This window comes from Callospermophilus lateralis, chromosome 3, assembly GCF_048772815.1.
Source record: "Callospermophilus lateralis isolate mCalLat2 chromosome 3, mCalLat2.hap1, whole genome shotgun sequence".
Classification (NCBI taxonomy): Eukaryota; Metazoa; Chordata; class Mammalia; order Rodentia; family Sciuridae; genus Callospermophilus; species Callospermophilus lateralis.
Window position 1 is genome coordinate 35,456,645 of NC_135307.1, and position 142,432 is coordinate 35,599,076.

Consider the following 142,432-nt stretch of genomic DNA (forward strand, 5'->3'; position numbering starts at 1 on the left):
GGCTGAGAGAACAGAAGTCAAGAGAGCAGAACCAAAAGTGACTCCACACTGAGAAAGTAGAGCTCTGTCCTTAAACACGTAATAATAAAAGAATGAGAAAATAGAATAAAAGTCACAACAAGGTCAAAGGAAGAGTCCAGGGTTGTTTTATGTTTTTGTTTTTGTTTGTTTTCCAAAAGGAGGGAAGAAAGGTTTTTTTTTTTTTTTTTTTTTTTTTGTCTTCAGGCAGAAGAGAGAAGAGGAAATTACAGAGGATCAAGCTAGACAAAAAGGAGGCCATAGGGAGAACATCTTTGATCCTATGTTGTAGCACCCACAAAGGGGAAAACAGAGAAAACAGGATGGAGAGCACAGGATAGTTTAAACTGAAAAAAAAAAAAAAAAAAAAGGAAAGGAAATTCAGTCCATCACCTGAGACGGGGGAAGAGAGAGAAACAGTACAGAGTTATTTTGAAATGGAATGAAAGGCTCATCTCACATGGTCTTTATTTTGTCAAGAAAGGAGATCAGAGCCCCTGTCAAAGGAGAAGGAGGTGCAATCAAGGAGGCACTGGGGGGCAATCAGAGTGGACCATAGGAGAGAAAAGACAAAGAACAACATGGTCAGGAAGCCCCAAACATAGGCACATGACACAGTAGGCACTTGATGGGCATTTGAATAAATTAATGAGAAATGAAAAAATAAAAAGGAAGAACCCAGTTTATCAGACAATGAAAATATCTCCCTCGTACTTTTTGTAACTTTCTGCAGCACCACTATAGTGTTGACAGTATATTAGCAGAAGGAGGTATAAATTCCTGCCTTCAACGTGATCCAAGGGCTTTCTTCAATGGTCATAGAGTAAGGGGAAGAGCTCTAGGATTTCTAGGCTTTTTTTGCAAAGATAGCCAATAGCCTATAAAACACCGGATTTTTTAAAATAGTCTTTGAAATATAAACTGGACAAGAATTTAAATATAGCCAGAAAAAAAAAAACTTTAATCTTTAAATGCACCTCGTTATCAATGCTTTATCATAAATTCATCATGTATCTTAACATTTGTGATTTTTAAAAAAAGGCCAACCTTTTTTCCTCGGGAGACCACGCTTAAACATCTGCTCTGAACTCCCCAAACTCGTCACCCAGAGAATTCAAGCAGTCTTAGAGATTCCATCATCATCAGTGCTGACAAGGACAAAATATTTTCAGATCCCACTTCTCACCCCAACTCCCAGTGACACATTCACATCCATGTACAAGATCTCCCTGCTTGGATAGCCTCCTGTTGTTCAAGTTCAATTGTTTTAGTCAGCTTTTCCGCTGCTGCAACTAAGAGACCCAACCAGAACAATTGTAGAGGAGGAAAAATTTATTTGATGGCTCAGAGTTTCAGAGGTCTTAGTCATAGAAGGCCAGCTCCATTCCCTGGGGCTCTAGATGAGGCAGAACATCATAGCAGGAGAGTGTGGCAGAGGAAAGTGGCTCAAATTATGAGCAGGAAGCAAAGAGAGCATCTCCACTTGCCAGATACAAATATATACCCCAAAGATATGCCCCCCAATCACCCGCCTCCTCCAGCCACACCCCACCTGTCTCCAGTTACCACTCATTTAATCATATGAGGGATTAATTCACAATCCAATCATTTCCCCTCTGAGCCCTCTCTTACTGTCTCACTTTAGGGGGACAACTCACATTCAAACCATTACATCAATATATCCAAAACCAAACCTGACACCTTTCTAGATGGAAGCCACTTCCCCTTCTCTAACAGTCCAGGTCCAGTCAGGAAATAGAACCATACCAGTTATTGGGACAGACATAATTGATTATAAAAGACTGTTGCTGAGCACAGTGGTAAACACCTGTAATCCCAACAACTCAAGAAGCTGAGGCAGGAGGATCCCAAAATCAAGGCCAGCCTTGGCAACTTAGCAAGACCCTGTCTCAGAATAAAAACTAAAAGGGCTGGGGAGATGTCAGGAGCCATCCGTGGGCCATGTGTTGACCACACCAGCATTGCAACCATTGAATAGGAAAATCTAGGATTTTCCTATTTGTGTGGGGCGGGGTGTCAGGGGGTGGATTCCACTGGCAATCCCACTTGGTAAGATTGCTCAGACACATGTGAGACCTATTCACTTTGGCCAGGTCCCACAGAGCACCAGAGATGGTGTGACCTACTATAGCCACACAGCCTCTCAGAGATGAGTATAACCTGCCAAGATGCCAATCAACCTATTGACTGCAGGACATCATGAAGCAAGACTCCACCCCAGAAACTGTATCCCTGCCTTTGATGTACCTACTTAAATAAACCATGGAAGCCATTTTCTAATTGTCCAGCTCCAGCTCCTGCTCCTGTGTGGACTAGATCCATCAGGTAGATCTCCAAGCTTCTTAAAACTATTTTTCTGACTTTGTGTCTTATTTCTTCATTAATTATTGCAGATTTTAATTTTCTTCAGTGGCTTATACCCTCCTGGGCAGGAAAAAGGACCCCTGACAAGACACTGACAGCCTCGGGATAGGGGATGTTGCTCAGTGACAGAGCACTCCCCTAGCATGTGTGAGGCTCTATGTTCAATCCCTAGTACCAGTACCACCAAAATAAATAAATAGTTAAGAAGGAAGTTGTAACCAAGTAACTAAGGGATTAAAAAAGAACACTAAAATACAACAGAGGCAGCAATTGCAAAAAGCAGTTGTCAACCCTGAGGCTGAGGAAACAGAGGAAAGAATCTAGGGTATTAGAATTTTGAAGCTCAAGGGCAGGCCCACAGAACTGAAATTTAGATATCAGAAGAGGGAGCACCTGTAGTGACATCTCTGAGAGGGTGGGCCAAGATTGGTTCTGCAAGTGTTGAAAAAATTACAAACTGGATGCAAGCAGTGCTATGAGAATTACTGCTAGGGTGAAGAAGCACTGCTTGGATGCTGCTTACAGAAAATACAATTAAATAGGAAATCCACATGGAATAAACAAGAGAGAAAGCAATTCACTTCTCCAGGCTTCCAGTCTCTCTCTAATAGCCCTTATTAGCAGAATTGAGCAGGGAGTCAACTGTTGAAGCAGGCAAGCAGTTTGTGGAATACCAGTGACAGCATCACAAAGCAGTAAGGTTTGAAGCTAAAAGACAATAACTTAATAACTGACACTGTTATTCTTAACTGTATTACTTAGGGTTCACGCAAGAATCAGAAACACTCTCAGAATTTCCTTGGATTTTTCCTGCAATTAATTGGTACATGGTAATAGGAAAGCTGAAAAGCCAAACAGGTTATAGTGTTTGGAAATTGGCAATGCCAGGCAGCTGCTACCACCCCTAGGCTACAGAGACAACAGGAATCAGTAGTGCTAATGCACAGGATCTAAGGGATCCAAAGGAGACTAGTCTTATGGAAAGGACTGCATAGAGGGAGCTAAGATCAAGAAGAGCCTGTCTGGCAAAAGAGAAGGAGTTGAAGCTACTAGGAATAATACAGTTAGCAGAGAATGCCTGGGGTAATTAGTAATTATTCCAGATTCTCTCTCCTTCCTCACTACAATCTTCTGCCAGTAACTTCCATTGCCAGAACCTATCCAGAAGACAGAGGGCAAGAAAATCTGGGAAATGTAGTTCCACAGGACACAAGATACAGAAGGTAAGAGCAGGATCTGAACACAACCAGATAAATAACCAGTTCACTAATTTATCCATTTAGGATAGTGACACTTTGCTGCTTATAATTCCTGCTCATAATGTCTTTAGTTCTTAACTTTAAGTCTTGCATCCAATCTGTTACCTGGTCTGCAGTGCTTTCTTCTAAAATGTCTCCAATACCTCTCCTTTCCTATCACATTGACCCAGATTTATTCAAGCCCTCCTCCTTGCAAGTATGAATTATTGCCATATTCTCTTCTAAATGGTCTTGAACCTCCAGTTTCTGGCTACTACTGTTCTGTTAGGGTCTGTAAACAAGTCAAGATGGCGCCTGGCATTTTGCCAGAGGGAATGGTTTGTGAGGTGGCGCCAGCGAGCCATTAAGTGTGGAGATTCCTTATTGGTTGACTGCTGTATCTAGTTTATGTTAATTAAGATAAGCTGTGTGGAATGTATATATACTCCTCCTGTCCTACAATAAACGGCTCCCACTCCTGCTGTATCAATGTACACAAGTTGCTCGTCACCCCCCGGTTATTTTGCTGCAGCCGGACTGCAGCACTATTCCTTTTGTATGGTTTATTCCAAGGGTGAGCAAACTATGACTAATGGGTCAAATCTAACTCACCACTTATTCTTATACCTGAAGTTTTATTAGAATACCATCACACTCACTCATTTACACAACATATGTCACTTTTCATATTATGACAGAGTTCAGTAGTGGAAATGAAGACAATATGGCCCAAAATATTTATACTTTCTGACCCTTTATAGATAATGTTTACTGTCCCCAGGAGTGGTATAGACTCTACTCCATTCTGCTACTAGACTATTCTTCCTAAAATATCTTACCTTGTGTCATTTTCCTGACTTCAAATCATTTCTCATGTCTACAAAAAAAAAATCCAAAATCCAAAGTTTGTCATAATTTACATTTTCCCAACCTTGTGCCATATTAAAGTAACATTTAAATCATTATGTAAGGGGCTGGGGATGTGGCTCAAGCAGTAGCACGCTTGCTTGGCATGTGCGGGGTGCTGGTTCAATCCTCAACACCACATAAAAATAAAATAAAGATATTGTGTCCACCTAAAACTAAAAAGATAAATAAATAAATATTTTTAAAAAGTGGTGATTTTAAAAAAAAATCATTATGTAAGATAATGAACATAAAACATCACAATGGCTAGCATATAGTAAATAATGAATAATTAAGAAATTAAGGAATAATAATAACCAAGGATTCATTAATTAGGAAATATTATTTCACCTACTCTTCTACTGCTACCCACCATGTATTTTCATATATATATGTATATATATATATATGACTTTTTGTAGTCGTACACAATAACTTTATTTTATTTATTTATTTATTTTTATGCGGTGCTGAGGATCAAACCCAAGGCCTTGCACGTTTGAGGCAAGCACTCTATCGCTGAGCCATAACCCCAGCCCCTCCACCATGTATTTTCTATGCTATTGCTCCTTTTTTTTTTTTTTTTAGTTTTGTTGTTGTTGTTGTCAATTGATGTTTATTTTATTTATTTATATGTGGTGCTGAGAATTGAACCCAGGTCCTCACACATGCTAGGCAAGTGCTCTACCACTGAGCCACAACCCCAGCCCCCAGACTTGCTCCATTTTTTGTTTCAGTATTACCAATAATGTATTAATCACTTTTTAAAAAATAGGCTGAATTGTGGCTCTCCAAAAATTCATATGGTGAAGCCCTAACTTCCAACACCACAGAATGTAACTGTATTTAGAGATAAGGTCTTTAAAGAGGCAATTAAGTTAATGTGAGACTTGTTTCTTTTTTCAGAATGGGGCACTAATCCAATATGACTGGTGTTTTTATAAGAAGAGGAAATTTGGACACACAGGAAAACACAAGAAACGCACAGATGAAGAGACAATGTGAAGACAGTAACAGTGTTCCTGTTTTAGTCAGCTTTTCTGCTACTATGACAAAAATACCTGACAAGAACAATTTTAGAGGAAGAAAAGTTTATTTGGCATTCACAGTTTCAGAAGTCTCAGTCTATAGACCACCAACTCCATTGCTCTGGGCCAAGGTGAGGCAGGACACCATGGCAGAAGGGTGTGGCAGAGAAAAGGAGCTCAAAATATGACAATCAGAAAGCAGAGAAAGGAACTAGGCACACAGGGACAAAACATATACCCCAAAATCATGCCCCCAGGAACCAACCTCCTCCAGCCCCACCCTACCTGCCTATAGTTACCACCCAGTTAATCTCTATCAGTGGATTAATGTACTGATTAGGTTAAGACTCTTACAACCCATTTCACCCATAAACTTTCTTGCATTGTCTCACACCTGAGATTTTGGAGAACATCTCATATGTAAGTCATAACAGTTGCCATCTGCAATCCAAAAAGAAAAAACTCAGAAGAAACAAAGCCCACTGATATCTTGATTATGGACTTCCAGCCTCCAGAACTGTGAGAAAGTTAATTTCTCTTATTTAAATCACCAGTGTGTGATATTTTGTTATGGCAGGCCTAGCAAACTAATACAAATAGTACCTAGCAGGGCTGGGGCTATAGCTCAGATGTTACAGTGCTTGCCTTGCATGCACAAGGCCCTAGGTTTGATCCCCAGCACCAAAACAAACAAACAAACAACAAAAAAAAAAAAAAAACACAAATAGTACCTAGCAGTATAAACAATAATATAATCATTATGAAAAATATTAAAATTATAGAAAAATATAAAGATGGACATAAAATCACCTGTAATTTCATTAATTAGAGATACCCATTGTAAAATGTATTTTTTCTGGGCTTTTTTCTAAAATACATTTTTTTTTCATTTTCACAAAATTAACATTATAATGTACTTATAATTTTGTAGTCTGCTTCATCTACTAATTATGAACATTTGTACTAAATCATGATCATTTTGCCACCTTGTTATCATCAAAAATATTGATGATTGTATATATTATTCAATTGAAGGAATACAGCCTAAGTTGATAGTATTCCTTTGTTATTTAAAATATAGATTGTTTCTGTATTATTCCTTTGTTATTTAAAATATAGATTGTTTCTATATCCTCACAATTTAGTCTGTATCTTGTTACCTCAGACCTCATTAAATACTCTCTTTTAAATACTTTAATCAAACCAGGCATGGTGATGCACACTTATAATCCCAGCTACTCAGGAGGCTGAGACAGGAGGATCACAAGTTCAAGTCCACCCTGGGCAACTTAGCAAGACCCTGTCTCAAAATAAAAATTAAAAGTGCTGGGAATGTCACTCAGTGATAGAGGACTGGCCTAGTATGTACAAGATTCTTGGTTCATTCCTGAGTATTATACATACAAAAATTTTTTTTGATTTATAATTTATGTAAAATGTACCCATTTAAGTGAATAGTTTGCTGAGTTTTGATATTCACATTGTAACCATCACCATTATCATATTTTAAATTATTCCTTTTTTTATATATTTAGTTTAGTTGTAGATGAACACAATGCCTTTATTTTATTTATTTATTTTTTATGTGGTGTTGAGGATGGAGCCCAGTGCCTCACACATGCTAGGCAAGCACTTTAACACTGAGCCACAATGCTAGCCCATAAATTATTTTTATCATCCACAAAATGTTCCCTCCTGTCCCTGTACAGTCAATTCTACCCTCTCCCATCCATCTGAAAGTCCAGGCAATCATTAACCTGCTTTCTGTTGCTATAATTTCTTAGCTCTAGAACTTCATGTGAATGAAATTAGACCATGTATTCTTTTGTGTCTGGTTTCTTTCAGTCAGCATAGTATTTCTGAGAATCAACCATTTTGTTGTATGTATCAGTAGTCTATTCCTTTCTTTTTCTAAGTAGTATTCTATTGCATGAATATACCAGAATTTATCCATCTACATACTGATGAACATTTGAATTGTTTCCATTCTGGTAATGAAGGGAAAGTGAGAAACAAGGCAGGTAAGCGAGAAATTAAAGACAGAGACCAGGTACATATGAGAGTTTATTTGTCAGAGCTGACAAGCAAAGGCCATCTCTCTATAGGAGAGAGAGGCAAAACAGGCTTGAGCTCTGGGACTTTTATGGGGGAGGTGCAGGAATCAGACCTGGGCCAATCCTAATGCGGGCGATTAAGGATTGAGTTGGTATGAGGAATTGGTGAGCCTTTCTCAGAAAGGCACTTAGGCGGGGAAAGCGAAACTTTTTCCTTAAAATGGTGGCTGTCACTTAAGATGGCTATCCAGTTGCTAAGCAAGGAACTCACAGGTATTATTACAAATAAAGCTGCTATAAACATTGATGTGCAAGTCTTTTTAGTGAACAAATATTCGCACTTCTGTTGAATAATCATCCAGCGTTAACAGTGGTCCACTTTATACTTTGAATATAGACCATGCTGCTCTGCCACTGTGACTTATTTTTGAAAAATGGACATGTTTCTTTCTCTTCCTCTCTCCCTGCTCCTAATCTCTCCCCCTCCTTAATCTCAGGAAGAAAAGAATTACCTTTCTTCCCTATCCTATGCAGACTTATCTGTACTTGAGCACATACCCATCAAAAGAACAAAGTGGTTCAGACTTTGGGGATGGCACCAGAAGATCTCAGAGCTGACTATCTCCCAAATTAGCAAGTGAATTACAATTCTGCAGAGAACACTGGAATGTAGCCTTTGAACCATCTCTTTCAAAGCCCTTTGCTTCCTATGATGGGCAGAATCACAGCTTCTGGGACAGGAATCCCCTGTGTTTCTCCTTTGCTAGCAAAGCAATAAAGCTTCTTTTTCCTTTCCTCAAACCATGTCATCAATTATCAGATTGGCATTAGGGTTGGGGGGTGAAGGACTAAGCTTTCAGTAATACTAGGAAGAGAATTGCTTGGTTATTTGGTAAGTATATATTTAACTTTATAAGAAATTGTCAAAAGATTGTATCATTTTGAATTCCCCCCAACAATTTATGCAAGTTCTAGTTGTTTCACATACTTGCCAATACTTAGTATTGTCAGTCAATTATTTTCAGCAATTCTAGTAGATGTGTAGTTATATATCATTGCGGTTTTATTTTGCAACTGTTGCCAAAAGCTCAGTCCTTGTCCTGGATGCCAATCCAATAGAGGACACAGTTTGGGGAAAAAGAAAAAAAAAAATGGTTTATTGCTTTGTGAGCAAAGGAGAAGCACAGGGGACTCCTGTCCCAAAGGCTGTGATTCTGCCCATCAGCAGGAACAGGGAGCTTTTAAAGAGGTGACTCAGGGAAAACAAGATTAGGGAGGAGAGATTGGGAAGAAGATCAGGGAGGAGAAGGTTAGGGAAAAGAATATCAGGGAGATCAAGAAGGAGAGGGTCAGGGAGAAGAAGTTTGGGAAAAAGAAAAAAATATGTAAGTTTCAAAGCTACAGGGATATAGTCAAAGCATCAATTGAACCCCTGTTACACAACTTGCTGATGAGTAATGATTTTGAGTGTCTCTTCATGTAATTTTTGGTGATTTCTTCTGATCTCTTCCTTTGAAGAGTTACTGTTTGCAACACTTCCCATTTTCATTGGGTTGTTTTGTTCCCAATAATGGAGTTGTAAGAAGAGTTTTTAATATATTCTAGATACGGGCTGGGGATGTGGCTTAAGTGGTAGCCCGCTCGCCTGGCATGCATGCGGCCCAGGTTCGATCCTCAGCACCACATACAAACAAAGGTGTTGTGGCCGCCAATAACTAAAAAATAAATATTAAAAAATTCTCTCTTAAAAAAAAATATATTCTAGATACAACTATTTTATCAAATATGTGTTGTGATTATTTTTCATATAGAGTGTAAAAGTTCAGTTCACCTTTCAATTTTCCTAATGGTGTCTTTCAAAGAGCAAAATGTTTTTAGCTCTCAGAAAATACTATTGTCAAATCTTACTTTTATAAGTGTTTTTTGTATCATGTCTAGGAAATCTTTGTTTACTACCAATGGTTTTGTTTTGTTTTGTTTTAAAAAATTCATACCTTTATTTCTAAGTTTAGGACTATGATCCATTTCAAGTTAATTTCCATATATAGCCAAACTAAAGGTTAGGGCTCACATTTCTTCCATAGACATACCTATAGATATTACTTTAGCATTTTTTGTTTTTTGTTTTTGTACCAGGGATTGAACCTAGGGGCACTTAACCACTGAGCAACATCCCCAGCCTTTCTTATGTTTTATTTAGAGACAGAGTCTAAGTTGCTTAGGGCCTTGCTCAGGCTGGCTTTGAACTCACGATCTTCCTGCCTCAACCTCCCAAACTCCTGGGATTACAGATGTGGGCCACCATGCCCAGCTCTAGCATTATTTTTTTGAAAAGGCTTTCCTTGTCTTTTAGCACTCTTATTTAAATAAATTGATCATATATGTATGGATTTATTTCTTGTTACTCTATTTTGCTCCTTTGATCTAAATGTCTATTCTATGTCAATATCACACTGTCTTTATCACTGTTGCTTGAAAGTAAGTCTTAAAATCAGCAACTATAAATCCTCCAGTTTTGCTCATCTCTTTCAAAAAGCACGTTGACTATTCTTGCTCTTTTACATTTTCAAGTTGCTTGTCAATTGCTGTTAATGATTAATTACTTGTCTATTTCTACAAAAGCGCTAGAATTAGATTGAGATTGCTCTCAATCAGTTTGGAAAGAACTAACATCTAAACATAATTAAGTCTTTTAATCCATGAACAAAGTATCTCTCTCCATTTAATTAAGCCTTTTAAATTTTCTCTCAGTAATATATTGTTTCAGTGTACACATCTCTCACATATTTTATTAAATTTACTCCTGTTTCTTGGGTTTGATGCTGTTGTAAAAAGGCGTTTTTGTTTAATTTTCCAATTGTTCATAGCTATCGTATAAAATTCAGTTGATTTTTATGTATTGAACTCATATCCTACAACCTGGCTAAATATGCACATTAGTTCTAATAGAATTTTTGTATATTCCTGAGAACTTCAGACATACACAAATATTTTGTCTGTGAATAATAAAAGTTTTATTTCTTTCCTGTAAAGTTTATGTGCCATTTGATTCTTTTTTGCCTTATTGCTGTAGCTCAGACCTTCAGAACAATTTGAATTAAAGTGGAAGGCTGCTCATCCTTCCCTTTCTCTTGATCTTAAGGGTAAACAGTTCAATTTTCTACAACAAAGCTCAATGCTTGCTGTGGATCTTTTGTATATGCCTCTTTTCAGAATAACAATTACCCTTCTATTCCTAGTTTGTTGAATGCTTGAGTTTTGAAATTATTCTATTACTAGATGGATTACATTGACTGATTTTTCAAATGTAAACTAGGCTTGCATTCCTGGAATATGATGCACGATCATTTTACATATTACTGGATTCAATTTGTTAGTATTTTATTAAATATTTTTATTTCTGTGCTCATGATAAATATGAGTCTGTAGTTTTCTTTGCTTCTACTGTTTTATTTGGTCTTAGTATTGGGACTATTGCTGGCCAAGTAAAATGAATTGAGAAATAGTCTCCTCTCCTCATTTTGACAAAGAATTTGTACAGATTGTCATTATTTCTTCATTAAATGTTTGGCAAAAGTCACCAATAAAGCCAGCTGGGTTCAAGGGGTTTTAACTTTGTTTTAGGCAAAAAGATATTTAGTTATAAATTAAACTTATTTGGGGCTGGGATTGTGGTTCAGCGGTAGAGCGCTCTCCTCGCATGCGCAAGGCCCTGGGTTCGATCCTCAGCACCACATTCAAATAATAAATAAATAATAAAGTATAAAAAATAAAATAAAATGAACTTATTTAATGGTGTGAATATTTAGATTTTCTATTTTTAATGTAATTTTGATAATTTGTACATTTCATGTAGTTCACTGGTTTATTGGTATAAAGTTGTTCATAATATTCCATTATTACTCTGTGGTACATAATGAGGTTCAATTTTTAATTCCTGACATTAGTATTGTGTTATACACACACACACTTCCCTGATCAATCTAACTACAGGTTTATTTAGGGTTTTGGGTTATTTTTGCTTGGTTGATTAGTTGGTTGGTTTGGTTTGGTTTGATGTTTGGGTACTAGGGATTGAACAAAGGGGTGTTTTACCACTGAGCCACATCCCCCGTCCTTTTTATTTTTATTCTGAGATAAAGTCTTGCTGAATTGCTTAGGGGTTGACTAAGTTGCTGAGAGGCTGGCCTTGAATTTGTGATCCTCCTACCTCAGTCCCCAAAAGCACTGGGCTTACAGGTGCACTCTGTGATTACAGGTGCACTCGGGATTACACTGGATAGCTACAGTTTTTTAATCTTCACAAAGAACCAGCTTTTTGGTTTTTGTTTCATTGACATTCATATTCTCTCCCTTTCCCTCTCTCTCTGCTTGGGATCAAACCCAGAGCCTCATGCATGCTAGGCAAGTGCTCTACCACTGAGCTACATCCCCAGCTCCAATCCCCTCTGTTCTTCTTTTTCATACTTCATTGTTGTTGGTTTTTTTTCCCTAAACTTTCCATTTATTTTCTAATACTTACTTGGGTTTAATTTGATCTTTTTCTCTTTTTAAGATGGAAGCTTATGTGGTATCAACAAATGACAGATTAGGAAGCACCAAGCTCTCATTTCCCACCTACCCCCACATTCTTAAAAAAAAAAAAAAAAACACTGGCTAAACTAACCTATAGAAACCCCAGAAAACAAAGGTTTACAGCAACTAAATGAGTGCCCAATTTAAAAAAAAAAAAAAAAAAAAAAAAAAAACACTGGCTAAACTAACCTATAGAAACCCCAGAAAACAAAGGTTTACAGCAACTAAATGAGTGCCCAATTTAAAAAAAAAAAAAAAAAAAAAAAAAAAAAAAAAAAACACTGGCTAAACTAACCTATAGAAACCCCAGAAAACAAAGGTTTACAGCAACTAAATGAGTGCCCAATTTAAAAAAAAAAAAACACTCCCTTCAAAAAGTAAGAAAGAAAGAGTCTTGTCCTGTTTCACCTACTCCCTGGTATGGCAGTGTTATTAGTCTGGAAGAGACAGCCAACTAATTCCAAGTTCTCTCCCTGAAACTACAAGAAGAAAAATAAACTATATTTGAAAATAATTACATACATCTGAGGTCTCAGATCTCAATCATGAAAAGTAGCAGACCCTACTCATGAAAGCTGCAAAGAGACTCAAACAAGCAGAGCAAGAGATTATGGGTAAAGTCAGGCACAGTGGCACTCAAATTCCAGTAACTCAGGAGGCTGAGATGGAAAGATCAAAAGTTCAAGTCTAGCCCCAGCAACTTAGCAAAGTCCTAAACAACTTACAAAGGCCCTGTCTCAAAACAAAAAATAAAAAGGGCTTAGGATGTAGTTCAGTAGTAAAGTGCCCCTCCTGGGTTAGATCCCCAGTACTAAAAACAAAGAGATATGAGAGAGAGAGAGAGAGAGAGAGAGAGAGAGAGAGAGAGAGAGACTGAGATTGAGACTGACTACTGGTAAGACATGCACGCCCACATCCACTGCAGTGGAAGTGAAGGGTCCTCTTTGGTGGAATAGGCTGGCTGCGAAATAAAGCTAAGAAAGAGAAAACATGAAGAAAACACAGGACTCAGGAAGTAATTTTAGAAAGTGGGGGTGAGACGGCTCTTGGATCTTATCTGTCGAGCTTCCACACTGGAAAGAGAGCATGAGAGCCTGCATTGCTTTATTTACATGGGCGAAACATCAAAGGTTTTTCATAGAACGTTCCTTGCCAGTTAAGGTAGGAGCAGTTTCCAATGGGTTAGGTCCCACTGCAGAGATACAAGAACGTTCGCCTAGCAGAAGGAATACAGAGGTCACGTTCATAGGGCAAGCCATTGAGTGAAAGGAGCCACAAAGTAGTTTGCAATAATGCCAAACCTAAATTTTCCTGGCTCAAGACCAAGTGAAGACGCTTAAATAAGCTCATGTAAATCACGGTGGCATTCCACAACATACAGTAGACTACTTAAGCCCCAAGGAGAAGCCAGAAGGAAAGTCTTCAGAAAATTAAGATTTAAGCAGTCATGTATAGAAGAAAACTGAGAGCCACACACAGGCCAAGGTAAGACATTTACTCCATAAAATCCCAAGGAGGCAAGACCCGAAGCTTTCACCTCAGGCTGGTCCCTAGGCTCAAAGCAATCTTTGCTCTATATTGAAAGACTGCTTTAGTTCAGAATCATCCTAAAAACTATAAGGGGAAATATCTATTTTTTTTTCAAATGCCCAGTTTCCAACAACGACAAAACAAACAAAAAACAAGACACACAAAGAAAAATAAAGAACAAAATTAATTGACTGATACCATTCCTGAGGAGTCCAGATATCAAAGATTTTTAAATAGCTGTCTTAAATATGTTCAAAGAACTAAAGAAAAATATGGACAAAGAATTAAAGGAGGGACTAAGGATTCTGGCTACTTGGTGGTAGAGTACTTGCCTATCGTGCAAGACCTGGATTGGATCCCCAGTATTTAAAAAAAAAAAGAAAAGAACTAAAGAAAACCAGGAAAATGGTATATTTGATATATTAATAAAATGTGAATATGAACAAAGATAAAATTATAAAAAGAACTCAAATTCTGGAGTTATAAGATGCAATAATTGAAATAAAAATTTACTACAGGAGTTCAAAACAGATTTATTCAGAAGAAAGAATCAAAGAATTTGAAGGTAGGACTACTTTCATTTGTCAAATCTAAAAAGCAGAGAGAAAAAAGAATGAAGTGGACAGACCCTAAGAGATATATGGGACACCGTCAAGTGGATTAACATATACATCGTGGGACTCTCAAATAAGAGATCTAGAAAGGGGAGGAGATACTACTTAAAGAAGTTCAATGAACTTCTTTGGAATAAATCCAAAGAAACTCACACTGAAAGAAATTTTTTAAATGAAGCAAGACAGAAGCAACTTATCATGTACAAAGGAGCTTCAATAAGAATATGAATTTATGGTATCATAAGAGTAATATTATAATAAAATGGAGGTGGGCAAAGCTATATAGGAATATCAGTTTTAATATACCTCTCCATGCCCTAATCCTACCTACAAATACAACACACACACACACACACACACACACATTCATACTCAGATTCCCTGAGTACCAAGTGGAGAGGTGGTGGTAACCAGAGATTGAACCCAGGGGCCCTTAACCCCTGAACCACATCACTAACATTTTTATTTTTTATTTTGAGACAGGGTCTTGCTAAATGCTTAGAACCTCACTAAATTACTGAGCTGAGCTGGGCATAGTGGCGCATGCCTATAATCCCAGAAGTTTGGGAGGCTGAGGCAGGAGGATTGGGAGTTCAAAGCCGACCGCAGCAAGTGAGGCATTTAGTGAGGCATTTAGCAACTCAGCGAGACCCTGTCTCTAAATAAAATACAAAAAAGTGCTGGGGATGTAGACCAGTGGTTAAGTACCCCTAGATTCAATCCCCAGTACCAAACCAAAAAAAATAATAATAATAATTACTGAGGCTGGCTTTTAATTTTCAATTCTTCTGTGTTGGCCTCCTGAGTCACAGGGATTATAAGCATATGCCACCACACCCAGCCCAATTGATGTTTTTAAGCTAGAGTGACCCACCAAAGTCATGGTTTTCTTAATTTGTAATTCTCTGCCCTTTGCTAATGAAAGTCAGTCAATCACTTTTAAAAACTAATGTTTCTAATGTGAATAAAAAAGATTTGCAAAAAATAGGAGACAAGTTCCCTACCTCTAAAATCTAAAGAAGGAAACAGGACCCATTCCGTGAAAAATCAATAAAAACACAGAAATAAGTGCAAAGTAATATAAGATATACTTCAATTAGCTCATGTTCTTTTACAAGAATAAATATCCATTCACTTACTTTAGAACACATTTCCATTACCTATTCTTGCAAAGTAAAGTAATTTGAAATTTAGTGACTTAAAAACCACAATTGTTTTACTTGTTTGTAATTTTGAAATGGGTAGAACTGGATGGAGGCAGCCTTTCCTTATTCTACATAGTAACCTACAGTGGCTCCAAAGGGCTGGAGAATCCAATTTCAAATTAACCATCTTCACATATCTGGCATTGGCACTATAGGCTGGGCCTTCAACTGAGGCTTTTAGTCCAGACCTCCATGCTCTTCCATGTGATTAGACTGGGCTTTTCAGAACATGTTAGAGTGGGAAATAAACTTCTAACCTAAGTGCTGGTTTCCCCATGAAAGCAAAAGCAGAAACTACCAGATCTTCTTAAGGCAGATGCCCTGAACTGGCATAGCATCATTTCCAATGCATCCTAGTCACATCAACAAGATTCAAGATGAGGGAACTACCAACAGAGAAAATACTGGGAGAAGGGTTAGTTTGGGGTCACCAAAGTAAGTCTACAACATGATAGTTTTCCCCAATGCAAAACTGAACATTCGTCATCACTTCAAACCACACTGAGTTTTAAATTAATATTTGAAAATCTTGTTTAATCCCATTCAACATGTTATACCTAATTATTACTAATCATATTCTACTTCTTTGCTTCCCATTTTTATCATTTCTATCAGATGCATTCATAACCATTCCAAACTAGTAGTGACTGAAATCAATCAACTCACACCTTTCTGTACAGTAATTGTTTTCCTCCAAGGAGGATAACTTCACTTTACATATCTTTAGGAATGTTTTCAGCTTCAAGAAATAGATTACCAGCTGGACAAGGTGACAGAGTCTGTAATCCCAGTGACTCCAGAGGCTGAGGCAGAGGATCACAAATTCAAGGCCAGCCTGAGCAATTTAGTATGACCCTGTCTCAGAATTTAAAAAAAAAAAAAAAAGTGTGGGTGGTGACAGAATGTGGTAGAGTGACCCTGGGCTAAATCCCCCCAGTAAAACACACACACACACACACAATAGAATACCTACACAACAGACTAAGAGTCTAGACAATAAAGATCTTTATCTTACAGAACAAAGTCTAGAAATACGAAAATAAGTGGTTACAAGTGTGGTTTAGCAGCTCAAGAACACCAAGTATGCAGGTGATTTTTTTTCTATTTTTTCTATTCAATTATGTGCAGTGTGTCAGCTTTTCACCTTTCATTTTGTACCATCATAGTAGCAATCTTCACATAATCCCACTTGAGGGAAAAAGAAATGGTGGAGCTTTGTCTTTTTTTTTTTTTTTTTTTTAAATAATTTTTAGTTGTCAATTGATCTTTTACTTACTTATATGTGGTGTTGAGGATTGAACCCAGGGACTCCAAAGTGCCAGGTAAACACTCTACCACTGAGCCACACTCCAGTCCAGAGCTTTGCATTTTTTAAGTGGGAGTAAAATATTTCCTAGAAGCTGCCTTCCCTCCGTTTCTGTCAAACTCCAGACTACCCTCAAATGTCACTGAATCTGCGATTACAATATTATCTAGTATATAAAAATTGAACATCATTAGGTGGGAAAAACCCATGCCACGTACAGCCAAGATATCCAAAAGCTACTTGTTTATTTATTTGATACTGGAGATGGAACCCAGGGGTGCTGTACCAATACATCCCCAGCCGTTTTTAGTTTTTATTTTGAAACCTTAAAATAAGTTACTCGGCATAAGTTACTCAGGATCTCGTAAGTTGCTGAGGCTGGCCTTGAACTTGAGATACTCTAGCCTCAGTCTCAGTTACTGGACTTCCGGGCGTGCACCATCACGCCCAGACCAAAGGCTATTTTTAGCCCAACAAATCAGAAGTCTATCACGGCTTTAAAAACTCCCCAGGTTTAAACGGTCATTAACAATGGCCACTAAGATGGCTCTTAACTCCAACCCGCTTCAAGCCTCTGGAGGACACCTTCCGCGCGACCTTACTAAACGTGACCCTTTGAGGCTTTTGCCCACATTAAATATGGCCACCAAGCTCCACTCTTTTTAACTACCTGATCCGTGGTGACAACTCTGGTCCCACGCCCATTTCCAAAAGGGCCTCCTCCTGCGGGCTTGCGTTCTGAGTGCGCACGCGCGAAAGCAAGTCCTCTTCCGGGCAAAATGGCGATGGGCTTGATGTGCGGACGCTGGGAGCTTGTGCGCCTGCTACGGCCCCAGCGTCAGGTAAGGTTGTACCCAAACTGAGAGCCAGGATGCTGCCCTGCCCCCGCACCCTACGCCGGGGACAGGAGCAGCCGCTGACCTGGTTACCAGGATCTGAGTGTCATGACCTCGGGTTACGTCTCGGTGTCGGAGGGCTCGGTGGCCCCGTTATGTTGTCGGTTTCCAGGGACTACCTTACCCCGGGTCAAGTTCTCCGAAGCCTCGGGCCTGGACCCCGGAGTGGGTCTGCTTAGGTAACTGAGGTCAGGAAACTCCGGCTTGAGCTCCACCCTACATGCCCCAGTTGCATGCCTTCAGGCCGGCAGTCTGCAAGAGCAGAGCAGCAGTGTGCTTGCCTGGATGGCAAGCTGTCTGCTTCTTGAGGGGTGATCCTAGTGAAAACCCTGTGGCCTCACGCTGGGCCTTCTGCTTCCAGCATAGACATTCCATTATCCTTTCATCTGATTAGTTCCACAGTATCGTGGGGTCCTCGCAGTGGCCGCGGAAACCGCTGAGAGAGGGGCTCCAGGTCCCAAGCCACCCGGGCTGCAGGCAGCCGCATTATGTCCTCGTCACAACCTCCAGCCACCGCTGCCTCAGTACCTCTGCCATTTCATTTGCAGAAGCCCAGGTAACAAGCCTTTGGTTCCTACTTCTTGGGTAGTTTTGTTTTGTTTTGTTCGAGGGGCGAGAAGAATATGTAGCAGGGTTCTTTCCCACGTTTCACCCAGCTTCCCAAAATATTAGCATCTGCTTGGGATGGATTTTCAACTCAGTAGGAAAAAGATTGAAGTACATCAATGAGAGATTTATGTTATATTCAAGGTACTCTTTGCTAGAGTAATGCTAAGCTAATGATGGTAATATGAAACATGATTCCAGGTTTGTGTATTAGGAAAATTATAATTTGCTAATAAATACATGATTTCATGGAAGCTGTTTCTTTTTCTTTTTTTTTTTTTTTTTTTTTTTAGAGAGAGAGAATTTTTTTAATGTTTATTTTTTAGTTTTCGGCGGATACAATATCTTTATTTGTATGTGGTGCTGAGGATGGAACCCAGGCCGCATGCATGCCAGGCAAGCTCACTACCGCTTGAGCCACATCCTCAGCTGTTTCTTAAGAGGCGATCAAGTGGGGTTTTTGGTCATAAAAAGTGAATTGAAGGCTGGGGGTGTAGCTCAGTGGTAGAGCATTTTCCTGCATGCAGGAGACCCTGGGTTCAGTCCCCAGCCCTGAAAAAAAAAACAGTTTAGTTTAAAAAAAAAAAAAAAAAAAAACTGATTTGATTTTAAAGATAAATTGTGTGATAGTTTATTTCAGCATATGGGGGAAGATGACTGAAGTTCAGGAAACAGTGATTTTGAGAAGTGACTTCCCAGGATGAAAAGAAGTCATGAATTCTTACTGTAAATAATTTATCTTCCTGCCTAGTAGTAAAAAATATGTCCTTTTTAAGCATGAATTCTGTGGACATTGTAAGCCAATCTGGGAGAACAAGAAAAGGAGTCGAGAAAACAGAATCCAGTATTGATTATCATAGAGGACCTCACTTTCTGTGAGTCCTATTTAATGAATACACACATGGCTTCCTTTCACATAGGTCCAAGTACCTCCTGTTGTTCCTGCAACTCCTTCACCCACAGCAGTACCTGAGGTGGCTTCTGGAGGAACTACAGATACAATCCAAGCTGTTGCAGAACAGAGCTTCGCTGAACTGGGACTAGGGTCATACACCCCAGTGGGATTGATCCAGAACCTCCTGGAATTTATGCATGTTAACCTGGGCCTTCCTTGGTGGGGGGCCATTGCAGCATGTAAGAGAAATATATCCTGGACACGGTGGAATGGGGACCTAGGGATAGAACCTTGAAGATGGCATTTCTGTGAGAGGATTAAGGAAATAGGTGCAGGAATATAAGAGTCAAACAGATAATTCAAGTGAATAGTACAGGTTCCTGAAGCTTAGATGCACTCTATTTTTATTTCCTGAAGAGCATTATAAAGTGGCTTGATAATCTAAGATTAAAGAAGTATAGATATTTGAACATGAGCAGGGAGTTGAAGTAAGAGGGCCTTATTAACAGTGATGAAGCTACCCTGGTTTAAGAGAATAGTCTGATCAGGCACTGAAACCCCCAAATTAGGAAGGTAACCACATTCCTCTTATTAAGGTTTAAATTATTTTTGAATTCTGTTTCTTTCTACACCTTGTTCCTTAAATTATCTCCTCTCTCCTGGTCTTCAACTTACTTCTGAGTTCTGGGCCCCTTGGGCATGAGTCACAGTATAGAAAAGGCTGAAATAAGAGAGACTTTTATCATTGAGGACTTAAAGAATCTTCAACCTTCTAACTACAGAAATGCTTTAATTTCGTTTTAATTCTAGTTTGTGTTTTTCAGGTACAGTCCTTGCCCGCTGCCTCGTTTTTCCTCTCATCGTGAAGGGCCAGCGAGAGGCAGCCAAGATTCACAACCACTTGCCAGAGATCCAGAAGTTTTCCACTAGAATCAGAGAGGCCAAGTTGGCAGGAGACAATGCTGAGTGTGAGTCAGTTACAGTATGAATGTGAGAGGACCACATTTGCAGACATTGTCCTAGGGTAAAGAGACAACCTAAACCAGGAATTGCAACAATTGGGCAAATTCTAAAGATTTAGCTGTTTCTCAGGCCTAACACTTTCAGGGACTGTCCAAGGTTAATTAGAAATTTCATGGGCCAGGTGTTCACCCTCACTGACATAACTGTTAGCCCAACCATTAATTGTGCCTCACCTCCCAGTTTACAGGGCCTCCTCGGAGATGACACTTTACCAGAAAAAGCACGATATTAAATTCTTTAAACCCCTCATTCTGCCTCTGACTCAGGTGAGCAAAAACATTTCCCTCCTTATTTCATCAAATGGCCTTCTCTGTATTTTCCATGCCCCAGACCTCCACAAAAGCAGTTGGTGGTGATATACATGGCTTTCAGTGATGGGGTACTGAGAATGTCCCCCCTTTTAAAGTTTGCTGACACTGCTTATCCTGTGTATTAGGCACCAGTCTTCATCTCCTTCTTCATTGCCTTGAGAGAGATGGCCAACCTTCCTGTGCCCAGTATGCAGACAGGTGGCCTCTGGTGGTTCCAGGATCTCACTGTATCTGATCCCATCTACATGTTACCGATAGTAGTCACTGCTACAATGTGGGGTGTCCTGGAGGTAAGCCCAAGTTGGTCAAGTACCAGGCCTGCAACATAAATTGGGAGAAGGGAGTAAAGTGGCTGGAAATTTCCCTGGAGAAATAGAGTCAGTGGGTAAGACCAGATTACTAAAACTGACATATGTTCAATACTCCTTTTCTCTGCTCCCTTGTTTTGTTTTTGGCAGCTAGGTGCTGACACAGGTGTACAAAGTTCTGACCTTCAGTGGATGAGAAATGTTATCAGAGTGATGCCCCTGGTAGTCTTGCCCATAACCATCCACTTCCCCTCGGTAGGTAATGGCTTAGGAAATGACTCCAAGTCCTCCCATCTAGTCCAGCCACCAGGAATGCAGTCTCTGAGGACCTTCCCTTTATTCTCACCTAGGCAGTGTTCATGTACTGGCTCTCCTCCAATATGTTTTCCCTGGGCCAAGTAGCCTGCCTCCGGATTCCAGCTGTACGCACTGTACTTAAAATACCCCAGCGTGTTGTGCACGACCCTGACAAATTACCTCCCCGGGAAGGCTTCATAAAGAGCTTCAAACAAGGTAAGGACATGAGAGGGGAAAGTGGTCTAAAAAAATGGGAATGGGACTAACAGTTGAGCTCCTCCTTACCCAGGCTGGAAGAATGCTGAAATTGCACATCAGCTCCGTGAGCGTGAACGACGCATGCAGAACCACTTGGAGCTAGCAGCCAGGGGTAAATAATCCTTTCAGGCTAAATTCTGCCTTTCATTTCTTCTTTTTCTTTGTTAATTGAGATTTATTTTCTCTTCCTCCAGGTCCCTTACGGCAGACCTTTACCCACAACCCTCTACTACAGCATGAAAAGAATCACCCTCCCAAAACCTCCAGCAGCAGCAGCAAACCAAAGTCAAAGCAGCCCTGGCGTGACACACTTGGCTGACTTGTGTTCCCTGCTCATTCTGTCAGGAACTCTGTCTCCTCAAAGAACCATCCTAAAGACAGACTTGATGCTTTGTCCTTGTATCAGGCCTAGGAACTGTATGATGTGGAGATGTTCATTTTAAAAACTGATTCCACTACAAACTCTTATTCCTGCATATAAAAGTACAGGGGAGCCAAGCAATCTTCCTTTCCACAGGATTAGGAAACCTCTGTACTACATGCTGCTTCCTGATATTTTATTAAACAGAGAAATGGATTGTGTACTTCAGAGAAATGAATAGGTTGGGTCAAGATTGTTTTTGATAGCCCATGCTCTTGGGAAGTATCTGACCATTTTTACCTGGCATTAAGACCTTACACTTCTACCCTGTGTGTGTGTTCTAGCCATATTTGCATTGTGGTCATAGAAATGACTGATAAGATTGTATCTGAGAATTATAACCACATTTCTTGATAACCTATACAATTTCCATTTCCATCAAGAAATAGATTACTAGATTTTTAGTGAAAATTAAGAATGAAAGGTGATGTTTTTATGTAAAAACTTAACATCTTGCTACAACAGTTCTCTTATTTGTGTAGAGGTTGTTTTTATCAGCTTCCAATAGCTGGCTTGAAAGGAAAGAAATTGTTTTAGGTCTGTCTATACGTAGGCTAATGGGAGCTGTCCCAAAGACATTGTATAAAATGAAGCCATTCAAACTTTTAGGAACATAACCCTTTTATTATTGTTCAGCACCTGTGACAGTTTCATATTTCTCTAAAGGGAGACAAGGTTGGAGCATTGTTGGCCCTTTTAAAGCAAAAGAGAAGTAGGTAGTCACACCCAGAGGTGCTCCTGGAACAACAGTGCCACACTACAGTCTGCTTTACCATCCATTTACAAAGTCTGGAACAATACGTAGCAAAACAAATAAATTACTTTGTCATCTCTAAAATGCAAGTTCAAAGGTTGAAGCTGCCTAGACCAGACTCCTGAATGTCGCCTCCAAAGAAGTGAGCTGTACTTCTCAGCTCCCTTGGCTTCAGCCCCTGCTTTCCACATCTCAGGATTCCAGGTAGTATTTAGTTAGATTTAGGGTCTTGTTGCTTGGGTATTTCTGCATCTTCCAAATCCATTTCTGCAGCAACTGACATACACAAGACCTGGAGGTACCATGTGGCAGATGCTACAAAGAGAAACAAATTTGAGTTAAAAGTGGGAAGAGGTCAACTGGGTGAAGTTGCACTGAATGGCACTAGGCCCAAAGAGGGTAATTCAGTTAAGGCATATGGTTAATAACAGGAGGGGGCTATGGCAAAGATGACTTGGGAGTCTAGATTTGCAAAAGAGGCCGAAACCTGGCTATCAAGTAGCTGAGTGACCTAAAGACCCAAGGCTTACCCAAAGTTCTTCGGAGGCAAAGAGGTCGTTTGTCTTCTGGCACTCTGATGATAAGAAAGTAAAAGGGCAAGCCTGAGAGGGCAATGCCAATGCCGATGAGGGAGTTGATTGTATCACTGTAAAGTGGAACAGCCACCAGGAAGACGGTACAGAGGCAGAAGACAATGGGGAAGAAAATGCTGAGCTAGGGGCACAGAAGAAACTAGGAGTTAGCTCAAGATTCTTGACAACCAGTATAACCCCACCTCCCAAAAGACCAAAGCACTTTTTAGGGAAGGATTATGGATAAAGCTCAGTAGTGGAACATTTGCCCAGCATGCCCCAGGCCCAGAGTTCAAGTCTCCAGCACTACACAGAGCAGTAAGCCTTTTTTCCATCATCTCAACACAAAACTACACATCAAGTCCCAGGCAAAGGTTTCTGAGTGAACTGTCCCGTAAGAATTCCCTTTGCCTGGGGTAGTGGCACATTCCTATAATTCCAGCTACTTGAGAGGCTGCAGCAGGGAGGTAACGAGTTTGAGGCCAGCCTCAGCAACTTAGCAAGACCGTAAATCAAAAAAAAAAAAATTTAAACAGACTGGGGATATGGCTCAGTGGTTAAGCATCCAGTTTAATCCCCAGTTTAAAAAAAAAAAAAAATCGGCATGGTGGTGCACACAACTTGGAAGCCTGCAGCAGGTGGATCACAAGTTAGAGGCCAGCCTGGGAGATTTAGCAAGATCGTGTCTCAAAATACAAAATGGTAAAGTGCCTCTGGGTTCAATCCCCAAAGAAGGAAAGAAAAATGCTTCAGATAGAGCAGAGGTGGGTTGGAGGTAAGTTACCTTGAGGGGACGAGGTCGATCAGGCTCCTTCCAGCGTAGATAGAGCTGACCCACAATAGAAAGTCCCACAAAGAACCAGTAGCTGAAGCTGTAGTAGTTAATGAGCTGGAAGATGTCCTCTACACACAAGTAGATCAGTGCCATGATACCCTATAAGTGCAAGCCCAAATTAGCTCCAAAGTGCTTTTTCACCCCTGTTGGCTCTCTTCTTACCCCTTTAAGACTCAAGTTTTGTCCTTCACTCCTTTTCTGTCAGAAGTTAATAGCCTCAACTGGATTTTCAGTTGTTTCTTCAAACTTCTGCCAAGTTAACCCTCTTTAAACGGGCTGGGGTGGTGGCTCAGTGGCAGAGTTCTCACCTAGTGTGTGTGAGGCACTGGGTTGGATTCTCAGAACTGTGTATAAATTAATTAAAGGTCCACTGACATCTAAAATTTTTTTTAAATAAATACATAAATAAAACACAAAACAATCCCTCAATCATTTCATAAGGCCCTCTCCATAATGACCAGCCTTCATTTCCAGCTCTTCTTCTACTCAACTCCATACTGATTTACTGCAGGACTTTCTGATGCTATTTCTCTTACAAAACCTATCTCTACTATTTGCAATGTTAACCTTCAAAATCTATTTCAAATACACTTCCTCCAAGTGTCTTTTCAGTCACCCTCTATCCAAGGACCATTTCTTAAATACTACCTGTCATGGCAGTTAATCATTAAAATGTATTCCTTGTACTTTATGCCTTATCTAAGACTGGAGGTGGTTACCATTGCTAAGAGGAGTAAGATTCTCAGGAATCACTGCAGCAGTTGGCACAGCCTAGCCCATGATGGTAGTCCATCATTCCATCAATACTTTTTCTATCAGAGTCTCCTTTAAGACTTTCAGGAAGCTACAACACTCATATCTATTACTACTAAAACTTCCTGCACAATCTGGCTTTCAGTCTTCTTGGATCACTTACGTTGAAAAGCAGAGAAGGCACTGGCGTGAACCGCTCAACATGAATCATGCAGATGGCATCAGGGAGATGGCCTTCTCTCGAGCCCACAAAGAAAAGCCTATTTAGGTAAGTTAGAAGAGTGTGAAAAAACTGTGGGGCATGGGGGAACAACCTGGTTCACCTGCCACTGCCCTCCCTCTCTGCTATCCCTTCAAAAGGCTCAAATAATACAGAACGGAGTTCATTGTTGAGATTAATGAGAAGTTAAGGCTGCTGATAGGAAGAAGAAAGGTTGAGGAATGCAGGAGGTTAAAGTCCAAGTCCTGTAAGTTGTACAATCTCCTGATCTAGCTCTTCATAATACGAACCCTCCTAGCAAAAGATGCCACTCTTACCGAGAAGCGGCCACAATGGAGGCATTGAGGCCACCAAAACAGGATAAGGCAACTGCCAGTGGGATTGTCCAGTTAAATATTCCAAAAATCTGGTCTGCAAAAGTCTAAGGGAAAGGAATGGAAAATAGTCATTAGTAGGACATAAAAGGAATGAAAGGCATCAATAGGCATGCTCCCAGGGATCCAACCCTTCTTCCACATTAAGGGTAACAGTTTCTTCTTACAAGCCCAGAATCCCAATGTACTCCTTTCAAAGCTCTCTCCTTTCCAGGACTGTGAAGAGCTGGGATATACCCCAAAACCCACAACAAACCCTCAACCTTCTGCTAGTAAAAATCTTTACCACAGCAACAGCTTCACTGGCCAAGATGTCTCTCATATCTAGCACGGTGTAATAGGCCACATTGGTCAAGATGTAGATGATGGTGACAAGAGGCATGGAAATGCCAATGGAGAGGGGCAGATTCCTATAGTTAAACAAAAATAAAGTATACATCAGTCCCACAGGTTCATCCTTATCTCTTAATCCTAGACTTTACTGCCATACTCATCTTTCCAAAGATGGAGACTCCTGCTACATTTCCCCAGTGCCTCAGCATTTGAGGTTGCCTAGAGTACTGGTTAAAGCTGTAAACTTGTAAGAACAAATAAGCTGTGTGTAGTAATACACACCTGTAATTCTGTCTACTCAGGAGACTGAGGCAGGAGGACCACAAGTTTGAGGTCAGCCTGGACAACTTCTTATCTCAAAAGAAGAAAATGTTTAAAAAGAGGTGAGGAGGTAGTTCCATGATAGAGCACTTGCCTCACATATATGAGGCTGGGGTTCAATCTACAGTACTGGAAGGGAGGGAGGAAAGAGGAAGGGAGTAAGGAAGGAAGGGGGTTAGGGGAAAGGAACATCATACCAGGAGAAACAACTGTGCAAAAAAAGAAAAATCAGGGAAAGGAATTGACAGAGAACTAAGTTACAGCATGACAGCAGCACAGGAAGAGGGTAGTGATTTTATTTTTGCTTCCAAAGGTGTTGGTGTCAGTATCCCTTCTCTAAGATTATCACCACAGGAAAGTTTAAATTAAGAAAAATATAAGAAGAAATGGAGGCAAATTGTGAAATCTAACATCTGCAAAGATTAAGATAGGCCTTCAGTAGGAAAAGCAGAATGTATATCTGAGCAAGCAACCTGGGAAATAAATGATTTTTGATCTGAAAATATCCCCAAAGGACTCATGTGTTAGTGTTCAGAGGTGAAAAGACTGGATTAGGAGAGCTATAGCCTCATCAGTGGATTAATCCATTTGATGCATTAATTATGTGAATGGACTTCTAGGTAGTAATTATAGGTCAGAGTAAGGCATGGCTGGAGAAAGTAGGTCTCTGGGGGTGTACCTCTGGGGACTATATCTTGTCCCTGACTCCTCTTACACACACACACACACACACACACACACACACACACTGCTTCCCAATTGAGCAGCTTTCTTCTACCATAAAATTCTGGTTCATCTCAGGCCCACAGCAAAGCAGTTGGCCAACCATGGACTGAACCTCTGAAACTGAGCCCAAAATACATTTTTCCTCCTCTAAACTGCTTCTATTAGGTATTCTGATCACAGCAACAAAAAGCTGACACACACCTTCATCAGTTTGAGAACGTCAGGTGCCATCCTAATTGGTCCCCAAGAGAAGCACAAAGACCTGTCAAGATTCCTTTAGTCAAAGAAGTCACGATCTTTATCCTTGACAGCTAGACTACCAAAAAGAGACAGGGGCAAAAACTCTTAAAGTCACTCAGCTTCTGTCTAGTAGGTGGAAGCACCAACTAGACCTCAATCCTGCTTCTAATAACTCTGTTCCCAAAGTTGCAACTCCAGATGTATACCAAGATGGCTCTTTGTTTCTCAAAACCAAAAGGAGTTTATTGGTATGAGAACTTTTATTCTTTTTGAAAATTTACAGAAATCCACTCCCTGTCAAATCTTACTTCTCAGAATCATAATGTTTTAGAGCCAAGAAAGATCCTATAAGATCCCATAGATCCTATAATTTAACCCTCTTAATTACAGATAAAGAAGCATTCAAAGAAAAGGCACAGCAACTCTCTCAAGGTCATCTAACAATCAGTGATAAGACAAACTCCAGACCCACTGACTCCCTGTCCAATGCTCTTTCCACTTTGCTCAACTACAAAGCTATTTAGAGTAATGTTGGCAAGTGATATAGCTAAATGACTGAAACAATACCTCATTGTTAGCATGAATTAGGGAAACAAGAAAGGAAGCAAAGGAAGATTTCTGGACATCTATGGCCTAAAGTTATCTATGTAGGGATAAAAATGGATAAAAGATTTATCAAGGGAAAAAAAAAATTTTTTTTATCCTTTTTGAGATGGTCTTGCTATGCTTCCCAGGCTGGTCACAAACTCCTAGGCTCAAGCAAACCTTCAGCCTCAGTCTCTTGAGTAGCTAAGACTATAGGCATGCACCACTCCATACCTGGATAAGAAAAATCTATTTTAAAATCATACACAAGTCAGGTGTGGTGGTGCATACCTATAATCCCACCAGATCGGGAGACTGAGGCAGGAGGATTGCAAGTTCAAAGACAGCCTCAGCAAAAGTGAGGCACTAAGCAACTCAGTGAAACCCTGTCTCTAAATAAAATACAAAATAGGGCTGGGAATGTGGCCCAGTGGTTAATTGCCCCTGAGTTTAATCCCTGTCCCTACCCCCACACCCCAAAAAATGTACATAAGTAATCCCAGTGGCTTGGGTAGGTGAGACAGGAGAATCACAGGTTCAAACTCAGACTCAGCAACTTAGTGAGGCCCTAAGCAACTTAGGGAGACCCTGTCTCAAATTTTTTAAAAAGGCAGGGGGCAGTGCTGGCTCAGTGGTTAAGTGCCCCTGAGTTCATTCCCTGGCACTAAAAGTTAATAATAAAATAAAAGCATATACAAGCACATAGTACGACCTGCTTTAATTAATAGAGGAATAAATGAAGAATGTAAAAAAGCCCTTTAAAAAAGAATTTAGAGTTCTTCCGGAGACAGCATTTGGAGGCACTCAAAATGGTCCAGAATTTGACATTCTATCATAGGCTTTCCTACAATACAGCTTCTTATAAAACTAGGCTATCCTGAACCCCTGGCAATAGAATCATTTACACAGAGATAGTTGGGAAAGCACCAAAATCTGCATGTGCTGTGTTCCCAGGCATACTTCAAGGGATTTGTGCTGTGAAACCTAAAGTTCTTTTTTTTTTTTCTTTTTGGTACCAGGGATTGAACTCAGAGGTGCTTAACCACTGAGCTACATCGCAGCCCATTTTTTGTATTTTATTTAGAGACAGGATCTCACTGAGTTGCTTCGGACCTTGCTAAATTGCTGAGGCTAGCTTTGAACTAGCAATCCTCCTGCATCAGTCTCCTGAGCCTCTAGGATAACAGATGTCGTGCCACTGCACCGAGCAAGACCTAAAGTTCTTATGAGATGTCTAAAACAAAACAAAAAAAATAACGTGTCAAGCCGAGTGTGGTGGCATATACCTATAATCCCAGCGGCTTGGGAGGCTGAGACAAGAGGATTGTGAATCCAAAGACAGCCCCAAGCAATGGCCAGGCACTAGGCAACTCAGTGAGACCCTGTCTCTAAATAAAATAGAAAACAGGGCTAGGGATGTGACCAAGTGGTTGAGTGCCTCTGAGTACAATCCCCAGTGCTCCCCCTACAAAAAAAAAAAAGGCAAAGAAAAAAATCATGTCACCAGGGCCTATGGCGGTTCCATATGTGATAAATGTGTCTGTGATAGGACCAAGTGTGCTTTCCTTATTAAGGAACAGAAAATCATGAAAGTGTTGAAGGCACAAGCACAGAGTCAGAAAGCTAAATTTTAAAAATGAAGCTTCTTTGAATAATGAAAAAAAGAATTTAAAAGCATACTTGAGTTCATATCTTAGCTCTGTTAGTGGGATCATGGACAAGTTATATTCTGGGGCCTCTGACCTCACATCTATTAAATTAGGGTTGATGGAATTCACTCAGAGGCAGTTATAGTATACAGTCTTGCATAGTAAGAGCTCAATGAGTGATGGGTACCACTGTTGTGGAAAATTGGTGGTGAGGCACCTACCTCTCAGGATTCTTGAGCTCTTCAGTGACATAGTTGAGGGTATCCCAGCCTGAGTAGGAGAACAGAGCTGAGTACAGTGCTAGGGCAATGTCACCCATTACAAATGATGAACCCTCAAAGGAATTCTCCAAGTTAGTCGTGGCTCCTAGAATCCAAGAACAATGGAAAGCAGAAGTATTAGCAGCCCACTCCCCTAATGTCAAGATCATCCAATAAAGTAGTGGAAAAATATATCAGTAAGAGCAGGTAAGTGACTCAGAACATCTTTGGCAGCAATGGCATCAGTGAAGGACAGGGAACAGAAGACAGACATCTACAGAGATGATGGAATGCAGAGAATGACATGGATGGGGATCTTGACAGAAGAGCTCGGCTTTCTAGGATAAGAAACCAGCATGTAGTAGAAGGGGTAGAGAACAGGAATGGTGTCCTGTTTCTCTCTGCTCTATAGTCTGCCTGATTCTTAACCCCTTTCTGACACCAGACACAGCTGACATGAGGTAGAAGGACAGGGCTCCATCTGCCCAAGTCAACAGACTAGTTGTAGGGTGGGTTTCTACCTGGAAACTAGAGAAGTGGGTATAAGAAGTTCATTGTTGACCTTGCCCACTTTCAAGGGCAGAACCATCAAATCAACAGCACTAGGTTCAAAAACCACAAAAGCCAACTCCCAGAGTATGGCTGTCAGTCCTTTTGCCAAGATCAGCCTCATCTGGGTGTGGTGGCATATGCCTATAAAATAAATATGTCAGCAGGTCCTATGGTGGTTCCATATGTGCTAGAACTAGCATGCATAGAACTTAAAGAACAGGCTTTGGAGTTCGCTGCCTGGGTACATATTTTAGCTCTCCTACTTTCCACTACAAACTTGGGCAAATTCTTATAGCATATTTCTTCATCTATAAAAAGGGAATTATAACAGTGCCTACAAAACAAGGTTATTGGAGATTTAAGTGAGATACTATACAAAGTGTATATTAAGAAGAGTATGTCTCATAGAAAATACTTAACAAATATTAGCTGCTATTATTTCTTACCCTGGCCAAGTTTAACAATGCCTGCAATGATGACCGCAATCAGTGCTGATACTTTAGCATAGGTGAAAATATCTTGTACCAGGGTTCCCCACTTGACATAGGCACAGTTAACGAAGGTTAAGAGACCTGAAAGAAAAATAATACTGATTGGTGACTAACCCCTCACACCCAGACTCCTAAGCAATTTTTCTAGTAATAGTTACTAAGAAGGCCCGTTCCACAAAGAAAGTATATATGTTTAGGCTTTTACTTGCTTTGCATAAGAAACTTCGGTCCCAGAATGTCCTTACTATTATCATTCAAAGACATCTGGTGTTGGTGCTAGGGATGTGGCTCAAGCGGTAGCGCGCTCGCCTGGCATGCGTGCGGCCCTGGTTCGATCCTCAGCACCACATACCAACAAAGATGTTGTGTACGCCAAAAACTGAAAAATAAATATTGAAATTCTCTCTCTCTCTCTCTCTAAAAAAAAAAAAAAAAAAAAAAAAAAAGACATCTGGTGAGTATCTGTGTACACAGCACCACCATGATCCCTACCCCAGCACCTTATACAGGAGACAGAAACAAAATAATCTCAGATTTGCTCACATACAAAAGTATACCCAGGGGCCGGGATTGTGGCTCAGCTTGCCTAGCATGAGTGAGGCACTGGGTTCGATCCCTAGCACCACATAAAAATAACAACAAATAAAATAAAGTTAAAAAAAAAAAAAAAGTACACCCAAACTGGATGCAGTGGGAGACAACTGGTAGCTATACAGGATTAGTGTGTTCTGACTGTTGGCTCTGAGAAGTCACTGTCTCTCCCTCCTACCCACCCTGCCACACACACACACAGGCTTTAGGACCCAGCACTTTGTCTCATTAGTATTACCGTTAACCTTGCCCAGTCCTGTTATCACTTCATTGTCTGGGCCAGCAGGTCAGAATGTGTGGCCAAGGATTGGGAGGGAGGCCAGACTTCCTGCCCACTGCCTACCAGATCAGCTGCTTGTTTTTGTGCCTGAAAATATTCTTGCAGCAAAGAGTGGTTCCTATAGAATGGGGACAGAGCATTTTTCCTAATGGACAATGTAGAAGTAAGAGCTATAACATTCCTCATAATCCGTCTATCCTGAGGTAGAGGTAATTACTTTACTCAGATAAGCTTGGGTAAAGTTTATGCATTATTCTTAAAGAGCCAAGTTTCTGAACTGGTCTCCATAAGACCTAAAATTATTTTGCAAAGTGTCATGTTTGTATGAGTATATACATTTTTATAGGAAAAGAGCCCATAGCTTTTATCAGAATCTCAGAGAAGATACAACGGTTGTGTCTCAGTGGCAGCGCATGTGCTTAGCATGCACAAGGCTGTGGGTTCAATCCACAGCACCAATAATATAATAACAATAATCTTAGAGAAATCTATTAACCTCCCCACTCCCCACCCCCCCCCCAAAAAAAAAAAAAAGTTAAGAAGGGAAGCCCACATATGCTATGAAGTTGGCCACTAACCCCACGATGTAGTGGGGAAGAAAGTCAGAACAACTCTAAGGCTTATCAGAATGTCCCTTAGATCCCTTGCCAGCCTGTTAGGAAAGCAAACATACCTTCCCCTTGGTGACACCATGAATCCCTTCACAACTCAGCGACTGGAACACCATAGGAGTATTTAATCTTAAAGCCCTTCTCCCAAAGGCTCCAGGGGTAAGGCCAGCCTTGCCCTGCCAGAGGAGAGAGGGAGGCCCAGTGATGGAACTCATCTACTTCAGGCCACCACAGTCAGAAACCACTTCCTGTCTGAGTTCTCCTGGCAGTTCATGGTCCTCAGTGTCCCCAGTTCTGTTCTGTTATATCCTGGCCTCATACATTCTGGCCCAGAAGCTCCTTCATTCTGAGAAGCAAGAAAGACTGACCTCTCAGAAAAGCTATCCATCTTTCTCTCACCCTCTCTTTCATCCTCATTTTACTTACTGCCCTGTTTTCTACTCTTCTTGAGAGGGGCATTCCTATATAATTCAAACACTTGCCTTTCTGCCGAATAAATAAGATAATAAAGAACCAAATCTTATCACAGGGCTGGACAAAAATGCACCCATCACTCCAGGCCACCCCAGTGCTGAGTTAATAATTAAAGACACAAATGAACAGTCTCCACAGGCATCCCACAAAATAACCAAAGTGCCTGTATCTTGCCCTGTACAAAACTGCCTAATCTGTTGATCCTCCTCAGTCAGTCATCCACCCCTTACTACCTTCCAGACTTCCACTGCCATCCATTCAGCAGCCCTTGTGCCCTTTTTCTCATCCTGTAACCTCTCTACCCCTTTCCTTCAGGCTCTGTTTATAAACACAACACAAACAAGGTTCCCATTAGAAACACCAAGCACAAGTAATGCTACCATAAGCTCAGGGGAATAGGATCCTCTAACACAAATTCCTGGTTAGCCTACAGAGTAACCCAGGGTTATAACTCCCAACTGGAATAAATGTAAGAGACTAGTTTATAGACCACAGTCTGAGTCTGCAGCTGTGTACCACAAAGGTTCCCTTCTCAGCTCTGTCCAGGGATACAAGCAGGAAAAGTAGGGACATCCAAAAATTCACCAGCCTTTACTACAAAAACTTCTGCAATAAAAATATATGAATTGCTTATATTTTAGTCCCTATTGCTGCTTCTTCTTTTTTTTTAATTGTAGTTGAACACAACATTTTTATTTTATTTATTTATTCTTATGTGGTGCTGAGGATCGAACCCAGGGCCTCAAACATGCTAGGCAAGCGCTTTACCACTGAGCCACAACCCCAGCCTCTACTGCTTCTTTACTTCTATACTTATCCATTTATCCTCTTAACTCCAGTAGTGCCCCCCACACACACTCCTGAGCTTTATTTCTCAGCCATGCACCCACCATCTTGTCCTGATCTGCTCTATGCATTGAGCACAAGGGATCCATTTGACTTGGGGAAAGAGTTCTATGGAAATAAACCCATGGGTGCTGAGGATATAGGCTCAGAGCTCTTGCCTAGCATGCTCAAGGCCCTGGGTTGGATCCCCAGCACCACAGAAACAAATAAAAAAGAAGCCAGAGAACAGAGGGAACTGCCTGAAGAGAGCTATCCTCACCTCCCCAGAGCCTTGCTTCCTCCTGGCCCTGGGAGCAGGAAATGCATATGGCAGACAGTAGTGCTGACTAGGCTCTTTGTCCCCTGCCTCAGGATACAGCTGACCAGAGGCCCCAGAGCCCAGCTAAGTAAACTGGTCTTAAAGTGGAGCCCAACCTCCTGATTCTATCAGAGACGAGAGGGGACCATGAGTTTAGATTAATGCAGAGGCAACTGCACTCTACACTCTAGAATGCAGATGCACTACTCTTCTATCTCTAGGCACAATTCGGTCCTTACCCAACACTTGGCCAAGTCCTCAGAAGAATGGCCTAAAATGACCTTAAACCCTTAACCCAGGTACAGCTCCATTCCAGGTTTAACCCCAGGGGAAATAAAAAGACGCAAAGATGTCACTCCTATAACATCTAGAGGTGCTTCTAAATGGATCATCAAACCAGCCTACACAGAATCTAGTTCTTCCACTAGGGCCCAGTGTGAGCTCTAGACTTAAATCCAGAAATCATCAGACAGGTTGATCCAGAAAGGAACAATGCTTAAAGACCCATCCTGGATCCATGCCTAGATTTAGTTTAGATACTCAAACTAAATAGTCCTTGGAAAAATACATTAAACCCACAATACTCCCAGCACCATTAACTTTAAATACATATCAATGAAACACACAACTTAGGCTATTATTTTATCCCATTTTCTGCCTTAAATTCCCAGGAACTATAAAATGTCAATACTTTATTAGATATTCATTCCATTTTTAAGGAGATCTATAGCTCTTCATCCCACTAAGCCAAATTATCTGGGGCTACACAGGATCAAGCTAAACCCTCTTGTACACGATGGCCCTTCTTAGCATTGAAGATTAATATCCTGTGCACCTTGAATCTTCCCTTCTTTAGGCTAAAAACCCAGTATCTTCAACACCTTGTGGGGCAAATATGGCTTCAAGACTACTAACCATCCCAAGACTCTCCTCTGCATTTACTTCACTGTCAGGGTCTTCCTGGAAACTCAAGATCCCATACAGAGAACTCCAGACATTGTTGCATACTGCAGAGTCACAGTTGGAATTCATTAACTACAACTTGTTTTTCCCCACCTCACATTAATGAGTTATTTTCTGACTTCCTTTCTGAAATTGTAAAAACATTTTTTAAAATACTTTATTAGTTGTTGATGGACTTTTATTTACTTATATGTGGTGCTGAGAATCGAACCCAGTGTCTCACACATGCTAGGCAAGCGCTCTACCACTGAGCCACAACTCCAGCCCCAAAAGCAATTTTTTAAATCCCAGATATAGAACTTTATATTTATCCTTAGTAACTTAGTACTAAGTAACTCCTCTGTGAGTCTTTATGCATTATCTTCACCAATTGCAAATAGGTTTTTCCCCCTTTATATTATTATTAGTTCAAACTGCCCCCCACTTTTTGTGCAGTATTGGGGAATGAACCCCAGGCCTTGTGCATGCTAGTCAAGAACTCCCCACTGAGCACATCCCCAGTCCTCGGTTTTTCAGGTCGGGGAGGTACTGGGTTTGAATCCAGGAGTGTTCTACCATCGAACTGCACTCCTAGCCCTTTATCTCTTTTTCAAACTTTCTTTTGAGACAGGGTCTCTCTAAGTAGCCCAGGCAAGCCTCAAATTCACAATCCTCCTGCCTCAGCTTCCTGAGTAGCTGGATTATAGGAGCACACCATCACACCCAGCTTCAGATCCCTTCAATTCTGTGAAATCTGTAAGTTCAATTATCATCTCTTCTGAGTATTCACAGAAATTATTGTAAAAATATTGGCTGGGATCACCAGAGCCCTAAAGTCTATCACTACAGAACTTCCTCTGTGTTGTCATTATTCCACATCCTTGAACCAAGAATTTTATCTAGTCTACCTTTTTATGTCTTGTCATAAAGAACATCATGAGTTTTCCAAGAAGCTCTCTGAAATGTGTATATACATGTCTCTGCTCTAACAATCTCATGATGCTATCAAATGATTCAATGCAATTAATATAATATTATGCACATCATAGCAACACCCTTGTAATAGCCAAAAATGGAAACAAAGCCAGGTGTGGTGGTGCATGCCTGTAATCCTAGCAGCTCAGGAGGCTAAGGCAGGAGAATTGTGAGTTCAAAGCCAGTCTCAGCAAAAGCGAGGCACTAAGCAACTCAATAGGACTGGGGATGTGGCTCAGTGGTTGAGTGTCATTGAGTTTAATCCCTGGTACCAAAAAAAAATGGAATTAAAAAAATGCCCATCAATATTAGAATATATTAAATGGTATAGTGGTACAATATAAAATAGGAGTGAAAATAGTCTTCAACTACAGATAAAAATACAGATGAATCTCAAAAATATTAAATGAACAAGCATGACACAAAAGAGTATACACTGTTCATGTTTATATAAACATAGGCAAATCCATTCTACTAGAAATCAGGGCTGTGAAGGCAGAGACTGAAAGAACTATAAGAGGGGTTAGGGGCCAATTTTTTTATGGGGATGCTGGTTACATATATATGCTCACTTTGTGAAGATTCAATAAGTCAGATATTTGTGATATGTGCACTAGACCTTGTATATGTTATACAGAAAAAAAAAAATTAAACCCCCAAAAGAGGTTAGGTTGGCATGGCTTGTTCCTAGTGAATTCATACAGATTACTAATGATCTTCCTTTCCATTTCTCACACTTTGCTAACTGTGTTTAACCAACAAGCCTAGAATTTGGGCAAGAATCAACCTTGAATTATCAGTCCAAAGTGTTCAGAGACTACCTTTGAAAAGGCTAGGTTATCACTGTGATAGCCAGAATAATCCCCACATATATACACCAAGAGGTTCACATCCAAAACCCTGGAAATAGTGAACTATATTATATTACATGGCAAGGGAGAATTAGAGTTGCAAACAGAATTAAGGTTGCTAGTCACATGACCTTAAAATAGGGCAGGCCCATTGGAAAGATGGAAAACAGAGGCAGAAGGGTCAAAGACTGAGTGATGCAATATGAGAAAGATTCTACCAGTTATTGCTGATTTTGAAGATGAAAGGGGGCCATGAACCTTTAAAAGCTAGAAACAGCAAGAAAACTGATTCTATCCTAGAGCCTCCAGAATAGAATACAGCACTATCGACACCTTGTCTTTAAAACAGTAAGATCTATTTCAGACTTCTGAGCTCCATAACTGTAGTATAAAAAGTATGTGTTATTTTAAGCCATTAAATTAGAGGTAACAGTAGAATAAATGGGACATAACTTTCCTATGCTTATATATGAATATACAACCATAACTACACATCATGTACAACCACAAGAATGATGTTATACTCCATGTATGTATATCAAAATATATTCTAAGAAGAATACTAATAATAATAATAATAATAATAATAATCGGGGTAACTTGTTACAGCAGCAAGAGGAAACTCACTCAGCTGCTTCCTTTATACATCTTTCCTGCTCTCCAGAATCCTGAAGATACCTAGTAGTGATTCTGTGATCTTATCTTCCTAAAAATTCTGTCCACTTGTCTGCAACTAGGTAATTAAAAATATTAAGTCATGACATGCTTTATTACTATTTCTCAACTCTCTTTGTCTTGCTCTTTTTATTGGCCTAACCACTTTACTGAAATCTTTCTAGATTGACAATCTTCAGGCTTGACAGAGAAGTGTAAAGGGGAAGTGGGACCTATGGCCTTTTCCTTTCTCTCTCTATTATTTCAGAACCAACTGTCCCCAGAATATACATCCCTGCCTTACTGGTCTCATCTGAGCATGCCTCTCAGAGCCTGTTATTGTCCTCAGTCACTTCTTTAGAACTCAGTTCCTGCTGGGCATCAACCTCTAGACACTCTCCTTGAAGTTCTGGGACACACCTGCATTTAGCCTTGGTTATATCTCTTATCACTTTCATATATCTTCTTTCTAAAAATCTAAGTTCATCAAAAAGCAGCTTCTTCAATCACACTGGTTTCTTTGGATATCTCCTTTTCTTTTTTTATATATTTTTTATTATATGTGGACACAATATCTTTATTTATTTTTATGTGGTGCTGAGGACCCAACCCAGTACCTCATATGTGTGAGGCAAGCACTCTACCACTGAGCCACAGCCACAGCCCCCTGGATGTCTCCTTTTCTTCTTAAATAAGATTATTTTCAACTATCTGTTCAGAATTTCATTTTTTTAAAATCTTCTGTTTTGCTTTGTTGCTTGTGTCTTTGGCTATGAGATTATAGTTCTTTTCTCTGAGCTTTTTTTGTAATCTCTTTGCCTAAAATTTAAAGTGCATCTCTGAGGAAATCAATAATTTCTTTTTTTAGAAGACACAAACTCAGTAAGCAGTCACTTCCTCACAAGTGTTCCACATTTTACCTGATTATATTAAAAATAATAATAAGTCCTTATGCATGAGGCCCTAAGTTCAATCCTCAGCACCAAATAATAAGTCCTTATCCTTTAAAAATTCACACTGAAGCCTTTAAAGGCTAAATGGTAATAATACCTTAGATTTGTTTTAAGTAATCCAATGGGGTGAGTAAGGGATCAATGCAAGTATATATAAAACAATGATGACAATTATTGGCATTTGAACCCTAGAAGTTCATCTCATGATTCACTCTATTCTGTATGTGTTTTTAGTTTTCCATAATAAATCCTTTTTTTAATATATAGAGGTACGACTTCTAACAAAATGAAAGCAACTCTAGCAAAAGATACTCAAAGAATTACCTTCAATCATGACTATTTTCCCTTTTGTACCAATGTTATAATCGGGAAAACAAAATATTTATATCTTCTGATTTGATGGTATGCAACTTATGCCCACAATTATATCACTTCTAATTTCTCTTCACTAAGCTTCATCCCTCAGGATATGAATTTATTTTCACGTACTATTACAATGAGAGACCTTCAGGAAAATGTCCTAAATGGAACATAAGAGGCCTCCAACAGCACTATGTTAATAATTATTCTCCCAGTGGTGAGCATATAGAATTAACAGAGGCTAGCATCTTTATGTCCCTTATAAGATAAAGGCTACATCTCTTTAGTGACAAAGAAAAGACTTCTATTCAGGCATAAAGAGAAACCCTCCCTTTAGGCAGGGACCTAGAAGCAGTATTAGGTGGTAGTATTCATTATAGTTGTCAGAAAATAAAGAAAAAAGAAAGATCTTAGGTATTTTTTTTTTGTCTGTTTGTTTTGTACTGAGGACCAAACACAGGGCCTCATGCATACTAGACAAGTGCTCTACCACTGAGCTAAATTTCAACTTTTTTTTTTTTTTTTTTTTTTGAGACAGGATCTCCCTAAGTTGCCCAGACTGACCTCAAACTTGGGATCCTCCTACCTCAGTCTCCTTAGTAGCTGGGATTATTACAGAGAGAGGGAAATTTCAATACATCAAGATATTGAGTCAGGTATGGTGACACATGCCTGTAATCCCAGCTACTTGAGAGGTTAAGGCAGGAAGATCACAAGTTTGAGGCCAGCCTGGGCAATTTAACAAGATCAGCTTTGAAAAAAACAATTTTTTCTTTTTTTAAGAGACAGGCTCTAAATTGCTTAAGGCCTCACTAAGTTGCTGACTCTGGGTTTGAACTTGCAATTCTCCTGCCTCAGTCTCCCCAGCCACTATATTATAGGATTTTTTTTTTTTTAAAGAGCTATAGATGTAGCACTTAGTGGCAGAACTCTTACCCAACATGCACAAGAACCTGGGTGACATTGGCAGAGGAAGAAAGCATCCCTCATTACAACAGATTCTCATATAAGTCCATCTCTCTTTGATATACTACATCCCAATTTTTCTAACAAATCTACCACTTTTAAACAAAATATCCTCTTCCACTATTATATTCTAATCAAATATCACTAATAGCTATGAAATTGTTTTCCCCATGCATTAAAAAGTCTAATATATTTATTAGTCTTATTTGTAATGTTGTATCTGAGTCTAAAAACTTCATTCCTGATCTTCTATCCTATTGTCTCCAAACACATTACCGATTGACTCCTTCACCTTTATTATTCTTGCTATGTAATACCTGACAGCCCCCAAAATACTCAAGATTTTTCTTTTATCTTTGCATTTTTCTCTTTGCCTCTAAAATTTCAGTTTTAAGTCTTATTAAACACATCCCTCTAATCACTATGAAACCTGCCCCCAAGTCATCTTTCTGGTATCTTAGGATTTTCAGTCAGATATTCTGATCTTCAGTTTTTATTCTTTCTTTTCTTTTTTTTTTTTTAAGAGAGAGAGAGTTTTTAATATTTATTTATTTTTTAGTTTTCGGCGGACACAACATCTTTGTTTGTATGTGGTACTGAGGATCGAACCCGGGCTGCACGCATGCCAGGTGAGTGCGCTACCGCTTGAGCCACATCCCCAGCCCCATTCTTTATTCTTTCATATACATAGCCTGCAACTGACAGAGAACAATGAACGTTCCATGTGAAATTCAGTTTACTATCATGAACTTCAATGTCATCAGTGACAGATCTCAGTCTTCTGGATAGTGAAATCATTCCATCCTACAGTAACTGACAGAAGGATAGCAAGCTTGTTTATTACATGTTGCTCAGAAAAACAGCACATCTTTATATTTGGCTGGGTCTGTATATAGTCAGACGCTCACTGTTCAGGAACAACAGCCAAGCCCCTTATCTGATACACTCGGGCTGTGAAGGCCCTGAGGCCTCCAGAATACTTTTTCCACTACTATTTCCTCAAAACGTTCAAATTTAAGCTCTAGAAGACATTCATATCTGTTCCCCAAACCCAGAGATTTCAGGTTTCTTCTTCCTTATTTTCTCTGCTGTATCCCTATTGTTTTTTTCTAATGCTAATTTGTGATACTCCCTATACCCTAAATTTCTCCCCTCCTCCTTCCAGCCCCAGAGGTGCAGTTCTTTCTTTCAGAATAGATGGCCTTCAAACTCTTTTTTCCTTTTCAGGTAACAGAACCTTTTTGCTTACTCAGACATCATGGGTGAGAGCCTTTGGCAAGAAGGCACACCAAACACAAGCCCTATGGGTCACTGGATCAGACCCCTCCCAGTGTCCTTCCTGTAAATCAGTCAGCATTTTAGTTGCAGTGGTTCTGACCTCTCTGAAGGAGCAAGCAGACCATGTATTAAGTGGCTCTTATATTACAACCCTCTCTGTGCCCTTCTCGAGGCCAGCTAGTCCCTGTGAATCAGATCCATATTGTTTGCTCAGATAGATTCAGGGTCTAAGGATTTAAATGAGTGGTCATCAGAATCACCTGAGGAATTTGTTAACCTGCAGAGTCAGGGTCCTTCCAGAAGTTCTGATTAAGGAGATCTGAGACAGGGTTTTCCAGGGCAGTCTGATGATCTGCCTGCTTGGGCAGTTTACCTGAGATGACCACCTAACGAAATAATCACATACACAGCAATTTTAATCAGAACAAGTCTAATCACTGAACTCAGAGATCCTGCATCTTGGCTACACACTGGGACAAGCCAGTCCAGTGCTAGGGTGCCATCCCACACAATGAAGTTGAAAACTCTGGGGTGGAGCCCAGTCATGAGCATGTTGTAAAGGCTCCCCAGATGATTCTGAAGCACAATGACAAGTACAGCTCCTCCCACCTCCTGGACACAAGAACCCCCATCAATTCTCCTCAGCAGTAATTTTTCCTTCTTCCTCAGTTTTCTTTCTACAAGCCAATTCCCATTCTTCTCCAAGTGGTTCAGATGCATTTATTCAGGAAGTGGGTGATGAATGTTGTGTTTTTGTTTTTAATCTCCATAGAGATTAATAACAATATAAATGCAACGTACAGTCAGGGTGAGGACCCATTGTCCCTACCTTCTTCCCCAAACTCCTCTAGGTTACCCCCTCAGCTTCTTCTGAGGTAGAAAAGAGAAGAAGGATAAGACCCAAGGTGAGCCCCTAAGAGCCTTGAGGACCAAACCAGCACATATCTTTTTTTTTTTTTTTTTTAAGAAAGAGTGAGATATGGAGAGAGAATTTTTTAATATTTATTTTTTAGTTTTCGGTGGACACAACATCTTTGTATGTGGTGCTGAGAATCGAACCCGGGCCGCACGCATGCCAGGCGAGCGCGCTACCGCTTGAGCCACATCCCCAGCCCCCCAGCACATATCTCTACTTCCTTCACTGCTATGAAGAGTTTGTTCCTAGGTTCACACTAACCCCACTAGAAAGGATCAAGGCTCTAATGCCAATCTATTTGTTAAAGTAAACATAGGACATGATTTTGCCTTCAACCTAAGATGTCTCTTGGGAAAACTCCTCTGAGATAAATAGCATCCAAGTAGAAAGTTCAAAGGACAGAAAATCAGTTGGAGGTCCCACATTTGGTTGTTTCAGCTCAGTAGCCACAGGTACATGAGGTCAGTCTTTCTGGTCAGGAAAAGCTACACAAGGACACGTGGCCAAAGCTCTCAGTCAGACACACACGCAAGGGGATCCGAAGTCCTTTACAGTACATAAGCAGCTCAGCAGACTGAGGATGAGGCATCTGTCCTCCCATCTGCCCAGTTTCCACAGCAACACTTAGCCCTTCACCATCACCATAAAAGCCAAAAGCATGAACTGCCCTTCTCAGCCATGTTGAATCTGTAATCATAACCTCTGTATGCATCTAACATTTACTGAAGAATCTTCTAGTACATGTAATTCACTGGAGTCAACTACAGGGAACACAAAGAATCTTTGCCTGCTCCCAAAAAAACAGTACTCTGGCTGAGAGTGGTGGCAAATACTTGTAATCCCAGCAATCCAGGAGGCTGAGGCAGGAGGATCACAAGTTCAAGTCTAACCTCAGCAACTTAGCGAGGCCCTAAATAACTTAATAAAACCCTGTCTCAAAATAAAAAATTAAAAGGGATGGGGATATAGCTCAGTGGTTAAGTGCACTTGGGTTCAATCCTGGGTATCAAAAAAAAAAAGAAAGAAAGAAAGGAAGAAAAAAAAACAGAACTCTTTTTAGGAACCCTGGTATGAAGGCAGACTGAAGGCACAGATGTAAAATGTCATGTTAACAAAAGACAAAACAACTTGACCAAAATAAGTAGGGTGCAATATGGGCAAGAGTGGCAAAGCAAGAACAGAAATGTCCACCCAGGCTAACAGTGAGCCAGAACACCTTGGCTCTGAGGAAAGAACATTTGAATAGAGATGGGAGTTCTGGACACCTACCCCCCGACTCTGCCAAGAGAAAAGTTCCACCTCTTTTGAAAAACATGAAGAAAGTCTCATCTTTACTTTCTGATCACTGAGGTTTTTAAAATTAAAATTACTTTTAAATTCATCCAAAGACAGAATGTAGAAAGTGAAGTTTTTAGAAATTAATGAGATACATATGATTGTGAATATAATTTGAAGTGGGAGATACAATTTTTGACAGACAATTATGTGATAGGTCACTTACATATTTATATACATTCTCTAACGTACTCTGACAAATAATAGCTTTCATTATCTTCATCTTAAAATCAAAAAAACCCGAGGCCTTTCAGTCAGTGGCCAGTTCCAAAGTCTATATTGATTTCACCACACCACATACCACCCTAATTGTATGCAAGAATATGGGACTAGGAGCAGGACTATCTCCAATTATGGTAATGGAGACACTTCTACCTGCAAAGAACTGGAGCAATCCACAGAGCTCTGCGTAGCCAGAATAACCAGCTTTAAGAGGGCCCCTCTGCATATCTCCCTGGTTGGGAAAAAGCAACCATTCCTGATACCCTAAACTAGACAGGACATGAGTTTCCTTCAGAATGTAATTCACTCACTCATTCCTTCATTCATTAAACAAACATGTATTAAGTACCCACTGTGTTTCAAACCCTATGCAAGCTCCAAGTTAATACCTAGACTCTAGCTTTCATGAAAAAAATGAATAGGGATTATTACAAGAAGCGTGCACTGTGAAAGTAACTGAGAGGTAACCCATACAGTCGAGGGAATGAAGAGAGTACAGGTGGGCACTAGGACCACTGTTACCTGGACTGAGTACACACAGGCTACAGTGCTCCAGAGGGGGAGGGGAAACTATAGTCCTGGAAGAGAGGGCAGCATGTGATTACCCTGACAATGCAAATCAGCAATGAGTGAAGTCATCCACTTGTACAAAAAACTTATCTAAGCAATAATCGGTAAATGATTTCAAGGTCTATTAGCAAGCAATACTAGATTATCTAGGGCTATGGTTCAGCAGTTGTAAAAGGAGACTACACCTACCAAAGGACAGTAAGAAGCAGAAACTATGTTTGCTCTCTTGAAATTGTCACTGTTTGAACAGAAAAATATGAAAATATGGTACAAATATAGATGATACTTCTAGGAGGTAAAGACCCTATTCTAATGAAAAGGAAACTGGAGCTAATACAGTTGATCTAGGATTAAACCCAGTCCTGCCTGAATCCATGTTCTCAACTAAGCGCTGCTCCCTCCCAGAGGGATGATGGTACCCCTTACACTATTCAAGGTAGAGAAATGCTGACTTAGGGCACCCAATCATGCCAACCATGCAGAAGGTCTTATTTCATACAACTTCAAAACATACTCCCCAACCAACATAAGGCAGGCGTAAGTCTTTACTATAAAATCTTCCCTCAACCTTGGTCCTGCCAACTAACAGCAATCCTCCCCTTTTTGTTTGTGTTGCCTGAAATTGAGACAGGGGCCTCCCACATGCTAAGCAAACACTCTACCACTGAGATACACCCACCAACCTCCCAGAGTCAATCTTCTAAAAAGCATATCTATATTCTTTTCCCTTCCTTTATCTCTACAATGCAGTCTGATGTCCTTTCCCCCTTTCTTCCACCCCACCAAAGTTTCTGTTGTTCTCTTTGTTGGAATCTATTAATTCCAAATGACATTCAATTCCTTATCTTACTTAACAGTTCTTCCCAAAAGGCTACTTTTGAGTGTAAACTCATCTCCCCTGGGCATGTCCACCCAGGCTAACAGTGAGCCGGAACACCTTGGCTCTGAGGAAAGAATATTTGAATAGAGATGGGAGTTCTGAATACCTATCACCATCCTATCACCACCTATCCTCTATGCTCCCTCCTCCATCCACTAATCACACTGCATTAGAATGGTTTATGTGTCTGTCTCTCCCATACACAATGAGCTAGGTAAGGGCAGAGCTGAGTAACCATCATTCTTGTGCTTCCAGAACTGGGCACACAGTAGACACTGAATATATTTTGCTAGATAAACAAATGATATTTCTGAAATCTGATTCTACCCTTAACATCTAGAAATTTATTGCCTTAGGGGAAAGCCCATATGAAACACCACTGACCTCCTTAATCAACTATATTCAATCTAGCTTTACCTCTGGGCAGATTGAATACTGTTACACATTCATTCCTTCTCAAATCACTCTCTTCCACTCACTATCTTTCAATTCTCTTCCTCTCTATAGATGTTCTTTCTCCATCATTCAGTAGAATGCCTATCCTTTAAATGTTGATATTCCTTAGAATGTTATCCTCTGCCCCTTTGTCCTCCCTTTCTACAACCTGTCCCAAAGTCATCTCATCTGCTTCTACAGTTTCAATTAATTTATGACAATAATTCCCAAAAATATATTACCAGCCAATTATAATGATTCCAGAAACATCCAGCACCTACTAAATACCCAACCACTTATTAGACATCAAACTCAACATATTAAAAACTGATCCCATCAATTTCTCTCAAACCTACTGCTTCTCAAGTATTCCCCATATAAGTAATTGGCATGAGCATCCACTCATTTACCCAAGCTAGAAATCTGGGGATCTTACCATCATCAATGATATCTGCTGATATCTAATCAATGTATAAATCTTAACGGATCACCTTATCCCCAAAACATGACTCTAGTCCAAGCCTAGACCAGCTTCCTAACTGGTCTCTCTGCTTTCAGTCCTACATACTGGCGGGGGTTGGGGTGGGGGGAAATCATTCTAAAAATCACAAACTTAAAAAAAAAAAAAAAGAAAATCACAAACTCTAAATCACAAATGTCACTCCCCTAAGGCAATGAAAAATCTTAAGATTTTTTTTTCCACCAAATTTCTTAATGTGGTTTGTGTGATAGACTGCATTTTCCAAAGACGTTTCAACAATGTCTCACATTCCACATGCTTTTCTTACAATTTAACACTCCATCTATTAAGATGTAGAGTCTGAGGGCTGGGGATGTAGTTGAGTGATAGTGCTTGATTAACACGCATGAGACCCTGGGTTTGATCCCCAGCACCACCAAAAGTGTAATGTGCATGTATAAATACATAACAACAAAGCCCACTATTACATATAATTATAAGGATAATGTATCCTCATAGAGCTCCCAGACTGGTCTTATGCGGGTGAGTGTCAGTACAACAGTTTTCTTAAGAGTGATCTTCTGTGAATGTTTCTACCTATAGAGTATGGCAGGATTGACACCATGTGACTTCAGAGGCTAGGTTATAGAAGACAACACAAATTTCTACTTTTGTTGCTGAAATACATATTTTTTTTAATACTGAGGATTGAACTCAAGACCTTGCACATGCTTGGCAAGTGCTTCATCACTGAGCTGTATCTCCAGCCCCTAAATCCTCATTCTTGAAGATTTCAGCTGCTAAGTAAGCAGTCTGATTGCCCTGAGGCTGCCAGGCTGTGAGGAAGCCAAATAAGTCCAGGTATAAAGATCACATGGAAAGGCCCTGGTAAAACAGATAGTTCCCATCTTTCTCAGAGCCCTCCTTTTGACTACAATCACATGAGAGAGCCTGAGCTAGAACCCCCCACTAATCCCTTACCAAATTTCTGAGCCATGGAAACCATGAGAGAATAAAATGATTACTGTTTTCAGCTACTGAATTTTAGGCAAATTGTTACACAGCATTAATAAATAAATGATTATAAAGTCCTGAGTAACCTATCCCTCAACCCCCATTTACCTCTACACGCCAACTCTCAGCATTTCCTTACACTCAAACCCACAGCCCATCTTGAAACCCTTCATTATCTCAAAGATGCCCTTCTTTCAGGCATTTGTATATTCTGTGCTTGGTAACTTAAACATTTCTCTTCCTATTCTATACCTGATCAATTCTTCCCCATTCAGGTGTCAGTTTAAGCTTCTGAAGGGAGTTTCTCAATTTCTGGGCTAGGAAAGGTTCTTCAGAAGCTCCCTGAGCCTTGCAAATCACAATGCTCACCACAACTTATTGTAATCTTGTACTGAGGTACCCATCCTGACTCCTGGTACACATCATGCTATCTCCCATTTGCTGCCCCTTCTCTCTCCCTCTCTCCCTCTCTCCCTCTCTCTCTCTCTCTCTCACACACACACACACACCTCCATAAAGACAATGACTAGTGCACAGAACAAAGCAAGTGCTTCATGAACACTTGTTGAATACTCTATTTCCAACCCTATGTATTTTCTAAGCTTAAAAATGGGCTACTATCCAACAAATTTCAAATTGGACATGAGACCATCTTCTCCTTCCCTGTAAATTAAGTATACCAATTCTTCCAGTTGCCCAAACAGAAACCTCAAAACTCTTCTCTTTCTTTTTTCTTCTTCTCCTTCTCCTTCTTATTCTTGAAACAGGGTTCATTCACTATGTTGCTGAGGCTAGTCTAAATTCATGAGCCCAAGTGATCCTCCCATCTCAACCTCCCAAGTAGTTTGGGACTACAGGGTGCATACATCCATGCCAGGTTTATTTGAAGAATATTTATCCTGGGTGTGGTAGCAAAGGACTATAATCCCAGCAACTCCAGAGGCTGAGGCAGGAGAATCACAAATTCAAGGTCAGCTTCAGCAATTTAGTGAGACCCTGTCTCAAAATAAAAATAAATGGCCTGGGGACATAGCTCAATGGTAAAGTGCCTCAGGGCTTAATTCCCCAGTAACCAAAAGAAAAAAAAATATTTAACAAGCTCCTCTCTATTTTCTTTGAGGGGGATATGGTGGATCATAATAGAGGTACAGCTCTAACCAGCTCAGAACTTAAGAGACCATGGGGCTTCAGATGTAGCTCAACAGTTGAGTGCGTGGTTAGCATGCATGAGGCCTGGGTTGGATATTCAGCACCAAAAAAGAAAAAAACAGACTAGTGGAAGTTTTCCTGAACAACTTCCTCTCCCTTATAACTGACATTCTAATATGTCTCATTCGTTGTACTAATTATAAATTGCTCTTAGATCTCTCCTTCCCTGTCTACTCCAACTGCCCTGGCTCTAGTTGAGACATTTATCATTTGCTGCCTGGATTGCTACAAGAGCTTCCTGATGGTGTGTCTGCCTCAAATTCAGCCGTTATGTTCCAATCTAGCTATACTGCTTTCCCGTTTAAAGTCCTCATTAGTTCTCATATGCTTTAAGATAAATCTAAATTCTCCAAGGGAAGTATGACTCATGCTCTAGCCCCTTGTCTCCCTTTGCCCCCTTATATCCCATAATCCCCCATGAATACTCCATGCCCTATATTTTTTCTCACATTGTACCCATACATTACCTTTCCTCATGCCCACAATGTCCTGCCTCCTTCTTCATTCAACAGCTATTTACTATACACCTAGCAGAAACTGGGCACTAATACAGGTGCCAATAATCAGCAGTGAAAAAAAAATTATTTTTTTAAGGTGGGGGCATGAGGGTTTTATTGGGGATTGAATCCAGGGTGCTTAAACACTGAGCTACATCCCCAACTATTTTTATTTTTTGAGACAAGGTCTCACTAAATTGCTAAGACTGGCTTCAAACTTGAAATCCTCCTACCTGAGCCTCTGAATTTGTTGGATTACAGGGTACACCACCAGGCTGGCCAAAACAAAGTTTTTACTCTGTGATGTTTACATGCTATAAGTAAAGACATACTATAAACAAGTAAACAATGCCAGGTGGTAAGGAATGCTATAAAGAAAAACAAAACAGGAAGCTGGGGATAAAGTTTAGTGGTAGAGCACTTGCCTAGCATGTGCAAGGCCCCTGGTTCAATTCCCAGCACTGCAAAATAAAAAAGGAAGAAGAAGAGGAGGAAGGAAGGAAGGAAGGAAGGAAGGAAGGAAGGAAGGAAGGGAGAGAGGGAGGGAGGGAGGGAGGGAGGGAGGGAGGGAAGGAGGGAAAAGAAAAGATAGTTGGGATGAAAAACCAAGAGTGACTTTTTTTTTCTTTTTTTTTTTTTTTTACATGGTGCTGGGGATCAACCTAAGGCCTTGCACTTGATGAGCAGCTAAGAATACACTATACCAATGAGCTATACCCCCAACCCCCAAGAAAGTGACCTCTTGAGATAGGTCTCTGATGAGGTAATATTTATGTAAAGAGGTGAACAGAATGAAGAAATAAGCTCTGTGAGCATCTAGAGACAGAGCCTTCTTGGCAAAAGAAATAAGTACCAACCCCTGAGGCTATAACATGCCAAACAAATTTAAGGAAAAGCAAAAAGGCCAGTATAGACGGGACAACTTCAGTTGGTAGAGTGCTTGTCTCGCATGCGCAAGGCCCTGGGTTCAATCCTCAGCACAACAAAGAAAAGACCTTCCCCCCAGCTTGATTCCTTTCATTTTTCTGCTGATGCAGACATTGCACACCCTGAATAAGCCACTCTCCACCTCTCCTGGCACCCATCTTATGTACTGAGCTTAACACTTTGTTTGCCTGGGTCCTCCGCGACACTGCAGATGATCTTTTGGCTCCAGGTTTTATAGAGTCTACCACATTCAGTAAAATGTGGTAGAATCTATAAAAAAGAGTAAAAGTTTTCTCAAGTAGTCAAAACTTTCTTCCTTTGTTCCAATTTCACTTCCTGCAACTAACCTCCCAATTACAAGATTGCTTTCCCAGTGACTATGGCTCCAGAAAGAGGATGCCTTGATGGTGAACACATGCATTCTGGTCATTAGAAATTACATACCATTTATACAATTACACACCATTAGAAATTTCACCATTGGGTACAAATAAACTGATATTAGCATTCAAACTTCTTTTTTTAGGTTAACTGTGACTAAGCTACAGACTAAATGACCTGACTATGTCATGATGACAAAGGAAGACACTGCTAATGGAAGGGTCACATAGACAGCCAGCTCAAGTCCCAGATGCCCCCTCAGCCTCCTCACTCAGGCCACCTCCCCTGTTTCAGATGGTAGCCTCATCATCCCCCAACTATATCAGTTCAAACCCTTCTCTTCACTTCTGAGAGGCTCTCATGTAACACACATACACACACACACACACACACACACACACACACACACAGAGAAGTCTTACAAATTCCACCCTGTAACTATTTCTTTATCCATTCTCTCATCTCTGTTCCTTAAGGCCACTCTGCAGTGCAGGTCTTTACCACCCTTCAGAGTTTTCCTCCTTCACAGTTTTCCTTCTAATCAATTCTGATAATTTCAGCACCTCCAACTTTCTATGCCCCCACCACTGTGTAAAGTCAACAGCTTCCCTGCCTTCAAGATCAAGCCCAACCTGTTCAGGCACCATGTAAAACCCTCTTTACCTTGAGTCACCTCTTCACTCCTCTCCCACTCCACATTCCAACCATACCACTACCTAGAATTCTCGGAACATTCTGTGCCTTTTGCCCCTCTACATCTTTGCACATGCAGTTTCCTCTGAGAAATGTTCTAGGAGACAGCTTTTTATCTTTTCAAAACTCACTTCAGACATCACATTCTTTGTGAAATCTTCTGAAGCTCTCCTCCCCACAAAAATAAAGTTGTCCCAATTGCTTTTTATTTTATTTTATTTATTTATTTATGGCTTGTTTGTTTGTTTATTTATAGTTTGTGCTGGAGATTGAACTCAGGGGCGCTTAACCACTGAGCCACATCCCCAGCCTTTTTTAATATTTTATTAGAGAAAGGGTCTCACTGAGCTACTTAGGGCCTCGATAAATTGCTGAAGCTGGCTTTGAACTCTCCATTTTCCCTCCTCAGTTTCCCCAGTTGCTGGGATTACAGGCATTTGCCACACCTGGCCCCATCACTCTTATGGTGCCTCCAATAGTACACTTATTATATTCTATGACAATTATTTGTTAATATATTTGTCTCCCTCTTGAACCATGAGTTCTTAAATGGAAAAGACCATACATTATTCTTCTTTATTCCTGGCACAAAGTAAAATAACTGCTATATAGTATACCCTAAAGATAAGTTTTCTGAGGGAGAAAATGAAAGGAAGTTTTATATTAAAGAACTTCTCTTGCTAAATCTAAAGATTTAGCCTAGGTCTTCACTTAGGCTAACCAGAATGTCCTCGTAGGTCTCAGTGTCTGACTAACCAGAATGTCCTCATAGGTCTCAGTGTGGATTTGTGGTATATATTTAAGACAATTCTGGTAGAGTGAAGAATGTATTGTGCTAGGGACTTATGAAGCAGTGGTTAAAGGAATAAACCCATAAACATGCATATGTCACTAAATTCTTACAATCTTGGTCGCCCTTCTGAACCTTCTTCCATATCTCCATGTCTCTCTGAACTTATTAAGATAGAACAAAGTCCAGATATGCAGTATATCTCATTATCTAACCATGACCACTGAGGAGAAAGCCAAGCAGCAAGAAGAGGAAAATGCTTACAAGTAGTCAAGAAAGAAAATAATTTTTAAAATAGTAATAATTAGTCCTTCACACTTGAGTCATGATTTGTGGTTTTGTCTCCCTCTTGGACTATGAGTTCTTAAATGGAAAAGACCATACATTATTCTTCTTTATTTGAATTTTTTTTTTTTTTTTTTTTTTTTTTTGATGATAGTGTCTCACTATATTGCCCAGGCTGGTCTCAAATTTGTGGGTTCAAGATATCCTCCTGCCTCAGGCTCCAGAGTAGCTGAGACTGTAGGCATGTGTAACTGTACCCAACCTCACGAATTTTATTTCATTCTCACAGCAACCTGGAAGTAAATAGTCATAATGCCTTGCACCAAGACCACACAACTATTGAGCCCAGGCTCAAACACAAGTCTGGTATATTCTTCACTCTACCAGAATTGTCTTAAATATATACCACAAGTCCACCCACAAAACCCCATGCTTTTTTTTTTTAACCCCATGCTTTTTATTCATTAGGGAGCTTGGCAGGCTCATGACAGTGGCTACTCTGCATGAGTTCTTGCAAGGGTGTACACTGTGTTTGTATGTATATGTGGGTATTCAAAGGTTTGGATACATTTCTTCCCAAATTAGAAGAAGCTGATTAAAAGGGGATGAATGGTGAAGGTAGGAACAATACCAGAATCAAGGAACAACAGATGTTAGAGATGACACAGATAAAACCAGAAAAGAATAAAACCTGAAGAGTTATAATCAGGCCAGCAGTTGGAGATCACTGAGGAAGTAAACATTCTTCCTACCCCAGTGGCCTGGGAAGCCCTCATAGTCATACAAGAATTGACATGTATGACAATAATCTTTACTCACAAAAAGAAATTTCAAATTAGTTGCGCACACTGGTAATACCAGTGGCTTGGGAGGCTGAGACAGGAGAATCGTGAATTCAAAGCCAGCCTCACAACTACGAGGTGCTAAGCAACTCAGTGAAACCCTATCTCTAAATAAAATAAAAAATAGGGCTGAGGACGTGGCTTGGTGGTCAAGTGCCCTTGAGTTCAATCCCGGGTACCAAAAAAAAAAAAAAAAAAAAAGTCAAATTAAGAAAACAGATCATTGGTATTAAAGAGATGTCAGAAAAACAGTTAAAACAGAACTCTGGTGCCAAAGGTGATGCAACCATCTTTAAAATATTACTTAGATGGAATGATCCTTCTCTACACAAGATATGTAACTATATATCCACATTTGAGGAGCCCCTAAACCAACAGAGCCTGATATTAGTTTCACCAGTGCACAAGATTATCCACAAGTGATTAGAGAAAAATTACAGATCACATTTAAGACCTCAGGGGGAAACCCTCTTGCTAAAGACTTAGCACTATTGGGAGGTGGTGGAACCTTTAAGAGGAGGTCTTAGGAAATCTTCTGGTCACGTGGGGCATGCCCTTGCCGGGGATATTGGGAACCTGGCTCCTCCCTGTCCTCTCTTTCATTCTGGCTGTGAGGTGAATAGGCTTCCTCTACTATGTGCTCCCATCAACATGTACTGCCTCACTGTAGGCCCAGAAGCAACAGGGCCAACTAACCATGGACTAAATCTACAAAACTAAAAACCAAAATAAAACTTTCCTCTTTTTAAGTTGATTGTCTCGGGAATTTTATTATAGTAATACAAAACTAACACATGGCATATATCTTCTCTGATCAAAATAGAATAAAACTAGAAATCAACAAGAAGAACTTTAGGAATTACACAAATTCATGGAAAATTATAATATTATCTTGAAGGACCAATGGGTCAATGAAGAAAGTAAAAAGATAATTTTTTAAATTTATTAAGTAAATGAAAATGAAAACAACATAATAAAACCTATGGAAGGGACTGAAGTTGTAGCTTGGGACTGGAGCTGTAGTTCAGTGGTAGATCACTTACCTTGCATGTGTGAGGCACTGGGTTCAAAACTCAGCACCACATAAATATAAATAAATATTTTTTTAAAAAAAACTATGGAATATAGCAAAATAACTAAAAGGGAATTTCACAGCTATCAGGGCCTACATCATAGAAACAGAATGATTTTAGCTGGGTGTGGAGGCACATGCCATAACCCAAATAACTCAGGAGGCTGAGGCAGAGGGATTGCAAGTTCAAGGCCAGACTTGGCAATTTAGCAAGACCCTGTCTTAAAAGAAAATTAAAAATGGCTGGGATGAAGCTCAGGGGTATAGCACCCCTGGATTAAATTCCCCAATAACAATAAAAACAAACAAACAAAAACAGAATGATTTCAAATAAACAACCTAATGACACAACTCAAGGAACTAGAGAAACAATGACAAACCAAACCTAAAGCTAGTTGAATGAAAACATAAAGATCAGAAATGGAGACTTATAAACAATAGAACAGATAATGAAACAAGAGTGTTGTTGTTGTTTTTTAATTAATTTTTGCCACACTGGAGACTGACCCAAGGCCTTGCACATGCTATGTAAGTGCTCTACCATTCAGCTACATCCCCAGACAAGAACTAATTTTTTGGAAAGATAAAATGTGCACATCTTTAGCTAGACTATCCAACAAGAGTAGGGGTTGGGGGAAGACCCAAATACATAAAATCAGCTAAAAAAGGAGCCAGGTGCAGTGTTGCACAACTGTAATCCCAGCAGCTCAGAAGGCTGAGGCAGGGAGATCTCAAGTTCACAGCCAGCATCAGCAATTTATTAAGGCCCTAAGCAACTTAGCAAGACCCTGTCTCAAAATTAAAAAGGACTGGGGATATTGCTCAGTGGTTAAGTGCCCCTGGGCTCAATCCCTGGTTCAAAAAATAAAAGAGAGAGAGAGAGAGAGAGAGAGAGAGAGAGAGAGAGAGAGAGATATTACAACTGATACCAAAGAAATACAGAGAATCATTACGATTATGAACAACTATAGGCCAACCTAGAAGAAATGGATAAATTTTCAGACAAATGGAACCTACCAAAATTGAACTATGAGGACATAGAAAACCTGAACAACAACAACAAAAAAAAAGATTGAGTCAACAATAAAAGTCTCCTAAAGAAAAGCTGACTCGGTGGCATTGCTACTATATTTTATAATACTTTTTTCCCCCAGTGCTAGGGATCAAATTCAAGGCTCACACATGCCAGGCAAGCATCCAACACTAAGCTACTTTCCCAGCCCTGTCCCAAACTTTTAAAGAATTAATGATAGTTATTTTCAAACTATTCCAAAATATTAAGAGGAAAACCCTTCCAAATTCACTCTATGAGGTCAACATTACCCTGATACCAAAACTAGACAAGGAACATGCCAAAAAAGAAAACCATAGACCAATATCCCTAATGAACATAGATGCAAAAATTCTAGCATATGAAATCCAACAGTACATAAAAAAAGATTATGCACCACAATCAAGTAAGATTTATTCCAGGGATGGAAAGATGCTTTAATATAGATACATCAGTATACATGATACATCACATTAACAGAATAAAGGATAAACCCCATATGATCATCTCAATGCAGAAAAATCATTCAAAAAAATTCAACATTCCTTCATGATAAAAATCCTCAGAAAAGTAGATATAGAACACAATAAGGACCATAATTGACGATCCACAGCCTATATCATGTTAAATAAGGAAACGCTAAAATTATTTCCTCTAAAGTCAGGAAAAACACAAGGATGTCCACTTTAACCACTCTTAATACAGTATTGGAAGTCTCAGCCACTGGAATAGGCAAGAGAAAAAAGTAAAAGACATCAAAATAAGGAAAGAGGATGTCAAATTATTCTTGTTTGCAGATGACTTGATTTTACATAGAGGATATATATAAAGATATAAAGACACAGACGTAAGGTTGGTTCAACACATGAAAATCAATAAACACAATACATCACATCAGAAGACTTAAAGAATCATAGTATTATCTCAATAGATGCTGAGATAGCATTTGATAAAATACAGCACCTTTTCATGTTCAAAACACTAGAAAAATTAGGTGTAGTAAGAACATACCTCAACGTTGTAAAAGCCCAAGGCTAACATCATTCTAAATGGAGAAAAATTGAAAAAATTGGAACAAGATAGGAATATCCTCTTTTACCATTTCTATTCAATAAAGTCCTTGAAATTCTAGCTAGAATAATCATGCATGAAAGAAATTAAAGGGATACAGATAGAAAAAGAATAATTCAAACTACCACTATTTGCTGATGACATGATTCTACATTTAGAAGATCCAAAAAATTCTACCAGAAAACTTCAAGAACTAATAAATGAATTCAGCAGAGTAGCAGGATATAAAATAAATACTCACAAATCAAATGTATTTCTATACACAAGCAATGAATTCACTGCAAGAGAAGTTAGGAAAACAACCCCATTCACAATAGTCTCCAAATAAATAATAAATAAATAAATCTCTTGGGAATCAATTTAACAAAAGAGGTGAAAGACCTCTACAATGAAAAGTACAGAACACTAAAGAAAGAAATTGAAAGATCACCTCAGAAGATGGAAAGATCTCCCATGCTCTTGGATAGTCAGAATTAATATAATGGCCATGCTACCAAAACTGTTATACAAATTTAATGCAACTCCTATAAAAATCCCAATGACATTCTTCATAGAACTAGAAAAGCAATCATGAAATTCATTTGGAAAAATAAGAGACCCAGAATAGCCAAGACAGTCCTTAGCAAGAAGAATAAAGCTGGAGGCATTCACAATATTAAAACTTAAACTATACTACAGAGCAATAGTAACAAAATAGACATGTAGACCAATGACACAAAATGAAAGACAGAGGCAAACCCATAAATACAGTTGTCTCATACTAGACAAAGGTATCAAAAACATACATTAGAAAAGATAGCCTATTCAACAAATAGTGCTGGGAAAACTGGAAATCCATATGTAGCAGAATAAATTCAAACTTCTATTACTCACCCTACACAAAAATCAACACAAAGTGCATCAAAGACTTAGATGCTAGAAGAGAGACCCTATGCCTAATAGAAGAAAAAGTAGGCCCAAATCTTCATCATGTTGGCTAAGAAACTGACTTCCTAAACAAGACTCCTAAAGCACAAGAAGTAAATCAAGAATCAATAAATGGTATGGGTTCAAACTCAAAGCTTCTTCTCAGCAAAGGAAACAATAATGTGATGAGAGAGCCTACAGAATGGGAAAAAAATCTTTACCATACACACCTCAGACAGAGCACTAATCTCCAGGATAAAGAACTCAAAAAATTTAACACTAAAAAACAAATAACTCAAACAATAAATGAGCTAAGGAACTGAAAGACGCTTCTCAGAAGAAGAAATACAATCAATCAACAAATAGATGAAAAAATGTTCAATATCTCCAGCTATTAGAGAAATGCAAATCAAAACTACTCTAAGATTTCATCTCACTCCAATCAGAATGGCAATTATCAAGAATACAAGCAATAACAAGTGTTGGCAAGGATGTGAGGAAAAAGTTACACTCTTACATTGTTGGTGGGACTGCAAATTAATGCGATCACTATGGAAAGTAGTGTGGAGACACCTCAGAAAACTGGAATGGATCCACCATTTGACCCAGCTATCCCACTCCTCTGTTTGTACCCAAAGGACTTAAAATCACCATACTATAATGATGAAGCCACATCAATGTTTACAGCAGCTTAATTCACAATAGCTAAACTATGGAACCAACCTAGATGTCCTTCAACAGATAAACAGATAAAGAAAATGTGGTACATATACATAATGGAATATTACTCAGCCTTAAAGAAGAATGAAATTATGGCATTTGCAAGTAAATGGATGGAACTAGGGAATATCATGCATATTATTTCACTTATGAAATAAGCCAATCCCAAAAACCAAAAGCCAAATGTTTTCTCTGATAAGTGAATGCTGATCCATAATGGGGCAGGGGGAGAGGAAAGAATGAAGGAACTTTGGTTTGTGTACAGGGAAGTGAGGAGAGGGGTGGGGTTATGAGGACAGAAGGGACAGTAGAATGAGACAGACATTATTACCCTATATACATGTATGATTACACTACTAGAGTGATTCTGAACCATGTATAACCAGAAGAATGAAAAGTTGTGCTCCATTTGTGTACAATATGTCAAAATGCATTCTGTAAAATATATTAATTAATTAGTTTTTAAAAAAGGATATATAGAGAAGGATACAAGGATAAACTCAAGACTCCATCAAAAAACTTAGAACTGAAACAAATTCAGTAAGGTTGCAAAGTACAAAATCAATATGCAAAAATCAGTAACATTTTAATACACCAATAACAAAATAGCTGAGGTAAATCAAGAAAGCAATCTCACTTACAATAGCTACAAAAAAATAATAAAACAACTAGAGAATGATTTCTACAATAAAAATTACAAAACAATTATGAAAGAAAATGAAGAGGATTCAAAAAATGGAAAGATATCCCATATTCATGATTGAAGAATATTTTTAAAATGTTCTTACTACCCAAAGCTATTTATATGCAATTCCAATGCAACTCCAATCAATGCAACTCCATTCAGAATAAAAATGACCTTCACAGAACTAGAAAAAAAAAATCATAAAATTAACATGGAACCACAAAAAAGTCCTGAATAGCCAAAGCAATCCTGAATCAAAAAAGAACAAAGTTAAAGTCATTATAATACCTGACTTCAAAACACATTACAATATTCAAAACATATTACAATAACAATATTGTTATTATAATAACAAAGCTATAATAACAAAATCAGCTTGGTACTAGCTTAAAAACAGCTAAAAGTTCAAAGGTACAGAATGAAGAACCCAGAAATAAATCTACCTACTTACAGTCAACTGATTTTTGACAAAGGTAGTAAGAACATACATTGGAGAACACAAAATTACTTGACCTCTTTCTTTCACTATGTACAAAAATTAACTCAGAAATTAATCCAAAGACTTAAATGTAAGATTCATTCAAATTACTAGAAAAAAAGCATAGGGGAAATACTCCAGAACACTGATCTAAATAAAACTTTTTGCCAAAAAAGTACAGGCAACAAAAGCAAAATTTGACAACCAGAACTATACCAAACTAAAGAGGTTATTACACCAAAAGAATCAACAGCTTGAAAAAACAACCTACACAATGGGAAAAAATATTTGCCAACTATTCATCCACAGGGAGAGTATTTCCAGAAAATATAAGGAACTCAAACAACACAAAAGTAAAATAATAATATGAATAAAATTCAGAAGCAATAAATGGGATGGAGTCAAACTAAAAGGCTTCTTCTCAGCAAAAGAAGCAATCAATGAGATGAAGAGAAAGCCCACAGTATGGGAGCAAATTTTTACCACATGCTCATCAGACTGAGCACTAATCTCCAGGGTATATAGAACTTAAAAAACTTAGCACCAAACAAACAAACAACCCAATCAATAAATAGGTTAAGGAAATAAACATATGCTTCTCGGAAGAAGATATACAATCAATTAACAAATATATTGAAAAATGTTCAACATCTCTAGTAATTAGACAAATGCAAATCAAAACAACTCAAAGATTTCATCTCATTTCAGTCAGAATGGCAGTTATCAAAAATACAAAAAACAATACGTGTTGGCAAAGATGTGGGGGGAAAAGGCACACTCATACATTGCTGGTGGGACCGCAAATTGGAGCAACCAATCTGGAAAGTAGTATGGAGATTCCTTAAAAAACTTGGAACCACCTTTTGATCCAGCTATCCCATTCCTTGGTATATACCCAAAGGACTTAAAATCAGCATACTACAGCGATATAGCCGCATCAATGTTTATAGCAGCACAATTCACAATAGCCAAACTGTGGAACCAATCTAGATGCCCTTCAGTAGATGAATGGATTAAGAAACTATGATATATATATACACACACATACACACACATACACACAATGGAATATTACTCAGCAGTAAAAGAGAATAAAATTATGGCATTTGCAGGTAAAGGGATGGAGTTGGAGAACATCAAGCTAAGTGAAGTAAGCCAATCCCAAAAAACAAATGCTGAATGTTTTCTCTGATAAGTGGATGCTAATCTATAATGAGGGGGAGCATGGATGGAATGAGTGAAGGAACTTTGGATTGGACAAAGGGGAGGGAGGAGAGAGGGAAGGGGCATGGGGATAAGAAAGATGTTGGAATGAGACAGACATCATTACCTAAGTACATGTATGATTGCATGAATGGTATGATCCTACTTCGTGTACAACCAGAGAAGTGAAAATTTGTGCTCTTTGTATACAATTAATCACAGAGCATTCTGCTGTCATGTATAACTGATTAGAACAAATTTTAAAAATTAAAAAATAATAATAATATAATCTTAAATGGATGAAGCCAGGCATGGAGTCCTGAACACCTGAAATCCCATCTACTCAGGGACATTGAGGCAAAAGAATCACAAGCCTAAGGCCAGCCTTTAATTTAAATGCACAAATATTCTATCTCAAAATAAAACTAAAAAGGATAGGGTATGTAGCTCAGTGATTGAGCACCCTGGGTTCAATAAATAGCACCCCAGGTTCAATACCCAAAACTGAAGAAAAATAAAATTTTTAAAGAGGTAAATGACCCAAGTAGACCTGTCTAAAAAAAAAAAAAAAAAAAAGGAAATACAAGCTGCATGTGATGGTGCACAAATGTAATCCCAGCTATTCAGGAGGCTGAGGCAGTAGAATTGCTAGTTTGAGAACAGCCTTGGCAATTCAAAGAGACCCTGTCTCAAAATAAAATACATAAAGGGGTATAGCTCAGTTGTAGAACATCCCTGGGTTCATTCAGGTACTGAGAAGGAAAAAAAAATGCTAACAAGAATACAGAGAAAGGAGGGAAATTCTCATATGCTATTGATAGAAAAGTAAATTAGTACACCCATTATAGAAAACAGCAAGCAGTTTCCTCAAAACTAGCAATAGAACTATCATATGATCCAGCAATCCCACTATTGGGCACTGGGTATACCAAAGAAAAAAAATGAAATCAGTATGTTGAACAGACATCTATCTGCACTCCTGTGTTTATCGCAGCACTGTTCACAACAACCAAGACAAGCTAGATGTCTATCAATGGATGAACAGCAGGAGCACACACTGCAGAATTATATATAGAATAGAGCTGGGCATGATGGTGCACACCTATAATCCAAGTTACTCAAGAAGTTGAGGCAGGAATATTACAAATTCAAGACCAGGCTGGGAACATTAACGAGACCCTGTTTCAAAATAAAATAAAAAGGGATGGGAGCATAAGTCAATAATAGAGCACTTACCTACCTTGAGTGAGGTCCTGAGTTCAATGCCCAATAACCCCACCCCACCCCCCTCCAAAAAAAAATCTGTTCTTTTAAAAGACATGACAAGGGCTGGAGTTGTGGCTCAGTGGCAGAGTACTTGCCTAGCATGTGTGAGGCCCTGGTTTCGATTCTCAGCACCAAATATAAATAAATTAATTAATTAAATAAAGGTCCATCAACATCTAAAAAAAAATTAAATAAATAAATAAAAGTCAACAAAACTACTAGCACTTTATTTTTTTAATTTATTATTATTATTATTATTATCATCATCATCATCATCTTGGTACCAGTGATTGAACCCAGGAGCGCTTAACCACGGAGTCACATCCCCAGCTCTTTTTATGTTTTGAGACAGGGCCTCACTAAGTTGCTGAGGCTGGCATTAAATTTGTGATCCTCCTACCTCAGCCTTCTGAGTTGCTAGCCCTTCTTATTTGGTTTTGAGATAGGGAGAATTCAAGGTGCCCAGGCTGAATTCAAATTTGAAGTCCTCCTGCCTCAGCCTCTCTAGCAGCTGGGATACAAAGCACCAATCTCTACACCCAGTCAAAACTACTTCTCTTGAAAGAGCAAGAAAAAAATTCAGGAAAAACACACTAAATGTTAATAGGCTTAGCACGAGAAGTTGGAGAAAAGTGAGTTGCGTGCTTTCATTTACATTGTGGTACTGTTTGAAACACAAAGCATAGTTGTTTTTCTTTTTGCTTGTTGGGGATGAACCTGGGGCCTCCAGCATGCTAAGCACGCACCCAACCACTGAGCTACAACCCCAGCTCACAGCATACATTAATTTAAAAATCACAAAATAGGTGTCATCAAAGGCATTCCTTTCCAACTCCTTGCTTCCTGCCTGGATCCACACACCCCCACCTTAGCCCAGTCCTCCACACCACACTCCTCCCCAACCCCACTTACAGATGCAGGCAGCCGCCAGCAGGCGGCCAGCGGCATAGGGAGCACTGCAGCTGGGAAAGAGAGGTTGCACCATGTAGTTGGCAAAGGTGATGGCAATGATGGCCTGGCTGGTGGGCTCAATGATGAGCAGGGAGGTCCAGAGGCGGATGAAGGCAAGTAGTCCCCCGAAGGCTTCCAGAATGTAGGCGTAGCTGGCCCCAGATTTCTTAATGGTGGTGCCCAGTTCCGCATAACAAAGGGCCCCAAAGACAGAGAAGAGGCCCCCAACAGCCCAGATGACCAGGGAGAGGCCAAAGGAGGCACTGTACATGAGCACACCTTTGGGGGAGACAAAGATTCCCGAACCAATCATGTTCCCCACAATAAGGCACACGCCATTAAGTAGTGAGATCTCCTTCTTCAGCTTTATCTGCTGGGCTCCTGGGCTGGCCCCATGGCCCAAAGGAGAAACATCAGTCTCTTGCTGGGAGGCCACTTCATATTTGATGCTGTCAACCATGGTGGAGGAGAGGAGAGCCTTCACCAGCTTCCTGGCATTGCCCTCTAAGGAAGAAAGATGAGAAATATGGTGTAATTGATAAATGTGTAGTTCCCCACTCCTTACCCAACAGGGGTCAGTATGGGCAGCCCACCCACCACTCAGAGACCTCTCTCTTGCTTCCCACCTTGGAAAAACCTTTTCTTCTGGCTGGCTCATCAAAATGACCCCAACTTGAATTTTTAAAAGGGAAAGCATCTGCCTCTTTATTATGATGATGCAGCCCAACTCATTTTCCAAATAGAAAACTAAATCCTAGTTTTGCCTGAGCCAGCTGTAACACAAGACTAGTATGAAGGCAGTTTGGCAGCTCCCAAGTATAATTATAGTGGATTGACCCTGAGTTTTCAGATGTATCCAAAAAGTCTATCTTCTCTCTAATTTCAGTCTCACCTATCACCTGTGATGAGATGCAACCAACCCTGCAAGCAGCTACTCTGTGGGATCTCCTCACAATGCTGTTCTTTTCCCCAAAGACGCTCACTCTAGCAAATCTAAAGACTTCAGAGCTTTCCTGCTAGAAACTAACAGCCATCTCCCTGCTCAAGGAGCATCCATTAACAACCCTCAGCTGGTGTCTTCATCCCTGCCCAAGCCCAAGCCACTCCACCCATCCTGAAAGACGACAGGCTTCTTTTTGTTTTTCCTTTCCTAGATCCTTTTCCCAGTCTCTAGTATTCCAAGCCTCTCCTCATATTGGCATAGTTGTATCACTCAAAAATGTATGAATGAGAGATGGTGACCCAAATATACAGCAGAACCTAGAAATGAAAGGAGGAAGCTTCCCCTCTCTCCACTACCCCTGGAGTTGTTGTTGGAGAGAGAGAGAGACCACTCAAAACCAAGGCAAGAAAACAGCTAAAACCAGGCAGCAGATGCAGGGAAACACAGAGCAGGAGACAGTTGAGAAGAAACTAGAAATAGCTAGTCGGGAAAATGAAGAGATACTAAGGCAAGAGGCACTGGGGTGAGGCAGGGATAGGATACTACAGAGCAGCCAGAGAAGCAGAGAGGAGTTAGCAGGGAAATGCGGACAAGAGGACAGGGTGAGACGCACACTCACTGCCCGGCCCTGGATATAAGCAGGTCCTCACAGCAGTAGCCAGCAGCAGTCACTGAGAGAAACTGCACCCTCCTAGAAGGATGGTCCAATTGTTCCTCCTCTCAACCAGCAGTAAAAGGGAAGGCCCGGCAAATGCCTAAGGATTTAAGTGAAGTCAGGAAGGGGGGTGGGGCAAGGGAGCAAGCAAAGGAAGGGGTGAGGAAAAGGAAGAGGAGAGTTAAGCAACCGTCTGAGTCCAAGGTTCACAGGCCCTTTGCATCTGCAAAAGGGGCAGCAAGGAGCTCTGGACTCAGCACTTTCTGCGATAAGAAGGCACTCTCTCAGGAATCTCCTTTGTCAGCTCTGCTCCAGAACTGAGGGCCCAGAAGAAAGGACAGCCAGCTGTATGCCTTTTCTGTCTAATGGGGAAGTTATGCCCCAACAAGTTAGCTGAAGACAGGGCGGTGGCACAGACCCCTCTCCGTCCTCTGTGCCCCACCCTATCCTCACTTCTCCTCACCCCAAACAATTAAGAAAGGCAGGAAGGTTGCAGAGTGTGACACAAAGGCTTGTTCACATGCTGAGAATTAGAGGAAGTATAAGAGCCATTCCTATACCCCATGATTGGGTGTCCTAAGAGGAGAACTCTACACACTTCCCCATGCAAAGACGGGTGGCTACTTGGATCATTATCCAAAGTCTGAACCTCAAACTACTTTAAAGGAAAAAAAATCAAGAAATGAGATGAAACCTCTAGTTACATCTCTCTCTCCATCCCATCATTCTTAGGGAAAAAAAAATCAAGATCTCTAGAGTATCCATAATTCTTTGCATATACCTTCTCCAAATACAACTTGGCTCCAATTTCTTAAAAATATGGAGAGGGCTAAGATTGTAGTTAAATGGTACAGTGCTTGCCTAGAAAAATAAATAAATAAATTGGAAATAAGATTTCTGTGAGCTATCCTGGCCATACAGGCCCAGAACAAGCAGAAGTTGGCCAGTTTTTAGAAATCACGCAGTTTAGTCTATCTCTATAGTCTACTTTAAATCTGATGTTCTGGACTATTATAAACAGAAATACACTCTATCCTTTCTGAATTCCAACTGTCGGTCCCTTCTTACACTCTTCCTAACCCATTTTTTGTTATTCTACAACAAGAGAACAGAGATTTAAATATCCCTGGGAAACTGATCTCTACTCTTCATGCTCCCATTTTAGCTCCTTAAACTTGCACCCCCAAATATGCTCCTGTAATAATTACAGAACTTATTGAGATTTAATCAGGCCAGACACACAGCTAAGCCCTTGAATGAGTTATCTCATTGAACCCTCCCTACAGCCTATGGGCAGGTATGTTCACTATGCCTTCTATGGGGGCAGGTATGTTCACTAGCAGGGTGCCAGTAAAAAGGGAGGCAGGCAGCTAAAACCCAGAGCACACACAACACTTGTAATCACAGAACTATGCTATCTCCACAATGTCCCATCCCTTCAACCTGCCCTAGTCTCTAAGGCTTCCTGTCAGACAGCAAAGCACTTCAGGTGGCTCCCTAATGAATTACCTGGGGGATGATATGATTAGATTAAAAAGAAAGCCTCTGGCCTCCTCTGTCCACCTACTTCCTGACTGCTCCTGGGAGAGGATAAGAAATATTTATAAGACCTGTTAGTGCTGAGGTTGTGGCTCAGTGGTAGAGCCTATCATGTGTGAGGCACTGGATTCAATTCTCAACACCACATATAAATAAATGAATAAAATAAAGGTTCATCAATGTCTAAAAAAAAGACCTGTTGGCAGCACTGAAATTATTAGGGTACCCATTTCTAGTACAAACAGAAACACAAATCACTCCTGCCTTTTTAAGACCACATTCATTGGCACCAAGGGGTGAGCATGTGTCTCAATGTGACCTCAAGAAAAAAAAAAAAATGAAGGAGAGACAAAGGAAAGGAAAACAGTAAGGAAGCACAAGGAGAGAAGTGTACAAGAATGAGTTCATGACTGGTAATATCAGAAAAGTGAAGTCCTCTCAAGGAACTTGAGACAAATCCAACTACACTCTAGCAAACAGCATGCCCTAGTGGTCTCACCAGGAAGTGTTGAGTGGAATCTCCTAGCCTCACCAACTGGTCAGGGGAGGCTGTCATTCATGAAGATATTCCTTCTTTTCTCATTTACAGCCTAGCACCTTAGACAAGAATGCAGCACCTCTGACATCTCACTCCTCCCTAAGGACCTCAGTTTCAGGGTAATGATTCTATCTTCAGGCACCCTGGGCCAAGCAACACCTCCAGGCTCTCCCAAAGAGGTTCTGCCACCCTGGCTTTACAAAAGTCTTATAACAGCACCCCTCATGACCTTTCTCTCTTTTTTTTGGGGGGGGGGGTGTCATCTCTGAGGACCCTGTGAATATTACAGAACCACACACTCCTCTTATAGCGGTGGAAGAAGTGTCAGGCTCAAGGGTTCAGGAAAGCAGGAAGCAGGGCCCCTAGCTAGCATGCGCCTGGCAGAGCAGCCAGTGGAGCCCGGTGCCCTGATCCCACCCTCCAAAACCAACACCAAAACACACTTCTCCGGGAACCAGCACACAGTTCTGGGTCATGGCTCCTCAGCCAAGTTCAGGGAACTACTGTAAGAATATGCTATCTCTCCCAGATACCCCCATGGCCTGCCTTTCTGGCTCCAACTAGTCTGTGTTGCCTCCCCTAACAACAGAAACCAAACAGACACATGCTGGTATGGCTGGATTCCCCATCACTCCAAGCTACATGCTCAGCCCCTCCCTCTCCAGTTCTCCATTTGTTTTTCTATACTCCACTGTAGCTGTGATCCTCCTGATCCTCCTTCGTGTGTCTGTGTGTGGGGGGGGGGGGCGGGGGGATGTGAAACAAGAAAACAAATTGTTTAGTCCTATGACCAGAGTTCCCATTAACAAGGGCTGAAGTCTCTGGGCCAGAGACTGCCTAGTGAGGCCAGGGCTGGGATCAGGAACTAAGACTTGAATCTCCCTCCGGTTGATTTTCAGGACGCTCCATCCTCTCCTTCTCTTCCCCTCTCGCCCATTGTCCCTCTCCCACCTCTTACCTGTCTCTTGACCTTTGGGAAAGTGCAGGGAGGAGGGGCTACCAACAAGCCCTGGGAAGGGGGCCAGGGAAGGTGATAGTTAGGGGTAACAGGGGTATGGCTCCTGCTGCAGCAGCTGTTGACTCTGAGGAGCAGAAAAGGCAGAGGGTGACGGGGACCGAAATGGAAAAACAGGAAAACACATGTGCGACTCTGGCCGGCAGCGGGGAGGGGCTAGGGGACGGGCTGGAGCTCGGATTGCCTGGACCAGCCCAGAGATTCTTGCCCGCTCGGCTTCCAGGCACCTTCTCCACTGTCTCAGCTCCACCTCCTCTCCACACCAACCCCTGATCTTCCTTGTTGTCTTAAGTTTACTAAACACTTTAGTTTTCCTTGCAATTTACAGTGCCCTCCAGAGGACCCTTACAATTCCCCACCTCCCCTCTTCCCCTCATTCCTTTTTTTACTCCCTCTCCCACTCACAGACTGTGTTTAGTCCTACAGGGGCATAGCATCCTATGGTTAGGGCAATGGAACTCTGTCATCCCATCTCAAGAGTTTCCAAGCCATTTCAGCACCTAAAGCAAGTCAAAGAAGATAATATACACCAAAGAGGGCCCCCATGGGTGCAGCCAAGACATCAAACAAGCCCACTCATTGCCCAGTTCCCCAAATGGTTCAGGTAATGTTAAAGTGTGAGTCTGAGTTGCCAGATAAGAGCCAACAATGCTGTGGCACCCTGGGCAGATTCCTGAGTTGCTGCAAACTACTATTTAAATATGTGGAAGCTGGGCATGATGCTCCATACCTGTAATCCAACAGACTGAGGCAGGAGGATCACAAGTTCAAGGCCAACTTCAGCAATTTAGCTAGACCCTCAACAATTAGCATGACTCTATCTCAGAATTGAAAAAAAGAAAAAAGAAAGAAAGAAAAAGGACTAAGTATGTAACTCAATTGTAGAGCACCACTTGAGTTCAATCCCCAGTACCAAAAATACATAAATATCTGTTATGCTTACTGAGATAGAGGAAATACAGTTTTCTCAAAATAAAAACTGCATAAGCATATTTCTTTACATTCAAAATTAGAGGTTATTATATAAATTCATCACATGCGATTTTCTGAGGCAGACCACTTCTTGGTAAGCATATTAAACCACTTTAAAGGTAGACAATAGCATTAATCCCTGTCCTGGGGAGGGACACGTCACAGTGCACCATGCATTTTCAGAATTCCAGTTGTGACTGTTGCCTTAGGTAACTGATAGCTCCCAGATCTCCAGGCTACACCCTGCAACTTGCACCTGCTTGTTGCAAATTACTCCACAGACAGGTGGTCTAGGTAAGGAGTCCTGCAGGATTCTGTCTGGGCCACTGGATGGAAGCCAACTTATATTTCACAAAGAGACACAGAAATCAGAGTTCACTGGCACCAAATATCTGAATTATTCTAATGATAATTTATTGCCTTTTTAGACCTGGGCTGCTTCCCAGATGGCCTGCCCCTTAAACTTACCCTGGGTTCAGGCTCAAGCTATGAGGGAAGTCCTAGGAAGAGGAGCAGAAAGCCATCCCTGTTAGCACAGGTTGGCAAGGCCCCACTTCTCTCCCTCATTGCACTCCAGCCACTTTGGTCTCTCTGCTGTAGCCACACAATAAGCATGCTCCCACTTCAGTTTTTTCAATGCCTTTTCTTTCACCTATCCTCCTTGCCTGGAACTTTCTTCCCTATGATATTTTCCATTCCTGGTGTTGTAATCACCACCACCACTAGAAGGTAAGCATCTCAAGAGCTTTGTTCACTGTATCCTCAAGTGCAAGGCTTGCAGTCATTCATTGCAGGGGTGAAGAAATGAATGAACACCGCTGTTACTCTGATCTCCCATCTGGCTGGGCTCCTGGGCAGGCTCTTGAGTCTGCCCTCCAGACTTACCCTACTTCTCTAGCTCCTTAGAGCAAGGAGTCTTCAGTGGTCCTTCTTACTTTTGGTAGACATGGGTAAAAGGAAGAAGAATATGGTTTTCAGTTTTATTGGAAGGTTTAGAATGGTTTAAAAATTGACTTTGCTTCACTAATGGGAAAAAATAAAACATAAAGGCCCTCATCTAATGTTCTTTCCTGATTCAGGAAGTTCTTAGTTCCTCTATCCCACACCAAGGCTCAGGTGACCTATCTGCAGGGAGGAGGTGGCCAAAGCGAGGTGCCACGACAGGGTCAAAGGGCAGAGAAGACAGAGGCAGACAAGCACTCAGGTTCACGCAAAATCCAAAGGGGTTCAAAAAGAGAGGAAGCGCTAATCTAAAACGTGAACTCTTCTGCTACCCTCCACCCCGCCCCCCCTATCCCGCAGCTCTGCCCTCCCCCTGCAAACCTGTCTGTCGCCCCTTCCCAGCTCTCCTCCGTCTCCGCCCCCGCCAGGCCCGCTGGCGCTCACCTTTGCCCCTTTCTCCCACATTCCCTCCCTACCCTTGCTTTCTGGTTTCCTGTCTGAGGTCCTAAGATCTCGTTTTCTCAAAACCAGACCCAGCTATCATCCGCCCTCAAAGCCCCTAGGAAGAGCTGGGTTGCCCTTCATAAACGGTCTGACTCGGACGCTGACCCAGGATCTTTCCTGGGGAACCAGGACCCCACCAAGTGTCCCTTCCAATCCCTGCACCAAGCGTCCCTTCCATTCCCTGCATCGGATAAAGCATTCCACCCACTGCCTTTCCCCTGGATCTAGGAAGCAGGGTGTGGTGAACCAGAATGAAGGTGAAGCAGACCAGGTATCACCCAAAAGACCCTTGCTATAATCAAGCTTCTCATAAGAAAGATTTTTACAAAGAGTGTCAACAGGATTTCACAGGAGTTTCGCAGAAAGCTCATCGTGGTTTGAAGCTTCCTCTTTCTTATAAATGCGGGGTTTGCAGAGAAAACATGTGAAACATCTGTCTAGCCTAAGAATATGGGACAAAGACTATTAAGTTCCCACCCACTGACATGTAACAACCCCACTGAGTATAAAATTTAAAGAATTTCCAGACAAGGTACAGAGAATTTCAGACATGGGCCACACTCTGGCCCAGCCCCATACTCTGGACCTGCCGGCTGCAGCCAATAAACCTGCCTCCTGAAAATTCCTTGGGTGTCCAGTCTCTTCTGTCCTATATCATTTGGTGATCTGGATGGGATGGAAGAGCCAAAGACATCTTTTCTGCCTCTCTTGTATCCGGTTCTGGCTTCCCCTGGATGTTGGAGGACAATGCTTCTCCTTGATGCACCACAGGCAACTCTTTGCTTGTGGGCAAGGTGACTCACCCAGCACCCCTGAGCTTCCGCCCCCAAAGCACAATAGAACCCACAGAGATGCAGGAACCAGGAATAGGGAACCTGGAACACTGCTAGACTGAACAGATAGGAAGAAGGTCCTTTAGTGGATCCCACCTGACTTCCCCTTAGAGGCTTCAGCATATGGAAACTAGCCTTGATTTATTTCTGTAACCTCCAAAGGAGTTGGAGCCAAAAAGGACCCAGGCGTCACTCAAGTAGTCTCTGTTTGGGGTCAATGAGCAGAAAGGAAACCCTGACTCCTTCTGTGGTTTTGGAATTTGGGGGATTCGAGCAGTATAGAAATTTTGCTCTTATCATATCTATGTGAAAGTATGTAAAAATGTGTGAATGAGATGGACAGCAGAAGTGTTTGGACCTGACCCAAGGGCCCAAGCAAGAGTGGAGTCCCAATCTGCAGTTCCATGGTAGCTCATACAGTCTGAGGTGGAATTCTACCAACCAACATCTAGCTGGAAGCTCCAGGTTAGGGGTTGATACCAACCCACAAGGCTAAGAGAACCCTAAGTCTCTGAGAGGGGAACGGCCAGAGATAGACGAAGTAAGTCTTGTCCTAAGTGTGCAACACTATGCAGGGTAGAACACGGGGGATGCAGAGTAAATTAAATCTTTTAAAATGTATATTAGAAAACTTTAAGAAAGGTGTTTAATGGTTACTCTGGTTTGAAACTCACTTCACAAAGGTTATATACTCTCTGCAAATTAGAATGGCCAGGCTTTGATGTGGGATGACCACCAGAAAAAAGTGTCACTGATGATGTCCTTTCTATTAAAAAAAATAAAACCTGGACACCCAGACCATTCCCTTATATTGATTGCTGGCAAGAAATAGTATAGAAACAGCCCGTTGGTTGAGAGCCTATCTGGAAGAACAGTCCAAGTTGACATTAGTTCAGACTATAGTAGCCTCTAAGACCCAACAAAAGGGAACTAAACAGACAAAAACCTGACAAATAAAATACAGAAAGGAAACCAGTTTTCTCCATAAGCCAGAAGAGAGGCCATCACCTTATATGCCATTCTACCCGACTTTGCCAAGACCACTGAGGCAACAGGCTGTCCCCTCGGCCCCCTCAGCCCCAGAGGCAACAGATGGTGGCCCCTCAGCACCAGCTACTCTTTCCTCCTTGATGCCTCAGTGCCAGAGGCTTCTCCAGAGCCAAAGACTCCTCCACCCCACCCCACCCCCACAGAGACCAAGGCAGGATACTTGTCCCAAGACCAGAGCCACAACCCAGATGAGAGTTCTTCAGATGCCCCTATGAGAGACTAAAAGGGGCATAGTTGTCTGTATTGACCAGGAGGGAAACATCCAAGGGGGACAATGCAGTTTTGAGTGCCAGCCTTTCACCACCATTGATCTCTTAAATTGGAAAAATTATACTCCTTCCTACACAGAGAAGTCCTGGGCCATGATGATCTAATGCAGTCCATTATCCAGACCCACCAGCCCTCCTTGGTTGACACAGGAGTGCAAATAGGTGACCTGAGAGCTTTAAAATTGCTAGAGGATCATGCTCCTGACACACAAGGCAACATCCAAGCCTATGCCCAGGCCTGGTTCTCTGACACAGACCTAGGAGGGGCCCCAACAAAGAGGAGGACCTCCTAAAGATAAAGAGCTATCCAGAGGCCCTCATAGGCAGCCCCTACAAGAAGGGGGAAAAGAGGCTAAACATGAAAAAGACATCAGAAGTACTCCAAAAGCCCGAAGAAAGTCCCAGCCAGATCTATGAACAACTATGTGAGACCTTCCAACTCTTCACTCCCTTTGATTCTGAGGCACCAGACAACCAGCAGGTAAAACAAGCCCAGAGAGACATTCACCAAAACTTTGCTGGACTTTGCTTTTAAAAATGCCAGTAAGGGCTAGGGATATAGCTCAGGTGGTAGAGTGCTTGCCTCACATGCACAAGGCCCTGGGTACAATCCCCAACACCAAAAAAAAAAAAAAAAAAATGTCAGGGAGTTGATTAAAGTGGCCACCACAGTTTTCATCAACCAAGACCCATAGATTCAACAAGAAGCAGACCAAAAGATGAAGAAAGAGGGCTGGTTTGTGGCTCAGTGGTAGAACACGTGCCTTGAATGTGTGAGGCACTAGGTTTGACCCTCAGCATCACATAAAAATAAATAAAGGTATTGTGTCCATCTACAAGTAAAAAAATATTTTAAAAAAATGAATAAAGAGATGGTTCTCCTTGCAGCTTCCCTCATTGCAAACCCAGAGTTCACTCAAAGGGAGAATCCTACCAGGACAAGGCCAAAACAAGTATCAAAATCGGGGCCAGGGCTGGGGATATAGCTCAGTTGGTAGAGTGCTTGCATCTCATGCACAAAGTCCTGGGTTCAATCCCCAACACCAAAAAAAAAAAAAAAAAAATGGGGCTAAATGCAGGGTCAAATGGAAGGAGACAAGGCTGAAGAGACAAGGCTGAAGCTAAGCCTATGTACCTACTGCCATCTGGAGGGCCACTGGAAGAAAGAATGCCCCCAACTGAAGGCCAATTGACCTAGACCAGAGGGCCACAGGGCTTCAGAAACTCACCAACCACCTTTAGGATGGTGCTAGCTTCTGATTTGAAAGCCTTTCCTGCAAAACAACATGAATATTGGCCTCTGAAGTAGATACACATTGCTCCAATATGTAGATGATCTGTTGCTGGCTGAACAACCTAAGAAGACTGCATAAAGGGGACACAACTGCTTGTCACTCTCCTATGTAAAACTGGCTACGAAGTCTCAAAGGAAGAAAGTCCACATCTATCAAGAAAAAGTCAACTACTTCGGTTTTTATGTAACTCAAGAGACAATGGCAACTGGGCCCTGATAGAAAACAGTCTGCTCAATTCTGGTTCCTTCTACCAGCCATAAGATCTGAGTTTCTGAGTGCTGCCAAATTATGCAAAATATGGATCCCTAACTTTTCAGTTTAGTGGCCCTCTATGAGGCCAAAAAGAGGGGAGAACAGGATCCTCTGATGTGGGGACCAACACAACAAAAGGCCTCTGAGGCCATTAAGCAGGCACTCACTAGTGCACTTGGCTAGGACTCTCTGATCTCACAAAATCTTTCTTTCCGTATGTCCATGAGCCATCTGGAAGAGCTATAGGAGTCCTGACTCAAATGATGGGGACATGACACCATTCAGTGGCCTATCTTTCTAAATAGCTGGACTCTATGGTTCAAGGCTGGCCACCTTGTTTATAGGCCCTTGCAGCCACAGCCCTTCTGGTGTTGGAAGCTAATAAACTGGCTATGGGACAAAATTTGTTGTCAAAGTTCCTCATTCAGTTTTGACATTATTTGAATATAAAGGACAATATTGGCTGACTAATGAGAGGATGGTCAGGTACCAGGGCACATTATATAAATATCTACATGTCCACATTGAAGCTGTCCAGACTCTAAACCCAGCAAGTCTGCTGCCTACTGGGACTGGGCAACCTGATCATAACTGCATTAAGGTAAAAAATGTTCTCCAGTAGACCAGACAGACCAGCCCCTCAAGGACCCTCTCGTGGAATACTTTCCCGATAAAAAGTTTCATAAACAACAGAATATGTCTTGTAGTGGTCACTCTGGACACTACCAATCAGGCAAAGCCTCTGCCTCAGGGAACTTCAGCACAAAAGGCAAAACTTAACACTCTGACCCAAGCATTTCAATTGGCAACTGGGGTCTGGACAAAAGCCCCAAACCCTGGCAACCCCCACCTCCACCCCAGAGACACTCAGATGAGACTCAGAAGGGACTCTGGACTGGGAAGCCCCATTGCAGGAGGTAGAGGAGAGGAGGCAATGCCTGCTTGGATCTGGAGGAGGGGTCTCCCAAAAATGTTCTCTTCCACCTCTGGTTCCCAACTCCTCACCCCTTGTGGGGAAGCTGTTGCATCAGCTTCAAGACTTCAAATTGAAGAAAGTGGTCTCCACCAGGCAGAAAGGTGCTGGGCAGTAGCTGCCACCAGGAGGCAGCATATAACCAAAAGTGTTCCATAGCCAGGGTGCCTGGGAGGCTAGAGTTGCCAAAGCACCTTTAGCGTGAACAACCTTAGCTGCAGCATGTACCTAATAAAAGCAGGAGCTGCTGGGCTAGTTCAAGAAATGGGAATCTGGGTATGGTGGCACACACCTATAATCCCAGTGGCTCGGGAAGCTGAGTCAGGAAGATCACAAGTTCCAAGTCCTCAGCAAATCAGTGAGACCCTGTCTCCAAAAAAAAAAAAAAAAAGGGCAAAAGGGCTGGGGATGTGGCTCTTGGGTTAAGTGCTCTTGGGTTCAATCCCCAGTACCAAAAAAAAATAAATAAGATAAAAAAGGAATCTGGAAATGCCTCACATGATTTAAGGATAAAGATGATTTATAAATAGTACTTTTGCACAATCCAGCTTTAGCATTTTTTATATAATTTTTAAAATTGATTTATTGATTGGTACTGGAGATTGAACTCAGGGGCACGCAACCACTGAACCACATCCCCAGCTCTATTTTGTATTTTATTTCGAGACAGGGTTCTCAATGAGTTGCTAAGTACCTCACCATTGCTGAGGCTGGCTCGCAGTCCTCCTGTCTCAGCCTCCTGAGCCACTCATGTCAGTTATACATGACAACAGAATGAATTTTGGTTCATTGTGCACAAATGGAGCACAGCTTTTCAATTCTCTGGTAGTATACAATGTAGTTGCACCATATATACAATCATACATGTACCTAGGGTAATGATGTCCATTTCATTCCACCATCTTTCCTACACTCATGTGCTCCCCTGCTCCCCCCCCACTTTGCCCCCACTTTGCCCAAAGATCCTCCATTCTCTCCCCCAGACCCCCATTATGGATCAGCTTCCACTTATCAAGAAGAACATTCAGTGTTTTTTTTTGGGGGGGGGGGAGGGGAATTGGCTTACTTCGCTTAACGGGCTAATCTCCAACTCCATTTACCTGCAAATGCCATAATTTTATTCTCTTTTATTGCTGAATAATATTCCATTGTGTATATATACCACAGTTTCTTTATCCATGCATCTGTTGAAGGGCACCTAGATTGGTTCCATAGTTTAGCTATTGCGAGTTGAGCTACTATAAACATTGATGTGGCTGCATCACTATAGTATGCTGATTTTAAGTTCTTTGGATATAGAGCAAGGAGAGGGCTAGCTGGGTCAAATGGTGGTTAAACATTTCTTCTTTTATGTTGTTTGCAGAACTGGGAATTAAAACCAGGGGCACTCTACCTCTGAGTTCACATCCCTACCCTTTTTTTTTTTTTTTTTTTTTTTGGTACCTGGGATTGAACCCAGGGGTGCTTTACCACTGAACAGCATCCCCAGCCCTTTTTTAATTTTTATTTTGAGACAGGGGCTGGCTAAGTCCTTAGGGCCTTGCTAAATTGATGAGGTTGATCTTTAACTTAGAATCCTCCTGCCTCACCTTCCGGAGTTGCTAGAATTACAGATTGCACCACCATGCCCAGCATCCCGACACCTTTTTACTTTTATTTTTTATGTTAAGACAGGGTCTCACTAAATTGCTGAGGCCTGCCTGGAATTTGTGATCCTCCTGCCTCAGCCTCCCAAATAGCTGTGATTACAGGCATGCGCCACCATACCTGCCAGGCTTGGCCTTTCTAAAAGGGACTTCCCAGTTGTCAGGAGAAGAGAATGTAGCTGAAGGTCATAAATGACTCCTCTTGAAGTTAGGTCTTTTAATACAGACTCTGTGTGTGTGTGTGTGTGTGTGTGTGTGTGTGTGTGTGTGTTTTACTGGGCATTGAACACAGGGTCTCCTGCATGCAATATTTAGCCAGTACTGATTTATTTATTTATTTATTGGTACTGAGGATTGAACCCAGGGCAATTAACCACTGAGCCACATCCTTTTTTTTTTTTTGTTGTTGTATTTTATTTAGAGACCCTGAGTTGCTTAGGGTCGCACTAAGTTGTTGAGTTGCTGAGGCTGGCTTTGAACTTACAATCCTCATGCCTCAGCCTCCCAAGCCATTGGGATTACAGGTGTGCATCAATCACCACACCCGGCTAGCCAATACTGATTTGACAGCTCTGGAAAAGAAGAGAAATATGTTACAATAAATTATGTAAGTAATAAGGAAATACTATGCAAAGCAGTGTATTATAAGGATGTGTTGTTTAAAGCCTTCAGTTCCCACATTTTTTGCACAAGATGACAGTGATTTGATCTTTGAGCTGTCCTAAAAAGGAAAATACTGAAAGAATTCCCAGTTTCCCCTTCTCTCCACAACTTCTTCAATCTTAGAATTCTGTCATACACACGCAAAATGGGGAAGTTGTTGCACAATAAGGTGGAATTGGCTACCAAAGTCAGCTCACTTATTTATGTTCCTTCTCAGTATCATTATAACTCATCGCAACTGTTAAAAAAAGCACCTAATTTGTCAGGTGCAGAGGCACACACTTGTAATCCCAGCGACTCAGGAGACTGAAGTAGGATTGCAAGCTTGAGGCCAGCCTCAGCAACTTAGTGAAGCTCTGAACAACCTACTGAAACCATTTCAAAAATAAAAAGGGCTAGTTCCGGGGGTGGGGGGACTACAAGTAACTGTATACAACTCTACAGGGATATCTGAATAAATATATTAGACACAAATACAAGTGGATTACAAAAATGCTAAAGCCAAATATGAGGCATGATGTCTTTGAAAAGCAAAGGAATTTAAGAGAGGAAAAACATAAAGCTCAGACTCCGGGTGCTTCACATCACTCTTAACTCCAGTCTTTGTCAGATGAAGTACAGAGGATAAAGGATGTCCAGTTTGGGATGACAAAGCTGCTTTCCTGTGGTTTATGAGGCTGATGAAGTCACTGAAGAGTGCTGTCCAGGTGCCAGACCTCCTCCCCGTCAATAGCATTCCATGAGGTCCCGAGAATGCTGATGGTGTTAACTGTCAGTGCTCCATGTTCTCTGTCTCTCTCCCAAAATCCTAACACATGTTTCCTGCCATTTACAACCAGTGGATTGTCCCCCTACCACATCATACTAACCACGTCAAAGGCTAAAGTTGTCTTCCTTCTAAATATCCTCCTTCCCAGATTTTCTAGTTCTGCTCAAACTTCCCATTCTTACCCCCATTCTTACCCTCCAGCTCTTGCTCTTTGACTTCCACAGCTATTGAATGACTGCACAGATCCACTTTTGCATGTAACATTCAAATCATACACATTATTGTTCATCTGAACATTTGTGCCCTTCCCAATGATTTTGCAAATTAATGGTGTCCTCCTCATATATGCACTACTAAAAAATAATATTGTTGGTTCAATTCCTTTATATAGTATAGATAGCAGTATGAGTCCATCATCTTTCTTATGAATCCTAAACACTGACTCTTAGGTTATTCTTCAAGCCTTTGGCTTCTACTTGATCCCCTCAACTGTAAGATTCCAGTGCTCTCCTCAGGACCAGTCAAAGGCTCAAAAAGTCAAGTAAGGGAACAGTGTCACTCAGTCTTTATTCTGTCACTAATTGTAAAACAAACAATAAATTCACAGCCATTTTTCTTTCTTTCTTTCTTTTTTGGTAGGGCTGGCTCTCACTCTACCATTGAGCTACATCCCCAGTCCAATAGTCACATTTTGGTTCAATTTACTGATCCCTGAAAACTGTAAAATCTGTACAATAACTGTTTCCTGGACTATCTTAACTACTTTACAGTTTTATTATGAAATCATTTATGTGTGTGTGTGTGTGTGTGTGTGTGTGTGTATATATATATATATTTATATATATATATATATATATATTTTTTTTTTTTTTTTTTTTTTTGGTACTGGGGATTGAAGTCAGGGGCACTTAACCACTGAGCCACATCCCCAGGCCTATTTTATTTAGAGACAGGGTCTCACGGAGTTGCTAAGCACCTTGCCATTGTTGAGGCTGGCTTTGAACTCTCAATCCTCCTATCTCAGCCTCCCAAGCCCCTGAGATTACAAGCATGTATCACCGTGCCTGGTTTTGTGCAGAAATGTTTTGATAAATAAAAATGAAGTAAATGGGGCTAAAGTATATACAGCATAGTTCAGTGGTAGATCTTAGCTAGCATGTGCAAGGCCCTGGGTTTAATTTCCAGAACTGCAAAAGAAAAAAAATTTAAAAGTTGTATATGAATGTAAGATGGTTATGGTACTCTACATTTATTTCCCTTACTTATGGGGGCGGGAGTGCGAATCCATCTGATGGCTTCTAGCCAAGTTTCTTTTGTTCCATCCCTTCTTCTTGTTTAACTCCAGTCTATACCATTCTTATTGTTATCAAAATAGTTGCTTTTACCTCTTAAACCAGGATCCACCCTTCCCCTCTTTCAAAGCACAACTCAGAGCCACCTCCTGTGGAAAAACTTCCCAGTCTTGCCAAGGAAATGATAAACTTCCAGATAGGCCATTACACCACTCCCTCAGGTTCCCCTAGTCAGCATGTGTTTAAGTGTCTAGCCCAGCACACAGTAATGGGCATGTTTGTAGGAGCTTCACCATAAAGTATTTCACTTACATTATCACCTTAAAATGTTTTCAAAAATGTGATATGTTTTGGGGCTGAAGTTGTAGCTCAGCAGTAGAGCACTTGCCTCACACATGTGAAGCACTGGGTTCAATTCTCGGCACCGCATATAAATAAGTAAATAAAATAAAGGTCCATCAACAACTAAAAACTATTAAAAAATTTTTTTTAAAGTGTGATATGTTTCTAATTAAGAAATCAAGGATAGCCAGGCATGGTGGCACATGCCTATAATCTCACCGACCTGAGAGGCTGAGGCAGGAGGATAAAAAGTTCAAGGCCAATCTCAGCAATTTAGCAATACTCTAAACAACTTAACAAGACTCTGTCTCAAAAATAAAAAAGGGCTGGGGATGTGGCTCACTTGTTAAGCATTCTTAAATTCAATCCCCAGTACCAAAAAGAAAAGAAATTAAGAATATCTGGGTATGGTGATGCACTACCGTAATTCCAGCTAATGGGGAGACCTAAGCAGGAGGATCCCAAATTCGAGGCCAACTTTGGCAATTTGGTGAGACACTGCTTCAAAATTTTAAAAAGGGCTGGGAATGTAGCTCAGTGGAAGAGACAAAGTACCCCTAAGTTCAATCCTCAGTACTACAAAAGGGAAAAAGAAAGGAAAAAAAAATTAAGGGTAAACAACTTTTTCCACAACAGTACTAAATAGCAAGTAATAAGGAGCAGGGCAAGAGTCACAGATCTGGCTTTACTATCTACATTTACTTTCCTTTATTGGAAATGTGTGGTATCAGAAGTGTCTCAAATTTTTTATTTTATTCTACAGGGATTGAACCTAGGAATGTTTTCCCACTGAGTAGCATCCCTAGCACACTTTTTTTTTCCAAGTTAAGTTGCTTCCAATCTTGCTGAATTGCTTCATGACTGCATAGGTCCACTTTTGCATGTAACATTCATATCATACACATTATTGTTCATCTGAACATTTGTGGCCTTTCCAATGATTTTGGAAATTAATGGTGTCCTCCTCATATGTACACTACTAAAAAATAATATTGTTGGTTCAATTCCTTTATATAGTATAGACAGCAGTATGAGTCCATCATCTTTCTTATGAATCCTGAACACTGGCATCATACAGTTGTAATTACAGGCATGTGCCACCATGCCCAGCTAAATTTTTTTATATTTTTCATATTTTGGAACACTTGCACATACATAATATCTGGGGAATACAACCCAAAACTAAACATGAAAATCTTTTAGACCTTAACACATAACCTGAAATTAATTATTTTTTTCTGGTGCTGTGGATGAACCTAGGTTCTGAGCACTAAGCACCTCCTCTACTTCTGAGCTACACCTCCAACTTCCCTGGAGGTAATTTTGTACAATATTTTTAGTTGGCCTGTATTTTGAGTGCAACACCTCACGAGTTTAGGTATTGCATTTTCCACTTATAGCACTGTCAGTGCTCAAAAAGTTCTGATTGTGGATCATTTTGGATTTAAGGTTTTCAGTTTAGGGATGCTCAACCTGTACTTACCTCAGAAGGTTCTTGAAAGAGTTATATTAGGGAATGTGTTGTGGTAGCTCTTATAAAAATGACATCAACTCTTAGCTCCAACACAGCTTTCTCAAGAGTCTTTGACAGTGCACTCTAGATCACATTCCCAATATATATGCTGGCAAAAAAAGACATACTTCCCTTCCCAGGACTCAGCTGTAACATTAGTCACATGTATGACTGTCTTCTCTCTGAGGGACCAAAAGGTCTATCAGAATAGTGATGATATCTGCTCTTGCTCTCCATAGAATTTTCTGCACCTACTACAGCGCTTGTCACATAGAATTTCTTCAGTTTTGTTGGATAAATGCATGCGATCTTAAAATTTTCTCATTCACTGTAGACTTAGCCATTTAGTCTGGGGAAAATGCAGTGAGACGGGAGACTGTAGAATGAGGTAACATGGAGGTTACTCTGAGATAAAAGTTACTGTAAATTTCAAAATATTAGAGACCGCTGTGGGAAGGTCATGGGAATAATTCAGAACCGTTCAGTCGGGGATATCACCACTTCCACTGAAGACACATGCTCAAGATGACAGCTCCTTTTCGCCCCAAAGACCCAGGCCCTACTTGCTCTTCAGTTCCGTACGATGACCCAAGATGGCGGAGCCCGTGACTGAAAACCAGATTCAAGATGGCGGCTTCCGGCTCCCCCCACTCAGCAACGCGCTTTGCCTCCGAGGCCACGCCTACTTCCGGCTTCTCCGCCTCAGACATGGCTTCTTCGGGGACCCTGCTCTCCAGTGAGTTGGCGTAGGCTATGTAGACTCGGGACCCGGTGAGGTGTGCGCTGGACCCCTAGGGCGGGCTCAGCGTCCTCTCTGATTCTGTCTTGTTTTCCTAGTAGGTGTCCGGAGGCTACACTGCAGCGTGTCGGCTCTGGCTGGCAGCCAGTGGAGACTCCAGTAAGTGCTGGGATTGGGGGACCAGGGAGGCTAGAAGCTGGTCCGATACCTCACGCGACTGTTTCTTTTTACCCAGACAGGGTCTGGCTGCCAATCCTTCCGGCTACGGGCCCCTCACGGAGCTCCCAGACTGGTCTTACGCGGGTGAGTGTCCGTCCAACAGTTTTCTTCAGAGATATTTCACTTAGAGGAACCGCCCCTGGAGCGGGTTGGGGAGTGGTGTCCAGGCGGGGGCGTGACTGAGTGGAAAACAAATCGAATTTTTTTATTTGGAAAATGGAGTTGGAGTGAAAAAGGTCTCCTTTATTTTGTCAGTTAAACTTCTACTACGGAAGGTAAAGCTAGACAGGATCTTGGCTAGTGAAGATAAACAAGTTAATTCTAACTTAAACCGCCCTGGGGTTGAAGGGGGTGAGAAATCGTTCCCCTTTCTCAAAGGGAACATGATTTTTAAGTAGTTAGGTGTGGTGAATGCATCTTGAGAATTTGGTACCAAATGCAGGAAGAACTTTGAAAAGCTGTGGAAAGGAGTATCTCAGAGGGGTAGAAGGGTGATGATTGAGGATGGCAGGCTTCCTTCAGAAAAAATCTTTTCTCTTTACTTAAAAAGCTCCAAAAGAGAGGAACTTTAGCCTAGCCAGGCCCAAAACACAACCTGTAATTCCCAGTGACTTGGGAGGCTGAAGCAGAAGGATTGCAAATTTCAGGCCAGACTCAGCAACTCAGCAAGTCTATCTCAAAATAAAAAAGACTAAGGATGTAGCTCAGTGGTAGAATGCCCCTAGATTCACTCACCAGTACCAGAAGAAAAGAATGGGACCTTCAGAGAAGTTAAAGCCACTCCCTACCTCCTTTATGGGACTTCACGTTTACAGTAGGAAAATTGAGGCCCACAGAAATGAAATGCCTATATAGTATCAAAGTCAGAAATACAACTGAGCAGGATCCAGGCCTTCTTCCCAACTTGGAGACCTGAGTAATACCCTACTGGAGCTTTGTTTTGGTTTTTGTTTGTTTGTTTTTGTGGTGCTGGGGATTGAATCCAGGGTTTCCTGCATGCAAGACAAACACTGTCAATGAGCTATATCTCTAGACCCCCACCCCCACCCCATTGGATTCTCTAGTCTCTCTAGAAATATGACCCTGCTTATTCACATACTTATTCAGAGGAGGAGGATGAAATTTGTTTCCACTAGTCATTTACAGTAGGAAGCCTAGGCTCTTTGTAGGAATATATGAAAGACTGGAATTATATGTATCTAACTCTGTGTACACACACAAAAGCATGCTTACACAGGGGATTGATCCCAGGGCCTCTGTCATGCTAAGTGCACACTTTGTCACTATGATACACCCTTTTTTTTATATATATTTATTTTTAGAAGTAGTTGGACACAATACCTTTATTTTGTTTATTTATTTTTATGTGGTACTGAGGATCGAACCCAGGGCCTCTCACATGCTAGATGAGTGCTCTACCACTGAGCCACAATCCCAGCTCCACTATGCTACACCCTTAAGCCCCCATAGCTGCTTCTCAATCTGAGTTTCCCTCCTTTAAAAAAAAAAAAAAAAAAAAAGTATATGTATACACATACATTCAGTTACACAGAGACACACATTCATGGTTCTTGTAAAGGATAAAAATGAAACCCAGTGTAAAGCACTTGACACACACATTGCACAATATTGGTTCCATTTTGTGGAAGGGAGTGGGTTACTGGGGATTGAACCCACAGCCTTGCACATGCTAAGCAAGACTCTACCACTGAGTTATATTCCCAGCTACTTATTCCCTTTTTGTACTACATTTTATCTGTCTTAGCTTCAAACTTTGGGCAGAATTTTCACTTTTTTGTTTTTAGAAAGTAGGTATCCTTTCCTCTCATCTCTATTATAACTTCAGACTGAATATTTTTATGGAATCTTTATTAGTGCTTATGTGCCTGTTCTATGCTATGAAGGGCAAAAACTAATTTTACAGTCCCTGATTTCAAGACTTAAAGTCTGGCTGGGAAAATAAGCATGGGCATTTTAAAAATTAAATAATACTTTAGTACTTTGTCTCTTTCCAAATTTATCTGAAATGGGTAAATAATGCTAAAAGCTATAATAGAGTAAATATTCCAAGGCAAATAAATGAATGACATGTACTTAAATGACATGTACTTCTTTCAGAAGAGACCCTAAAAGAAGGGTCATGAGACTGTTCCATCCCTTGTATCACACAGAAAGAGCTGATGAAGTTGATGGAGGTTAGAGAGGATTTGGGGTGGAAAGAAGTCTTAGAGGGATAAGGATAAGGACTTAGCTAGAAGGAAAGGGAAAGGGGGCATTTCATTGTAGAGTGGGACAGAATTTAACAAAGACGTTGAATGAAAGGTTTCTGAAGATAAAACAGTGGATGAAACATTGCAAATTACCTTGAATTCCAGGATAATTTGTGGTACATGAAATAAGAGTAGGAACATGGCTTAGGAATTTATTTTTGGTAGGTCTGTGGTACCTCACTCTGTTCGAAGAACTTATTTTAGAAGAATTAAGCTACGTTGGGTGTAAAACAGAAGAGAAGAGGTAGAGATTGGCTCTTTGTCATCCCTATCACAGTCTTTGGCCAAGGTGCTGCAGACCACCCCTAGCACTTGCCTTTTATCTCTTCTATTTGTAGATGGCCGCCCTGCTCCCCCAATGAAAGGCCAACTTCGAAGAAAAACCCAGAGGGAAGAATTTGCAGTGAGTGAATAGAGCTTCAACTGGGGCTACATTGTTTGTAATTGGAGGGAGGAATTATTATTTTTTTAGTTCTTTTTGGACACAATACCTTTATTTTATTTAGTTTGGTGCTAAGGATTGAACCCAGTGCCTCACACATGCTAGGCAAGCACTCTACCACTGAGCTACAACCCCAGCCCAGAAATTTTTGGTACCAGCGATCAAACCCAGGGTGCTTAACCACTGAGTCACATCCCCAGCCCTTTTCTATATTTTATTTAGAGACAGGGTCTGGTTGAGTTGCTAAATTCCTCAGCCTCCTGAGTTGCTGGGATTACAGGTGTGCACCATTGCACCCGGCTCAGAAATTTTAATTGTAATATGTTTTGGGTTGTGTTGCACCTAAGCTAACATGTACATCATATACAAAGGTTTTAAGTTTTTTTGTTTTTGTTTTTGTTTTCAGAGACTGGGCATTGAACCCAGGGATGCTGTATTATTGAGCTCATTCCAGCCTTCTTATTATTTAAAAACAGGGTCTCACTAAGTTACTGAGGGTCTTACTAAATTGCTAAGGCTGGCCTTAAAATTGTGATCCTCCTTCCTCAGCCTCCCAGGTAGCTAAGATTTACAGATGTGCACATCAGATCAGGTGAGCCAAACAATTTTTTTGTTTTGTTTTTAGCTTTAGGTGGATACAGTATCTTTATTTATTTATTTATTTTTATGTGATACTGAGGATCAAAACCAGTGCCTTATGCATGCTAGGCAAGCACTCTACCACTGAGCCACAACCCCAGCCCGAGCCAAACATTTTAATAGCACTGTAAGAAGGGAGGAATTGAGTTCCTAGGTCAGGAACCAGTAGTAAGCATTCTGCCTCCCATTCACTACCTCCTTTCCATTTCCGAACCCAGGATTTGGTGCCACTTGTTCCTTAGTCAGCAGTGTCAATTTCCAGCTGAAACCTTTAACTTTGTGAGAAAAGGATATAAGGTGCAGTACTCAAGCCCCAGATGTTATCCACACTGTTTTCCTGTCTGTTTCAGAGACGAGTTGTACTGCTGTCACAGGAAATGGATGCTGGAATACAGGCATGGCAGCTCAGACAGCAGAAGTTGCAGGAAGAAGAAAGGAAACAGAAAAATGCTCTTAAACGCAAAGGGGCTTCATTGCAGAGCTCACTTCCATGTCCATAAAAAGCAATTCCTGTCCCTTTCCTTAGCCTCTCTCTGGCTTTCTTTTCCATCACCTGGATGTCTCATCTCAGACAGAGGAGAGCCTTTGTTTCCTATTTGTCTTCGGAGCAAAAGAGCTTGGATACCCAGAAGAACATGCTATAAGGTCACTGCCTGGGAGGCTTGGCTCAGTGCCCTCATCCCTGTTTTTATTCCAGTTCAACGGAATCTTGTTCTGGAAATTTGCAGGCCAGAGGACTGTACCAACCTTTTAGCAGTAGCTGTTCTGTGAATGTGAACAGAAGACAACAGTTTTCCTGGTTCTAACCAGGCATTTCAGTCTTTTAATAGCCCATACACAGCTTGGCCAAGTGCAGTGGGCATTTAATAAATGTTTTGATGAAAGACTTTCCACCTGAGGTCCCTTTCTTTGCAAGCAACTGGTGTCAGTTTTCCTAAGGTTCAGATGCATGGTGCAGGAGGATTCCCCATCCCCACCCTCTGAGGAAGGGTGACAGGAAGAACCAAAAGTGGTCTTTTTGTGTTCTGCAAAAGGAATTGAGTTCTGAGGTCTCCATGGTTCTGACTGAATTCTAGAGGCTGGCTGAAGAGGGGCCTGTACCTCTCAACCCCTATACAAGGACTCAACCTCCAGTCACTATGGGATAGGTATCCAGTCTCTCACACTTCTCACACACTGCAAGCTGCCCAGGATCTGGGAATCCTTTCTTATTGATCATGACCCACTTATGGATTCTGGGGCCAAGGGGGTCTTTGTTCTCCTAGTATAGCGCACTGGGCTTCCCATCTTTCTGCCCAAATTGTTGCTGCATCCCTTGGATTTTTGGAACTTCCTACCTGACCTAATTTCTGTCCCCCTACTCCTTTATTTCTTCCTTTGCTTTCTTTCCCTCCCTCCCCCCACTACCTCCTTCCTCTCGCTGACCAGATGCAATTCTCAGATCTTAGATTTCGCTGATGGTCCAGTTTTCTGTCTCCCACACTTTTCCTGCTTCTGTTGTACTGCATTGTGCTGCTTTTCCAGATCTAGTTCTCAGCCTCTTTTCCGTCCCTTTCTCACCTTTGGCGTTAGCGTGTGCTCCCTCTTCCTTGCTCACTTCACCTTTTGTTGAGTCCAGTCAATTCCTAAAGGAGATTTTTTTTGCGGGGGCGGGGGGGGGGAGGTATTAGGGAATTCAACACTGAGGAGCTATATCCCCAGTGCCTTTTATTTTTTATTTTGAGATAGTCTCCCTAAATTCCTGAGGCTGGACTTGAACTTGGAATACTCCTTCCTCAAACTCTGGAGTTGCTGGAATTACAGGTGTGCACCACTGGTGCCCCACTCCTAAGAGAGAGATTATTCTTTAAGGAATTCCCTCCTTTTCCAGGGTAGAGGGAAAACTAAACCCCAAAATCCAAACACCTTTTTTTTTTTCCAACAGTTTCACCAAACTTGACTTGCTTTTCCTTGGAGTCCCTGGCTTTGCACCCCTTTCCTACTTAGCTCTAATTTAAGGAGCAGATTGTAAAAGACAATAATATAGGGAACCCATTAATTTTCTACAGGATGGACATCCTCTCCCAGCCTGTGCAGTTGTGGAGTTTGTTGTTTGCACTGGGGACAGGGGTGGGGAGACTGGGGACCAGAGGAGGCCGTTATCAGGTACCACAAACAAACCTCTATTACTAAATGCTCCTTCTAACCTTTTTCACTCCTGACCACCATCTCTGACCCTGAGCTCTTAGTTGGCCCTAGCAACTCAGCCTCCCAGAATATCCCACTCGGAGGTGAGACAAATGCTGAATACCACAAAAAGCAAGCCACTGAAAATATGCTTAGGGGGAGAAAGTCTCCCACATCCCGTTCCCTGGGTACCCTACAACTCCCATGGATGTCATCTGTGGCCTCAACCCCTGCAGATGGCAGTCTGCACCACAGAAAGGCAACTTTGGGTTGGTTTCACCCCCTCCCGCCCTCCTCCAGCTCTTCACTGTAATTGGATTCAGGCTGAAACAACCACGTCCCCACCAGGAAAGGAGGGCTTTGGGGCGGGGGCGGAGGAGAGGCTGCGAGAGAAGGGAGGGACCTAAGGAGAGAGCGGAGAGGGCTCCAGACCCAGTTCGCCTACTAAGCAGAAGAAAGATCAAAAAACGGGGAAGAGGAGAAGAGCAAACAGGCACTTTCAAGAACAATCCCCTCTTCTCCAAGCCGAGAGAGCTCTGGGAATCCAAATTCAGTGCCTACCGAAGACAAAGGCGCCCGGAGGGAGCGGCGGCGCGACCCCAGGGCGTGGGCCCAGCCGCGGAGCCTGCACGGCCCGGCTGCCCCGACGTCTCGGACCATGTCTCCCGCCCCTCGACCCTCCTGCAGCCTCCTGCTCCCCTTGCTCACGCTCGGTACCGCGCTCGCCTCCCTCGGCTCGGCCCAAAGCAGCGGCTTCAGCCCCGAAGTAAGTGAGCTCCTCCGGTTCTTCCCGGAGTCGCGCCCGCCAGGGAGTCGAGTCCGGGGGTCTCCAAGGGGACAGCCCCCATTCGGAGAGGAGGGATCTCGGCAGCTCCGGCCTGCATGATCCCTCCCCCCTACTTTTTCCTTCCCCATATCCAAACTTCCAAGTCGATCCAACTTTTGCCTGCCTCCAACCAACCCCCCTTCGCCGCCACCGACTCTCTTTCCCATTCCTTCTTTTTCTTGGAAGAACTTTACAACGGAGCGAACCCCCCTCCCCAATTCCTCTGAGCTCTGCGCTCAGCTCAGTTGCGAGCCTGATAAACACTTGGACTCCGCTCAAGCCCCGCGCTGTCCGAGTTCCTTGTCATGTGCGAATTTGTTGTTCAACTTTCCAGCGCTGTCGCGCTCGCGGGGAGGACCGCTCTCCACCAATACATCTGCGGCCAGATGTGGTCGCGGGTGGACGTCCGAGTGTCCCCCCTGCCCATCAGCCTCCTCAAGTGGACCCCTCTGTGTCCGCGCCCGAGTCCTGGCGTCGAGGTTAGCAGCGCTAGCTCTCTAGACGCTTTTCGTACACACAAAGGTCCCTTGTGGGGGGTGCGGGGGGGGGGGTGCTCAGCACAGCCACCATCCCCATCCCCGTCAGCGCCTTCAGGCCCTTTTTTGTTGTTAATTGTGTTTCTGCATCAATTGCAGGGAGACTGGGGCGTCACACAGGGAGCGGGGAGAGGGCCTGTCCAGGGCGCCCTCAGGCGTCTCGACTGACTCCAGCGCCCCCCACCCCCATCCTTACCCCTACCCTGCCCGTGGCCCACCGGGCCCTGGAGGAAGCCGCGTGGGAGTTGTCTGAGGAAGTTTTTCCTCTCTCTTTTATTTTGGGGTGAAGGTGGGAGACGGATTTAATCAGCTTCTTATTTTGGGTCATCCCAACCCACTCAGTCCGGCGAGGGCCTGGGTGCGGTCGGGAGGGGCCTGGAAGGGCCCAAGAAGGGGGATGGGATCTGGATTTGGTTTCCTGCGCCCGGGTCCCAGACCTTGTTCCACCCCCGAAGGAAACCTCTCCAGAAAGAAGAACACACTGCCTCTGTCCCTGAAGTGATCTGAGGTGAATGGGGAAAGCATGGCCCTAGGAATGGGACTATAGTGCTTATAGACAGAAGAAAGTAAAAATCTGCCTGGGATTGGAGGCGAAGCCTTATGGTCATGGACCCTTCATCTGAGCCTGAAAGGGAGAGCTAAAAGGAGCCTGGGCATCTGGGGGCTGCCCACTGCCAACTTCATAGCCCTGCCTTTTTTTCCCTCCCCTGCCCTGCTAGGCCCCCTAGGGGAGGGGCAGCAGCCCTGGCTCTGTTTTAAGTGGGTCATGAGGTGTCCCGGTGCCAGAACCACCATTTGCTTCTGGGCCATGGAAGGATGGGAGGCTGAGGAAAGGAGGGGCAGTCCCAGAGATAGGGATCCCAGGCCTGTTACAGAGCCAGAGGTCCCTAACCCTCTCCAGAACTCCTATGTAGGAGATGTTCCCTTGACTTTCCCCCAGGGCAATACCTTGCTCCTCTCATTCATCAGAACAAAATTGAGTTCTGTGAACCAACATTGTTGCTCCTTCAGGCCAGTCTGGAGGAAGAGCTGGGGTGGCCCAGGCCTCAGGCAGCTGGGTTCCTCCCACCAGGCCTCCAAAGCCCTGCACTAGCTCCAGGACAGCCCTCTCCTCCCCTTGGCCTGTCTGGCGCTCCGCCCTTCCCCCCATCCAGCCGCAGACACAAGAGTCCTCTCTTCTGTGGTTCCGACCTCATAGTCTCTGTGGTTCTTGCTTTGCTCAGATCCTGCCCCTGTGAGATGGAAGGAAGAAAATTGCCCAAGCCTGGGAGGAGGAAAGGGACAGGGCCTTGTGACTCTTTGAGTCAAGGGAAGCCCCTTTCTTGAATAAGCCTCCATTTTCCTTCATAGGGCTTGGGGTAGAAGCTGTGAGTGTGAATAGTTAGACCTACCCACCTCTTTAAAGACAGTGGAAAGGGATTTATCCTAGAGTCTTGGGTGTGGATTCTCCCCACCTCTGCCTCTTTCCCATAAGAGCATCCCTCTCAGCTTGGCTCTCTGAGAAATGAGGGGACCTGCCTCATTCCTACTGACTTACAGCTCCAGGATTAGAACATCCCATTACAGGTGAGGCTAGGGGCAAAGGGAGTTTCCTGCATACTTGGGCACAGGCCACAGCAGGCCTCCTGAGGGCACTGGCTGTGGCATCAGCCTGCACAGGTCAGGGCAAGCCTACAGCTCCCAGAGAACAGCTCCAGACTGTAGCACCCTGCCTGGCTTCCCTCTGGTATACCAGAGGTTAAACTTCATTCCTTCCTGGACCCCTGAGGAGGGGCTCTCTGAGCCACAGGGTACTAGAGTTGTTCTGCCAGGCCTGTTGGCTGGGGAAAAGCTGGGTCGTTTCTGTCTCAGGCCCTACCTCCTGTCAGCCTTGGGGATCACTTCCTGGAACTATGTTGCAATTCTTGCCCCTGTGGGCTTAGGTCCCCAGTCAGCTGCTCCTGAATCACCCCCAGTCCCCCTGCCAGAGCATTGATCCACCACTAGGGCCTGGGCCTAGAAGGGAAGGGTTATGTGGAGATACATCGGATGACCATGGATAGGGGATGCAGCACAAACAGCAGCCCTCACCCCTCTAAGTCCCCATCCTAGGCAACCTCTAGCCCTCTCTGGATTCCTTAAAAAGGCAAAGCTAGAGCAGGGACCAGAGCTGTCTGGGTCTTGTCTCCCATAAAAGAATCCAGGCATTTTCATATTCTATACATAACTTGGCTTGTTTTATTTTTCAGGCATTAGGAAAATACTTCATTGTTCTTACAATAAAGGCTGACTTTTTTTCTCAGTGGGGCTTTGTAGTGTGTGTACCTTTCAATCAAACACCAAAAACCTAACTTTAATTCAAGGCAATTTTCCAGCCTTTATATTATGAACAATTCATAACATACCTGAAATAAAATACAGTCACCACTGTAAAATACTACATGCTACCCTCCCCCATCTCCCACTCCCTCCACTGAGAACCTTAAATGGGCCCTTAGTTCCAAGCCCTAGGGTAGATGGTGTTTAGATAGGGATAGTGGTGGGATTGGACTTCTTACCACTTCCAAAGACCCCAGCTTCCCATATCAGCAGCCATCCTTAGCTCTAGCTCCTTTTCTGCCCTTCTTTCTAAAAAGATCTCAGCTGTGAGGGTCCTGGAGGCATGGTACCTCTGTCCCAAGAGAGCATCATGTGGAGCACAACAGTAAAGCCCCCTCAGCCTGACACCACCCCTCCTCCCATCGTGGATACAACCCACTCCTAGATGTGACATGTTGAATTTGCAAGAACACTGACACAGAGGAGAATAGTGCCATAAGGAATCACAGCTCTGAGAAGACACCCTAGAACTCTCTGTTAAATCTTAGAGCTCTCATTCTCAAGAGAACTACAGATAGTCTAGAGCTATGGCTCCCTAGCCATGTCTGTGCTCACAGCCCCAAGGGGACAAGCTATACTGGGGTGTAGACCAGAGTTTAGATCAGCCTATGAGTTTCTGCAGATGTGCTGCCAGAGCCAGGCTGGGAATCCATCCCCCTCTTCTGACCAAGCCAAGTACCTATGCCAGATAATGTCGGGAGGCAGATGTGCCCCTGGACCAGGTGGGAATGTTCCAAGCCACATCCCTCTCCCTACAGGCCTGGCTGCAGCAGTATGGCTACCTGCCTCCTGGGGACCTACGTACCCATACACAGCGCTCACCCCAGACAGTCTCAGCTGCCTTTGCTGCCATGCAGAAGTTCTATGGGTTGCAAGTGACAGGCAAGGCTGATGCAGATACCATGAAGTAAGTGCTTACCCTGGCAGGAATTCTGTCCCATACCCACTGACACATTGAGCACCAGAGATGTTGCTACCTGAATGCCTAGCTCCTGACCCCATACTCATCTCCACATAAAGGATTCTGACCCTCTCTATAACGTTGGCCTGTCCCCACACATCCCCACACGGACACAGAGCCTCACCCAACACTGGTGCTAGGGCCAGAGGCAAGTATCCAGGACTTGCTGGAGAACTCCACCCTCCCCTCTGGAGACCTTTGTCTTTCATACACTGCACTGACCCCAATCCTCCCATTCCAGGGCCATGAGGCGCCCCCGCTGTGGCGTTCCAGACAAGTTTGGGGCTGAGATCAAGGCCAATGTTCGAAGGAAGCGCTACGCCATCCAGGGCCTCAAATGGCAGCATAATGAGATCACTTTCTGGTGAGTCCAACTGGCCAGGAACCTTTATCACATCTAATACCCTTCCCTGTCAGTTGTGTTCTACAGAGACCCCCCCGCCGACTTCTCCCCTTTTTTCCTGGGGAGCAGGGAGGAAAATGGCTGTGATCCTAGAGAGAGGTGCAGCCATCAAGGGATACACCAGACAGCCAAAGTCTAAGGGGTCCCTAAGCCTTCAGTTCCCGGGGTTGAGGCATCATGCTGAAGCAGCAGGAAGAGGAGGTTGGGCAAAAAAAAAAAAAAAAAAAAAAAAAAACCTAGCTGGGCAGTTCAGTCAGACCTGGGAGAATACAGGGAAGGAGAATTTTGCCCCTTGTCCTAACACCTCCCCATTCTCTCCCTTCATGGACGGCCCTCAGCATCCAGAATTACACCCCTAAGGTGGGTGAGTATGCCACATTCGAAGCCATTCGCAAGGCATTCCGTGTTTGGGAGAGTGCCACACCACTACGCTTTCGAGAAGTACCATATGCCTACATCCGGGAAGGCCACGAGAAGCAGGCTGACATCATGATCTTGTTTGCCGAGGGTTTCCATGGTGACAGCACACCCTTTGATGGTGAGGGCGGCTTCCTAGCCCATGCCTACTTCCCGGGCCCCAACATTGGAGGAGATACCCACTTTGATTCTGCTGAGCCCTGGACTGTGCGGAATGAGGATCTAAATGGTGAGTGAGGGAGCCTTGGGTCCTACTCCATGAAGTCACCAGTCACTTAAGGGGAAGTTGTCCTCCTTCCAAAATCTCAGGGCTAAGAGGGACCACAGAGATCTGGTCTGACTTCTAACAAAAGCAGGAATCTGCCAGTCATGATGGCACCTGCCTGTAATCCCAGCAATCTGGGAGATTGAGGCAGGAGGATTGCAAGTTTGAGGCCAGCCTCAGCAATTTAGCAAGGCCCTAGGGAACTTAACAAGACTGTGTCTCAAAATAAAAAATAAAAAGGGCTGGGAATGTGGCTCAGTAATTAAGCACTGTGGGTTCAGTGGGTTCAGTCTCCTGTAGCAAAAAAAAGTAAAAGCAAGAATACTGTTTTGAGTTACTTACATTTGGTTCTTTGTCACCTCCTGACTTTCCAAAGGCTTCAAAGCATCCTTCTCACCCACTTTTTCCAGGCAAACATCATGTCTAGCTCCCCGGAGAAACTGAGGCCTGCAGAAGGCCTTAGCTTTCCAGGTGTTCCCAGAATTGGGATCTTGCCCCAGAGCACTCTCACTCCACCCAGAGGAGGTTACTGACTTTGGTTCTTAAATACCAAACAGGAAATTGGACCTCAGGATTTGGTCATCTTGGGTGGAAAATATGCCTGGCAGGCTTGTGTGAGAAACTGGTAGGCAAGCAGGGAGCCTGAGGAAGCAAGGTAGGCTATCATCTTACCATGCCCACCCCTCCAGGGAACGATGTCTTCTTGGTGGCTGTGCACGAACTGGGCCATGCCCTAGGCCTCGAGCATTCCAATGACCCCTCGGCCATCATGGCACCCTTTTACCAATGGATGGACACAGAGAACTTTGTGCTGCCTGATGATGACCGCCGGGGCATCCAGCAACTTTATGGCAAGTAATCCACACCCACAACTGCTCCCTCTTCTCAACTCCTCGTCCCCTCCTGGCCTCTGCTCTGTGCATTTCCCTCCCTATGCCCAGTGGTATCTTCACACACACACATACCCCGCCTGATCTTGCCTCTGTCAGCTCTCACTTTTGAGAACACCCTCTGTTGCCTCCCAGTGATTGCTTCAGCCTCCACTAGAGGGTGTGAGCCCTTCCACACCTTTCTAAGGATCCATCTACCCCTTTGTCTGTTCTTCCATCCCTTCCACCCCCAAGTCTGAAGTGTCCCTCTTGTTCTCTTCCCCAGGGAGTGAGTCAGGGTCACCCACCAAGATGCCCCCTCAACCTAGATCTACCTCCCGGCCCTCTGTCCCTGATAAGCCCAAAAACCCAACCTATGGGCCCAACATCTGTGATGGGAACTTTGACACTGTGGCCATGCTCCGAGGGGAGATGTTTGTCTTCAAGGTGAGAAGAAGAAGAAATGGGCTGGTTCGGGGGACAAAAGGGCTCTATGGCAGGGAGACTGGGTTGAAACAGCAACAGGAAAAATGGAAATTAAAATCAAGGGACAAAGAGAGCAGTGGGGGAGCTTAGGAATTTGGGGACTGAGGAAGAGGATTAAGCTACAAGACATAATGTGCTCTTTGTGTCTTATCTGGTTCCAGGAGCGCTGGTTCTGGCGGGTGAGGAATAACCAAGTAATGGATGGATACCCAATGCCCATTGGCCAATTCTGGAGGGGCCTGCCTGCATCAATTAACACTGCCTATGAGAGGAAAGATGGGAAATTTGTCTTCTTCAAAGGTAACCAGGTGCTGGCTCAGTGGAGCACACTTGTAATCCCAGCTACTCAGGAAGCTGAGACAGGAGGATTACAAGTTCAAGGGCAGCCTAGGCAAGATTTTGTCTCAAAAAATAAAAAAGGACTGGGGAGATATATATATATATATATATATATATCTTAGTGGTAGAGTGACCCTGGTTCAGTACTAGATATTTTGATATCTAGTATCAAAAAAAAAAAAAAAAAAGTAACCAGGATTCTACTTTAGTCTCTCTCAAGGAGCTGATTCCACTTGACTCCTCCAAATACCCCAGAGCCCAAGTTAAACCCGGATTTTGCCCTTCTTGGTCCTCCCCAGGAGACAAGCATTGGGTATTTGATGAGGCTTCCCTGGAACCTGGCTACCCCAAACACATTAAGGAGTTGGGCCGAGGACTGCCTACTGACAGAATAGATGCTGCTCTATTTTGGATGCCCAATGGAAAGACCTATTTCTTCAGGGGAAACAAGTAAGACCTCTACCCCTTAACCCCAGGGGTCACTACTGCCACCCCCAAATCCCATCCCCAAATTCTGGAAGGGCCCACCTTCTGCCAAGATGTTTCCCTAATGAAGTTGCTGAATGAGCCTCCACCGTTGCCTAGCAATGGGCAGCCTCTGTTGGGTGCCTTGTGAGTGGGATGTGACCGGGTCACCATTTCAAACCTGGTCATTTGACGCCTCCTGCCCCCGGCACTGTGCCTCTGCCCCAGCAGCCAGGCACTGTCATTAAGGGCTGCTGGTGGCTTCTTACAGCCCAGGCCCTCCCTCCTACCTCCTCCTTCCGCCACTTTCAGCTGCAGGCTCTCATTACTCAAAACCCCCGTCCCCCCACCCTGTCCACAGCTACTCTTTGTCTACTGTTGCATTCTGTCCTGGTTCCTGGTACACTCAAAGGACATGCCGTGTCCAACCACTTCCCCTCCCCTCCCCCAGGTACTACCGTTTCAATGAGGAGTTCAGGGCAGTGGACAGCGAGTATCCCAAAAATATCAAAGTCTGGGAAGGAATCCCTGAGTCTCCCAGAGGGTCATTCATGGGCAGTGATGAAGGTGAGTGGGACAAAGAAAGGTGTCCATGAGAGGAGGGTGGGAATAGAGAGATAACGAAAACAGAACATCATAGGGAAAACAAGGTGGATGGTAAGTCCCTTACCATGTGCCAGGGACTGGGCCAGGTGCATTCATGGTCCTATCCCATGAGCCCTGCCCCTCTCCCAACCTGGTACTATCATTGCCTCTATTTTATAGCTGGGGAAACTGATGCTCCGAAAGGTGCAGGTGAGCTCAGCTGATGTCACACTAACAACTTCCTTCTGTTCTTCTCCTTTGGGACCTTTCCACCCTGCCCTGTCTCTTGTCCTCCTTCCTGTTGACCCCTGCAGTCTTCACTTACTTCTACAAAGGGAACAAATACTGGAAATTCAACAACCAGAAGCTGAAGGTAGAGCCAGGCTATCCCAAGTCGGCCCTACGGGACTGGATGGGCTGCCCATCAGGGGGCCGACCTGACGAGGGGACTGAGGAAGAGACAGAGGTGATCATCATCGAGGTGGACGAGGAGGGCAGCGGGGCTGTGAGTGCAGCTGCCGTAGTGCTGCCTGTGCTGCTGCTGCTCCTGGTGCTGGCAGTGGGCCTCGCCGTCTTCTTCTTCAGACGCCATGGGACTCCCAAGCGACTGCTTTACTGCCAGCGCTCCCTGCTGGACAAGGTCTGACCCCCACCGCCGGCCCACCCACTCCTACCACAAGAACTTCGCCTCTGATGGCCAGTGGCAGCAGGTGGTGGTGGGTGGGCTGCTCCCACCCGTCCTGAGCCCCCTTCCTCCAGCCTCCCTTCTGTCTGTCCCTGACTGGCCTCTCCCACCCTCACCCCTGGCATTGCTTCTTCCCCAGATGGGGCCCCTGAGGCCTGAGCAGGAGGGTGGTCCCTTCTAGCCTCTGATCCTCAGGGGAACCCTATAGCTTGGTGTGTGTTCGGCCCCTTTTGAATGTCATGGGGGCTCTGCACTTGAAGGCATGACCCTCAGTCCTCACTGGCAAAGGTCAGATGAGGTCATCTGCTCCTTTTCCATCCCCTGACATACCTTAAACCTCTGAACTCTGACCTCAGGAGGCTCTGGGCACTCCAGCCCCACAAGCCCCAGGTGTACCCATTTGGCAGCCTCCCACCACTCTTTGGCTAAAAAGGAATCTAATCGTGTGATGGGGCAGAGGCCCTGAGAAAGTATGAGAGGGTGGGGATTGCCCTGCCACCTAAGACCTCAGGAGGAGAACTCAGAGAGGGTCTTAGTGGCTTGGTCAGTTGAGTTCCTCCCCACAAAGATCTGCCTCTGCCCCACTTACCCCGGAGAATTTCCAAAGAAATAGCCTGAGCCATTAAGGACTAAACTGGGGCTGAAGAAATCCTTGGCAGCCCTAACCCCTCTTGAATGTTAGCCTTGAATGGGAATTTCAAGGTTGGAAGAGCTGAAACCAGGAGGTAAAGCCCAAGTTGGAATGGGGCCAAGGGGAGACACCCAGGGCTCCAGACCTGAAGATCCTGAAGGCCACAGAAGAACCTTGTTCAAATACAGGCAGCTGGGGCTGGGACCCAAGGGCCAGAGTCAGAGGGGACAGGAAATGAAGAGTAGCAGCAGTAGATGATTGGGGGCTGGGTGGCCACAGGGGCACCACAAGTTGGGCGGTGGTACCCAGGGGAAGGCACATTTTATTGGAGCTCTCAGGAAAGTCCTGAGGAAGGCACACTGGCTCCTCTTTGTCCCCTTCCTCTGGGCAAGAAGCCCAGAGAAAGGAACAAAAAGGGCACTGGGGACTTGGAGGACTTATGGAGAGAGGCCACCTGTTTGTGGGACCAGAGGAGGTTCCCTGAGGCCTGGCAACACTCAGGCTGCCTTTCACCCCAGTGAAGAGCAGGTGCCTGGGTGCTGCTCAGTGGGGTTAGCCCCTCACCTCCCTGACGCCCGCACTCCTCAGCCCATCTTATCGGTGTCCTGTCCTCCTTCTCACACCCAGCCGACCCATTTTAAGTCTCCTTCAGCCACCCACTGAAGGTAGTCATGGTACTGGGGACTTGGGAGAGCAACACCCTGTGGAGGGAGCTAGAGGAGAGGGATGTCAGGGAGGTGAGGGATGGGGGTAGGGGAAATGGGGTGAACGGTGCTGGCAGTTCGGCTAAATTTCTGTCTTGTTTGTTTGTTTTTTTGTTTAATGTATATTTTTATTATAATTATTATATATGAACTTCATTCAAATTGTTCCTTTTTGTTAACAAGGGGCAGGGGGGTAGGGTGGGGGTGGGGGGCAGAGGCATCTGACCCCAGGAACCTGCAGGGCGGGGCTGGGTCAGTGCCCTCTAAGGACATTTTTTGACCTTGTTCAACCTTTCCACAAAGAATAAACTGTGTTTCACATTCTCTGTGTGACTGCAGTTCTGTATAGGGGTGAGCGGGATATGGATGGCGGGCTGGAAAGGAGAGCAGGTGTCTTGAGCAGCGCTTTCCCTGAAATAGAGTTTTGGTAATTTTTCATAAAAGAATGTTTATTCTTAGCAAACTAATGGGATTCAAGGGCCAGAGTTGGGGAGCAAGGCACACCCCACTGGGGAAGGGTTGCTCTCCCCCAACCGGCCTTAAAAGACTAGTTTTGAGACTGAAGGCTGCCAAAGATAAGAGGAAGTGATCAAGCTGAGGCCACTTGGAAAATTTTCCTAAATTGCATTACCATGTCATGTGATCTGGCCACAGACCTCAGTTTCCTCATGCCTCTGCCTGCAGCAGGGGTATTCCCATGATCATATTCAGCCCCAGGCTCAGTGAAGGCCCTCGGGAGCCAAAGTTTTTCTGAGCCTGGGCCTCTGCTGCTGGGACAGAAGGAAAGGAAAGAGAAAGAGGTTGCCCCAAGGCCTATTGGGAGCAGCCTGCCTCTGGAAAAACTGACCTCCCCTCAATTGCCCAGGAGAACCAGGATGGTCAGGTTGGAAGGGCAGAATAACAAGGCTTTGTTTCCTCTTTCCTTAGAAACTGCTACCCTAGACTGGGTTCCCAGGCTGTCTACCCACCCTTCCTCCGAATCCAGCCTGAAGGGAGGAATCAGCCCAGTTGCTGAGTCAGCTCAGCTGGAAGAGAGCAGCCCCCTTCCCTCACCCGCCTTCCCTTCCTGCCTCAGCCCAGCCCACCGGGCTCCAGCCCAGGCCCCCTCCACACCCTGCCTCGAAGAACCTTGGCCCCACCTACTCTACTCCTTCATCCAGCTGCTATTCAAGGCTCCTTGGTGTGATTGCTTTGGCAGAAGGGGTACCCCACCTTCCTGTCAGGAACCCTGACCCTGTGCCTGGCCTCCTGCTCCTCCCCTGCCAACAGCTGTTTGGCAGTCCTCTATGTCTCAGTGGTGCTGGACATCTCCCCACCATCCTCACTGGAGGGGATGGGGACCACAGGAACGCAGCATGGGCAAGTCAGGGGCATCTAGGGGTGGTGGGGTTCGTGCATGTGGCAAGGAACTCAAAGATGAGCTCATGGCCCTTTTTGTTTTTGTGGTCCACATCTGGAGGTAATTACAGATGTTATCCAGTGGGAGTTCTGCAAAACAGCTGGAGCCAGTGAAGGAGCTGGGGGAAGGGAGACTGCCAGAGGGAAGAAGAGGGGGAGCCTAGAGCTCCCGCGGCTGGAGTGTGGTTTCCCCATCACGAGGAAATTGTTTGGCTGTGATTCTGGAATCACAAGATGCTCTCTGAAGCCAAGGGGGAAAGATGGGAAAGGAGGACCACAGACAAAGAGGAAGGCTTCACGAGCAGATAGCGGGTGGAGGCTCCAGGGTCCCGTGCCTCTGACGTGCTTGGGCCTGCCTGACCCACCCCTGTGAGGCTGCCCAGTGACCCGGGGAGGTGTCTGAGTGATCACGAGGCCCCAATTGAGTGAACCACTGGGTTAGGCAGGAATGAGGGGAGGCAGAAGGCCCTGTGGCTCCCAAGGACCTGCAAACTCTGCTTTCGCTGGCTGATCTGTCCATTGGGCCTGACCCAGTTTCTGTGGTTCCAAGTTCCTTTATTCGAAAGCAGCACATGTGAGTTGGAGCAGCCAGGAGGGAGCCAAGGGGAATCTGCAAAGAATTTGGGAAGAACCCAGGGAAACAGGTCTAAAGGAGATGCTGGACTGGGGATGAGGGTCAAGGAGGGTAGTACTCTTCCTACCGCTGTGCCCCACACATTTGAAGGGTGCCATGAACTCCCTTGCCACCACCTCTCCTTCTCCAAGGCTCCTGCTCACCAGCTGGGCCCATGCCTCCAAGGCTGCCAGCCAGTGGCTAGGTCAGCGGGGCTGGGAAGGAAAGATCTATGAGGGCCACACCCTCTGGAGAAGAGAGGACTGGGCAAAGGGATGTCCCCACCCGCTTACAATCTGGTTAGCCTGCTGGTCCTCTGTTGTTCTCCCCCAGGACCCCCCTCTTCAGTCTGACAGGCCTGCCAGTCCTCTCTATCCCTCCCTACATACGCCTTCCATTTCCAACAAAGGGGAAGCTAGCATTCACTGAGATCCTCACAACATGCAGTGATGCAGAAAGAAACTGAGGCTCAGAAACATTAATCACTTGCTAAGGTCACAGCTTACTCATCCAAATTTAAAACCTTATCTGACTTTTCTTCTTCTTTCTCCTGTGCAAGCAAATTCTGACAATGTCTCTTTGGTGTCTCGTCCAGTGTAGACCCTAGATAGATAGGTGTCTTCATGGCAGTGTGTTCTGGGGATCTGTCAGCTCAGCATGTGCAGTTCTGCTTATTATGTTCTGTAGCAGCTTCCGTATAGCAGGTAGGCATGCAGGGTAGAAGGGTTCCTCCCCAGGAACTCCATCACCTCCCTTCTCAGGAACAGGAGCAGGCACTCTGAGGGAAAGAAGGGTACACCAAGACTCTGAGGAAGACCATGATAGCAGCTAGGGGAAAGGTGGGGTGGTAGATGACTATGCTCAAGGGCCTGGCGGAAGCAAGGCCATCAGGGGCTGGGTTCATTCACTAAGGCCAAGACTGCCCTGTCATCCCGCAACCCCTGTAACCCCTTTCATATCACCCACAAATCCAAGTTCCCCTCTTCTAGGAAACAAATTCTGCAACATTAGCCCATTCCTGGGGGTTACTGCCTTTCTCCCTCAGATAGGCTTGGGAGACTGGGGAGACCTAGAGGCAGCCTGTGAGGGGCCTAGGCAGCCAGGGCCTGGAAGGCTGACTGGCCAGAAGCCACCTTCCAAATGAGCTCACACACATACTTTCCACTCTGGCCCAGCGCCGATGGCTCAGCTCCTTCCAGGCCAGCCTTCCCCAGCCAGGCCCAGCCCCCTGTGTCCTCCCCTGCCATCAGTCCTGGCCCCAAAGGTTCCACAATGGAATCACTGAACACCCCAGATCAGGGATGGCATCATATTCCCAGGAAGCAGCTTCCTCTGCCTACATGCTGAAGCCAGCTCCCCTCAAAATCCCTCATTCCCCAGCACGTAGCCCTCATGGTTTAGAGGAAAAAGAGACCAGTTCTCTGCCCCCAAAGACCACCCCTGTGTAGAGAAGTATAATAGAGCAGACAGAAGAGGAGGTGACACTGCAGCGAATGGGCGGAAGGGCTTCCTTTGAGTGCCTAAAGTAGCTCCTTGACTCAGGGGCCAGCCTGGCCTGGGAGCTACCTCGCTGTGGGTCACATCCTGCTTGCTCACTTGATTTCCCACTTAGGCGCATTTCCCTGACTTGGGGCAGCATGGGATTTGGGTCGGGCAAGGCCGGGATGCCCACAAAGGGAGGGGAAGTCAGCCTCTTAGAAGGCCTAGCAGATTCACATCTGCCACAGACTCTAGTCACTTTGATTTGTTCTGTGGTCAGAGTCACCCTTCTTTAGCCAGCTCCCAGAGATATGTACCACTGGGCTAGAGAACAAGATCAATTCTCAGAATGTTCTCTTTCTCTGTTCAGTGCCTGACTTTGGGCTAGAAGCGTGGCTGCCCTCACAATATTTCCTGAATCCAATAATGTATCTGAGGGTCTGTGGTTGAGTATATTCAGACATGGCAGACAATTCTATCTGCTTTAGATCCCAAAATGATGGCCACAAGGATTAGATCATACAGCTGTTGCTTTCCTTTACCAGACACTGATAGTGTAGTTCTGTCAAGGAACTCCTACTGTTCATAATACTGACCCCATCACAGCCACCGATAAACATGTTCTGCCCTCACTTTTCTTACAAAAGAGTAAGATAGTGCTAGGCACACTGAAGGCACTGGGTAAAGGTTTGTTAAATTGAATTGTCAGCAGTAGTTGTGATTATGTAAGTATTGTATACATACCTACATAAGTATTGTGTATATACAAGTACTGAATATGTAAGCTGAAAAATCAGATATATATATTTATACTTCATGGACTTTGTAAAATGTATATCTCACCTTGATCTTTAAAAAAATTTTTTATTTAGTTGTAGATGAACACACAGTATTTTTATTTTTATGTGATGCTGAGGATTGAACCCAGTGCCACACACATGCAAGGCAAGCACTTTACCACTGAGCTACAGCCTCAGCCCCTAAAATGTTGTTTTTTGGGTTTTTTTTTTTAATATTTTTAGTTGTAGATGGAAATGATACCTTTATTTTGTTTATTTAGTTTTTATTTTATGTGGTGCTAGGGATTGAACCCCGTGCCTCATGCATACTAGGCAAGCACTCTACCACTGAGCCACAACCCCAGCCCCCTAAAATGTTTGTAAAAGGAAGAAAAGATTTGGCATGATGCACACACCACTAATCACAGCTACCCCAGAGGCTGAGGCAGAAAGATCAACAAAAGTTCTAGGACAGCCAGGTGTTGTAGGGCATACCTATAATATCAGCAACTTGGGAGGCTGGGGCAAGAGGATCTGAGGATCAGGAGTTCAAAGTCAGTTTCAGCAATTTAGTGAGACCTTAAGCAACTCAGTGAAATCCTGTCCCAAAATAAAATATAAAAAAGGACTAGGGATGTGGCTCAGTGATTAAGCACCCCTGGTTTCAATACCAGTACAAAAAAAAAAAAAAAAGTTCAAGAGCAGCCTGGAAAACTTAAAGTTGAATAAAAAAATCAAATAAAAAAGGGCTGGGGATGTAGTTCAGTGCAAGAGCACTTACCTAGTATGTGTGAGGCCCTGGGTTCAATCCCTGGCACTGCAAAAAAGGAAGGAAGGAAGAATATACTGATGTAAAGAGGTTCATACCTCCTACTTTGTCCCTACAGGGCCTACCACTTATACCTACAGCCTGTTCTTAACCTGGGAGTGATCAATTTCCAGCTGTGATGACCCAACTCTTCCGTAAATATCAAGCCTTCAGGATGCACCCCAGCCCAGTCTGTACCCTTACCTGGAGTGTCCAGCAGGGAGGGGTCTCTTACCTACACTCTTCTAACGTCCCATGGCCAGATGTTCCTAAACTGTTTCCTCTACTTTACTGGCCTGTGCTCCAGGGATGCCCCCAAACTATTCCTGCACAAGACTAACCCTGCACAAGATAGGAGTGTGTGTGTGTGTGTGTGTGTGTGTGTGTGTGTTTTCAGAGATCAAACCCACGGCCTTTCTACACAAGCCCTCTACTACTGCCCTACATCCCTACCCTTGCTTAAGTTTCAAGTGGAGGAAAGCCCGGGAAGGGATCTAGAGGAACACCCATCCCATTCCATTGTGCCTGGGGCCACCCTGCTCTCCAGCAGAGGCCGTCTAGGCAGGGTTTGCAGTGTGGTAGCGCCCCCTTGTGTTGAGTGTCGGAGCTGCAAGCCTGACCTGAAGAATTGAGAGAAGCAAGGCAACCCCTCACCCCCCCAACCACCACCACCATCCCAGGACTACCGAAACCACCAACCTATCCCTTCCCCCTTTCCACTTCCTATGATTCCACCCTGGACACCTGTACTTAAAGGGGTGGGACTCTGGGGGAGGGAGGCCGAGGAAAAAGTCAGAGTTTCCGTCTGGTGCGGGAGTAGGCGGGCAGCCCTGACCGACTCTGGAAAGAGTGGAGCGGGTACCTACCGGACAGAGGGCCAACCGGAGAGAGGATGGGAAGCCCTTCTGCGACCTCTTCTCAGAGCGCTTCCGAGTTGCCACACTGCCCTCCTGTGGATGCCTCAGACACGGCTCACCCCAGGATGCCTGTCTCCTGGATCCCAGGGTCAGAATTCAGGTGAGACCTGACTCCAGGACCAGAGTGCTATCCTAGAACTCCGAGGGGGGGGGGGGGGGGGTTAAGGGGTGGAGTAAGAAAGTCTCGTGTCCCCTTTACCTAAAAATGGGACTTCTTTTGTTTTTCACCTACCTGAGTCATTTGGAAGTCAAACCCATGCCTCGTAGGAGGTTTACAACCTGCAGCATCCTCTTATCTTCTTTCCAGCCTAGGGCCAGGAGAATCCCTGGTGTCCCGATCTCACATTTATTAAAGGTCCTTACATTTCTAATTTTGTAGTTTAAAAAAATTTCTGTAGATATCTTATAAACATCATTATATTATTGCATTGTTTGTGCTAAATTTTTTTCATAAATATTTTAAATATACCAAGCATTTAAAAACCATTTTAATATTTCTTAATTTTATAATATATCACAGGCTGAAAAAATGGATATGATTGAGGTCACTCCCAAACCAGGGAGGTGTGCCCCCAGCCCACATAAAAAGTTAAACCGACCCCGGGGAAGTGGCACTCCTGTAATCCCAGAGGCTCAGGAGGCTGAGGCAGGACAATCACAAGTTCAATGCCAGCCTCAGCAATTCAGTGAGGCCCTAAGCAACCCAGGAAGACCCGATCTCTAAATAAATAAAATATAAAAAAGGACTGGGGATGTAGCTTGGTTATTAAGTGCCCCTGAGTTCAATTCCTGGTGAAAGAAAGAGAAGGAGAAGGAGGAGGACCGGAGGGAGAGGGGGAGGGGAGGAGGAGGGGAGGAGGAGGAGAAGGAGTTGTTAAACTGTTTTTCATTCTTTTCCAGACTATAAACTAGCTCTTGTAACCATATGGTAGTGTCTTCAGCTCTACCTCTCCTTTCAGACAAAGAGGTTTCCTCATCATGAAAAACTCTCTCTTGGATACTGCAGAATTTCCCCCCATTTTTTCCTGTTCTCTCAAGCCAAAGTTTTTTAGAGCTGTCTACATTCTTTCACTTGTTTTTAACCCAACCTCTACATCTGCAATCCATGCATTTTCTAAGTGGTGCACCTTGTAATCCCAGAAAGATCACAAGTTCAAGGCCAGCATGGGCAATATAGACCCAGTCTCAATTTCACCTTTTATATTTTGTCGGAAGCCATTCTCACACGTGACTGGGTGACTCCCGGTTAGGGTCTGAGGCGCTCTGGCTGTGTCGGAGCTTTCCCGGCCCTCTCCTGATGAGAGAACCTGTCCGTGTGGGGGTGTAACTGACCACTGACCCCGGAGGCCCAATCACTGACCCTGACCTTGGAGTGCGGCCCCCCCCTCAACCTTCATTGGATGGAATTCTCCCCTGAATTTCTTGCTCCCCAATAAAAGGCTACTCCCTGGCGTGCTCTCTCTCTCTCTCTCTCCTGCTAGCCCTGAGTAATCTTTGCTGCCCTGCCGGGCGTTTAGTGGAGGGAACCAGAGAGGGGAGCCGTCTCGGACCTGGTCATAGAAAAAGGTAACTGAGTCTGTGTGTTTATTTCGATCTCGCTAGCTAACTTTTATGCCAAGAACCTCATTAATGAAACCATTGCGCTGGCCGCATGGTAGAATTGGCGCCCACGAGGGGGGCATTCTAGATTAGCTAGATTGAGTGGGAGCGCGCGCTATAAAGATAAAGAAAAAAGTAAAGATAAAGGAAGTAGTGACAATTTGGGTCACAAAAGGAAGTGGTGACAATTTGGGTCACAAAAGTACCTTAAGATATTGAAGGAAAGAGACGTTAAATTAATTAAAATAAAAAATTCAACTTCTACCTATAAGAAAATGTAACTATTTTAGACAGTATAATTAATCAGAAAGGAAAACAGATAAAGAAAGCTCAGTTATTACAATTCTTAGAGATTGTAGGTAAATATTGTCCTTGGTTTTGTGAACAAGAATCTCCAAATTTACTTACTTGGGAGAAATTAGGAAGAAAGTTACAAAAGGTCTGTCTTTCAAATGAATTACCTGGAGGCATAGATAATATTCAGAGAACCTGGACGGCTTTGGAAGTTTGTCTTTTTGAATATATGGGCCAGAATTCGTGGCCCCCTGAAGACCTGCTAAAAGGCATTCAAGGGGCCATCAAGTCTATTCAAATGGAAAATCCGCCTGAGGCTAAGTTAATTCCTTTTCCCTTAAGCCACTTAAAAACAAAGGCACTAGGGACCAGGCCCAAAGTTAAAAATGTAAATTTAAATTTACAAAATCAGGCTACTCCACAGGGAGATTATGGAGAGCAATATCAGAAAGGAGATACCTCCAAGGTCCTAGACAGCCCTCCAAGGGAGGTAGACGATCTTCCTGGAGAGAAAAATGTGGAAGAGGTTCCTAGAGGGGCTCAGAGTTCTTCTCAGCCATGTGACTTAAAAGCCCAATTTCAAAATGGCGACAGCACAGAACCTTTACCAGCTAATCTATGGGGAAGAGATATTTTAACCAAAATGGGATTGTTATTAGTTACTCCTAACTCTATAAGGTCAGTTGAAGAAGTTAGTCAAAGGTATTTTCCTGGAGATGATAAGGAGACCCTTCAGGAAGAGTATCTGTTTACAAACCAGTCTCCACGACAAAGATTAGTAAATGCTCCAGGCCAAAATTTTTATTAGGGGCCCTGAGTACTTCCCCGATCCCTAAGACAACTGAAAAAATCACCTGGCTCACAGAGGAGCCTATATGGATTTCTCAGTGGCCCATCTCAGGGGAAAAGCTTAAAATAATTCACAGGCTAGTTGAGGAACAACTTCAGGCTGGTCATATAGAACCAACGCTTAGTCCTTGGAACACACCTATTTTTGTTATTAAGAAAAAATCAGGAAATTGGAGATTACTACGGGATTTAAGGGCAATAAATCATGCAATTCAGCCTATGGGATCCTTACAGCCAGGACTTCCCTCTCCCACAGCCATTCCTTTAGATTATAGCTTGATGGTAATAGATTTAAAAGACTGTTTTTTCTCTATAAGGTTACATCCTGGAGATTGTGAGAGATTTGCTTTCACTGTCCCAACAATTAATTTTAAGAAACCTGTTAAAAGATATTGCTGGAAAGTACTCCCACAGGGAATGCGTAATAGTCCTACTCTGTGCCAAAAATACGTAGACCAGGCGATAGATCCCATAAGAAGTAGCTTTCCTGATGCATATATTATTCATTTTATGGATGATATATTATTGGCTCATGCTAATCCAGAGGTACTTTCAGAAATTTTTACTCAGTTAGAGACTTCGCTTGCAGCAATGGGTTTATGCATAGCTCCTCAAAAAATTCAAAAAGTGTCACCTTTTCAATATCTAGGTCAGATAATTCAAGGACGTACAATCCGTCCTCAAAATCTTCAGATAAGAATTAAGGAGTTACATACCCTTAATGATTTTCAAAAGCTATTAGGAGATATTAATTGGCTGAGGCCATCCTTAAAACTAACTACTTCTGAGTTAAGTCCTTTATTTCAGATATTACAAGGAAATCCTTCTCCAACCTCTCCACGTCAGCTAACTTTAGAGGCTAAAACAGCTTTAAAAAAAGTTGAAAATGCAATTAAAAATGCACAGCTTACTAGAGTTGATCCTAAGGAAATGGTGTATTTATTAATATTTCCAACTGAACATACACCAACAGGAGCCATATGGCAAAAATTAGGAGTTATTGAGTGGATTTATTTATCCCACTCCCCTCAAAAAACATTAATTCCTTTTCATGATTCTATAGCTCAGTTAGTAATTAAGGGTAAAACTAAGATTTTACAATTAATTGGATCTGAACCTGATATCATAATTATTCCATTTTCTGTTCAACAGATTAATTGGCTTTTTCAAACTTCTAGCCCATGGCAAATAGCTTTTGCTGATTTTCCTGGCCAGATAGATAGTCACTATCCTCGTGATAAGATTATACAATTTACATCATTAACGTCACTTATTTTTCCAAAGATTGTACGTGCCCATCCTATAGATGAAGCCTTATCAGTGTTCACTGATGGATCAAGTTCAGGTAAAGCAGGATTTTATAGTCGTGTTCACACAGAGGTAATACAAACTTCTTATACTTCTGCCCAAAGAGCAGAGCTTCAAGCTCTGATTTGTGCCTTAACTTACTTTGCAAATGAGCCTATTAATATTTATTCTGACAGCTTATATGCAGTCGGAGTTACTAAAAATATTGAAACTTCAGTTATTGGGTATACTTCATCACAAGAGTTATTTAAATTATTTCATAATTTACAAAAGGCAGTGCTAATGCGGAAATATCCATGTTTCATAGGACATATACGAGCTCATACTAATCTTCCAGGACCTTTAGCTTCAGGTAATAACAAAATTGACAAACTCGTAGCTTTTTGTCAACAGATGTCTTCATATGACTGTGCACTAGCTTCCCATTCCTTACATCATCAAAATGCTTCTAGCTTACGTAAAAAATTTAATATTACTAGAGAACAAGCTCGTCAGATTGTAAGCCAATGCCCTAAGTGTGCTATTCACACTCCATCTCTGCCATCAGGGGTAAATCCCCGTGGATTAAAGCCAAATCAAATCTGGCAAATGGACGTAACTCATATTCCTCAATTTGGTAAGCAGTGTTATGTACATGTCATAGTGGACACTTATTCTAGATTTATTTTTGCCACAGCACGTACTAAGGAAAATTCTCAAAATGTAATTTCTCATTGCCTAGCAGCTTTTTCTGTTTTAGGATGCCCTATACAGATTAAAACAGATAATGCTCCAGCTTATGTGAGCTCTTCTTTTCAACAATTTTGTCAAGAGTTTAAAATTAATCATAAAACAGGAATTCCGTATAACCCCCAAGGTCAAGCCATTGTAGAACGAGCTCATTTATCTATTAAACTTCAATTACAAAAATTAAAAAGGGGGGATAGGCTTATGACTCCCCAAAATAGCCTTAATCATGCCTTGTTTGTTTTAAATTTTTTAAACTGTGACGCAGAAGGTCACACTGCTGCTGAGAGACAAATGTCTCCCTCAGTAACAGGCCCTTTAGGCAGAGTTTTGTGGAAAGATTTACAAACCGGTCAGTGGAAGGGCCCAGACCCGGTGCTTATATGGGGCAGAGGGCATGCTTGTATTTTCCCAGAAAATTCTTCTCGTCCTATTTGGGTGCCTGAACGTGCTATCAGACATGGAAGAGATAGAACCCAGATTCAAGCGACTGGGGATCAACCCAGAGGAGCCCCCATCCAGAAGGAGGAGATATCGGAAAAGGATGAAGAAAGACCAGATTGACTCAGCCAAAAAGCTGATTTCATGGAAAGGCGTAAAGAAGCTAACAACCCAGGCTTCCAGAATACTTTGAGACCTAGGAGAAAAGAGGACCCCAATGATGATGGTAGCAACAGTAATTGCCCTACTGGGCTGTCAGGTAAAGGGGGATCAAGTAGACACTTACTGGACGTATTTCCCAGATCCACCCCTGGTACACCCAGCTGTGTGGACTGGAGAATCTATTCCAGTATTTACTAATGACTCATTCATGATGGGAGGATTTACAGATACTCATATTACTCCCAATCATGTGACTAGATTTAATTATCCTGGCTATAGTCCAATTACCCTTGTGTTGGTCCCACGATAAACATGCTGGCTGTCTGAAAGTATCATTCGAAGAAAAGACAGCGATTGGTAGACCTAGACTGACAAATAATTCTATTTATGGAGATTTAAAGCCTAATACTAGATCAGTAATTAAGATGGGACTTTCCCATAATAAGCCAGTCATTTCTACAAAACCTCCACAGATACACCACTGTCCAAATAGTTCTACAATTGAGATTGGCACCTTTCCTAAATGGATGGATTGTATAAATCCCTTTCCTGTACAACATAAGGTGTCTAAAGATAGTGGGTATATTTTAGACTGGTCTCCAAAAATTGATAAGAGACAATTACGAAGAAATTCTGCTATGACACCTGCAGGATTTGTTAGTAATATTTTGACTTATAGTAAAGGTGGTGTTCAAAAAGATATTTGGCATTTAATTGCTGCCTCAGAATTCTTACATTTTACAGACAGACCCTTACCAAGATTTATTGGCAAGAACTGTAAAGAGGGATCTTGCTATGGCTTACGAGCTTGTGTCCAATCTCCTTATGTTTTAATCATTGGAAATGTAAAAGTTAAATGGATAGATGACAGATATATTGTTACTTGTAATAAATGTAACCTAACCAATTGTATTACTAGGTATAATGGAGGAAAAGGAGTGCTGATACTTCATCAGCCCTCTTTTGTTTTATTACCTGCTAATATTTCAGAGCCATGGTATGCTGATGCTGGTTTACAAGTCTTGCAGCAAATTCATGCCCAGCTGGCAAGACCTAAACGTGCTATTGGAGTTATAATTGTTGGTGTTTTGGCGCTAGTCTCTTTTATTGCATCAACTGTCTCTGTGTCTCTGACATTGTCTCAGAATATTCAGCATGCAAAATTTCTTAATAATTTAGCTCAAAATACTTCCAAGGCTCTGCGTAATCAAGTAAATATTGATGAAAAGATTGAAACTAAATTAAACGCCTTAGAGGCAACTGTTATTGACATAGGTAATAAACTTTCAGCCTTAAAATTTAAAGCAAGGCTTAAATGCCATGCTAATTATAAGTATGTGTGTGTTACAGCTGGCAAGTACAATGCTTCTCTCTGGGATTGGGAGAAGGTTAAAAACCATTTGTTAGGTATTTGGCAAAATAGTAATAATAGATTGGATATTCTGGAACTTCATCACCATATCCAAGATATTCAAAATAATAGAGCTGATTTTTCAGATCCTTCTTCTTTGGCTAACCAAATATTAAAGGAGTTAAATGGATTCAACCCTGGAAATATTATTAAACACTCGGCCTGGTACATTATTGGATTATTCTCTTTGCTGCTAATTCTTTATTGCGTTGTAATTGTAGGATGGCGAGTCTTCAGAACAAGAATGCAGAAACTCCAGAGAGTGAACCGCCGCCTCATTTTTGCGAAAAGAAAGGGGGAATATGTCGGAAGCCATTCTCACACGTGACTGGGTGACTCCCGGTTAGGGTCTGAGGCGCTCTGGCTGTGTCGGAGCTTTCCCGGCCCTCTCCTGATGAGAGAACCTGTCCGTGTGGGGGTGTAACTGACCACTGACCCCGGAGGCCCAATCACTGACCCTGACCTTGGAGTGCGGCCCCCCCCTCAACCTTCATTGGATGGAATTCTCCCCTGAATTTCTTGCTCCCCAATAAAAGGCTACTCCCTGGCGTGCTCTCTCTCTCTCTCTCTCCTGCTAGCCCTGAGTAATCCTTGCTGCCCTGCCGGGCGGTTAGTGGAGGGAACCAGAGAGGGGAGCCGTCTCGGACCTGGTCATAGAAAAAGGTAACTGAGTCTGTGTGTTTATTTCGATCTCGCTAGCTAACTTTTATGCCAAGAACCTCATTAATGAAACCATTGCGCTGGCCGCATGGTAGAATATTTTTTATTTATTTTAACATATATTTTTTAGGTGTAGATGGACACAACACAATGCCTTTATTTTTATATGTTGCTGAGGATTGAACCCGGGTCCCACCCATACTAGGCGAGCGCTCTACCGCTGAGCCACAATCCCAGCCCAATTTCACCTTTTTCAAATTAAAATATTTATTATATATCTTTATTTACCTGTCAGATTAGCAGATTGACAAAGACTTAAAAAGTAGCAAGAATAATTAGAAGCAGACATTCCCACACCTGTTTTTTTCTTAAACTTTATATTTTTTTATCTTTTCAAATTAGTTATACCTGACATTTATGCATTTTGATATATCATACATAAATGGGATATAATTTCTCATTCTTCTGATTGTATTTGTTGTAGAATTACATCAGTCATGCAGCCATATATAAACATAAAGTAATAAAAACTGTTTCATTCTACTAGGTTTCCTGTCCCCGTATCACCTCTCCTCCTTCACTTCTCTCTACCTAATATAAAGTAACTCTATTCTTCCCTAGTGCCCCCGCGCCCCCCGTTGTGAATTAGCACCTGCATATCAGAGAAAACATTTGGCCTTTGGTTTTTTGGGATTGGCTTATTTCACTTAGCATGATATTCTCCAACTTCATCCATTTACCAGCAAATGCCATAATTATATTCTTCTTTAAAGATGAGTAATATTCCATTTTTTCAAAATTTAATTTTGAAATTTGAAAAATAAATTTTTAAATTATTTTTTAGTTGTAGTTGTACATAATACCTTTATTTTACTTATTTATTTTTATGTGGTGCTGAGGGTCGAACCCAGGGCCTTGCACATGTGAGGCGAGCGCTCTATCACTGAGCCACAACTTCAGCCCTGAAATTTGAAATTTTTTTTTTTAAAGAGAGAGTGTGTGTGTGTAGAGAGAGAGAGAGAGAGAGAATTTAATATTTATTTATTTTTTTAGTTTTTGGCGGACACAACATCCTTGCTTGTATGTGGTGCTGAGGATCGAACCTGGGCCGCACGCATGCCACTCGAGCCGCTACTGCTTGAGCCACATCCCCAGCCCCCTGAAATTTGAAAATTTTTGAAAAAAAATTTTAAAAGACTGGGTTTTAGCTCAGGAGTAGAGCACCCTTGGATTCAATCTCTAGCAACTGAAGTTAAAAAAAAAAAAAAAAAAAAAAAGCCAGCAGGCATTTACTGAAACTTCTTCCTATGAGGACTTCATGACCCCTTTCTTCCCTCACCTGTACTTTCTTTGGCCTCATTTTAGCATCTAACACAATTTAAAGCTCCCATTTCCCTTGTCTCTCATGAACCAAGTCACCTTGTCAAGGAAAACTGAAGGGCCAGACAAGTGTCATTTTATACCAACCCAGGACCTCACCTCTATACCTCAAGCGGAGAGTCAACTGAACTTCTTCCTCCTCTTTCTCTTTTTCTTCATATTCATTGAACTCAGGGCCTTGTGCATGAACACGCTACCACTGGTAGCCCTGACCTTATTCATATGCTCTATTAATTCCAGTTTCTATCCTTCAAATTAAATATAATATGCAAATTCTTATTTCATATTACATACAGCCCATGAAATATCTGAATCTATAGTTTTCATGAATTCTGTTGCTCACTAAATTTTTCTTTATTGAAAGCCTTTCTAGCGGGCTTGTGCTATAGCTCAGCAATAGAGTGCTTGCCTCACATGTGAGGCACTGGGTTCGATCCTCGGCACCACATAAAAATAAAGACATTGTGTCCATCTACAACTAAAAAATAAATTTAAAAAAGAAAAGAAAAGAAAAGCCTTTCTAGTCCCATAAATAGCTTCTTACATGACATGACTTAGAGACCCCTCAACATCCTATTACCTCCCTCTGAACTGGGGTATTTCATTTTATTAATCTTTTAAGAGTGGCTTTTTCCAGTACATGGAGAAGCAGTATCATATTTTTGATTAGTGGTGAGTATTCTGGAATTACACAATCTGGATCTCAATCCAATCTTTATTACTTCCTACTCAGTGACTTCCTATAAATTATCTTCCCTGAGCTTCGGTTTCCTCATCTTTAAAGCACAAATAATAATATGAAGGACAGTTGAGTGGATTAAAAGACGTCCCTGATGAATCATTGTTTCATCTATTCATTCAACAAGCATTTCTTGCTGGTCATGGTGGCACACATCTGTGATCCCAGTTCCTCGGGAGGCTGATGGCTTTAAACTTGCTATCCTTGGCAACATAGTGAGACCCTGTCTCAAAATTAAAAATTTTAAAAGTAGTTTGGGAGGTAACCTAGTGGTAGAGCATCTGCCCAACATGTGCTTGGCCCTGGTTTGATCCCCAGCACCTCTCCACACCACACACACACATATGAAAGGATTTATTGAGTACCCACCAGTGCCAGACTTTGTTTTTGGTACTGCAGTCATAACCGAAACAAAAAGATCTTTGCCCTCATGAAACTTACATTCTCGTGAGAGGAGCAGGCAGTAAATGTGACAAAGGAGTAAAATATAGAATAGTAGAGAGTAATAAGTGCTAAGAAGAAGAGTCGGTTGAAGAAGAGAAAGAATTGGAGACGCAATCTCAGGTAGTGTTGCCAGGGAAGGACCCACTAACAGAGGTTACCAGGGAACAAGCCAGGTGGTTCTTGGTAAGAAGAATATTAAAAATAATAGCATATACCATACACCCTGAGGTGAGAGCATGCCTACCAGATTAAAACCTCAGAATATGGTAGTGTGGCTGGAACAGAATGCTTGAGGAAGAGAATAGCAAAAGAGGAGATCAGACACACGTAACAAGACAAAATCCTATAGTGCCTTGTAAGCTATTGCAGAAAATGGCTCTTACTCTGACTGAAATAGGAAGCGTTTGGAGTGGAACAGAGGAAGGATAGAACCTTTTAGCAGAGTGTAAATACTCATTATTATTAAGACAATCGTTCAATGTGATTTGATCAGTGGAGTAATCATCCCTAACTGTTATATAATGCTTACCTTGTGCCAAGTCACTAATTCTTTGATACTCCTTTCTTCAAAAGAAAAAAACTAATTGATCTCCTGGAATGTGGTCTGGCCTTTGGTGATCTGTCTCTTTTAGAATCTGGGAGAAGTGACACTATGTGACTTCCAAGAGTAAACAATCAATCACGCACAGCGGTGCAAGACTGTAATCCAAGAGATGTGGGAGACTGAGGCAGGAGGATGGCAAGTGTTAAGGCCAGCCTTGGCAATTTAGCAAGACCCTGTCTCAAAATCAAAAATACACACCTGTAATCCCAGTGGGTTAGGAGGTTGAGGCTGGAGGATCAAGTGTTCAAAGCCAGCCTCAGCAAGAGCAAGGCACTAAGCAACTCAGTGAGACCCTGCCTCTATATAAAATACAAAATTGGGCTGGGGATGTGGCTCAGTGGTTCAATGCCCCAGAGTTCAATCCCTGGTACAAAAAAAAAAAAAAATAGGGCTGGAGGATCACGTGTTCAAAGCTCAGTGGTGAGTACCCCTAAATTCAATCCCCAGTACCAAAAAATTAAATAAAATTAAAAAGGTGAAGATATAGCTCAGGATTAGAGCATCCCTGGGCTCCATCGCCAGTATTACAAAAATAAATTTTAAAACTGCTTATATTGTGAGGAAATGTGTATCCAGCAATAAATAACTAATACAGATTTGGGAACTGGAACATAGCCTGCTATGATGAACATAAAAGTAAGACTGACTATGCAATCAGGAAAAGGAGAAAAACTGGAAGACTTTGAGAAGTCTTTGAAAGTCTCAAATGCCTTAAAGTGACCAGTAGAAACATGAGGGCCTTTAAAGAGATAGCCAGGGAAGATTTAAAGGAAAACAAGGAAGTGTTTTTGAAACTAAAAAGAAAAGAGGATTTTTATGAAGCAAGTTTAGTTTCAGTAGTTAATCTGTAGTAATGTGGAAAGAAGAAAATGTAGCTACTTAATGGGAAATATAAATAAGACTTTCAGGCAAAGCATTGAAGATGACACCTGGTTTCTTTTTTGCTGTTTAAAATATAAGAAGAGAGAGATAAGCTGGGGGTAGGGGGATACTGTTTAAAAGAAAAGGAAAGGGGGAAAAAAAGACAAAGAAAAAGGAGACAGAAATTGTTATATTTTATTTATTTATTTATTTAGGTGCTGGGAATTGAACTCATGGGCACTTAACCACTAAGCTACATACCCAGCCCTTTTTTGTACTATATTTCAAAACAGGGTCTCACTGAGTTGCTTAGGGCCTCAATAAGTTGCTGAGGCTGGCTTTAAACTTTCGATCCCCCTGCCTCACCCTCTCAAGCCACTGGGATTATGGGCATGCTGGATTTTTAAATTCTCAGTCTCTCTAGATAGCATATTATGCTGAAAGTTTAAAATGGCTTCTAGGAAAACATCAAATCTAGGGTATTTTCAGAAAATAGAGATGCAGTTAAGACTGACTATAACTTCCTTTATTAAGATCTAAGGGGAGTTGGGGTTGTAGCTCAGTGTCAGAGCACTTGCCTCACATGTATGTGGCACTGGGTTTGATCCTCAGCACCACGAAAAAAAAATAATAATAAATAAAATAAAGGCATGCTGTCCATCTACAACTGCCAAAAAATAAAAATAAAAAATAAAAAATGATCTAAGAACAGGGCTGGGGTTGTGGCTTAGAGGTAGAGTGCTCACCTACCATGTGTGAGGCCCTGGGTTCTATCCTCTGCACCACATAAAATTAAATAAATAAGAGGCTGGGACTGTGGTTCAGTGGTAAAGCACTCACCTAGCACGTGTGGGGCGCTGGGTTCAAGCCTCAGCCCCACATAAAGATAAATAAATAAAGGTATTGTCCATCTACAACTAAAAAATAAATATTAAAAAAAAGAAAATGACAGAGACAATAAAAAATGTGAAGAAGGCTTTTAACCTTCAGTCTTCTACAGCAAAAATCAGGCTAAGAAAACCACACAGTTGCAAGCATGGGCTATCTTTTATGGAAAAGGAAAACTTAGAAGGCTTTCTTAGAAGGAGTCTACACTTGGAGCCAAGAGCTATGGAAAATTATGCTCAGGCTTTGAATTCTAATCAAGGAATGACCAATCTGTATTCTGTTGGATTTGTTGCTGTTCTTTTGTTTTGATTTGTTGTATTTGAGATAGAACCCAGGGGCGCTTTACCATTGAGCCACATCCCTAGCTCATTTTATTTTATTTATTTATTATTTTTAGTTGCAGATGGACAGGATACCTTTCTTTCTTTCTTTCTTTCTTTATTTTTAAGAGAGAGAGAGAGAGAGAGAGAATTTTTAATATTTATTTTTTAGTTTTCGGTGGACATGACATCTTTATTTTATTTGTATGTGGTGCTGAGGATCGAACTCAGCGCCCCGCACATGCCAGGTGAGTGCGCTACCACTTGAGCCACATCCCCAGCCCCTTTTTTTATTTTTATAGGATGCTGAGGATCGAACCCAGTGCCTCCCAGGTGCTAGGCAAGCATGCTACCACTGAGCTACAGCCCCAACCCCCCATTTTATTTTTTATTTTGAGACAGGGTCTTGCTAAGTTGTTTAGTGCCTCACCATTGCTGAGGCTGGTTTTGAACTCAACAATCCTCCTGCCTCCACCTTCCCAGCCCTTGAGATTATAGGTATGTGCCACTGAATCCAGCTTCTGTTGGATTTTAGAATTTCTATGGACAAGTAAGTCTTTTGTATGTCCATTTTCCCATTTTTCAAGTAGGAACAACTATAGAAGTTATCCTGTGCTAATCCCACATCCCACCACTATGATGGGCCAAAGCAGGGAATATAAATTCTCTCTTTAGTTCATAGGTTTTCCAGATCAACAGGAACTATACTCAAGGAGCTGTACTTAAGGAATTAGTCCTGGGGAGCCTCATCTGTATCTGGCCCTGTTATTTCTTTTTATTTTGTTGTGGTACTGGGATTGAATCCAGGTCTTCACACACACTAGGTAAGGGCCATGGATCTATTTTAGACAAGAAGATTCTGGACTTCAAGCTGACATAATAAAGGGATGAGACTTTTGGGTGCCTCAGGAGAATTAAGTAAATTTGCATATGTAAAGGACATGCATCTTTGGGGACTAGAAGGCAGATCATGGTCGGGATCCTGCAGGATGGATCCCAAAGATCCTTATCTCTTAATATCTGTTTTCTTATGTGTTTTCCTATAAGGCAAAAGAGTGACCTATGTAATTAAAGGGATACTGCAGAAATGATGGAGTATGATTTCTGACACTTGGTATTAAAAACATCGTAATTTCCATTTTGCTTTATTTTGGATTGATCTTTCTGGGGGAAGCCAGCTGCCTTATCATGAGGATACTCAAATACTGTGGAGATCAGCACATGGAAAGGGACTGGATCTTCCTGCCAACAGCTAATAACTTACTTGCCAAGCAGGTGAGTCATTTTGGAGGTGAATTATCCATCCCCAAACCTTTAGATGACTGCAATTAAGCCAGAATCATCCACTGCTTCTGAATTGCTGACCCAGAAAACCAATGAGAAAATAAATGTTAGTAGATTTAAGCCACTGAATTTAGAGTAATTTGCTATACAGAAGTAGATAGCTAAACATTAACATTATCATCATCCCCATTTTATTCATGGACAAACTTAGACATACAGAAATAAAATGTTTGCTAATGTCATTCAACTTAAATAAATGGTAAAACTGGGATTTGAATCCAGCTAGGCTGACTCCATATTGCTTCTCTAGTATTCATGCGATTGCACTATGTTATTTATTCACATGCATTTAGAACCATCTGAAATCTTTTATTCCTTTTTATACAAACAATGGTTAAGTCAGCTATCCTTTTTGTAAGTTGGTGTTTTAACCTAAGTGTAGAATTTTGGAGTTTTTTCTGTCATTGTAGATACTCTAGATCCATTGTTTTAGGTGGTCAAAATCTTTAGAGTCTTTTTTTTTTTTTTTAAGCATACTGGGGATTGAACCACGGGCTTAACAAAGTGCTCTACCACTGTGCAACATTCCCATCCCTTCTCTGTGTGTGTGTGTGTGTGTGTGTGTGTGTGTGTGTTGGGGGGATACTGAGAATTGAACCCAGAGGTCCTCTACAACTAAGCTACACTCCATCCCTTTGCTTTTCATTTTGAGACAGTCTCACTAAATTGGCCAGCTGCCCTTGAAACTGCAATCCTTCAGCTTTAGCCCCTACCCTGAGTAGCTGGGCTCACAAGCATGCCACCACTCCCGGTTTGTCTTCTACCTTTCAATTCCAATTCATGTTCATCTTAAAATCTGATTAATTTTGTATGATATGTCAAAATACATTCTACTGTCATGTATAACTAAAAAGAACAAATAAAAAATTAAAAGAAAAAAACATGATTATCTTACTTTCTGCATCTTCATTCATTCAGATATTTAATTTTTTATATGTTGACTGGGATTCTCCAGATTGATGTCAAGTTTTAGGGATTGTGTGTGTGTAGGATCTTGTAGATTATACCCAGGCGCTTGTGCATGCTAGGGAAGTGCTCGACCACTGAGCCATACTCCAAGCCCATTGACATCAGTTTTTTTGTGGTTGTTATTTTGTTTTTAGTATTTATTCTTAAGTTTTAGGTGGACACAATATCTTTATTTTACATTTATGTGGTGCTAAGGATCGAACCCAGTGCCTCATGCATGCTAGGCGAGCACTCTACCACTGAGCCACAACCCCAGGCCCCTTGACATTAGTTTTGATGTGTTTACTATGAACATACTTCAGTCTGAGACTGCTAGTTCAACCCAGATTTTCCTATTGGCTTAAATCCAGATTGTCTGCATTTATGGTACTGCCTAAGTAATACTCCCAAAAAAGAATTATTTTAGAATAATGTGTCTATTTCTTGGTAAACTTTGCCAACTTCCTTGGCAATTATCCTTATGGATCAGGATCTAGTCAGGAAAATAGCCCATGCCAGACAGTCAAGAGAAGAAATTTAACAGAAATATAGTCACAAATATGATTAAATTGCTAAAAAGCCAAAAAGGAAATGTTGAGATAGGCCATGGGTTAGCAACAGCAGGAAGCTGGAAGAACAAAGAGAGGAGGTCGGGCTTCCTAGAGAGAGCTAGTACCATAGAAGATGTATAGTTCCTACTGAAAATAAAGCTGAAGCAGTGAGACAGTGTACATCCTGGATCCTCCTTTCCCCTCCCCTCCAGCTTTCCACCAAGCCTCCTAATAGCAGAACCTAGACCAAAGTCACTCTGCAAAGAAGCCTGGGAAATGTAGTTTACAAGAAGAGATAAAAGAATGAATCTGAAAGCAGACAGGTGAATGATTGACAGGTTATCTCTTCCCTCTTTGCGTAGTCACAAGCCATCTGTTTTAAAATCTCTTCTAGAAATTAGGCAGATTTGAAAGTCCTTGCTGTGAATATTCTAGAATCCATCATGTTTAACAGCAAGGACTCTGATCCTGACAGCTTGATTCAAGTTTAGGTTCTTGTACATGCTAGTATTTAGATCTGAGCAAGTTATCTGACCGTGACTCAGTTTCCTCAATTTTAAAACAAGGACAAAAATAATACCTACTTCCTTGAGGTGTGGTGAGCATTAAGTGAGATAATGTATGTGAAGTGTTTTAAACAGTACCTAGCATAAAAAAGATATTTTAAAAACTAAATATCTGGGGCTAGGGTTGTGGCTCAGTGGTAAAGCGCTCGCCTAGCATGTGGGAGTCCCTGGGTTTGATCCTCAGCACCACATAAAAATAAATAAATAAAATAAGTGTATGTGTCCAACTACAACTAAAAAATAAATATAAAAAAAAAAAAACCTAAATATCTGCTGGGCACAAAGGCACATGCCTATAATCCCAGTGACAGAGGGTGAGGCAGGAAGTTAGTAAGTTTGAGGCCGGCCTCAGCAACTTAGCAAGGCCCTAAGCAACTTAAGCAAAACCTGTCTTTTAAAAAAAAAAGGTGGGGGAGGGGAGCTGGAGATGTAGCTGAGTGGTAAAGTGCCCTGGATCAGTCGCCAATACAAAAAAAAAAAAAAAACCTAAACTAAATATCTGCCCTTTTCCATTACTTCCACTATTTTCAATAATTCCCTAAAGATTTCCAAGAATGTTTCTACAGGCCCATTCCCAAAGATACTTGTGGTCTAAATATGATTTATGTGAACCTAAGCCAGGCGCAGTGGCACATACCCGCAGGCTCAGCAACTAGGGAGGCTGAGTCAGGAAGATCACAAGTTCAAGACCAGTCTGGGCAACTCAAAAGAAAATAAGGGGAAGATATGTGGCTCAGTTAAAGTACCCCTAGGTTCAATCCCCACTAACACAAAAACAAAACAAAAATATATGGACCTAGACTCTTTAATTTTCTCCTACTATTTTCTTTATTTCTTCTCCCTACCCCTCTTCCTCTCTCTCTCTGATTCTTGAATTCACTCTTAAATATTAACCCCTCAAGGGCTGGTGATGCAGCCCAGTATAGAACACTTGCCTAGCATGTGTGAGGTGCTGGGATTCATTTCCAACACTGAAAAAATAATAATAATAATTAACCCTTCAAATTTGAGACATGGCCAACTTTTGGTACTGTGGATTTAACCCAGGGACACCTGCCAGGTACCTAGTACAGGGAGCACAGCCAACACTCACACCAAAACTCCATAAGTGCTTTTAGGACTTAAATGATTCAGTTTCCCAACCTCTTTGCCCTGCTTCCCTTTGCATCCTCCCCCTACCTTCAAGGTCCTATCAAAGCCTACTGTCATTGGGGAGAGTAGAGACAGTTAGGACATGGAACCAAGGTCCAAGGGAGGAAGTGCATTTATACCACTAACTCTATGGCTTCAGGTTATACTGAGGTCCATAAGCAACAAAAGGCATTAATAGAGAAGGGCTTGATATGATTTGTAGAGGGAAAAGAGTAATAAAGATCAGAATTTGTCTATCCAGAGCCAAGATCACTCAGTTCAATCCTTAACTTCACCATTTACAGGCTGAGTACCTCTTAACTGAAACTCATGGACCAGAAGCATTTTGAAACTTTAAAAAAATACTGCATATACCTAGGGGCTGGGGTTGTTGCTCAGCAGTAGAGCGCTTGCCTAGCATGTTCAAGGCCCTGGGTTCAATCTTCAGCACCACATAAAAAATAAATAAATAACATAAAGGTATTGCGTTCAATTACAACTAAAATAAATAAATAAATATTTTAAAAATGTGCAGATACCTAATGAGAAATATTGGGGATGGAACCCAAATCTAAACATGAAATTCATTCATGTTTCATAAACTACTTATACACACAGCCTGAGAGTAATTTTATACAATAGTTTTAGTATTTTGTGCCTGAACCAAAGTTTCATGGGGCAGAATTTTCCACTATAGTGTCACTCTGATGCTCAAAAGATTTAGGATTTGGGGAGCATTTTGGATTTTGAATTTTCAGATTAGGGATGCTCAACCTATACTAGATTCTGGGCAAAATACTTAAATTATCCATGCTTGCATTTCTTTATATGCAAAATGGGAGGTCACCATAGTATCTAGTTCACAGGGTTGTTGAAAAAATTAAATGAACAAATACATATTTACTATGTATGTAGTTAAGTGCTTACTTAAGTCTTTGGCTGAAATATTGGGGGAGATAGGCTAAAAAAGGTTTGCAATTAACCCCAGTTAGAATGGCTATTATCAGAAAGAAAGAAAAACCCCAAACAAAAACAAAGAAAAAAAGACCCAACAACAAATGTCGGTAGGATATGGAAAAAAAAAAAAAAAAAACACTTTTACACTGCTGGTGGGAAGGTCAATTAGTATGGCTACTATGGAAAACAGCATGGAAGTTCCTCAAGAAACTGAAAATAGAACTACCATTTGGTTGGGCTGTACACACCTCCTGGGAAGGAGTGTGAAGGAAGTGAAGTCAGCATACAAAAGAGATACATGCATGCTCCTGCTTTATTGTGCCACTTTTCATCATAGCTAAGAACAGAATCAGCCTATGAATCACCAGATGAATAGATAAAGAAAATATGATGCACATACATTTGTTTGCAATTAGTTATTGTTTATTATCTATCCCTGTCATAGGAAATCAGTAACCCCAACCCTACATAAACTAGAAATATGTCCTGTGATTGCTAATAATAGTTGCCATCAGATATAGAGCACTATCTCTAGTCTGGCAGTGTGCTTTAGTACTTAACTTGCATTATCTTCCTAAATGTTCACAACAACAAGAGGGAATTACACTGTTATAAACCTCATTTTATAATAGAGACACACAGAGAGGTTAAGTAATTTTCTTAAGATCACATAGGAAGCACGTAGTAAAATCATATTTATTCACATATTTACCTATCATTTATTGAGTTATTACCGTGTGCAGGAGAGAATCTCTGTGGGTACAAAGGTAAACAGTCTAGGCCTCAGCCTATAGGAAGTTTCAGTTTCCAGAGAAGGGGCGGGGTAGGGTCGGGAATGATGCATAAATAAATGCCACAACAAATAATTACAATACCGTGTGGTAATTGCTACCCAAAGTCTCACTACCAAAAGTGCTACTAGATTTCAGGCACTGGGACAAGAAAAAGTACTGAGAACTTAAGGGTTCAAAGGAAAGCCATTATATCTATGGAATTGCATGATCTTTGACAAACATGTTATAAACGCATCCTGTAACAAAAAATAAGTTACACTCAAAGTCTAGCCAAGGGCTGGGATTGTAGTTCAGTGGTAGAGCGCTCGCCTAGCGCGAGAGTGAGGCACTGGGTTCGACTCCCAGCACCACATAAAAAAACTAAATAACAAAATAAAGGTATTGTGTCCATCTACAATCAAAGGTATTTTAAAAAGAAAGAAAAGAAAGTCTAGTCAAAGCAGGGTTAAAGTGGAAGCTGAAGCTGTTTGTCAAGGGCCGGCTGGGCAAGTCCCAGCCAGGGCCGGAAAGGGGTTAAGGCAAGCAGGTGGGCGGGGCCCGCGGGTTGATTGGCAGGGGTGGGACCAGACTCGCCACCCGCCCCTCCCTCCGCCCCTGCTGCTAGGACTCCAGCGCAGCCTAGGGTACTGCCTGGGTGAGGGCCAGGGAGCCGGGCCCAGCCGCCTCTCCCCCTCCCCTGCTTCCCAGTCGCGTACCGAGGGCTGGACGCGCTGGGGAAGTTGAGCCGCGCCGGGCCAGCCCTGGAATCTGACAGTCGCCAAAGTTTGGACCGAAGAGGAAGTGGCCTCAAGCCCCGGCAGGTGGCGGCCAGGCCTGGAGAGGGGCATTCGCGGCCTGCGGGTCGGCTCTAGGCGAGGGCGCGCGCCAACACCGGCAGAGCCGAGTCCCAGCCTTCGATTGCCCGCCCCGATCAAGGACGCGCGGCGACGGCCGGAGAAAACAACTCCAAAGTTGGTGAGAGGCACCGCCCCTACTTCAGGGCGGCTGGCGCCTCCCCGCCCCCAGCCCTGGCATCCGGAGCACAGGTCGAGCCAGGGCCATGGAGCCCCCGCGGGGCTGCTGCACTGGGGAGCCGGGACGCCCGCAGCACTGCCGCCTCTCCACTGGGTAGACGACAGAAGCTCCAGGACTCTTCCTGCTCCTCGAAACGGCCCAGGATGCTGCCGGCTGTCCTCTTCCCCCTTCTCCTTGGTAAGAACCGAGACGAGCTAAGCGCGCGACACCCCGCCCGAGCTGGGACTGGGCTCTAACTCCCTCCTAGGCGATCACTCAACCGGACCTTCCTGCCCGTACCACCAGCCCCCACCGCAGCCAGCGCTGCCGGCCCCAACCTCTGGAAAGTCCCCATAGGCTGCATTCAGCCTTCGTCCTCTCTCTAGCTTCCCCAGATCACCCTATCAACCCCACAGGCACTGCTGGACGACCTGCCTTTGAGGTCACGCGTGGCAGCCTCCCCTGAGCTCCACTACCCCTTCTCATGAACCCCGGAAGCCCAGAAGTCCCAGACCAGCTTCGTTTCCTCCTTGAGTTGTTCAGGTGAAAAAAACTTAGAGCGACTCACAGCCCTGCCCTTTCTCGCTTTCCCTGTAGGAGGCGCTCTGGCGCATCCAGACCTGAACATTTTCCCAAGTCCTGGTGAGTAGATGGAGCCCCGGGCTCCGCGGGTTTTGGCGATGAAAGGGAACCCAAGAGAATGACTCTCTTCTCTGAATTCCATGAGAACTGCCATAGTTTTACAGTGGAGTTCATCAATCTTTTATTTTGCATATGGGAAAACTGATACCCAATGTGGGCCCTCACCTGGCAGTTGTTATGTACCTTTTCGGGTTTTTCCATGGAATGTCTCTGCTTGCTCTAACTCAAAGAGTCCTTCTCAAAATAGAGAAATATTACCTACTCCTCCTCCCTCACCCAGTGACTGGTGCAAAGCAGAGCTCAATATTGTGGTGTTAATATTTAAATCAGGAGGAGTGGAGAGAGGGAGAGAGGGGCCAGTGGACTATTATTAGGGGCAGTGGGCTCTGCTCCATCTTGAAGAGCCCAGGCCCTTGGAGGTCATAAGCCTGGATAGGAGTGGGATGTTAAGGGGCTCTATATCAGTGTCTCCACCTTTTTCCCTCCAGCTTGTGAGAACCCTCCTGCACTGCTCTTGGAAGTGCAAGGCACCTTACAGAGGCCCCTGGGCTGGGACAGGCGCAGCTCCCCTGCCAACTGCACCTGGCTCATCCTGGGTAGCAAGGAGCAGACGGTAACAGTCAGGTGAGAAGCAAGGAAAGATCCCATTCCTCTCCCCTGCCCCTTCCCGCTCCACTGTGGAAAAAAAATCTTCAGAGATCACTTGTTTGTGGACTTATCATCCTTGCCAACAGAAGAGTCGAATTTTATTTTGCCTAGTTTACCCTAAAACATTGACTTGTTCCAGCCTGTCATGGTAACAGTGGGTTGCAGTGGACATCTAGCTTAAGTCCTGAACATCTCCTAAGGACCGTGGTTACTCTAAATGGTCCTGGACTCAGGCAGGACTGTTCTGAAAAGTCCTTCAAAGCATTGCACGTCCCTGTCTGGAATTTAAAAAAACTACTCTCTAGCCAATGTGGTGGTGCATGCCCCTAATCTCACCAACGTGGGAGGCTGAGACAGGAGGATCACAACAAGTTCAAGGTCAGCTTGGCAAATATTAGCAAGATCCTGTCTCAAAATAAAAAGAGGGGCTGGGGTTGTGGCTCAGAGGTAGAGCGCTCACCTAGCATGCGTGAGGCGCTGAGTTCGATCCTCAGCACCTCATAAAATAAAAAATAAAGTTATTGTGTCCACCTATAACTAAAAAATAAATATTTAAAAAATAAAATAAAAAGGGCTTGGGATGTAGCTCAGTGATACAGCACCCCTGGGTTCAATCCCCAGTACTATAAACAATAGCAACCTACTACTTAATCAGCTTAGAACCTTCCTTAACTGCCTCAGATCTGTTTTTGTGGGTTTTTTTAAAGTGCTTGGGATTGAATTCAGCACCTGACACGTTAGGCAAGCACTCTTCCACTGAGCTACAGTCTAGCACCCTTCCATATCTGTTAAACATTCCATCTCCCTAGGCTTCTCTGACCTTGGGTCATGGCATTGGGGCCCATTTTAAGTACCTGACTGTTTGTCTTACATGGTTCACTTGCTATGAATTTTCTCAGAAAAGGGTAGGCAAAGGGGGAGGGCAATCTGGGGAGAGGCTGTTTTGGCAGAGGGAGCCATATGCTATGAGAATCTCAGGTCTCACTTTCCTAGTACTGGGGTGTTGGTGAGTTCTATTTAATTGAACTGTGTAGTAATTGTCAGTTTTTGCCGGCACAATACTTGGGTGACATGCTGCAACAACTCAAAAGCAATAAACCTATTTTTCACTTAATTTCTGAACACAGGTCAGATTTTTCCAGATGGCTCTAGGATATATTTCATGGTATCATTGTGTCACTGGTCTCTGTTAGGACTATGCCCATTGATGAGATTAACTGCAAAAGAATTTGGCTGAGCTTTCATTTGAATCATGGATGAGCAGGTGTTTGTGCTTCTTGTGCTAGAAGGCCTGGTGGCGCTGGAGGAGAAGGAAGCCAGCATCAATCAAGAACATTTTATGTACTGCTTTTCTCTACCCCTGTAGGTTCCAGAAGCTGCACCTGGCCTGTGGCTCAGAACGTGTAATCCTGAGCTCCCCTCTCCAGCCACTGATCTCCCTATGTGAGGCACCTTCTAGCCCTCTTCAGCTGCCAGGGGGCAATGTCACCATCACTTACAGCTATGCTGGGGCCAGAGCACCCATGGGCCAGGGGTTCCTGCTCTCTTACAGCCAAGGTAGGCTGGACGGAGAAGTCTGAAGGGCTGTTAGAGTGGGCAGTACAAGCACAAATAAAGAGAGAAACGTCCTGAGGGCTCTGGTGTTTCACAGTCCCTCTCCATGATGCCTCTGCAGATTGGCTGATGTGCCTGCAGGAAGAATTCCAGTGCCTGAACCACCGCTGTGTACCTGCTGCCCAGCGCTGTGATGGAGTTGATGCCTGTGGTGATGGCTCTGATGAGGCAGGCTGCAGTTCAGACCCATTTCCTAGCCTGACCCCAGGCCCCACCCCCACCCTGCCCTGCAATCTCACCTTAGAGGACTTCTATGGGGTCTTCTCCTCCCCTGGCTATTCACACCTGGCCTCAGTCTCTCATCCCCAGTCTTGCCTGTGGCTGCTGGACCCCCATGATGGCCGGCGACTAGCAGTGCGCTTCACAGCCCTGGACTTGGGTTATGGAGATGCAGTGCACGTGTATGATGGCGCTGGACCCCCAGAGACCCCTCGGCTGCTACGCAGTCTCACTCACTTTAGCAATGGCAAAGCTGTCACTGTGGAAACACTGTCTGGTCAGGCTGTTGTTGCTTATCACACAGTTGCTTGGAGCAATGGTCGGGGCTTCAATGCTACCTACCATGTGCGGGGCTACTGCTTGCCTTGGGACCGACCATGTGGGTTAGGCTTAGGCCTGGGGGCTGGTGAAAACCTAGGTGAGCGCTGCTATAGTGAGGCCCAGCGCTGCGATGGCTCATGGGACTGTGCCGATGGTACAGATGAGGAAGACTGTCCTGGTTGCCCACCTGGACATTTCCCCTGCGGGGCTGCTGGCACCCCTGGTGCCACAGCCTGCTACCTGCCTGCTGATCGCTGCAACTACCAGACATTCTGTGCTGATGGGGCAGATGAGAGACGCTGCCGGCACTGCCAGCCTGGCAACTTCCGATGCCGAGACGAGAAGTGTGTGTATGAGACATGGGTATGCGACGGGCAGCCAGACTGTGCTGATGGCAGCGATGAGTGGGACTGCTCCTATGCCCTGCCCCGCAAGGTCATCACAGCTGCAGTCATTGGCAGTCTAGTGTGCGGCCTGCTGCTGGTCATCGCCCTGGGATGCACCTGCAGGCTGTATGCCATTCGCACACAGGAGTACAGGTCAGTGGGAATGGGACTGGCAATAGAAGAGTGAGCACTCTTTACAGATGAAGAGACAGGACCTGTGCAGCTACAGGAGACCATGAGGGTGCCCGCCTTGGGAATGAGTTTCCTGTGACCAGCTTGTTGCTTAACGCTTGAAAGACAGGTCTAGATTATTTATGAAAGAAGTCTCAAGGAAAGAAGGGATATAAGATGACCTGAGGAAAGCTATAGCATAGCTCCAGCTGTCCTGACCTGAGGGTGAAGGGAAGAGGCCTATCCAAGCGGAGCAGGCCACCCTGGCTGGGAACCACCAGTGACTGACTAGCCCTCCTTCCTTCCAGCATCTTTGCCCCCCTCTCCCGGATGGAGGCTGAGATTGTGCAACAACAGGCACCTCCCTCCTACGGGCAGCTCATTGCTCAGGGTGCCATCCCGCCTGTAGAAGACTTCCCTACAGAGAACCCTAATGATGTAAGTCATCCCCAACTCAAGCACCTCCTTGTTCCAACCAGCTGTGGCCTCATTACTGCACCCTCCTGCATTCAGCCACTTGGCCCTCTGACTCTGATATCTGCCTCTTCTCTTGCAGAACTCAGTGCTGGGCAATCTGCGTTCTCTGCTACAGATTTTGCGCCAGGATATGACTCCAGGAAGTGCCTCAGGTGGTCGCCGCCGCCAGCGGGGCCGCTCAGTGCGTCGTCTGGTTCGCAGGCTCCGCCGCTGGGGACTGCTTCCCCGAACCAACCCCTCATCTCGGGCCTCTGAGACCAGACCCCAGGTCACACCTCCTGTTGCTTCTCTTGAGGCCCTGGATGGCAGCACAGGTGCAGCCCGTGAGGGTGGAGCAGTGGGTGGGCAGGATGGGGAGCAAGCCCCACCACTGCCTGTCAAGTCCCCCCTCCCATCTGCCAGCACATCTCCAACCCTACCTTCTGTCCCTGAGACCCAGGGGCCACTGCCCTCAGTCCCTCTGGAGCCATCAGTATTGTCTGGAGTGGTGCATGCCCTTCGAGGCCGCCTCTTGCCCAGCCTGAGGCCCCAAGGACCAACCTGGATTCCACCTGGACCCCACACAGCGGTCCTGGCCCCAGAGGATGAGGATGATGTGTTGTTGATGCCACTAGCTGAGCCAGCGGTCTGGGTGGTAGAGACAGAGGATGAACCACTGCTTGCCTGAGGGGACCTGGCTCCTCTGGGGGGCGGGGTCTAGTCACAGTGGCACACCCTTTTAGAGAGTGGCTTAGCTTCCCCACTGACCACTGTAGCTACTGGAAAGTTAGGTGTCCCTCAGTCAGGGAGAGGGCTCACTGAGAGCTTCCTCTACACAGCCACAAACCACAGTTCCTTTCCCACCATCCTTTCCCTATCCTACCACTATCCAGTTGAGTGTTTTTAAAAAGCAAAGTTCTTAAAGGGTCCTAGGCCTGGACACTCCATCCTTGCCAAACCCCAACCCCAAAGTGGCCTTAAACACAAGAGTGACAATTGACTGGAGACCCTCCAGCCCCAAGGGGAGGATTTGGATAGGGCCTGAGGTTTTGCCAGTCTCCATCCCTATAGAGCCTGGCTCACAAAAAGAATGCAACAAATGTTTTTGTCCCACACCTACAGCATTGCCCAAGAAATCAAGGTAAAAAAAATAAAGTAATCATAAATTTTAACATTTTGTAAATCAGCTCTGAGCCTGAGCCTGGCCTCTCTCCCCATCTTGGTTTATGCTCCCTCTTGTTGCTCCTCTCTCTGAAGGTATTTGTTAGCCCTTTGCATGTTGCCCTCTTCCTATCCATCTTTCAGCCACCCCACCCTTGATTTTTATGCCCCCCCTTTTTTTTTATTGGTTATTCAAAACATTACAAAGATTGCAGAATCACATCGGTTACACATCCACATTTTTACATAATACCATAATAGTAACTGTTGTATTCTGCTACCTTTCCTATCCTCTACTATCCCCCCTCCCCTCCCCTCCCATCTTCTCTCTCTGCCCCATCTACTGTAATTCATTTCTCTCCTTATTTTTTTTCCCATTCCCCTCACAACCTCTTATATGTAATTTTGTATAACAATGAGGGTCTCCTTCCATTTCCATGCAAATTCCCTTTTCTCTCCCTTTCCCTCCCACCTCATGTCTCTGTTTAATGTTCATCTTTTCTTCCTGCTCTTTCTCCCTGCTCTGTTCTTAGTTGCTCTCATTATATCAAAGAAGACATTTGGCATTTGTTTTTTAGGGATTGGCTAGCTTCACTTAGCATAATCTGCTCTAATGCCATCCATTTCCCTGCAAATTCCATGATTTTGTCATTTCTTAGTGCTTCGTAGTACTCCATTGTGTATAAATGCCACATTTTTTTAATCCATTCATCTATTGAGGGGCATCGGGGTTGGTTCCACAGTCTAGCTATTGTGAATTGTGCTGCTATGAACATCGATGTGTATACCCCTTGAAAGGTAAGAAAATTCAAGGAAGCAGGGTGCAGTGGTGCATGCCTATAATCTGAGCAGCTCGGGAGGCTGAGGCAGGAGAATGGCGATTTCAAAGCCATCCTCAGCAAAAGCGAGGTGCTAAGCAACTCAGTGAGATCCTGTCTCTAAATAAAATACAAAATAGGACTGGGGATGTGACTCAGTGGTTAAGTGCCCCTGAGTTCAATCCCTGGTACCAAAAGGAAAAAAAAAAAAAAATTGAAGGACCCTAAGGACGACCCTCTTCACCTCTGCTCATTGCCTGGGGCCAGCCCTATAGTGGCATAGGGTTGAGCATCAAATTTCTTTACTCACCCCTGGTTGGAAATCAGGGAGCCAGTTGGGCCCTACAGCTAGAAAGGTTCCCAGTTATGGAGTACTCTCAGAGCACAGATGTCACACAGGAGCAATCTATCCCTGGTAGAACATAGGAGCTCTGTGACTCCTGCCCTCTACCCTCCCATCCCCATCAGGCACTTAACAGCCTGTCCTACACCAAAGAGATGAGCTCTCAGTGCAGCTTCCTCAAAACAGGGACCAAAGCTGGGTGCCATCTGCACACCTGCAATCCCAATGCCTTGCTGAAGCAGGAGGATACTAAGTTCAAGGCCAGCCTCAGCAACTTAGTGAAGCCCTCAGCAATTTAGCAAGATTCTGTCTCAAAAATGAAAAAGGGCTGAAGATGTGGCTCTGTTATAATGTATCCTAGGTTAAATCCCTGGTATCCACCCCCCCAAACAAAAAAGCAGGGAATAATTAGTTAAAGGGAAAATCACAACCATTCAGCCTATGGAATGGCCGGCATCACCAGGGCTGAATCCAAGAGGATGGGTTCTGCCAACAGTTGGGAGAGAGCTGTGAATTCTAGGGCAGGATAAACAACAACAAAACATGATGGCTAGACACTGGACTTCCTCAAAAGCGATAACTGAGCATAATAAGCAATGGTCGGAGCCAAAGAGCTGGAGAGGGATATCTCCTGAGAAATGGAGGCCTGCCTCTGGTGAGAAGGTGACAAGTTGTTGAAGAGTTTAAAAAGAAAATCTTGGGGGACTGGAGTTGTGGCTTAGCAGTAGAGCACTCGCATGGCACGTGTGAGGCCCTGGGTTTGATATTCAGCACCACATATAGGTAAATAAAATAAACATATTGTGTACAACTAAAAAATAAATAGTAAAAAATAAAAAGAAAGAAAGAAAATCTTGGGACATAGGATATAGAAGGAGCCTGTGGGAGTGAGACCTCAGGTGCAAAGCTGAGAGGTCCCCAGGGGAATGGGCCCCTTACTTCCCTGGTGGAAGGGCCCTGTTGATTATACCCTGTCAACATCCTCACAATCAGTAGTAATTACATAATTTTCCTCCTAGTAAGCAAGAGCCTGAGGAAGTAGCAGAGGGGGTGTGGACCCATGTGCAGTTCTGGGACCCTAGTAATTTGGCCCAGGAAAAACCTGAGCTCCTTCCACTCCACTTCCTCTCCAGAGTGTGTGGAAGGACCTCCAGGAAACCTGGCTCCTGCTTATGATTCTCCCTTGGGCCCTCCCAGTACAGACACACTGGATCCACCCAATATCTCAGTGAAAAATGCAATAGGAATGGTAATTTCCCCTTCCCTACTCTTCACCTCCTCTTTGCATTCTCCCTTGCTCTTCTCTTCCTCCTTAGCCACCTCAAAAATCTGCAACCTGATATCTTCATCCCTTGATTTTTTCCAGACCTTTTTCTCTCTTAGGGGTATTTGCAGTTTTAAAGAAGACAAGGGTTAGGTTGAAGATCACAAGTTCAAAGCCAGCCTCAGCAAAAGCAAGATTCTAAGCAACTCAGTGAGACCCTGTCTTTAAATAAAAAATACAAAATAGGGCTGGGGATGTGGCTCAATGGTCAAGTGCCCCTGAGTTCAATTCCTGGTATGCCACTCCCCCAAAAAAAAATTTAAAAATAAACAAAGTGGACAAAGATTTAAAGTAAAAGCACCCCTTGTGGTGGTAGAATGCTTCAGAATGTTGGAGGGAGGGCCGTGCCTTAGGGCAAGAGTTCCCTAGGGAGGCCTTTGTTTATGGAAGTTTCTCTAGGATCTGTGTGTGCCTTACTGGATGAGGGGCAGGTGGTTCAAAGTAAAAAGCAGGCTGCTCCTTTGGCCCAAACTGAACTGGGGGAGGCAAAATTCAAAGTAGAGAATTGTTGCTGGGCTCTGCAGCCCCTGACTCACCCTTATCTAGTACAGAAAGGAATCCAACCACCCGAGAGAGTTTTCCAGATTCATAGAGATCACTACTTTACAATTTAAAACAAAACACAACTCATTTTGGAAGAAAATCATCCTAAAATGTTCCGCTCATCTTCAGAAGACCTGCAATATAAAAATTTTCTGAATAGCCGAGAATCATCCATGAAATCTGATGACTTCTTTGCAGCAGTATCTTCAGAAGCTGTAACTATTATGGGGGACACTCTTTGACTATATATTAAATGACCTTAGACTTTTTTTTTTTTTGGCAGCACTAAAGACTAAACCCAGGGGTGCCCCACCACCGAGCTTTTTTCTTTTGAGACAGGTCTCATTAAGTTGCCAAGATGGGCCTTTAACTTGTGATCCTTTGCCTCAGCCCCCTGAATTACAGGTGTACACTACCATGCCTGGCCCTTAGACTCCTTTTTAATGCTTCTGGATGCTTTAAAAGTTTTTTTCCTGAGGTTGCCTCATTCTACCAGACTATTAAAGGGCACTTGCTGCTCTAAATATGATTCTAATATATTCTTTTGGGGGTTACTGGGACTTGAACCTGGGATACTTTACCACTGAGCCATATCACAGCCCTTTTTATTTTTGCTGAGGCTGGCCTTGAACTTGTGATCCTCCTGCCTCTGCCTCTTGAGTTACTAGGATTACAGGCATGTGCCACCACACCTGGCAGTTCTAATCTACTACAGGAACACACATGGACACATTAAAAGTGTGAATAAAATAAGGACAAGCAGACTGTTGGTGAGGACTGAAGAGTCTAATTAGTAAAATGTACAAATATATTAGAAGCTGAGGAGTATTCCCTGCTTCCTTTATATCCTGTTCTCCAGACAAGTGAAGTGTCACTGCACTTCATTCCCAAGAATGTTATTTGCCTCTTCTATTGGAAAAGTCCTCCAAGGATGACAAAATGGATTGTTCCCAATAATAGAAGAGAGTTGGAATTTTTAAGACAAGGAAAGCAGCATAGCATAGAAATGAAAAAAATAGTCTTTGGCCTTGGAAAGCCCTGGGTGGAATCCCAGTCACCCCTGCATTATTACTTTGTGGACAGGCCACCCACCTACCATTATGAGTCTTCAGATCAGGAAGAGGAGGGGAGATAATGCAAAAATATCTCTAGCATAGCATCTGGCAAATAGAGGGTGAAGTTGGGGAGAGGAAATCAGAAGGTGTATTTGGGTTCTTGAGAGTGTCCAGAAGAAAGGGGACAAGAGTCAAAACCTGAAGGGAAAAGAAGCTGGGCACAAAAGGGACAGTAAGGAGCTGCCTACATAGGTAGACACCATTCATTCTGGTATCTTTTTTTACCTGCTCTGATTAACACTGGCTGGGTGGGCCTGGTTGGGAGAGAGATGAGGTAAAGGAAGAAGCCTCTACAATGGTTTGCACCTACCTGAAACTAGTGGCAAAAAAAAAAAAAAGAAGAAGAAGCTGCCCAAACAAAGCAGCTTTTCTTACAGATTCCCCCATCTGCCTAAGACCACACTTGGAAATGGGTACTTTTATGGCTCTCAGCCCAGAAGAGGCAGGGTGGAAGAGGAGACAGTGATGGGGTGGATGGCCCACTGCCCCTGCATCTCTTTTGGTATATTTTTCTTTTGTCTTTCAGATCATCTTATTGTCTTTTTGCCTCTCATCCTTCTTTTCAACCACTGAGCACCCATTCTGGGGCTACATGCTGGGATAGGGGGCTGGAAACAGACACAAATGATACATAGTTTTCATTCTGACACTTGGAGAAAAAGACCTTTCTTACCCTGGGAATCTGCCTTCTGCCATTCTCAGCTCCCTTGCCACGGGACCTGCCCCCACCCCACCTCTCTGAATCTCCATCTCATCCGCCCCTCTGACTTTGTTCTTTCACGCCTTAACCAGGCTCATGGTGAGTATGCTTCCAGAGAGAAGTGACACAAAGAAAAGGGAGGGGGGCAGAAGGAGGGAATCCCGCTGACATCACTGCTCATTAGCATATGTGACCTCATCAGGGGGCGGGACAACTTCCCCAGGTGTCTAGGGGGAGGACTTGTGTAGGGGGGTGGTATTTAAAGGGAAAAGCTGACAGTGCTGCTGAGTGAGGGAGCGGGTGCTGCAAGCTGCTGGGCTGCACTTGCAGGCACACACGCGCATGTACATGGACCCCGATACCGACATGGACATGGATACAGAAAACACAGCACTTTGTCCCTCCGACAGCTGCCAGGCCTCCCCATCAGGGACACCTACACCAGGTGAGGGCTAATGTAGCAGGTGCCGGCTGCAACCACGGGGGGTGGGAGCTGAAGCTTTGGTGGTCAGAACTAGAGGTTCAATCAGCAAGAGGGGAAAGGCAAGTCAGGAAGTAATGAAGACCCTTGTTCATATAAGGGCTGGGCTAGGGTGGAGGAGGAGAAAAGCTGCCCAAATGCCCCCTCCCCCATCACTCCCAGGGCTTTGGGGTTTTGCTTGAGAAAGCAATATGTGGTGCTCAGGTCAGCCTCATTCCCTATAGTCTGGGACAGACTGGAGGCAAGGGTGAAAGGGAAGGGGAAGCCCACAAGCCTGGGAATCACAGGCAGGGGGCTACCATGGGGACCTGTTGTAAGGGTTTCTTCTGGCTCCTAAAGGATCTGGCTGTCAGCCAAGTATTGATCCTGGGCTATTTCCAGCCTTTCTCCATCCCCCTTTGTTATGTCTGTTGTTCCTCCTCCAGTTACCCTGACCCATGCATTGTCACCCTCCCTCTCACTCATACTCTCTCTCTCCCCACCTCTACCTCTCCATGAACGCAATATTCTCTCCCACTCACAGGGACAACCAGGGATGCAGGATTCTCGCACACAGCCATGCACTGGGGGATGTTCACCTACAGGGCACAGGAAGAAGCAGCGCGTGTGCACGCACACACACACACACACACACACACACACACACATCCACAGAGACCACACAAGGAAGAAATCTCACACACACACATGTCCACAACCCAAACACACATCATCTCACAGAGCCCTTGAAACAGACTCCCTACAAAGTTTTTGACTCTGCTTATATCTACTCCCCAGAATCTTCAGCAGCTTCAGTTTCTCATACCTTCTGCCCTCCTCAGTGTGGGCATTACCAGTGCAGGAAGAAGTAGGATTACCAGTAGGAGGCAGGCCCCTTGATGGAAGGATGGACAGCCTCCTCCAGCCCCCCTGGGCCAGAGATCAAGTCTGGGAGTATGCCTATGTCAGTTTGAAGTGTGAGTGGGTATGTGACCTGCACACAGGTACCTCTCCTGTATGGGGTAATTTTGAGCAGATGTAGCTAGGACTACAATGGGGAAGTCATCATGTCACATCCTTGAAGGCTTACCAGTCCAAGCTTCTAGGAGACTTTAGTGTAAAAGGTTGAGCCAAAGATTCTGTTGTTTAGAGTCATGGTCATCAACTGGGTGTGGCTGGCCTCCAAAGCTGAAGAAGCTTGGGTTAGCTCTCTGCAGATGTCTGGACATATACCATTCATGGCTTCCTTTTCTTTGCCCATCCAGAAACAGATGCCACACTTCTGAAGAAGCCAGAGAAACTGTTGGCAGGATTGGACCAGAGTGGGCTACCCCCTGTCCCTGGGGTCCCCAGACGAAGAGGCAGTATGCCTGTGCCCTACAAGCACCAGCTATGTAGGGCACAGGCTGTAGATGAACTTGACTGGCCGCCTCAGGCCTCATCTTCTGGTTCCTCTGACTCCTTGGGCTCAGGAGAGGCAGCCCCTGCCCAAAAGGATGGCATCTTCAAGGTCATGCTAGTAGGGGAGAGTGGCGTAGGCAAAAGCACCCTTGCAGGCACTTTCGGTGGTCTCCAGGGAGACAGTGCTCATGAGCCGGAGAATGCAGGTATTTGGGAGAGCACGTGGTGGTGGAGGGGACCCTGGGGCCCTATTGAGGGATGAAAGTGCTCATGGCATAAGTGGCCCCTGGAGAATTAAACCTAAGAGAAACTTCTCCGGTGCTTTCTGTGGCAGACTCCCTGGCAGGGGTTCCCTGCTGCTGGGATCTGAGGTGTTTATGGTTACCAGTTTTCACAAGTGTGGGGAACATCCTAATGGGTTTTATTCTATTTCCCAACAGAGGACACCTATGAGAGACGAATCATGGTGGATAAGGAGGAAGTAACTTTAGTTGTTTATGACATCTGGGAACAGGTGAGGATTAAGATGTGGCTGAACACAGGTGAAGTTGGGAGAAAACTGAGGAAGGGCAGTCTGGCTGAAGGCTGGTGGGACTACAGACCCTAGTGTCAATGTGTACAATTCATTTGTACTATCTCAGACAACAAGGTCCACACCAATATGTATACCAGACCCCTGGCCATAAGAGCTACTACTTTTCCAGGATCTTCTGAGGAAAGTTAGGCAATGGCACACCTGTAATTCCAGGGACTCAGGAGGCTGAGACAGGAGGATTGTGTTTAAATCCACCTTCAGCAAAAGCAAGGTGCTAAGCAACCCAGTGAGACCCTGTCTCTAAATAAAATATACAAAAAGGCTGAATTGTGGCTCAGTGGTTAAGTGTCCCTAGGTTCAAAAAAAAAAAAAAAAAAAAAGGACATTAAATTTAGGATCTGAATTTGACAAACTGCAGCTTCAAGCCAGGCTAGACAACACAGAAGTTGATTCCATCCATAAATTTTCAAGCCTAAAAGAGTCTGATGTGACAGGACAAGTGCTCAGAGTGGGAAAAAAGGCAGGGGGGGTACTCAATGTTTGAACATAAGGTTATTACGTAGAAATGGGAGGCCAAATTACATAAATTTAAATAGCATTTGTTTCTGACTCAAGAGCTTAAGCATAAGAATGTAGAATGGCTACCCTGGTCTAGGATCCTCCAATTTCCCCTAAATGGGGGTCACATTACTACCCTCAAACACACTCTGGGAATGATGTCATTAACTAGCTCAGCTGTCCTAAGCAGGTGGTTTCTCTCACACAGTGGGATTACTCATCTTTGAGATGTAGGTGCTCCAGTGGGTCAACTCTGTCTTCAGCCCTAACTTTCTACCAATCTCTGACGTCTCCAGGGAGATGCTGGGGGGTGGCTGCGGGACCACTGCCTTCAGACAGGGGACGCCTTTCTCATCGTCTTCTCAGTCACGGATAGACGAAGCTTCTCCAAAGTTCCAGAGACCTTACTTCGGCTCCGAGCTGGGAGGCCCCATCACGACCTACCTGTCATCCTGGTTGGAAACAAGAGTGACCTGGCCCGCTCCCGGGAGGTATCACTGGAGGGTGTGTATTCTGAACCGATTCCATACTTGCCATTTCAGGGGACCGCTCTAGCTTCTGTATCACCTCTTCTCCCTGAGGCCTTTTTTAAGTTGTAGGTGGACACAATATCTTTATTATTTTTATGTGATGCTGAGGATCGAACCCAGTGTCTCACACGTGCGAGGGCAGGCGCAGCCCTCCCGGAGGCCTTTCTAAAACCTTCACAGGCCCACGAATTCACCAGCAGTTAGCTCCAGGTTAAGGACAGAGCCCCAATATTCCTCTTTTAGGGCCCTAAAAGAATCCCTTCTGCTCTTCAATCGCCTTGGCCTCTCCAAGGCCTCTCGGCCCCTCGGCCCCGCCCTCGCACCTCCACGGTCCCACCCTAGGATCCCAGCCTAGTTTTCGAGTTGTGTTGGAATTCATAGTCCCAAACCCTTTCCACTGCAAACTCTGGGCCCAGGGCGGCCCAGCGGGTGCCTAAGCCGACTCCTTCCCACAGAGGGGCGCCACCTGGCCGGAACGCTGAGCTGCAAGCACATCGAGACTTCGGCAGCACTTCACCATAACACGCGGGAGCTCTTCGAGGGCGCCGTACGCCAGATCCGGCTGCGGAGGGGCCGCGGTCGCACTGGAGGCCAGCGACACGAGTCGGGCAGCCCTGAAGGCCCCGCGCCGTCTGCGCGCCGCGAGAGCCTCACCAAGAAGGCCAAGCGCTTCCTGGCCAACCTAGTGCCGCGCAACGCTAAGTTCTTCAAGCAGCGGTCCAGGTCATGTCACGACCTTTCTGTGCTCTGAGCCAAGGTCTCCACAGCCGCTGCGGTCGCCATGGCCACGGCGCCCTCCGCTCGCCCCCTCGCCCCGCCCCCGTCCGGCTTCCTTTGTGGAAGCCGTCTAGGAAACCAAAAATTCCCAGGATGCCCTGGTGTGACCACGGGGGAAGGGCCGGTGGGCGTCATCTCCACCCAGCTCCGGGGACTGTCCGTTCGCCGGGCAGCTCGCCTTCTAGCGCCGGACGCAGACCACTAGCCGAAGGACTCTCCCGCAACGGCCGCGGGCGGGGCGGGTTTGGGAGGGTCAAGAAAGAAAACAGTCCTGCAAGGAATTTTGCTTTTATTAAGTCGCGCGTGGCCACCTCTTCTGTAGAGATTCTAGACAAGAGAACTGGAAAAGTGTTTTGTAGACTCCTAGACGGAGTTGACCTCCTTTGTATGCTGAACATGCTTCACCTTTAAGAGTCTTAAAGACTGGAAGAGGCCCTTTTCTAGAGACTTCCGAAAAAAAATGTTCTGGCTTTTATCTGCCATACTGGTGCACATTGCCCTTAAGAAGTTCTTAAAGGCAAGGGCCTGGAAGTGCTATTCTCGATAGTTGATTCGGTGATTTACCATTGCCACCGAGGCACTTCACCTTTAAGATTCTTAAAGGTAAAGTGTGGACAGATTTTCTTCTGCCTTCAGATCCCAGAATGAAGAGCCGAGCTGTGGCAACCCCTTTGGCCATCCTGGCCGAGGAGGCACTAGAAAAAGGCCATCCTTTCCCTTTTCAATAAAGGAATTTTGTATTGCATCCGTTTACCTTGCTTTCTGTTCTTGGAGCCTCCAAGGAAGGGATGAATGTGGATGGAAACTGCTGTTACAGACAAAAATCAAGGAAGTGCAGCCCGTAATCCCAGCCCCCAGGAGGCTGAGGCAGGAGGACCACAAGTTCGAGGGGAGCCTCTGAAATTTAGCAAGGCCCTAAGCAACTTGGGAGATCCTGTCTCAAAGAATAAAAAGGGCTGGGAATGTATCTCAGTACTCAAGAGAAGCAAGGGAGGCTCTGGAACTAACTTGGACCATTTCAAGAGGTGAAGAGCCCTTACAGATAATTGGGTCCACTTTATTTGTAGACGAGACAACAGGCCTAGAGAGAAACAGGTACCTGCTAAAAGTAATCTAGTAATTTAGTGACAGTGACCAAGTCTCCACACTCTGGGCCCCCATCTCTTTATCCCACCCTTTACCTGTAGGAAGCTGGCTGGAAGCTATGTTCAGCTACCAGAGATACTGAGCTTTTGCTTGGACTTGTTCAAGATGGGGTCCACATCCACGAGTAATACCCATCAGCTGGGGCATGGTGGGGTCTTTCAGAACCTCTCCTGGCAGAGCCCCACATTCTCAGCTGTCACCTGCATAGTCTGTGTGAGTACTGAAGCTGTCACTGCCTCCTTTGGGGACACCCACGCCTGCTGCTGCCTGAGCCATGAGTTTGAACAAAAGGAGCAGAGGCAGCAGCTCTCCTCACCCCTAGAATATAATAAATACAGCTACCTGAGTACCTGAGAGCCTGGCCTCCACCCTAAGTGCAGCCTCCTAGAACTTGGTGAAAAGAGTGATGAGATGTATTTTGGGTCCTTGCAAGCTGAGGAGCCAAGGAGGACCAGTGCAGAATGATTGGTTATGAGATGATAATATGAATAATGGCACTGTCCTTAGAGAAATAAGACATATATATATAAGTCTACAACCTATTTTTATAGTGGAATAAACAGAGTGTAAGTAACTTGCCTGAGAGCACCCAGTAAGTAATAGAGCTGGGATTCCACTGTCTGCTTAATACTTAATGGTGATTTTATTCAGCTTGGCATGAAACTCCTTTTCCAGTAAGGATGCATGGAAGAGGTGGAAGTATCATAGAAGAGATTCAGGAACATAATGGGTAGGACCATGTGCAGTGGCTGTGATAAAAGGGTCAGAGAAATGACATGTCTATGAGTGTAGTAAGCAAGCTCTAAACCCTGGGGACCATGAAAAGACGCAGTTCAAATTCTAAAACAGAGGAAAACACATGGGGCCAATAAGCAACCAGATGGTTGTACAGTTGGGCTGAAACCTCAGGGACATGAAGAGGAGGGGTATAAAAGAATATGAAAAAGGTTTTGAGCCTCACAACAAAGGACCTTAAATGTCAGGCAAATGCATTTCTACCCAACTCTAGAGGCAGTGAGAACACTAGAGGTCTTTGTGAATAGAAATAACATGATCAGGATGGTCTCCCAAGCTGGAAGAGTTGTGCATGGATTGGAGCAGCAAGGCCTGTGTAGCTGAGATTCAGGGCCAGTAATACATTGGAGAGTAATGAAGGACCATCCCAATGGGGATGGCATTAGAAAAGAAAGGAGGCATGGGTTTGATAGAACTTATTAGACTTGGCAACAGTATGGATGAGTATAGGGGCTGGGGATGTGGATGAGCATAAAGAGAGGGACAAGCTACAGGTAGGAGGGGATATAGAAAAGAACTACGAGTTGAGAGCAGAGAGTTAGGGATAGGGTGAGTGAGTTCCATATTGGAGACACAGAGTTTGAGATGTTAGAACATCCATATGGAGAATTTCAGATACTCGCTGAACAGCAGAGTCTGAAATTCAGAACAATTTGGGTCAATGACAGATATGAGAATAATCATCATAAAAATGGAAGTGGAAGAGCCAGAAGAAAGGATGAGATACAGGGCTTGCTTTGTTATATGTATGACCTTTGAAGTCACACAGGAGCCCATGCTTGGCTGTTGTCCTAAAATTATTTGAACAAGAAGCCCTGCGTTTCATTTTGCATGAAACAAGTTATACTAATTGTGTATATATACTAAGGAGACCCACAAGTTATACTAAGGAGATACTAAAGGTGATAATATGGTACTGGCCAAGAGCCTTAGCCCCAGACCAGAGATGATTCTTGTAAAATGGTACAGACAATCTAATATTTTGTGTAGTCATGCATTTGTCTGAGAACAGAGTTCATGAATTTCATCAGATACACAAAAGTGTCTTGAGACCCAACAAATTACAAACTATGGATTATACTGATTGCCCCTCGGAAGGGGGACTGGGTGAGTAGAAGACAGGTGGCAGGTGGGAGTTTACTTTTCATCATAGGAGGGTTGGGGTTGTAACTCAATAGTAGAGTGCTTACCTAGCATTCTTAAGGTCCTGGGTTCAATCCTCAACACCACTAAAAAATAAAAACAGAATGACATATTCATTTCATGCCCTTTTCTACATTTTCAATTTTCAAGTATGGCATTTAATTAATTAATTAATTAATTAATTAATTTTTATGCAGTGCTGAGGATCGAACCCAGTGCCTCACACGTGCAAGGCAAGTGCTTTACCACTGAGCTACAGCCCCAGCCCAACTATGGCATTTATTACCTGTTCTAAAACCAAATAAAGTATCTCCTGGGGATAGATAAGGAGAGGAAGCATCTGTGAAAGAGGTAGAGGAGGAACTCAGGCTGAGTATATTGTGGCTACTGTAGAAGTGGGGCAGGCAACAGAGGGGTAGGTTTCTAGCAGAGTATCCCCAATGGTTAAATGAGTCAAGGTAGGAGGATGAAGAACAAGAAAGGCCCATTGCTTTTCATGTGGCAGAAGCTTAAAACGTGTATATCATCTGTTGAAGATGACAGCAGGATCTACCCCATGAGGGGAGCCACACACCATAAATTTCCCTCCCTCCAACTCAGCCCATCCCATCAGCCTGACCCATCTGTGTGTTCCCTCTAGACGCCTACAGGGAAGAGCTCAGAACAGACTGAAGCTGAAGCAGGGCTCCTGCTAGACTTGGGAGAAATAGGGTCTTCTTTGAGAGCCAAGTCACTCCTTGCCCTCCCTCTGATCAAGGAAAAGTACAGCCATTGATCTGGGCTGGGATGAGAGTTCAGCAAAAGAGCCCTGGGGCCTGAGCTGCCTGTGCCTGGTAAGGTTCCCTCTGCTCCTCTTAACCACTGTAATTGTCTAAAGGTCTATGTTTCCTTACCATCCCCTACTATTCCAGCTCCTCTTTGCCCACAAAACCTCCTCATTGCCTAGAGCATAAACTGTTCTCTCCTGAGGGGCCAAAGGAATGGGCCCTTCTAGTTATTCCTTTAGGCCCTATTACATCTAACCCTCTTTAGAGAGACTGGAGCAGGGGCTCCCCTCTTCCAAAAGGGTGCCAGATCATGGATGGAAGTCCTCTAGGACTCCCAGGAAGTCCTCACATCTTTTTATTAATTTAACAGGTTAGTGGCTTTTTTGGGGGGGGGGCGGTTGGCGGGGTGGTCCTGGGGATTTAACTCGAGTGCTTTATTACTGAGCAACATCCTCAGCCTTTTTCATTTTTATTTTGAGTCAGGGTCTCACTCAGTTGCTTAGGGCCTAGCAGTTGCTGAGGCTGGCTTTAAACTTGCAATCCTCCTGTCTCAGCCTCCTGGGTCACTGAGATTACAGGTGTGTGCCTCTACACCCGGCTCCCAATCTTAACAGTTTTTTAAAAATATTTTTTAGTTGTAGATAGACACAATATTTTATTTTTTTTATATGGTGCTGAGGATCAAACCCAGTGCCTCACACGTGCGAGGCAGGTGCTCTACCACTGAGCCACAGCCCCAGCCTCCTATCTTAACAGTTTTGATCTATGCCAATATAAGTAAATTTTCCTGAACACATTGTCTTTTATCCACAAATACTTGAAGTTGTTCCCCTCAACTTCTAAACATAAACAACATACCAAACACTCTCCTGGGAACCATGGGGTAGACAAATCCATTTATGACAATATCTTTGCCCCTTAAATAGCTTACAGTTAAGCTGGGGAAATGGACAAGGTGGTGACAATGCTAAAACAGCAATCAATTAGACCCCATTCTAACTAACTGTAGGCTACCATCAGGTGCTCCAGGAATTCTGAATGGAAGGAAAAATACACATGGGAGACTTGTATCTTAGGATCTGGGCCTTGAAGGACATGGAGGCTTTAGATAAATGGGGGAAAGTAGGGAAAACATTCCTTGCAGTGAAAATACATGAGTAAATGCATGGAAGAGAAATGGTGGGCAGCCCAATACATACATAATGAGGAAAAGACCCTCCCTGTAATATAAGATAGTACAATTTGGGTGAATGATGGAACAAAGTTGTCTAGGGACCCCAAAACCAGACAAAAGCATTCTGCTTTTTCTCATCTTGACTTTGATGGTTTTATGACATCTAAAGATGCCTTTTCATCTATCTGAATAATGATGAAAAGCTTCCACAGCTTGGCCATATAAACTCAAGCT

The 142,432-nt window shown here is 43.3% G+C and overlaps 6 protein-coding genes and 1 pseudogene across 12 annotated transcripts; 6 read left to right on the plus strand and 1 right to left on the minus strand.

The window, feature by feature from the left end:
- Positions 1-17,623: 17,623 nt before the first annotated feature.
- Positions 17,624-22,052, plus strand: Oxa1l (OXA1L mitochondrial inner membrane insertase). Its single transcript, XM_076849987.2, has 10 exons — positions 17,624-17,701; positions 18,150-18,311; positions 19,282-19,495; positions 20,081-20,224; positions 20,460-20,545; positions 20,716-20,880; positions 21,049-21,153; positions 21,249-21,411; positions 21,485-21,565; positions 21,648-22,052. Exons 1-10 carry the CDS (start codon positions 17,639-17,641, stop codon positions 21,770-21,772), a joined length of 1,308 nt encoding a protein of 435 aa, XP_076706102.1. The 5' UTR covers positions 17,624-17,638; the 3' UTR covers positions 21,773-22,052.
- A 448-nt stretch (positions 22,053-22,500) lies between these two features.
- Positions 22,501-80,527, minus strand: Slc7a7 (solute carrier family 7 member 7). 4 transcript variants are annotated; one of them, XM_076849982.2, is made up of 10 exons: positions 79,453-80,527; positions 61,439-61,981; positions 30,495-30,620; positions 29,458-29,602; positions 25,669-25,792; positions 25,326-25,429; positions 24,952-25,048; positions 23,985-24,134; positions 23,159-23,342; positions 22,501-22,943 (listed from the first exon to the last, which is right to left on the minus strand). In XM_076849982.2, the coding sequence occupies exons 2-10, from the start codon at positions 61,935-61,937 to the stop codon at positions 22,840-22,842; spliced, it is 1,533 nt and encodes a 510-aa protein (XP_076706097.1). In that variant the 5' UTR covers positions 61,938-61,981; positions 79,453-80,527; the 3' UTR covers positions 22,501-22,839. The 4 variants fall into 4 exon arrangements, with proteins under 4 accessions (XP_076706097.1, XP_076706099.1, XP_076706100.1 ...); XM_076849984.2 differs by lacking the exon at positions 79,453-80,527 and adding an exon at positions 66,111-66,182; XM_076849985.2 differs by lacking the exon at positions 79,453-80,527 and adding an exon at positions 63,071-63,135.
- Positions 28,397-29,221, plus strand: LOC143393463 (large ribosomal subunit protein eL34 pseudogene; annotated as a pseudogene).
- On the plus strand, positions 80,179-84,682 carry Mrpl52 (mitochondrial ribosomal protein L52). 3 transcript variants are annotated; one of them, XM_076849988.2, is made up of 5 exons: positions 80,179-80,218; positions 80,320-80,380; positions 80,457-80,524; positions 83,049-83,113; positions 84,142-84,682. In XM_076849988.2, the coding sequence occupies exons 1-5, from the start codon at positions 80,191-80,193 to the stop codon at positions 84,289-84,291; spliced, it is 372 nt and encodes a 123-aa protein (XP_076706103.2). In that variant the 5' UTR covers positions 80,179-80,190; the 3' UTR covers positions 84,292-84,682. The 3 variants fall into 3 exon arrangements, with proteins under 3 accessions (XP_076706103.2, XP_076706104.2, XP_076706105.2); XM_076849989.2 differs by having other exon boundaries at positions 80,323-80,380; XM_076849990.2 differs by lacking the exon at positions 83,049-83,113.
- Positions 84,683-86,349: 1,667 nt separating this feature from the next.
- Positions 86,350-96,284, plus strand: Mmp14 (matrix metallopeptidase 14). The gene is made up of 10 exons (XM_076848154.2): positions 86,350-86,723; positions 90,436-90,584; positions 90,880-91,002; positions 91,380-91,687; positions 92,413-92,578; positions 92,883-93,039; positions 93,240-93,378; positions 93,717-93,867; positions 94,334-94,449; positions 94,782-96,284. Exons 1-10 carry the CDS (start codon positions 86,616-86,618, stop codon positions 95,111-95,113), a joined length of 1,749 nt encoding a protein of 582 aa, XP_076704269.1. The 5' UTR covers positions 86,350-86,615; the 3' UTR covers positions 95,114-96,284.
- Positions 96,285-122,031: 25,747 nt separating this feature from the next.
- On the plus strand, positions 122,032-128,094 carry Lrp10 (LDL receptor related protein 10). The gene is made up of 7 exons (XM_076849992.2): positions 122,032-122,649; positions 123,049-123,093; positions 123,582-123,717; positions 125,108-125,298; positions 125,417-126,434; positions 126,761-126,890; positions 127,009-128,094. Exons 1-7 carry the CDS (start codon positions 122,616-122,618, stop codon positions 127,594-127,596), a joined length of 2,142 nt encoding a protein of 713 aa, XP_076706107.2. The 5' UTR covers positions 122,032-122,615; the 3' UTR covers positions 127,597-128,094.
- Positions 128,095-132,944: 4,850 nt separating this feature from the next.
- Rem2 (RRAD and GEM like GTPase 2) lies at positions 132,945-137,866 on the plus strand. 2 transcript variants are annotated; one of them, XM_076848155.2, is made up of 5 exons: positions 132,945-133,357; positions 134,638-134,979; positions 135,214-135,287; positions 136,163-136,370; positions 136,852-137,866. In XM_076848155.2, the coding sequence occupies exons 1-5, from the start codon at positions 133,255-133,257 to the stop codon at positions 137,145-137,147; spliced, it is 1,023 nt and encodes a 340-aa protein (XP_076704270.1). In that variant the 5' UTR covers positions 132,945-133,254; the 3' UTR covers positions 137,148-137,866. The 2 variants fall into 2 exon arrangements, with proteins under 2 accessions (XP_076704270.1, XP_076704272.1); XM_076848157.2 differs by lacking the exon at positions 134,638-134,979.
- The last annotated feature ends 4,566 nt before the right edge of the window (positions 137,867-142,432 follow it).

Bases quoted from the DNA above. Each gene is read 5' to 3' on its own strand.
- Oxa1l (XM_076849987.2), top strand. From the start codon at position 17,639: ATGGCGATGGGCTTGATGTGCGGACGCTGGGAGCTTGTGCGCCTGCTA. The intron at 18,312-19,281 runs GTAACAAGCCTT...CCTTTCACATAG, and splicing joins TTTCATTTGCAGAAGCCCAG to GTCCAAGTACCTCCTGTTGT. The intron at 21,412-21,484 runs GTAAGGACATGA...CTCCTTACCCAG, and splicing joins CATAAAGAGCTTCAAACAAG to GCTGGAAGAATGCTGAAATT.
- Slc7a7 (XM_076849982.2), bottom strand. From the start codon at position 61,937: ATGGTTGACAGCATCAAATATGAAGTGGCCTCCCAGCAAGAGACTGAT. The intron at 25,793-29,457 runs GTAGGTGCCTCA...GTTTAACTATAG, and splicing joins GAGCTCAAGAATCCTGAGAG to GAATCTGCCCCTCTCCATTG. The intron at 23,343-23,984 runs GTAACTTACCTC...CTGTGCCCCTAG, and splicing joins ATCGACCTCGTCCCCTCAAG to CTCAGCATTTTCTTCCCCAT.
- Mrpl52 (XM_076849988.2), top strand. From the start codon at position 80,191: ATGGCTTCTTCGGGGACCCTGCTCTCCA. The intron at 80,219-80,319 runs GTGAGTTGGCGT...TTGTTTTCCTAG, and splicing joins TTCGGGGACCCTGCTCTCCA to TAGGTGTCCGGAGGCTACAC. The intron at 83,114-84,141 runs GTGAGTGAATAG...TGTCTGTTTCAG, and splicing joins CCCAGAGGGAAGAATTTGCA to AGACGAGTTGTACTGCTGTC.
- Mmp14 (XM_076848154.2), top strand. From the start codon at position 86,616: ATGTCTCCCGCCCCTCGACCCTCCTGCAGCCTCCTGCTCCCCTTGCTC. The intron at 86,724-90,435 runs GTAAGTGAGCTC...CTCTCCCTACAG, and splicing joins GCAGCGGCTTCAGCCCCGAA to GCCTGGCTGCAGCAGTATGG. The intron at 91,688-92,412 runs GTGAGTGAGGGA...CCACCCCTCCAG, and splicing joins GCGGAATGAGGATCTAAATG to GGAACGATGTCTTCTTGGTG.
- Lrp10 (XM_076849992.2), top strand. From the start codon at position 122,616: ATGCTGCCGGCTGTCCTCTTCCCCCTTCTCCTTG. The intron at 122,650-123,048 runs GTAAGAACCGAG...CTTTCCCTGTAG, and splicing joins CCTCTTCCCCCTTCTCCTTG to GAGGCGCTCTGGCGCATCCA. The intron at 123,718-125,107 runs GTGAGAAGCAAG...CTACCCCTGTAG, and splicing joins GAGCAGACGGTAACAGTCAG to GTTCCAGAAGCTGCACCTGG.
- Rem2 (XM_076848155.2), top strand. From the start codon at position 133,255: ATGTACATGGACCCCGATACCGACATGGACATGGATACAGAAAACACA. The intron at 134,980-135,213 runs GTATTTGGGAGA...ATTTCCCAACAG, and splicing joins TCATGAGCCGGAGAATGCAG to AGGACACCTATGAGAGACGA. The intron at 135,288-136,162 runs GTGAGGATTAAG...TGACGTCTCCAG, and splicing joins TTTATGACATCTGGGAACAG to GGAGATGCTGGGGGGTGGCT.